This window comes from Telmatherina bonti (assembly GCF_933228915.1).
Source record: "Telmatherina bonti genome assembly, chromosome: 13".
Taxonomy (NCBI): domain Eukaryota; kingdom Metazoa; phylum Chordata; class Actinopteri; order Atheriniformes; family Telmatherinidae; genus Telmatherina; species Telmatherina bonti.
In genome coordinates this window covers 18,789,306-18,933,484 of record NC_136611.1, presented here as the reverse complement: position 1 = coordinate 18,933,484, position 144,179 = coordinate 18,789,306, and the positions used below count along the sequence as shown (strand labels likewise).

The window sequence follows — 144,179 nt, the reverse complement described above, 5'->3', positions numbered from 1 at the left end:
ATAAAACAATCCTTGTCATTTTAGTTTGGGTTTTGACATTGCTTTGAGTAAGACAGTCCTATATTTCTCAGTTTGGTAGACATCTGAGTCGATGGCCTCACTGGAGTCATTTAGTATTACGTACACATCACCGTTGACTTCAGTCACTTTATGAATTCTTTGTTTGACACCCTTGGAGCGCCAACTAGTCCTCAGTGGTTTGCCTGTAGGATCCTCTACAGCTTGGTATAACCCTTCACCTTCTGCAAGTGTGATCTTGTACTTGTGCCACGGACAGACGATGCACGGCCGTCCATTAAACTCCTAATAGTGACATAACATGAAGTTGTGTGTTAAATACATATGAAAGTACTGCAATGACTGGTAAAAGAAAGATTTAATTTATTCACAAATTCTTACACAGAACTGGATAAATTTGTGTAATTTATTTTGAGGAAATGTACTCTAATATTTACACATAATATCAGAAAAATCACCTCAATGTCTCCATATTGCAGTGCGCCCCCTGAATCTGTCAGTGAAAAAAAGCACAATGTATTATAAGCAGTATTTCATGAGTATGATGAGTAGCAGAAATATCAACACCCTTCTACTCAAAGCTTACGGTAGCAGCGCATGTCCATCGCATGAAACTGCCCCTGGTGGTACAAGACCAGAACATCTCTGCACCCATTCACCAGCTTAGTCATCCGCCCAGCCTTGATGATGTCCTCCTTCTTCCCAATGAAGTGCAAGGTTGAAGGGGACGAGGACGGAGAGGGAGATGATGAAGCAGTGGATGTCTGGACATTTTTTCCCCCAGAAGACATGCTGATGATTTACTGGTAATGATCAGTTTGAAAATAGTAGGAGAAAAAAAGCCTTTTTGAATACACAATATATAGAAAAACAGAATAGTAACTAGCAATTTCTGTTAATTTCCTTTAAATCTCTCATTACAGCATGGCTACTTAAAAAAAAAAATACACACACGAGACAAAATCATTTAAAAAGAATATAGAAACATATTAAAGTATTGGCTAATTTAGAGGGACGTCAGTGTTCATGTTCAGTTACACACAGGTGAATATGCTAGACTGTTCCAGATCTTTCTATGTAAAGATGCTACCTTTTTACTTTTCTGAAAAAGTAACTGAATTAGGAATAACTGAGAATCAGCAAAAAGATTGGGACAAAATGTTTGAGAACAAGTTTTGTAACCACATTGGAATCAACTTATTTTAACTCATACATATGTTCCTGTGGTTTGGTTGTTAGCATTTGTTTATTTACTTTTCTTTTTAGTAACCTAGTTGAGTAAAAACAGAAAGCATATCAACACAAATTATTAACATTTAACAGTTTCTTTTAAATTAATGTTACTCTTTTCATCCTCATGTGGAAATTAAATTAACTTACCTACTATGGACCTCCCGGACCCTCTGTTTTGTAGCTGGTTGTCATGACAGCAGAACTGGCCCAAAGTTGCCTCTGGTGGTCTTCAAACTGTTTTTTTTGAGAAAGATAACGAGACCCGGAGCTTAGCATGTGGCTTATCTCGTTTAATTTTTACACAAACGTAGACACATGAACGTGTTATCTTTATCACACAGGCTTGCTAAATTATTTGGACGAGTACCAAAGGATAAAATGCAAAATAAAAGTCTCAGCATTAATAACTTGTGCTACTCGTAGCAAGTTTACGGAAGAAGAGCTAACATTGTGTGTTACATACAATTTTCTCCCCAGCGAAACACGGAACTTTGATCACCCATACTGAATGGCTGGTGTAACTATGGTTACACCACGCCAATTTTATTTTTTATTGTGTTTGTTTATTTTTGAGAAGTTGTGGAAAACGATTAGTTATCATGAATGTGGAAACCAAACAGCTTTTTTTTGCTGTCGTGAAATGGCATGATGGTAAGGGGTTTAGTGTAAAAAAAATAAAAAATAAAAAACAAACAAACAAATAATGATAATAAAAAATTTAAAAAAAAAACAAAAAAACCCAAACAAACAAAAGATAAAGGATTGCTTATTCATTGGTATCGAAAGAATAAAGTGCAACATGAAATGTAAGAAAACAATTAATAAAATTGTGGTCGTAAATAAATGGTGTAAACTAAGTTTTACTACATTCTGTTTCCATATTAAAGCATATTAGAAACCGAAAACTGATGGCACAATTTTTTTTTTCTTATTTTACACACATGTCAAATCAGTTTAGTGACTTCTTGAATGGAGGTACAGCTACTTTACTTTTACCAAAATATGCTATACGATTCAATATTTTTAGTTTAACTGATTATTTCTCCTTTTTTCTTGTGTGCTTGCTTTGTATTTTGTGGCAACGTTTCTATCATACACTTATACATTCATTTGATCAGGGCATATTTGGGTTCTGAACAATTTAACTATGATTTATATTACCCCAACAAACACACTTCAATTCCTCCAGCTTTTTCCTCATTCAGTTTGCAATAAAGCCAGTGGGGTAGACGGTTTACTGTGCAAAGGCTTTTTGTCTTAATGGGTTTACTGGTGGGCTTTAAGCCCTTTCAGGGATTATCTCTCGATGTAATGCTGAAATGGCGTTATTTGGTGGGACCGGTCGTCCCTCAGAAGTTCTGCCTTTACATCTGATAATATTTCATTTCTAACTCATCTGCTTCAATGGGATCCGGTTCGCGTGCGCAGCGGGGAAAGAGAAAGCGCTTTCAACTTTCTTTGTTGTTATGGAGACACAATTTGTATACGGAAATACCATTCAAGCCTGTAACTTACTGAGAAAATAATGCCTTTCGTTGGTTAAACCTTTTCTCGTTTATCTTTTGCGGCTGAAAACTATGGAGTGAGTTTTTTTTTTCTTTCTTTTTTTTTTATTTTTATTATTATTCTAACATTTAAGAAAAACAAAATATCTTCACAGTTTGCTAGCCATATATAAACTGATTTATAAAAACAATTTAGTGGTGATTTGAAAAGCATACAACTTTTGGTTTTGGACGGTGTTGTTGTAACATCAAACTGACTATTTATTAATGCTTTACAACTTAAATACTTTGTGTTTACTTATTTAATTGTCACTAAGACGGTGAATGATATTGGTGTATGGATGAATTGCCAAGACTGTTGCAAAGTCTCCAAGAAAGGAGCTTTAAGGTTGTTATATAAAGTGGGAGAATCTGGGAAGATGATGATCTCAAGCATGCCATACCTCAAAACCATTGCAGCTGCTGACCAGTCTACAGTAGAAGTCAACAACTGCTTGCCTGTGTTTGCTATATTTAAATTTGACACTGCAGAGAAATTTGTGACGACTGCACGGCGGTGCTATGGCTCTATCCTGCTCTAGTGTCAGATTTCAGCATCATACTGGTGCCCCAGGCTTTCCTTACCATCAACAGAACACAGGCATAGTAACGATACAGTGAGCTACCATTGGCTATAGTTCTCTGCAAGAATCACCACATAAGACATGGTTTTTGGGCTGCTGGTGAGACAGCATGCAGATTTAAACTGTTTTTTAATTGTTTTCTGTCTAACATTAGCCAATAGTTGTATAATTATGCTGTGGTCGCCTTTGATTTTTCCATGACCTACTGAGGCAGAGACTAAAGTGACATGTTTGCCTCTCCCAGGGCAGGTGAGGTGAAGTAAAGGACAAAACAGAGATAAAAAGGTCGAGGAAGAAATGACAGTATGCCTGTATGAGTGTCTGAAAGCTGTTGGACTACAGCGTCACTATGCAAGGTAAGCAGAAGTAGGACATCAAAATTCACAGTTGCTCTGTATTCTCCTATAAGATTATTTGGCCTCCTCTTTGTCCCGTCTTTTAGGTTTACTTTGATGGGCATTTGCTGTGCAGAGCACATTTCAGGGTTAAGCATGGAAGACTACCCTCTCCTGGGAATCCGCTCTATGGAGGACAGGACTCAGCTTTTTCATCTGGTCCAACTGATGAAAAATTATGACCTAAAGAGCCTTGCATATGATGAGGGTAATGTCTGTGATGAGGATGAAGGTAATGAAATCTATTCTGCAGTGGATTGTAGTAGTCCTGATGATTATAGAAATCCTAACAAGGATGTGAATGAGGAACAGGATGAAAGTGGAGCTGCTGTTTCAAATCCTGATGTATCCAGTTTTGCTAGACCATCACACATCTGCAGACGTCTTGACTTTAATGACGAACCCATTAATCTTCAGCAGAGGTTGTTTTCTCATCCTGCAGACGCTGTTCATGCCTTTACAAGTTATAACAGAAATAATAAGCCAGTCCAGAAAAAAGTATCAGCCACACCTGTGCAGATTCAACTTCACAGCCGAGATGCTCTGCTACATCATAACCATGTCAGCAGCAACTGCAAGCTAGATGTACATACTGGTTGTTGTCTGTGTGATTGTCACAGTGGAAAAAACTATAAGATAGACTTCAAAGGAGGGAATTCCAACTCAAACACTAGATTACCAACAAACAGTGAGACATTCGACAATCAAAAGTCCAATCCTGGAACAGGGATTCCAAAGACATTTAACAACAAATCATTTAAACTTAAAGACAAAAACAAAATCTCAAAGAATAAAAATAGTTACACAGACATAGCTAAGCTCACACCTGTTTATGAAGCAGCGAAAACAGCTGGCTACAACTATGGACTGCCACTCAGTTCTGCTCATCCTCCACACAAAAAGTGAGTTGCCTTTTTCCTTTCACCTTTGTACAGGCTGTGACGGCAGTTTGCAGAAACATTTCCTAATTTTGCATGTTTCTTTTTATGTATGTGTACCAGGCAAGTGGGAGGACAGATGATTAGTGTGTGTGTGAGGAAAAGACCTTTGATACATGCAGAGTGCAGAAGAGGAGACACAGATGTGGTGACAACTCCAGGTGGAGAATGTGTAATTGTCCATGAAAGCAAAGAAGCTGTGGATCTAACACAATACATACTACAGGTAAACATGCATGAGAAAATGAAAAATCCTACAATACTGGATGGATTTTACAACAGTGGCTTTACCAGCGTAATGTTTATTTGTGTTGTTTTGTCATGCCGTATGTTGTCCCTTATTCTTTTGTCCTTCAGCACAAGTTCTACTTTGATCAGGTTTTTGGGGAGGAGAGCTCGAATGAAGAGGTGTACCAAAGAACAGCTTATCCTCTGGTGCAGCACATGCTCAGTGGGTAGGTTGTGCTGTGCATTGTCACCATACAGCTTTTCTCTAGGAGTGGTGAAGGGGGAATGGGGAGGGGGGTGGTTGGTGGTTGGTGGTATCAGTTTAAAGTTTCAGCTCAAACATTTCTGCTCTGTGTCTTTGTCTCTGGTTTTCAATCCACTTATAGTGCATTTGCATTGTGTGTCTACAGGGGCAAGTCCACCTGCTTTGCATATGGACAGACAGGTGCAGGAAAGACTTACACCATGCTGGGCTTATCTCCAGGGAAACCTGGGTTGTATGCTCTGGCAGTTCGGGACATTTTTGCTCATCTGTCCACCACATACAAGTACTCATCACTACTGGTTTATGTCAGTTTCTTTGAAATCTACTGTGGTCAGCTGTATGACCTACTGGACCACCGGAAAAGGTGTGTGGATGTAAAAACATCTCTTTACTTCATCTTCAACGTTTCCAAATAAGATATTTTAATCTTTACCAATGTCAGTATCTGATACAGCATCTTCACTTTTAGTTATAGTGGTAAAATTTGATTTCCTTGTCTCCATCTCCCATTCCTTATGAAGGTTATTTGCCAGGGAGGATGGACAAAAAGTGGTTCACATTTCAAGGCTGCGTGAGGTCAGAGTGGACTCTGTCAGCTCACTGCTGGAGGTTTGTGATGGATTAACACCACAACCATTAGAGCATATTTACACAATGGCTATGAGTTCTAAAAACAGAAATTGAGTCTTTAAAAGAAGAAAAATAAAATTGAATCGGAAAATTTATGGCAGGACATAAAAATGGGTGCTCTAATTTTAATCAGAAAATACAGGATGGAAGCAGACTTAAAACAGAGGTTAAAAGAATAGTTTAGTAGGCAGTGCACATCATCAGGCCGATCAGGGTTAAAATGTTTGCTTACATCCCCACAGGTGCACCAGTAAAGTCTTAAATGCTTTAAGTTCTTCAGATATTATTAAACAAGAAAAAATTAAATATATTACCGTATTGTAGGTAGTGATCATAGCTAACTTTCTGACCATTTTCTCCCTTCACCTGCATGTCTGCGTGTCCAGGTGATTTCACAGGGTACAGCAGAGCGAACACAAGGAATGAGTGGTGTGAATCCACTCTCCTCTCGTTCCCATGCCTTGCTTCAGATTCAGCTTAGAGATTCAAACCAGCAGATAACTGGAAGGTGAGCGACATTAAATGTTTCATTTCCTTCACTGAGTAGATTATGATTTGTTTGAAATGTTTGCTTGTTCTTTTTACCTTTTTCTTTGTTAGCAGGACTTTGCCACCTTTTTTAAGAATGTCATAAAAAAGTTGGATGAGAAGGGAGCATTAAAAAAACAATGTTACCTCATCTGTGGGTCAAAGTTTGAGAAACCTTTCTGAACATATACTTTGAAGGTTATACATAACAACATAGAAGTTCCAAAATTTCCACTCTGATGGGTTTTCTTCTATGTATGTCATGATGATACACAATATGTCAAAACATACATGCAGGTCAAATTTGAGTAGCACTTTGATCTGTAAAAAAACACAAAAACAGACTAAATCAGAAGTCTGCCACATACTGAAAGTGAAGTTGTGCTCATTTCAAATGCTGTAATGTTTATAGTTTTAAAAAAAATTAATGAGACCACCACCATTAGCTAAAAGACCACTAGCATTTGCATAAAGAAAATGAGCAAAGTGCCAGTTTGTGTTTATTTCTGTGCAGGATGTGGTTTGTTGACCTGGCAGGAAGTGAAAGGGCATCAGATGCCAAAAAATCTGACAGACAGAGTCGTAAGGAGGGAGCAGAGATCAACCAGAGCCTGTTGGCTGTAAGTTATGCAGACAGCATCAGATACTCAGATATGCCACCCAAGATACATAAAAAATGTTTTTCTTATTGTCAATCTTTCTTCCTTTTGTTTTTTTTTTTGTTTTGTTTTTTATCTTCAGCTTAAAGAATGTATTCGTTCTCTTGACAGAGAAGAATCACACACACCTTTTCGACAAAGCAAACTTACTCTGGTAAGAAGAATATAGTGACAAATAATAAAACATACATGAGTATATTTTCCATTTTGATCCATAAATTCAAATGTGATTTAATGTAGAACTACTTCATTTTCATTCAAGGTTTTAAAAGATTCATTTGTTGGTGACTCAATGACATGCATGATTGCAAACATTTCTCCTGGTCAATCAACAACCGAACACACACTCAATACATTGAGATATGGAGATCGGTAAGTATTTACTGAAAATGAATATAAATGGTATTTATTTGACATAATTCCAATCCAATCCAATCCAGTTTATTTATAAAGCACCGTTAAAAACAACAAAGTTGACCAAAGTGCTGTACAGAAGAAACAATAAAAGTAATTATAATTGACAAGTTACTGGAAATTTTGTCCTTTACTTGTGCCTAAATGATGTGACATGATAAAACTTTTTATAGGGTGAAGGAACTGAGGGGACCAGAAAGAAAAAAAGGGATAAGAGGTACCAAGATGGTATCATCCCTTCAACATTGCATACCCAAAAGCAGGAGAAGCAGCAGTGTTGGGACCCCTAAAAAAACAAAATTAAGGAAACAAAATGAGATTTTTGGTTCCAATACGCCTACAAGAAAGTTACACACAGGGAGCAGACTTCTCTCCTCAACACCCAAGAACAGTATATGTGAAGAGGAAACACAAGCAGTTGCCAGAAAAAGGATTGGACTTGAATATGTTACACCAGTTAGAGGCTGGCTGGTGATGGATGATAAGAGTCATAGAGGTAGAGGACCAAATGGAAGAGAGACAATAAGGGTTGAAAATGAAAGTTATGGAAGAACTCACAGCCATTGCGTTCAAGAGAAAAATGCCAGGGCAGTGTTGGAACAAGAAAATAATGAACAGCAAAAACAGGAAAAAACCCATAACGCTTGCTTAGCTTTTACTGAGAGGGAATCTGGATTTTACCACAGAGGAAAAGAGTCCTGGCAGCGCTCTATGAAAGAGACAATAGGACTGGAAACAGAATGGGTAGAACTAAGAAGAGGAGGGGAATACAGTCAAAACACAAACAGTGAAGTAGTGAGGCAAAATGAAACAGATTTACATATTTACACTGACGATATGGAGAAGAAGAGGCACCTCAGACGTTATCACCAGCAGCTGCAGCAGTTTGTACCCTCATACTCTCCATCTGCCCATTTCTCCTCATCCTCAACATTTCCATCTTTTTCTTCTTGTGCTCAGGGCTCTTTTTCTTCTGTGCAGTGCTCCTCCCGCCTCTCACTCTCTCCCCAGATGTATCATGCTTTGGAAGACACTTCCGCTTCATACAGGACCAGGGTGGCTAGAGTTGGATATAATGGAGACCAAATGCCTTTTTGTATTGGTGAGACTAGAAAACAAGCTGAAACACCTTCAGACTTATTTAACAATAAGGATGAGGATGCTCCAGGCAACAGTGGTAGCAGTGAAGATTCAAGGGTGCCTTTGGAAGCTGTAGAGGCAAGCTTTTTTCAAGACTGGTATAAAAATAAGAAGAAAGGATCAATTAAGACAAGAGGTGAAGCAAAAGTCAGAAGAGATTATAAAGCACCAGCTGGTATGAAAGGGATAGAGGGGAAGTGTTCTTGGGTAGCACCCACAGAGATGGAAACTGCAAACAGGACGACTGGTCCAATTTCATCAGAGGCACAATTGTCTTATGGTTGCATTTCAGAGGAAAGGAAAGAAGCAGAGGGACTGGATACCTCAGAAATTCCAAATTATGGAGTGTGGAGAACTAAGCAAAGAGAAGGAGCGGACTGCAGCAGCATGGAGTCTGCTTATAGCTGCAATGACAGCTTCTGTAGCCATGCTCCTTTTGAGTCTCATCATCAGCATCAGCGAGCTCCTGCAGAAAGACCCCTCTCACCACTATTTGAACACACTAACACACTATTGACCCCAAGTGAACTCAGTGAGGGTTCTAATAAATCAAAGTATATCAGATGCAATGCCAATATTTTTACTTTACCACTGCAAAATACCCCTGAGACAACTATCCAGAGAAAGAAGGTAGCCTGCTCTGTTTGTGGTCCATTACCTGTCCCTACTATCATGACAAAGGCTGGATGTATGATACCTGCTGTGCCCCTTAACACACCATCAAAGTGTTTTGCTTATACAAAGGCATACAACTGTCCAGACATCAATTCTAAAATCTGTGTTATGCCTCAAGATGAGACTGATGCAGATTCTTTCCGCAACATCATGGATCCGCTCAGCATCTCCCTGCTTCAAGTGGCCCAACAAGCTGCAACAGCTTCAGTTCTACAGAGAAACAACAGCAATGCATCAGTCTGTCTGGTTGAAAGGAAGAGGGGAGACAGAAACAGATGTGAAATTGGGAAAGAGAGTCTTCTATGTGCTGAAATGGAGGGTAAACTTATTGAGGATGAGGATGCAGAGATTCACCGATCTCCTTTGGAACTGCCACAAGAAAAGACTCCCCGTCCTACAGACTGTAATCACACGAAGCAACAGATTTACCAAAAAAGCAGTGTCTGTAGAATAGGTAAGTGTGAATTTCTCCCTGTCTATCTCTCTTTCTCTCATTGTGTGAGTGTGTGTGATAAAAGCAATTGACAGCTTCTTATTTTATCCAGGTACAAACAAGCCTCACATTTCTGAGTTTACTTTGGCCTTGATCCAGAAGCGAGAGAACAGTCAGAAAACACATACAACACCAGCTCTCAACGACGTCAGTGCATCTTCACCTACACCTGCTGCCTGTGCTGCTGTGCAGACTCCTGTCATGTTACCTTCTGTCCAGCACTTTGACAACAATAGCTTACCCAGGTTCCAATATCCACCAGTATGTGTGTGTGATGAGAACAAAAAACATTCATTTTCCATTACTTCACAACAATTGGGAGGTTCCTCAGCTCACACCAGTGTACTACTTTCAGGTCAATCCAGCAATTCAAACATTTCATCTAAGCCACACAATCCTGCAGAGTTAAGTAGACCAAAAGGATTTAGCAATCAGGAAATTAGACGTACGGTCCATCTGCTTACCTTGGATGACTTGAACAACATCAAGTAAGTCAAGGTTCTCAGTATTTTCTGAAGTCATCCAATTTCATTGTAAATTGAATGTCCACGTGCTAATAATACAGAATACTACTTTATCTCACTCAATCTGATATTAGGTTGTGTATTGTCAAGGCCCATTTGGAGCAGATGAAAGACATGGAAGCATTATGTTATAAAGAAAAGAAGCTTTTCTCCCAGCAAAAGACTAAATCATGTAAACAGTTGTTCAATTAAATTATACTCCTTTCTTTTAATGTTACTTCAGATATAAAAGGAATTTTTGTTTCTCTTTGTCTCCATGTCTAATTGGCATTTGGGGAATATGTCCACAAGCCAGAAAAGATCATGGAAATAAAACCATGATTTGCACACAGCATGAAAATTCACCTGCAGCCATACCTAAAACATAATCATTCTATGAAAATTTATTCCCAAACAGGAGATAATGATTGTGATCAAATTATGTAAACTAAATAATTTTGATAGGCTTTGTGCACTTTTACATGCTGTTACAGATGGTCATTTTATTTTACTTTTAGTTTTCTCTAAAGTATGTTTTTAAAAAAAATATATAAAATTTTTTTACTTAATTTATTTGTATTTGTATAAATTTTCCTTTGTGTGACAAGACAAATGTTACACATAACTTCACAGTAAAAAAAAACAAAACAAAAAAAAAAAAACCCCAACTTGATTAAATATGTTTTTCTGAAATTGAAAGCAATAAATTTGGTAAAACTTTCATATGAAAATTTTACCAAATATATTATTTTATTTATTATTTTCAACTAATTTTTTTTCCTGCCTTGAATTAATTGGAGGAGTTTCTTTCATTGCCTGAATTAATTGTTTCTTTGTCAGCATAAATATATTGTTTGGATTTCTGGGTTTGTTTTGGCAGGTTGTATGGATTTAGTTTTTATGTGTTGTAATCCCCCCAAAAATGGTCAATTCAAGGTGTGATCTTGGTATTAGACTTCATAATTGTGAGCTCACTAAAGCTTTGAGTAACGTAAGCTCAGGTTTAGACAAAAGTATTTACTTAGCAAGTGGCTAATTTTAAAAGCAATTCCTTTGTGACGTAATACTTTTGGTATCAAATTGTCTCATTATTATTGCAGTTTATTATTATTATTATTGTTCATTTCTTTGAAAAATAATGGTTTGTATTGAATAAAACTGGTTTTTATTGTGAATAAATGTGCTCTGCTCTGAATGATTTTTGAGAACTGTTTTTCTTTCTTGTGGTTCTGTTTGTTATTTTTCTACTTTGTAGCCAAAGTAAAATGAAATGTTTTAGATACCACCACTCTTCAACAAAACTGGTGGTGTTGTTGGTGCTGTTGACTTATTTTATGGTTCACCTTTGTTGAGATTCAGCGAATGGACATTTTCCTTTCAGAACTGGCAAGTCTAATTCACAGTCCGATTAGCTGACCTCGATGTTCTGCTACAAGGGCCCTCTGAAAATCAAATGTCTAATGTTTTAATTTAGGTCAAGTTTGTGCAGAATTTAATAAAATAAAATTGAAATAAAATGAAACTCTATTTATAAATTACTTTTACACACAAGTTATGTAAGTGCTTTAGACTAACCAAAACAGAATAACCACAACAATTTTAAAACTTTCAAAGAGTTTCAAGAGCATCTGACAATTAAAAATTGCACGTCGTCTGCCAAACTTGGAACACACGCGGTGCGCGTAGACTGTGGCCGTGCGCAAGCTTCTGAACGAGAACGTGCACGTCAGAGTGCGGCGTTAGACCACCTGACCAATTTGGCAGAATATGATTGGCCGCAAGTGGTTTACAACGTTGAACAACGGCGCGGAGGGTCACGTGACAGCATCTGCTGCTGCTGCCTGCTGGCTGAGCGAAGCGTGTTAGCAGGTAAAGTTAAATATTAAAAAAATTATTTATATACATTTATTGGTTTGATAGAATAAAATATCACCCCGAAGCTTAAACTATTCGTCGTATTACTTTTTTTTCGGCGGAGTTCGGTTGACCTATTCCTGTAACCATTTCGCCTTGTTTGTTTGTTAGCCATCTATCTCGCTAACTAGCCAGCAATGTGTCCATACCATGAATGCTGCTTTGTATATAAACGGGCCGTTCACATGCCGGCCACTTAACATGTTGTTGCTGATTATTATTTTGATGTTATAGCTAATTATACTTCGACAAGTATTCACTCCTACATTGTCCTACCGCTCGTGAAATGTCGGATACAATCCGTTGTGACGGTTGACGAAACACGCGACGCTGTTCTTTCTGTTTAAGTTGTTAGCTTGCGGCTAACATTAGCTTTCCCCTCTGTGTACACAAAGGGGCACATCGTCGCATTTGACATGTTTGTTTTGTTTTTTCGTCTCGATTAAGTTTAATAGCTAACAGCAGTATAGCCTGACATCTTAACCAATCACAAAGTTACCGTGTTGACATATTTGCCAAATAATATGGAGATTTTAAGTTAGGGATCACGAACGAATCTCACACGGAAACAAAGGCAGTCGATTAACAAGGCTACAGCTGTGAAGAGCTAGGTGATCTAATGTGAATGTTAGTCCGTTTCTGTCATAACTCAAACATTTTCTACCCTCTACCGATTAGTTGTTAGTTACTGTTGACTGTACGGGTTTGTAACACTGGGAGTAATACAAGAATTATACTGTCGACCATGCTTTACTGTCTCACGACTGTCTTTATTATTATTATTTATTATTATTATGATGATGATGATTATTATTATTTTACTTATTCTGATTTTACAAAATTTATTATCACAATCGGTCGGTCTCATTTGGGATCCGATGACGTTTTTTTTCCTCTTCTGTTTAGGTAATAGCGTATAACTACGTGTGATAAATCTTAGACTTTTCAGTCGCAATTCTTAAGACTCGCATGTATGTATGCTGTATGTTTATATATTGAACGGCAATGTAAATATCCTCTTGTAGTAGATAGATGGAACTGCAGTCATACATCTGGCAATGTACGCAGGAACATACGGTGTTTTTGTGTGGGAAAGTGAGAGAGAGCTGTAAGATGACACCCGGACAGTCTCCTCTTGGTTGGTTATATTTAACCAGGGATGTTGGGGGCGACAGATGGGGGTTACAGTCTTACATGGTATATGAGTGGGTCTCAGCCTGCTTATAGTCTGTGTACAGCACTAGCATTGCATATTAACTTTACACTGCATTTCAGCACAACGCTGTGTGACCATCTCATGGGTTAACCACCAGTTCTCTTTGCTTCTATTCCCTCTTTGTTTTTTCTCCAGATTTCTTTTTCTACTTTGTACATACATTGTTTTGTATATACTGTATATCATGACTTCAGTAGTCAACAATCAAGCCCGGGGGACTCGGGACAAGATGCTGCCCACCACCACACAGTCGACACAGCCACAGAAACTACAGGTGGGGTGTTACGAGTTTAAGTCCAGGATAAATTTGTTGAAAGTATAGTCTGTGGATACCATAACATTGAAGACAAGAATATAATAATTTTGCTTTTGGAATTTAAAGAAAATTTAAATTAATTTAAAGAAATTTGAGTTGTACATTTGAGTAGCATTTGGTGTCATGTGTGTTTAAATTGAAAGCAATTGAGGAAATGTCATTACTTTTCTTCCTGTCTTGTTTTCCCCCTGAACCCTGTCTGTGTATCAGGCCACAGCAGAACAGATTCGTTTGGCCCAAATGATCTACGACAAAAATGATGCAGACTTTGAAGACAAGGTCAAACAGGTTAGTTGGTTTAGAATAAAACCGTATTTGGTGTTTGGAGAGTTTCCAAGCTTAGGGACCTTTGTATGTCACATCATTCTAACTGAATACTTTTGGTTTTGGGTGCTTAGTTGATTGAGGTAACAGGAAAGACTCAAGATGAGTGTATGGTAGCCTTCCATGACTGCAATGAAGATGTAAACAGAGCCATCAATTTTCTTCTTGAGAGCACCTCAGACACAGTAAGTGTGTATGCAGTGACTGACAATCCAAATATGTTTGTACTTAGTTGGAGTATATAGTAAGTCCTTTTTTCTGTTTTGGCAAAATCTAAAATATAACTGGTCATGCATGATTTTGATAACAGCATTGATAGAAGTGCCAGGATTACACTGTTAACTTTTTCAGAACTCCTGGGAGACTGTGGGGAAAAAGCGTGGCCTTGGAAAGGAAGGAGGAGCCTCAGAGATAAAGGAGAGCAGGGAAAAGAAAGGAGAGAGGGAAGCAAGCCGTGGACGCGGAGGTCCCAACAGGAAGGGCAGAGGGATCAGTCGAGGACGTGAGGGTAGGAAAACGAAAAATGGCATATAGATCAAACTCAGCTGTGTATATATGTGTAAAATGTTGTCAAAAATATTTTTACTTGTCTCATTTTCTTCCTTGCTTTGATTCCTGCTGGGTTTCAGGTCGTTCGGAAGAGAATGGGCTTGAGGTGGCCCTTGGAGAGCGAGGGGCAGACCGTGGCCGCAGAGGGCGGGGCAGAGGTGAGTGACTTATGGCACATTTGTCAAATTTTCATTAGGACTATTTTGTCTTTGGTTTCTGTCAGTGGAATTTTTATCAGATGGCATGATTAACTTTAAGCATGGCATTTAGTCTCTTTTCAGCTGCCTGTGTTTTAGAATAACTTGTAATTTGCCTTGAAACTGAGTTGGGGAAAAACATGTTTGAAATATTTTGTTGACCAGCTACATAATTTTTAAAGAATTTCCTATATCTGTAGAACATTTAAAAAAAAAAAATATATATTTATCCTCCATTGCTTACACAAATGGGAATATTCATTTCAAATTTTGTCATATGTTGCTGCCCTGATACTTCCATGGGTCTATTACTTTTCCATGGTTTGTTAAGTCAATTCTTCCACTAGTAGGCAGTGCTAAGTTCAGATTTTACGTCAGCGTTTTTTCGCCGGATGTTGTCGACAGTCACACAGCATCTCTTCTCTTGCTCCCATCGTGCCTTCGGTGCAGTTGTTGCTGTTCTTGTTTTTCACTGGCCATACAAGTTAACACTGCCCCTGTGGTTTCAGGGGGCATTGTTTAATTTTCTGTGAAGGATAGCTAAGCCCCCCTGAAAATTGACTAAATTATGTGCACAACAGATGTCGGAGATGGATGAAACTGTTCGTCTGTCTGCATATTTGTCTTCTGTGTCAGTGATAAATGAGCCTTTAGAGTACTGTGGATTGTCTCCCTGTCATTAATGATTGACTTTTAATACACTAAAACTGTACCACATTTCAAAAAATATTCAACATGATGGAAAGCGAACTTGGACAAAAGTATGTTCTTCAAAGTAACATATTTGGAATCATTTAACATCCCTGGCCCAGTTCCTCAACAATTTATTTTTGTGTGCTGGAGTTTGATACATTCTAAAAAGTGCTTAATGAAGAGTTAAAGGGTACGCACATCAACATTAGTAAGTTAACTGGATTTTCCTCGTATCTTCAGGACCAGGGGGTCGTGGCAGAGGAAGAGGAGCTGCTGGTAGCAGGTTTTCTTCACAGGGAATGGGGTAAGAGCATCTGTTAATTGTGAATCTTAAACCCAATATAATCTGAAGAGGTGCTGATGTTGATTTACAAGCACATATCTTAAAAATCAAATATGTGGAAAACCAAATTTCTGAATCTCTTTATGGAAAGAGAAAATATGAGCAACTTATCTGCTGTATAATTTCTCACTTTTACATGTGTTCCCCACCTTCCCCCACTCTTTCAGCACCTTCAATCCAGCTGACTACACTGCTAACTCTGGAGCTCGCCAGGAGCATTTGGAAGGGGATGCCAATGAAACTGCTGAGGGAACTGGTCAGTTTTCTTGTTTTTTTTTTTTTTTTTTTTGGTTTGTTCTTTGTTGTTTTATTTTTTGTGTGTTGTTCAATTCCGCATTAAATAGTAGCAGTATATTAGTCAGTAGTACAAATGATGAATTACTGGCTGCTATGTTTGAAACTAAAGTTGAATTAATCGGGGGGGGGGGGAGGGGGACTACTTTACGTATCAAGTAAGGCTGCAACAATTTGTCGACAATGAAAATTCATCTATGCGAAATTTTATTGTTGACGTGTTGCATGAATGCCCCCAATATCTTTGCTAATAAAACAATGCACCAGGCAACTTAACGCCATTTACCAACCACAGACAGTATAAGAACTCTAAACACCAAGCAAATGACGAAAAGCACTACAGGAAGTGCTGGGGGCAGTATTATTTTGTGTAGCATCTTTGTTTAAACAACAAAGAACAAACTGACCCAACCTATTTCCAAAGTTTGGGGATGTTTCATGCTAAACAAAGTGTCAAACAGGTGAAATGTGTAGTCTGCCACGCAGAGTCGGCGTACCACGGCAGCACGACAGTCATGCATGAGCCTCTGAAACGAAAGCACCACTGGTTTCCAGCATTCCGGATGGCAAAGTTAGCATTAGCGAGTAGTGATGTTGTCACCTCTGCAAAAGAGGTTATGTTTAGACAAACGTTGATCTGTTTGTTTGTGTTCAAGATAAATAAAAAAAATTATGGATAGATTTTTATGAAATTTTCAGGAGTTATAAATGTGAAAAGGAAGAAGTGATTTAATTTTGGTGGTGATCCAGATCACTGTTTGGATCCAGGATTTTTTTTTTTTTTTTAAAGGATTCTGGCCTTTGTTTACCTTCCAAAACAAGCTTTTTCAGGATGTAAATAATTATTTCAATGCAGTTCTACAAAAATTAAGATGTTAAAATATTTAATTTATTTTGTTTTCCTTTTGAAGCAAATTCTGTATAACTTGGATATGACACTATAGCTAAATTTTCATGTTTCAAAATAAATTAGTAGTACGTTGTTGAGCTTAAATTTAATATTCAACTGGTTCTGGAGTCTTTTAACTTACTAAAGGACATTTTGTTGTGACTGACTGGGAATTAGTGACATTTATATGATGCAAATGAAGAGAGTGGGGGGGAAAAACATACTGGAGCCTGTAAAAAAAGAGCTGCGTCAACTGGAAACGCAGATGGTGAGCGTGACTGAAATAATTGAGACAAATTGACTAATCAAAAAAATTATTTACACATTAGTCAACTATTAAAGTCATCGTTAGTTGCAGCCCTAATATCAAGTAAATGTGATCATGACAACACTAACTTCTGTCTGTTTTGTTTTGCTAAGGAACTTGGGGAGGCAGTCTTGAAGACTGGAATTCAGAAGACTGGAATGAGGATGTAAGGCAGCACTTTATCATCAATACATGATCTAAAAAAGAATTTAAAATGATATAATGTAAACACAATTGCACAATCTTTTTAAGCGATGTAGTTTTAAATATGTCTGCTCAATTTCTTTGTAGTATTTGGAAATATATAGTACATAGTATATATCAGTGTTAACTAGATGACTGTCTTTAATTTTGTTTCAGTTGTCTGAGACTAAAGTTTTCATTGCCTCTTCTGCTCCAACAAACCACATCACACCTGGACACAAGTAAGCTCTTTCTTCCCAAAGTCCCAGTCAACTTAAAGAGCCACATAGAGCACAGTTTACTTTGTAGAAATACATTTTATTCAACCTAAACCATGCTAATCTATTCTTGCAGACTTCTCCCCAACTTAATTTTTCCGTTCTTTTTTTTCCTCTCCTTTTGTAATTTTTTTCTTGCCTCCCTTCAGCGTGGATCTCGCTAGCCTATTACCCAAGACCGGAGTTGCTGTAGGAGGTTCAATGGACTCTGACTTGGGGGTGATGGTCGAAGGCCCCTCAGCAGAAGATTTGGGCCAAAGCCTAGTATTCACAAATTCTCACCATAATGGACGCACTGCAACACATAGCTACGCACATGCCACAGCCAACAGCTACGCACATGCTGCCTCTGCTAGCACCACCTATGCACATGCTGCTCTGGTATGCACAACCTTATACATGCATCAATGGTGCATGAAACTGATTTACTATTCTCATTCTTCTTCTTTTTTTCTTTTTTTTTTTAATCTAATGTTTTGTCATTGTTGTGCTCCCAGTCCTCGGTCATAGGTTCTGGTTTTGGTTCCCTAAATGCACCTAAGCAGACATCAACCCCTGACATTCGGACATCAGAACATCTCAACGGACCTCGGCTTGGTCAGAGAGCCAGTCAGATGTTGGCATCAACCAGCAGCAACACTGTTTCCAAAGATGCAGGGCCACCTCCAATGCAGAGTCCTGCTCCTGCCTCCTCACCCTCTATAGATGCCAAGCCTCAGAGGGTGGAGAACGGCCCTGTCACAACCCAACACTGTAAGTTCATGTCCAGGTGGATAACAATTTAACACCCAATTTTAAAATGGGACTTTTTATATGCAGCATTTGGTCTTGAAATCAAACATGTTGATGCTTATTCCCCATTTTCTACAGTGGAAATGAAGCTTCAGCCAGAGCCATCAGCAGTGCTCAGCCAGCTGGCTCAGAGGCAGCAGCAGTCCTCCATCCTTCCCACAACAGAGCCTCTAGGTCTGTCTCAGTCACATGCACCACAGGTCCCCACACCACCAGGTAGGACTGCAGCACATAGATGCACTATGCTGCTAAAGGGCTAGAAGTCTTAAAATTACGTGACATTAAAATTGCTGGAAAAAAGCTCTTTTCTGTGAATATTAATAATTTTTTAAATGGGATCAGTAGACTGCTAAACTAACAGCAAATAAGAGGAGAAAAGTTTGACCCTAGCTTCATATGGAAATTGATGATACTTTTTTTTTCCTCCTGAAGAGGAGTACTGCATCCAAAGAGTACTGCAAACAATCATAACTAGTGTCTGTTTTGTCAGATCATGGAAGTATTATTATTTTCATTGTGTCTGCTGAAAACTTTATTGTGGTGCTGTGACTTTTAATGGAATTGTAAACAAACACGTTGCTTTAACTTTCAGGTCACGAGTCCTCTGTTTTTCCTGCACGGGATGGGGCTTCTCCAGGAAGTAAACTGTCAGGTCTGGAGCCTCCAATAACCGAGCCCCCTCAGCGACAATTAAAGACACAGAGACGAAGAGTTCCTCCTCCCTCAAAGGTTAGACATTTTTAATGACTTAATTTGCATAATAAGCTTTATGCACCAATGGTTTAAGATTTATAACTCATTCAAGAGAAGGTAGTACTATAAAGTACAGCTTTCCATGTTTTCATATGTAAGTAACAACATATTTAATGTCTACCTCAGATTCCATCATCAGCTGTGGAGATGCCAGGCTCTACAGATATATCTGGCCTGAATGTTCAGTTTGGAGCTCTCGACTTTGGCCCTGAAGCTGGTAGTGGATCAGCAGATGTGTCACAGACTGAATCAACCAGGGAACACACCCCTGTTCTGGCCCAAGCAACTATCTCTGTTCCTGCTGCTGCTCCCACACAGCAACCACAGAACAGCATCTTCTCTAAGCCAGGAGTTGTGAGGTATGTGTACATGTTGTTTTGAATTAGTGTGTGAGGTGCAAGTTTTTTTTTTGGATGAAATTAGCTTTTTCAACCTGGGAGCATTTTTAGTGTTTGTTTCTGAAAATGGAACAAGATATTGTATGATATCATCCTTTGGGAAATGAAGATATGTGCTCAACTCAGTAAGCAAAGGTTTCATTATACCTTTATTTATTTTACCTCATTTATTTCAAATGATGCCCCCCCCCTCTCTCTCTCTCTCTGTCTCTGTCTCTCTGTCTCTGTCTCTCTCTCTCTCTCTCTCTCTCTCTCTCCAATATTTCTCTCGGTTCTGTGAACAGTGAACACATGAACAGCTTACCTGTATCAGATGCCAACTTCCCTTCACCATCTTTGGGCTTACCCAGTGCTACTCCCTCCCCATCCATTGGTCTTCCTGGTGCAACAGCACCACCTTCCGCTTCCTCTGCCCCTAGTACAGCCAGCCGTGTGGAAAACAGTGGTCCCAGGTCTCTTCCACCCCATCTTGGCTTCTCTCAAAATAAAGATGTCCAGTCGGCAACTACTGCTCCTTTGATGGTAATATAAGCCCTTCTCTGTCTGTATGTTTATAAGTTTAGATGACAAAGAAAAGATTTTAAAAACTAGAACTATCTCTTACATACTTGGCATTTATTGTAAGATGACAAAAGCCAGATGATTATATATTTATAGACTATATATATATTTTCTTAGAATGGCTACACTGGCATGAAGACACAGAGCACACAGGAAAGTGAGTATTTTGATCATTGTCAGTTCTAAACAGCTTCTCTGGATAAAGACTAGTATCATGCTGACTGCTGAATGCACATGTTAGCAAAAGCTATATTCCCTCTCCTACACTCATTTTGTAGGCTAAACATTCAAAGATGTTAATCATAATCATATCATTTTTCTTTTGAAACAGCTACATCGTCATCTAGAACAGGAAAAACAGCCTCTCCTGTTATGACAAGTGAGAGTGGCTCAGGCCATCATGTCCCTTCCCCTGCAGTTACACCTTCCCACTCGACACCTACCCCTTCACACAGCAGGTAAGCGAGCCTGACAGTTACGACATTTAGCCTGGACATGTTTGTTGCAAGCACATTCATAAGTGTGACTTGGATACTGGCTTAATAATTGGGATGTAAATGTCTTAACTTTAAATTTAGCTCTGCTGAATCAAGTGTAAATGAACTCTGTAACTGTAACAGGTAACCTACCCATTACAGCATTAGAGTGGGAATATAATGGATGATAATGACAAAATAGTCTAATGTAAGCATCACGTGACAGCTACACTATTTATCAGTTGTGAAGTTGTCACATTTCAAATGAATTTCAAACTTCATAGTGGACCTATAAAGGAAAAAACAGCTTCTACACCTGCAAGGAAACAGGACACCACCTGCAAACACCATCTCCAATTGAAGAAAACTGACAATTTCTGACAATTGGAAGACACACCTTGCAGATGGAGAAAAAAGTTTTGTTCAGAAAGCTCAAATTACTTTTTGGCATCAAGTAAACAGAAAAAAACATAAAAGAATGCAGTCTTTGTAAGCGTTGAATTTAGACAATTTGACATATTAAACGTGACAAGCCTAGTGGTGAATGATTGTCTTTGAGGAAGAATTGCTATCAGGCATAAAGATTAGAGTTTGGAGCAGTGGATAAAGATGAGTGTGATGGATGCATCAGGATGAGAACAGTGAGTGAGTGACGTAGACTTTAGTCCGATTGAGAATCCTTTAGATGAATCTGCTTTTAACTGCAAATAAATAAAGTGACATTGCATATATATATATAAAAAATTTTTTTAAAGATGCCAGAGTGGCTGTATGATGAGTTAAGACAAATAAAACGTTTAGATGCTTTTTGGCAAGGCAGTGTATTTTTTTCCCTATGAAAACTGAGTTTTCTATCCTTGCATCATACTTTTGATGTATAATTTTATCTTTGTAGTCATGTGAGCAGTACTCACTCATCTGGATCGGCCCTCACTGCAAGCTCTACCCTCACAGTAAGTATTGTATTCACACGAATGCACAAGAATACCATTCTGGCATCATTTGGTAACTGTGTTAATGCGGGCTTTCTTTTTACTGTTTCTAAGGCGACTGTTCCTCATGTGCCTGTTTTCCTTGTTTCTTCAGATGACAAATGAGGAGAGCAGCAACAACCTCCATGTCTTTCCGTCATCGTCGTCCAACCAAGTTGTCAATCCCTGTGCATCAGCTACCCCAGCCATCAATAGCTCATCTACCAATGGCATGCACCTGTCTGGAGCACCTGGACTGACTCAGAATGGCCCAAACACCACACTTTCAGCTGCAGGCAGCCGCACAGCACCTTTGCTCACCACTGCTTCTGGTACAGTCATCGTCACCTGGACACAAACATGAACTTGCAAGGGTTTTTAAATAAAAATTAATATATTTTCAGTAAAAGTTCTTTGTTTAAAAATGAAAATTTACAATATTTTCCATGCCACTTGTTTATCTTCATCAGGTAAAGCTCCTCCCAACTTGGCCCAAGGCGTACCACCTCTCCTGGCCAGCCAGTACATAATGGGCCCTGGTGGCTTGCTCCCTGCTTACCCGGTAACTGTCAGTTTTCCTAACACTTTGTTCAGTGAAAGGAAATTAAACACAAGTGTTTTTGCTCAGAGAACTATTGGGTTCTAAACCTTTTGGTTTTATTTTGTTGTTTTAGGCTGAAATTAGAACTTGAATTATTAGAAAAATACATGGATATGTTTTTTTAAATTGTTTTTATTATGATCTATATGTATTAGATTTCAGTACATCTTTAATAAAAAAATTTTTAACGAGTACTTGTGGGGAGCAGTTATGGCAATGAGATTTGTCTCTATTTTTAAAATCTTTGAGAGGTTTCTCAATAATTCAAGTATGCTACCAAATTTGATAATCATCTGCTGATGTCTTCCTTTTAACAGCAGATCTATGGATATGAAGACTTGCAAATGCTGCAGTCTCGACTTCCTTTGGTGAGTGTGCATTATTTACTCTGAATGGTAAATGGACTGTAATCATAGAGCCACTCAAAGCGCTTTACCTTGCGTGCCACGTTCACCCATTCACGCACATACTTTTACATCATCACACCCTGTTAGACACATTGGGGGCAATGCAAGGTGGAATTGATCCACTAAGCTTCCTCCAAAGATTCACTAGCTGATCAGTTTTATGCTTGACGAACTGCGGCCAGCCATGAGCCCTTGGATGTTTTGTATTAAGCACACACAACTCTATAGTTCACAGCACATCTGTGTAGTATTTCTTTGGGGTTATAGATTAATTTTCAAATGCCATTTTATTCTCTTTTTTTTTCTTCTCTTTTTTTAAGATATAATGTTAAATGTGTAAATCTTTTGTTTGACACACTCTCTACAACTGCATTGCCCGTTCATAAGTATTTTGATTAAAAACGGGCTTACTGTGAGCCAGACTAATAACATAAGTATGTTAATGGCAGGCAGTTCTGAAGCTAATGCACAAGGACCATGCATGCTATGTTTAATAGGTGAATACATTATCTTTAGGAAATGTGTGATGTTAGGCTTGAATATTTTTTTATGCTTATGCTCAGACAATACTTTCATAAGCTCAATATACCATCAAAAGCAAGTTTTTGTTTGTTTTAAGTGGCAAAACTCTAAACCATATAAGGATAATTGTGATTTTAATGATTTTTCTCTTAGCAGGACTACTATGGTGTAACATTCCCTGGAACTGCGGCTCCTATCCCTGGAAGAGATGGACTGGTCAATAACCCATATTCCAGTAAATATATCATTATTTTCCTTTTTTTGTGTTGTTTTAGGAATGAACTTTAGTAAATATCTGCTTAATGACATTACACACCTTGTATTAGGATGTTGTATAGCATTTTCTTTTTTTTTTTTTTTTTTACCTATATTTATGCTTTCATGTTACAACTTATGAAAACATGAGTTGTGTACCCACCCCCCTCCCCAGACACAAGCGCGCGCACACACACACACACACACACACACACACACACACACACACACACAATCTACAGTCGCATCCTCTATCTGTTAATTTTTTTTTTTTTCTTCAAGCAGGCGAGGCAACAAAGTTTGGAAGGAATGACTCTTCATCCCCAGCTCCCCCAACCAGTCTCTCCACAGCTGGAGGACAGTCTCAGACACAACAGACAGGTGCACAAGGGCAAGGGCAGAGTCAGAACCAGGGTCAGCAGACACAGAACCAGGCCTTCCTCAATCCACCTCTACCCCCTGGCTATGGATACACTGGTAAGCAAATAAAATTTAGTTGAATACAAACACAATTTAGCCACAAATACCTTTTAGCTTTTAAACCAAATTCAATCAGTGACTTCAATTCAGTGATTCATTTGTTAGAGTAAGCTGGAGCACTTAAAAACATGGAAGCACTGGAAAAAATATGTTTCTGCAAATAAACCTTGGTTAGAAGAAAAATCTATAAATGTGTATGGGATTTTTTTTTTTTTTTTTTAAATTAAGATTTACTTTATTTATCCCTGTAGGGAAATTGAATTTTATCACAATAATTTAAAAACAATTACATTTGACTAGTTTCTATTTATCAGTTACATTTACAGTATTTCCTCAAACACTTGCTACATTATAGCTATTCGCATTATTTTTTTCTAATTTACTTCACAGGTTTGCCGTACTATGCTGGCATGCCTGGTGTTCCTTCAGCCTTCCAGTATGGCCCCACAGTTTTTGTGCCTCCAGCTTCAGCCAAGCAGCCTGCAATGGGTCTGGCCAACCCCTCCAATCAGTACCACCAGCAGCATCAGCCCAGTTATGGACAGCATACGTATGGTACAGGTAAGATGGGGAGGAAAAAAAACAGCGGGGCTCAGTCTAAATTTGTTTTAAGACCATCAATATGGCATATTTTATTTGGAGTCAGTAATTACACCTCAGTCAGATAATTTAGTTCTAAATTTGAAATACATAATCAAGTAGCAGTAAAATGGATGTTGAACTGATTTTACTGACATGATTTGTTTTTTATTATAATTATTTAAATGGATGGCAAGTGAAAGCACAGGTAGACATTGGCTGAAATTAGGCATTAAGATGGTAGAAAAAGTGGGGCAAACTCCTGCTGCATGTGTGTGGAACTGGTATTGTGGGTTTTTCTTGTTCTTTGTTTTTTGGGCTTATGCTGCATGCACAGCTCAAACCCCCTGCTGAAGTTGGACACAGCTGCCGTTATAGTCAGGTTACCTTACTGCCTTTCTCTTCCCCTGCCCCCCATTTTATCTTCCTTTTTCTCACTTCCCTTCTCCTCCTATCCCCCACCCTCTCTTCTGCTCACTCTGGCTCCTCTGTTCTGTATTCTTCCTGCTCCTTCAGCCTTTGATGACCTGTCTCAAGCCCATGGTGGGGAATACAATAAGGCAGGGTACGGAGGCTCTGCCCAGTCACAGGCCAAGTCAGCTGGCAGCGGTCCAGGGAAAGGTACACACTCCTAACAACACACAAAGTCAGTGGGTGCTTTTCTGTGGGGGAAATGGTTTTAGTCACAATTGGAGATGATTCTACCACCAAGGAGATGGAGATCTCCTCTGGATATGGGTGTGTATATGCATGTGTGAATGCACTTACATGTGCACATAGTAGTACATGCCAAAGGGTGAGGATAAAGTGAGAGCCATGCCTTTGCACTTCCTCACTTAATATGCTTCTTCCTCCTGGCTGGCCCCATCCTACTAACACTGAAAATTGACTTTAAATGTTCAAAATGTACTTGTTAGTTGTAGTGACAGCTCATGTTTGTTTTTTACCTTTGAGTTCTTGCACTATATTGCAGTGTTTTTTTGGTATTAAAATATTTCCTTTCTTTTCCCTGTCCCTTCGACAGCAGGATTGTCAGGATCGGGTACCAGCGGTGGAGTACCTGACATGGGAGGCTCCATTTACAGCAAAACACAGGTGCTTTATTTATTGTGGTTATTATATGGAGTATGTGCAGAAGAGGTAGTAGACATGATGGTAGTTTGAATAACCTTGCTTTCTTGAGATTTAAATCAGGTTGAATAAGGAATGCTGTTCAAAGGGGAGAGTGTCAGTGAAGTGCAGAGAAGTTATAAAAGGGACCTTTCATCTAGCATATGTGTACTGAATTACACTTGCCTTCTCTTGGCTCTCTTCAGGCTTTTGACAAGCAGGGCTTCCACACGGGGACACCACCTCCCTTTAACCTTCCTTCAGCACTCGGAGGAACGGGACCCCTGAACCCTGGGACTGCACCTGGTTATGCACCTGCACCCTTCCTACACATCCTGCCTCCACACCAACAACCTCACTCCCAGCTGTTGCACCATCATCTCACACAAGATACACAGGTGAACACAAACTGAACATGCTTCACAATCATTCTCATAAATTTGAAGAGAATTGTTTTAAACTAGGCCGACTATGGTATATCTAATCTAACTAGTTGATGATGCTGTAGTTGCCCTTTAACCTGTAGGCTTGCAGTCTGTAACAACTTTATTAACAAAGTAGTTCGGAATTTTGTTATCCCGCTCATTATCTTGAGAACTGCTAAATCATAACCTATCAGCCTGTAGATGGTGCTACTGTGGTTAATGTAATAGAGCATTCAGGAACCACCTATAGAATGTGCCAGTGAAGTAATGCTAATCTTTTGGTTCCTTGAAAAGTTCAGTGCTTAGAGAGGGCTTGTAGTAACCACTTGAGCTGTAGGTCTTCATCATAACAACTGAATAGATATGTACTACTTTACAGGGTGGTCCTGGTCAGCGCAGTCAGTCCAGTGGAATGCAGCAGAAAACCCAAGGCAGCAAGTCCAGCTACGGCAGCTCCCCATACTGGGCAAATTAATGAATGCTTCCCATTTCTTCCTCCCCCAAAAGTCTGTGTGCACATGTGCACGTGTGCAAAGCTAAGACAAAAGAGCAAATAGAAAGACACTATCTTCACTAAGAGCAACCTTGCTCCCCCATCTCCCCATGTCCTCATAAATCTTTTGGGTTCTCTCTCCCCCCCCTTTTCAAATTTGGTTGTACATGTAAGATATTTATGTATGTATTTATATATATAAATATATATATATACTGTATATGTAATAGTTGAACATGAAACGTGTTTGCTGCATTTTATTTTTGAAGGACACTTTGTTTACTTTTTTCAAAACTGCAGGAAAAGATGTTACATTAAGACAGAATGATATTACAATGAGTATGAGAGGGTGAGAAGAGAATAAATTATCAAATCTTGGAAGAAAAAAGGAAAAGGAGAGAGCAGCAGCACTGATTGCATATGAGGACACTTCTGATGGGGGTGGGGTTTATAATGACAACTTGCATCCGTCTCCTTTTTTTTCTTTTTCTTTTTATACATACCTTCATGAACGGCTAAGCTCGCCCCCCTTTTAACTTACTTTTGTGGCTTCCTGTCTTTCCCATCCTGCCTCTCTCCCTCCCTTCTTCTGGAAGCTGCCTAGTTTCTCTGTATCAACAGCTTCCCTTTATAAAAACATTGCCCATTTGAAATTTTATATTTTAATTTAATTTTAATCCTCATTTCTCTGGAAATAAAGTTCTGAGCAGTTGGAAGTGTGATGTCTTTTTTATTTGTGTCTGTGGTAACTGGGATTCTCTTTCAGATGGCAAATAATGAGGGAACAGTCCAATAGACTTTACATTAATTTGCCTGTATTTTTAGAGTGTAAATTAAAGGTTTCAGTACTATTAAAATCCTAGAAAGACACTAAGTTAAATAGTGAAGTGGTCCTTAATCGTATTTCACCTGCTGCAGTTAGAAACTAAAACTTTTTTTTTTTTTAAAGCTTTCATTGTGCTTGCTGGTCTTGATGCAGTTTGGAAGAGGTTTTTGTGGCTTTTCCATGATAATTTAAAGGAAAACCTTTTTCCTTTAACACAAGTCATCTCAGGTTTGATTGTTAATTTAAACATTTTTGTAAGGTGAACCCATATTTAATATTTCCTTGAAACTGAATCACACATTTCCTGTAATGTGTTTGGTAAAACTGTTCTAACAATGTTTAAAGCCAGCTGACCATATGGTGACCCAGCTTGATAATTGCACAGGTGACTACTGATGGTGAATTACTCACCAGACTCCTATTGAACGCAAAGCTTGTCATCAAAACCTGGTAATAAATATGACCAAAAATTTGTTCTTTTGTTGTAAAACAGCAGAGAATTTTAATGGAAGCTGGTGGTTATAGTGGTGGAATAAGTTAAGCATCACAGTTGTGCAAAACCAGTTCATAGACTATGGAATGTGGGTTTTTTTTTTGGTTTTTTTTTGTCTCGTTTTAGGTTGTACTAAGAGGCCACCCTCTGTTTTGGACGCCGTGCCCCCATTCGGTGACAATGAAGGATGCAGTTTTGGAGGTGGGAGTGTAAATATAGTGGAGGACAATTATGTGTAAGCTTCACACTGAAAACTTTGCACCACTAACTTACATTTCATATTCTATAATACAGGCAGTATTAATTCACAGAAAGGTTGGTAGTACGTCAATTAGATTTTCCTATACTTAATACAGATTAATCTAAAGTGCGTTTTTAGGACGATAATGTCTCAGTTCCCTCGTCGTGTGTTCAGGTAGGCTCAGTTATGTAGTCTTATCAGCCACCACCAGGTGGCGGTATAAACTCGCTTGTGGAGTTCTTTCCAGCAGTCGTGCCCTTTAACAGGAGTTCAATCCAAGTGGGTCACTGTTCACTGGTCACAGGAACGTGAAAATAAATCCTAATTTCTGAATAACATATAGCATTTAATTGACCCGGTAACTGATTGATTTCATATGTGGGAGCAAGAATCAAATTATTGTAAAACTTTGCTATTTAAAGTGACATAAACAACTAAACAGCCCAAACAAAAATTGTCCAACCTCCGTTTGTAAATGGTTTAAATTAGATAATTAAACCTGATTATAATGCGTGGATGGCAGAAATCATTAGCCCGCATGCCTTATTATATGTCTGTTTGTTCCACAATATTTGACTTTTGTTTCAGTCACGAATTTCCACCTGCAATTTGGACTCAAGGCCCACAAAGGTTATATCAAAGTGTGTGTATCCAAGAGTATAGAAGGGGCACAGATGCTATCAATGGACAGAATTTTTGGGATAGTTTGCCATATTTGGTGTACCAGCAATGTGTGTGTGTTGATTCAGCAGTGGCTCCCGTCATTTTACTTTTCGGCTTATTCAGAATTTCTGACAAATATTAAACTTATACTGGTTTCCCCCACATTATTGTGATGGTTTTTTCTCTGATTACTATGAGTCCCAGTGTTGGTCTGTCAGGCATCCAGTTCCATTCGTCCTTTTCAACCATTTTAGAGTAGATCTGCCATCAGATCCTGTGAAGTTTAATTTTTCTTGTAATAAATAAATATACTTTCTCATATTGACTGCTTTAATAGTTAGACTGTTCCTTTTACTTGAAAAGGATGTATTAATTGAATTAGTCCACTGTATTTAGACATGTGTTTCCTCTCATAACGCCCAGAATATCAGAAATAAGTCCACACGGATGACTAAACAACAGTCTATAACTGATTTTAGGAATCAAATACTCAGAACAATAATTGTTTAATTAACACATAAGTTACCAGTATGATAGTGTAGTTTGTATATTTGCAGATTTTAATGTGTTTTTAAAATGGCTGACCTTTGGTCATTTTTAAATTAATGACGTGTAGAAGCTTGCACCAGACAAAAGCTAAACAATGTGGAAACACATTTAAACCTGAACTCAAGTGATTTGATTCATTAATAAACAGTGTTTCTACATCATATCACCTCTTCACTTCTCTTGTGAGTTTTTTTAGGTGAGGGTGTTTCTGTTCAGCATGTTGACCATGTTGGATGTCTATTACTTAGACATGCTTTCACAGAGAAACTTCATTTGAAGTTTGAGCGTGTCACAAAAAATAAAACTTTTGCTGTCTGAAAGGACACAGATATTGTTTACAGTCGTCACACAATTAAATTAATGTTTTAGAAAGAAAAAAAAAAGGAGAAATCCCTGAAAGTTTTCTCCACTCTTAACGTGTGACATCACGCTCTGAATCTGAAAAGAAATATTCTGACAATTTCTCAAACAAGCATTTCCATTTTGGTACTCAGAGTTCAAGAATTGGTTTGATACAACTTTTCGTTTGCGACCTGGTTGATCCAGGTCTTCTTTGTTACCATAGATGCTCCTTCATTGTGTCATGACTGCCCAATTGATACATGCCTTGGCCAATATATACATTTGAGCAGACAGTTGTCACATTGGCATCTACCAAAAATCATTCAGTCATTTTATATATGGCTTATTCCAATTGTAGGTCACGGGATACCTGGAGCCTAACCCCATAATTAGTAGGCAAGAGGTAGGGTACCAGGCAGGACCAATACATTATCACAACATGTATTTGTTCAGTGTTATTGAGTTGCCCTAAGCCATATTACAACAAAAAAAATAGCAGATGACAGTGCTAATGGATTCAGAAGACCAAAGTTTAATTTGACCTTAGCACTTGCTTTGTTGTTTCTTTTAAAAATGTGTCTCTGCTGAATGGTGAGCATGTGTGAAACCCCAGAAGACTCTATAATGTGCAGGAATGTGGCTGACAAAAGGGAGGGTTGGAAGGAGAGCAGGATGCTTTATGGGGGGATAGGATGCAGAACAGAGGATGGAAATTCTCTGAGTGGCAGATACTATTGTGGATTAAGTGCAGGAACCTACAGCAGCAAGGTCGAAGGTCAAAGTGAAGTTGAAAGACCAGTCCAAACTCCCCTTTAAGCCCACCCACAGAGATACAGATACCAAAGTGATGGGGTTAAGGAACATAAAAGGGAAGAGAAAGTCACATGATAAAAATGGAGTAAAAAGTATCCAGAGGAAAAAAGTATCCAGAGGAAAACAATGGACACACAATAATCACAAAACAAAATGTCAAAATAGAAAACCGGCAATGCTATGATGGAAACGCAAAGAAAATGAGAGAGGTGTCTTGTGTTTGATAAAATAAGAAAATCATGTGGGAGGTTTGTGTCTCAGACTGCAGGGGTTGATGCTGAAAGAACAAATTAGCCGTGTCCTTGGTGAATGGGAGTGGCTGGCTGCAGTTGTCCATTGAGTCCTTCTGTTGCAATGCAACACGGAAGTTGTGTAATTGGGTAGTGAGTTTTTTTTAAAACTTTGTTTGGCCTACATACACAATTCCCTCTCTTATTTCAGTAAAGAAGCACAAGAATGCTCACAGGAATGCCCCTCAGAGTGTTTGTTGACACTTTGTGACCACTCTGTTCTCAGATGTTGACAAAGATGTTTTGTTGGGGTTCACTCAGTTCACTCTCTTGAGAATCACGGGGAGCTGTGAAGCTGTCACACAGGCTATCACAACAGTTTAGACCTGAATAGAAACCGGGGGCCCTGGCGCTAAAGGCAGCCTCGTGATCTGGGTGCTTAATTTCATACTTAAATAAATTTCTGCTGTGTTTGGGCTCCTTTCCTTTCTTTGTCTTTAAATTATAAACCCTTCCATCCCGCTGAATAGGGAGCTATAGCTGGAAGCTTCTTTTCTTTAGTCCCTTTCATCTCCATCCGGGGACCATGACATGCTCTTGTCCCCATGCTTGTTGTGAAAAGTAACAGCAGGGCCCATTCAGCAAGAAACTGTCTGCAATTAGTGCAATTATGCTGATTTTCACTTGTGTCCCGTGCAGAACAGAGTTTTTCGCTGTGCCCAGAGACATCCCCTGAAAATTGCTGCAAAACAAAAAGCCATCAATCAACAAAGGCCTTGAATGAAAGCCTCAACAGCAGATAATACTTTCCATAATGACAGCATTTAGTCAGCTGTGACCTGTGCTGCCAGGGCAGCATGACATCTAGATCTTGAACGATTAAGGGAAAATGTGCAGTAAAGCTAGTTTAAGGGCAGAATGCCTAATTGGCGACAATTGGCTCATATCCCAGATATCCCTATCTGTTACAGTAAGACAGTGGATAACACACCTGAGTTCTTTTCATATTCAAGTTCTGTGAGATTAGCAATCCTGACATATTTAATATGCTTTATCCAGAAGATGTATTTTGAACTGTCCACATATTAAATCATAAAGCAGATTATGTCAAAGAAGTTAAAAACAACTGAATGTAAAGGGGTTTGTAGTTTTAAAGAAGATAAAAATGAGTCCATGTGTTTAATTACATGAATGATGACTGAAAGAGGAGGCCATAGTTTGCTCAACTTAACATTGTCTGTATGTTTGTGCCAATATTGTCTATGGAGACAGGCAAAAAAACCTTACATTTTATAGCAAGAGCTGACGTACTGGAAATGTATTGCATCTATGTGTTAACTGGTGGATTTTGGCAAATAAAAAACACAAGTGGCTGTTCTGCTTTACATCAGCTTGGCAAATAGTAACATAAAATCCAGAAAAATCTTTAAAAAAACAAAAAAAACAACAAAAAACTGTCAATGTTTTAAACAGGGTAGCACGCCCAGTTAGTAATAGTTTTAACTTGTTTGACAAAGGGCACTGCTTCATTTCTATCAACATTACATACTTTGTAGAGCGTATCATCTTTGATTGATGAAAAAAAAAAACAAGTACACTACAAAAATCATCCTTGATTGATTCTGTAACTTCTGACACCTGTTACAGTCTGTGATGGATGGGGTAATACAAATGAGTTTGTTAACTGCAGATATTGGCAGATTAGTGAATGGGCCTATTAGCCACAAGCCCATGGCCCAAAGTTTTAGGTGGACCTTGAGTCTTGCCCTTGAAATACAGAATAAAAGAGATTCCAAGAACACAACAAAGAACAAAATGACCACTATGAAGCATAAAAGAATCACCAAAAAACACTAAACATCCACAAATCAAATCTGCAAGGTTTGTGTACACATCTGTGCCAACTATTTCATAACACATCTGTGGGTTATTGTCGTTTAAGTTGAGTTTACCAGTCATGGCAAGATAAAAAGTCAGTATAAATTTAGTTAAAGTGGGAAGATTTCCAGTCAACTTTGAAGTGAATAATTCTATATTTCCCCAAAGGGACAACTTGAAAGAATCCCTTGAAGCTGGCCCCAAAGTAGCTCCGTGGCCCCCAGTTTGACCCCTCCCTTGAAGCAGTCTGGCGGACCGGCGGTCAGCATTGGATCCAAACAGAGTGTCTTTAAGACCCAGCGGAGTTCGGCAGGGAAACCCCGCGGCTTTAGTTGTTTCTACTCTCCAGAGTGTCAGCTAGTTATTTGTGGGGAGGCGCTGTAGCCATTTCGCCACATGAAAGCCCGATGAGCTGAGCGACCAACATCCGAGTTGTTGGTGGAGAGATCAGCTTTTGGAGGAGCTCTGCGCGCGCGCACACACGTACACGAACTCGCGCGCGAATACGCACGTCTCACGGACACGCTCACTTCCTCCTCGACCTCCGCGGAAAAAAAGAGGGAGAGAGAGAGAGAGAGAGAGAGAGAGAGAGAGGGTACACGAACTTCCAACTCTCCCATGTGGAAAGCAGAGGTTAAGGTGTATTTTTTCCTCTTCGGGTCTCTATTCCTCCCCCCTCTGTCCCTCTCTTCTCCCCTCTCTGTGTTTTTTCTTTTCTTTTCTTCTTTTTATTTTAAAAACATTTATTGCCCGGATATTTGTGTTTCTATGAGAGTCTTGCTTGGCGAGAAGAGAAGTTTGGTTGTTTGTCTGGTCGGCTGAGGAGGAGGAGGAGGAGAAGAGTCTGGCTAAAAGTGGGGGAAGATGGTCCAAAACGCCGCTTGGAGAAGAAGCTTGTTATGCGTCCTGGCGCTCAGTCTCGGCTTTGCGTCCCTGCCGTGCAAAGCTCGGATTTACACCAACCACTGGGCAGTCAGGATAGCCGGGGGACCCGAGGTAGCCGACAGGATAGCGGAAAAATACGGCTATAGGAACATGGGACAGGTAGGTCGCCTCTTGCTCAGACCAAAGTTGCTAGAAAAATCTTTGCTTTTTGTGCTTTCATCTCCCCCTCTTCTCTTAAAAACAAGGGCTTTAGCATTGTGATTTGTTATCCTTCATCGGTCCAAAAAACGTGACTAGGTTTGACCTCACTGCTCTGAAGCACAAACCTTCACGTAACACTTTAGTGACTCTCAGACAGGAAGGAGAAGCTGCAGGGAACAAATACGGAGGTGCAGGATGGCACAACAGGTGCCTCTTCGGCATTTCCACAGATCAGTTTGAGGCACAGTGAAGTCACTATCAGCTCCACGGTCACAGCTGTCCCCTTTACTTGCTGGCCTTGGCTCACCAGCGCTGTTTGGGTTTATGATCTTGGAAGTGACAGCTGAAGGTCCACATCAAAGCATCCTGCGTTTAAAACACATAATAGTGTATGATTTAGTGTCTTCAATTCTGTGTAAGTGTATATGTGCCATTTAACAGGAAGACTTAATCCAAATACCTTGATGAAATCGGTTTGCTCTTTAGCTCAACACTAAAAGCTGGAAGAGTAGGCATCATATGTAGATTTTAAAATCATATGGACACCATACATTCAGCTGCTTTAAATCGGGCCTCTGCTTACACTTGAGATTTATTCTTCATAGATGCTTGCATATGTTTCCCTAGTACTGCCAGCTTGCAGAAATAAGGCTGTTTATCTGCTTGGTATTTTGACTAATGCTAAGTGTGAGCCAACTTTATAGAGGGGAATGGTAAAATAAGTATTTAATATTTTATCAAAGTTGCTTAGACAATATTCTACACATATACTTTTAACATGCATCCATATCCTAAGCCACTGCAATATCTGTTATATTTGACATTTGAGCCATAAAGGGCTGTTGTGTAGCATAGGTAAAATGACTACCAAATACTTGTCCACAAATGTGAACAAAATGTAAAAATAACACTAACTCGGAGAGGGGGAAAGGTGTAAGATTAAATCTTTTGCTGCCTACATAATGCTTATATGAATGAAAATGTCAGGGAGGAGGAGTTTCTGGTTACTCTCTTATTTTGACAACGTTTAAAGTGTAGTTGTGTTCTGTCTGAACAAAATAATTACCCCACACAGAAACGGACACCACACACATGCAAATACAACGCGTATACATAGGTAGTTCATGCCTGCACTTGCCAGCGTTCAACATGCAGACAGCAGGGAACAGAGGGGGGCATTCTGACAGGTTGTTGTGGGGTAGCCTAGTCAACAGCTATTGAACCCCCCCCTCAAGCCCTCCCTCTCCACCTTATCCAGCCTGCCCACCCACCATACTCCCAAGAGAGCAGGCCTTAATGGCCTCGTTTATCCCCTCTCTTTGACAGCAACTAATGTGTGGAGTCCCCTTTTTCCAAAGAACTCCCCCATAGGAATTCCCCAGTGTAGTGGAGTGGAGTGTCGTCCCCCACCCCCCACCCACTGTTCGCCCTAATTTCCATCTCAATATGGAGTGTTCATTGGACTTTGACACCTCATAGACAAGAGTTTTACTTTACTTCCTGGTAGTGGGGTCAGCTGTAAGCTGCTCCCATGGGAGTGATAACAGCACACTTTGGTTTCTTAATGTGAACTCTGACATTGCTGTAATCAACCCCCTCCATCTTATCAGTATAACACATTATAGTATATTAAGAATGCAGTTAAACTTTTTAAGTGAGATCATTTCATATTACTTTGTTTATAGTTTGATGCAGATGTGTTTGAGTTCATTAAGATTGTGTCAACTGTTAATAATTTGATAATGATAAAGGATAAAATGTATAATTGCTAAGTGAGGTTTTTAATTGTGAAAAGAAGCAAGCATTTAAGGAGAGAAAAGGGGGAGGGGGATGGGAAGAAAAACATGGCAGAAGGACATTATAGTCTTCTTAAAAGTCTTGGAGAGAAGAAATCAGACAAAGATAAGCACACTGAGAGATGGTAGAGAGAGGGAGTGGAAGAAAGGAGGATGGATGGACGGATGGATGAAAAGAGTTGGCATTGAGTAAGAGAGCATCTCATTGGGGAATTCTGGGTAATCCTCTTAACCATGGAGCCTTCTTCCCAGACTAAGACACTGGCCCAAATTGAGTCTAAATCAGCTGACAAGACCCCAGACGTGGATATCTGTCCAAATTAGTGTTTTGAAGAGATGGGGATGGACACGGAGCCTCTGAGCGGGAGGGTCATAATCTAAAGCCAGACATAGACAGGAGGTGCTTGGATCAATAACAGTTGAAGAGATTATTAGTACAGTTGGTGCAGATGCAAGATCATTTGTTGAAGGCGTCAGACCTGCAGGGCATTGTTAGTGGAGAGTTTGCAATACAGAAAAATGGCTGACCAGCGCCTGTTTCAACAAATGCCTCATTCCTAGTGATCATTTTCATTCACAATCTGAAATGATGAATGGAGGCACAATTTATCTTCATGCACGTTGGTTTGGTGGTGAAGCTTGAAACGTAGACTTTTCTTTTTAGTTCTTGGCTGGTTGGGTTATGGGGGAAGGGATTCGAGTGGCTCAGAAACACAAGATTTTAATGAGCGTTACTACAGTTTTTGAAGCACAAAAACATTTCTGAATAAAGAACATGACATGAAGTACTACAACACCAGCAACGCCATTTAGAGAAACTCAGAATAATCCAGAAGAAATGTGTATTTTTAGGAAAAAGTTCAATCTTTTTTTATTTTTAAAAATTTTTTTTTCATGTTTTCTGAAATGTGCTTTTTTTTGTCTTTGTAAATCATGCAGTCTTACTGTTTTGTTTAAAATGACCATGTTAGTAATAGTTACAATTTGGCTAATATCAGATTGCTGATGCTGATTTTTAGTTATTTATTTTCCCATTAATATACAGGAAACCAAGTAATATACTGCATAAGACACAACGAAACAATTTTAAAGTATGTCAGCCCTTCATTAGAGTCATTTAAATAAATGTTTTATTCAACCGTATAAAAATGTTTTATTTTATTTTATTTTATTTTCTAATTCAATAAATAGATTGTAGTCAACATGCTTAATATCAGGCTAATAAATCTGCATCTGCAGTCTGAGTATTTTTCTGAATGAACAGTTGCATGAACGGTGGGTGGGGGGCTGGCTAAATGTTACTTTAACCAAAGATCTGTAACAAGCCTGCAGTAGTTGGACAGTGTGACAAGGCGCAGGAAAACACATTTTGCAATCCATTCACATTTTGTTGACACATGGGGTTTTTTTTTTTGGTTGCATAGGCAGAATCCTGCATTGTGTACGTGCGTGTGTGTGATCACTCACATCTTGTGCCATGACTCTTTGTTGGGTTCGACAGAACTCACGTATCAGATTAAAGTGGAAACCTGTAGTTGGGTAGTCTAAGCTGCTACTTACTGATTTATTTGAGTTAAACTTTGTTGATTATGGACAGAATTGTACAAATAATATGGGAATATTTTCCAGTCAAGTCTGTGAAGCAACACACTGAATCACTAGTTCTTTGTAAGTGATATTTGTTTTCGTCACATTTAGTCACCCCATAATTCTCAATAACCAGAGCTTCTGTTGAACTTTCTATTCCTTTTGATAATATAAAAATGCATATTACTGCAGTAACAGCTCTAGTCCTGCTTCTGTTTCATTTAACTTTAAGAATAAAACTGGTTTGAATGTCAGAAAAACTGGAAGATGGGAGTATTTTGAAGCTATATGCTGTGGCTTTTGATGTGCATTTATTGGCATTTAATTGTTTTTCGTCTTAACGGTGTGTAAGTTGGAGAATGTTTTAAAGTACATGAGCTGAAAGGTGATCTAATGGGCTCTGTGGTGGAGGATTTCTACCATGGATTAGTGATGCACCACAGGAGCCTTGGCAGCCATGACAGTTTGATCATCTGAGGGATTGTAAGGTCTTTATCAATTATTAAAATTAATCAGCATCCAGCAGCTTGCCGTCTGTCTATCTTTGTCTGCTTGCGTATCTGTTCTCCTTATTTTCTCGCTGTCACCCACAGCTTCTGTTTTATTATGTGTGTGTATTTGTCTGACTTACCAGTCTCTTGTCTGTTATGTTTATATGTCTCTGTCTATTTTACCTTGGCTTGTCTTCTCACCTTGGCTTTTTTTCCATTGTGCATTACACTTTGTGGCTTTTAAATTGGAAAAACTCCATCAATCAATAATACGTTCAAAAGAAAACATTTTTACAAAAAGCATTTAAGGATTTTTTCACCTACGTACAGTAATTTGTTGAAGTCACTCATTAATAATCTGCGGAGCCTTAATGGTATGTGTTGTGTAAACAATACTGTGCAAATGTTTATAGACTTGCTTGGAATTTTGGATTCTCATCTATTATAGACTATAACAATAGTGGGACCTGATCAGTATTACTTTCAATCTGAGTTATGACAACAATGTGCAGCCATAAGTTCCTCAAAAGTAATAAATATTTATTCTTACCAAGAAAAAGTCGAGGAGTTCTGCTCAAGAGCGTAAGCCTCTATCCATCCGCCTCGGTCATTACATTGGAGGCTTCTTGGATCATAGGGAAAAAAAGACCCTAAGCCATCTTAAATCTTCAAAAGAAGAGCAGCAGGAACTCAATGTTAACAAAAACCAAAAAATACAAAAAAAAAAAAAAGCCCTCCCACTCCCGGCCCAGTGGGAACAAAAAAAAGATTTAAAAGTTGAGGATGCTGTTTCAGAAAGATATGATTGTAATAATGAAGACATTTGTGTTTTTCAGATCGGGGATCTTAAAGACCACTATCACTTCTTCCATAGTCGCACTATCAAGAGATCAACATTGTCCAGTCGTGGTCGCCATAGTTTCATTTCCATGGAGCCCAAGGTGAGCCTGTTTTACTGCCTTCAATTAAGTGAGTAGATACAGCATGACAGTGTTCATGGTATTCATAAAGTTGCTTTGTTGTGCGGAGATGATTCAGTTATCACCACATTGCATGAATGTGATGACATCGTGTGACCAAACTGCCACCTAGAAATACAGCTGAGCAAACTCCATCTCTTACTGAGGACAATGAAGTGCTGTTGAAATTCTCAAAGAAGCGTGTGGACTTGAATTATCAAGATATCTTTCCACAGACATTTCTCTTTTCTTGTTTAGTAGACAGTTAATTTTTTAATTGTGAAGTTCTCTATCTGGTGTGTTTACAATAACTGTAATCTCACATTAACCTTAGTCTTGAAAAGACATGCTAGTTCCTAATTACCCAGTAAATTTGATGAAAGCAATGATTACAGTCTGAATAATAAACCACTTTAAGTTTGTCCACATCTTTACATCTTGATTGCAATATAAAATTTTTTCCGTGAATTTTCACAGGATCTTGTGCCACATCCTAATGCTTTACGGGGTCAAGTTAGCCAGGTCTGCCTCCTGCAAGTGTCTTTGGCTTTGATTGCATAAGTTGGGTAGATTAGGTTGGTTGTTTTGTCACAACACTTAGCAACAGCAGGTTTGATGAAAGTCAGTGCAGAACACTAAGGCTGGAAGAAGAGAAACAGAATTTTGGCACGAAGAAGCAACCTGGCTAATCCGCTCCTTGTTTGGAGTGATATGAGTATGATTATACTTTTCAATTACATAGGGGGGATATAATGTAGGCTGGAGTCCTTTATCGGACAGTGCACTGTAAAATGTAAACCAGAATGGAGTATTCCATCTACAACTCATATTCATATCACCTTTAGATGGTCTCATTTCGAGTAAGGTGAATTGTGTGAATGTTCCTGAATATGTACACAGCAAATGTATGAAATACATCTTACATAACAATTGAGTTGGCCTTGATTCCTGTCGTTGTTTTTGCATGGACGAGGATGTGCTGTTGCAGGCACTGCGTTCATGAGGACAGAAACTGCTAACTTTGCAGTAAAATCCCAGTTTTCCTGTTATCTTTCTTTGCATATTCTTCTAACTTTGCAAAACAAGCCCAGAAATGTTTACTTTGAGAGGGGGTTTAGATTTGTTGGTTCAACATAGAATGTTAATTTCTAATAAATAAAGAATAGATTTCTTGAAAAGCCAATGGATTTGCTATGCAAAACAAGCAACATAATTTTAAGTTTCATACTTTATCATCATTACTGCTCATTTTTGTAAAATTAAAGCAATTCAAACCATTATATATGTGATAAATGTGATAAAAATTCTTGATTGTCTTCTCAAAGCTGCTTATGAGACATGAAATATGTCACATTATTTACTTAATCGATTTTTAGGCAGCAACTCTTAGACAGTAGTCATTTTTATGATGATTTCCTCACATCTATGCCAAAGTCTGCATATAGTCAGTTTTCTTGCAGCATGCCGTACTTCCAAAACAATTCATGTTGCCCCGACAAGCGCACCATGGTCATTAAAAACATATCATCAAAGCATGGGAGCAGCTTTTCTATATGTTTGCACAGGCAGAGTTTTAAATGACTCTTACTGGCTTCTTACAAGGATTTTCTTGTTCTCACAGTAACCAGTGCATCTGTTGTCACCTGTAGAAAAACACCACTTTTCACTTCAGTGGAGCCCATTTCATCCATTGCAGTCACTTGGCTCTCTGCTGTGTGTGTCCAGCCTGGTCTGTCAGGCAGAGCGCAGTGGCTGCTGTTACAGCACGGCAATCAGTATTATTCAGCTAAGTTCATTCCTGTTCACTGGGCTGATGCTCTGGTCGAAATGTTTCTGCACTGTACTCAGAGATGGGCTTTCTGCATGTTCATAGGAATCCAGTTTCTTGTTCCAAATCACAACTCACTTTGCATAATACCTTTAATAAACCTCCGATATGTTTAATTTGATAACTTTTTAGGTTCATTTGAAGTCGGGGTCCAGGGAATGCTAAAGCAGCTGAGTGTTTAAAAAATGGAAAAATGCACGTATAAATAACCAGCTACAATATTGCTGTAAGATATAACATAGCCACAGCTCTCAGTTTTTAACTTGACACGTCTGAACCTGCGATTTTTTTGTAGAAAGCTTTCTCAAAACCAGCCCAACTTGTCAGACCCGTGAGTTATGAATCAACATGACTATCGTTGTTTTTGGGAATATGTAGCTTCTGCACGGCAAGCTAATTTATTCTTTATTACTTCCGCCAAGAAGACGGCAGAGGTTATGATTTTGCCGGTATTTTTCTGTTTGTTTGTCTGTCTGTTTGTTAAATTTTACGCAAAGCTACTGTATGGATTGTCATTATTCCTTTTTGAGAATAGGTCATGGTCTAGGAGTGATCCAGATCTCTAGGTGGATTGAAGAATTTTTTGAAGGATTTTTTTTGCCATTGCAATATCAGGCTAATTTCAGTATATAGGCATATAACTCCAGAGTAAATAGTAAAAAAAAAATACAGGAGAAGTTTCCAACAGGTTGTATAAGTTATCAAAGCTCAATCTGGATCCTGGCAAATTCTAGATACAGGCATCCAGAACAGGAAAAATGACAGGATCTTTTAGGCGTTTTCATCACTGCAAGAAAACAAATTAAGATATGAACATGCAACAAACACCATAATATAGCCAAGACACTTTGTATTTAGTCTCACTGAATGTAGGAATCTACTTATGTATTCATAAAAGAATTAATGTAGCACTAAAACAAAGGGTGGAAATGAGCTGCTATGCAGAGGTCTGTGGTCTCAGTGCTTTTCTAGAAGGTCTTGTGTTTCATACTAGAGCTCCAACCAATGGGCAGAGCTGGTGTTTGAAGTTTCTAGGTAGAATCACATACCATTCAGGGTTCACACTATCTGAAATATTCTCTATAGTAGTTTTAAACAGTATCATTATCCCCAAACGGCTTCTTAGACTGCAATAAATTGTTGGTTTTACACCCTTTTTCATGGTCAAGTTTGATTTGATATAGTAGATCTGTCAAAACTGTAATCAAGAGAGCTGCAATCCGCTTGGAGGAGGTTCTGCATTTGTGCATGTTCTCATACTAACTAGTTTGATGCAGATGCAAAAGTACTTTTATATAATCTCAGGTGACATGATACGACGGAATTTGTTTCTCTATGGTAAGACATGATTGTTGCATCATTATATTTAGTGATATTATCCATGTCCTTATGTTGTCTCGTCTCATGTTTGCTAAATTTTGCCCTAGTGGTCATTTACCATGTACATTTGATGGTATAAAAAATGTTTTTATTTTAACAAAATTATTTTTCTAAAAATATTTATATAAAATGCAGGCCCACAGAACATTTGAACCAACTCATTTTGTAATTTTTTTCCCTTTTTATTTTGTTGCTACTCTGTGCTTCACTTCACCAGGACATAATGACCTCTGCTGAATTGTAAATGAAGCCTGACTCGCCCGACACTCAGCTTCCTCAAAATACAACTGGGCGTCTTTTTTATTACAATTTGGTCAATTGAAGATCTTTTCTTGTTCTAAAAAAGCTTTTTATTGTCATTTTAAGATGTTTGTGTTTAGTTACCACAATCTGCTTGAACGAGTAACTTAAGAAAATAATTTTTCATGGACTACAAAAACTTTCCACTCTTTACCCTTTGCAGAATTTGACGTTTTGAGTGTCTGACTTTTGGTGTTTGTCTTTTTAAAGAAGTTATTTGATAACAAGCCGAGACTTGATCTTGAGACACTTTTTGGAGATTTTTTGCGCTTTCCCGCAGCAGCAGCCTTATGTGCTTGCTTTGAACAGTGAAGTATATAATTTTCCATAATTTTGCAGCTGTGCATGATTGCATGTAAACAAATCACTGCTGCGAAATAGAAAGGATGCATTACTGTGATTGGGGGAAAAACAAAATAGAAGTGAACAAATCTGAGATAAAAAAAAAAAAAGAAGAAAATTCAGCACCTGTGATTGTATTTTACACTCTTGTCCTCCGACTCATTGTTTCTTAAAGTCTTTTGTGTTTCGTTCACCTGTTACTTGTCATTCCCTCACTTTGTTTTCCTTCCCGTGCGCTCTGCTGTTAATTTGTTCTCTGTGTTGCTTTCGGTATGATCCTCTCTATCCTTATTTCTGTGGCAGTTTTGCCCTCTTGGGCCTGACACTATTCCATGGTGGCTGAGGGTTTTTGTCTCAATGCCAGCTGGCGGAGAGGCTGAGAGGTGCCGAAGATGGAATCAGAGACAGGAGGCTAAATGAAAGAAGACAAAAAATGATCTCGTACAAGACGAGTCGGGTGAAGGGAAGAGATGGAGAATGGATTAGAGAAACCAAATGAAAAATGTGGACTGGAAAGAAGCTATCAGTTGCTGTCCTCTCAGAGCAATCTGTGGACTGGTCTGTGGGTTTCAGATCAATGTGATGACCACTTTGGCACGAGTGCAGTTTGGCTCATTGCTAATGATGTTTTGCAGTCAGGTTTCGTAATGACAGCCATGTGTGTTTTCTGTTTGTGTGAGTCAGAGGGGTGTAGCAGTGGCATAAAAAGGCGCACCCTGCCATCCACAGTACTCACTGGCACGCATGTTACCATGGTGATACAGCACAGCATAGATTACTACTTTATGGCACCCACCTAATTGCAGTGTCACTTGAATCTCAGGTCAAAGAACACGTCTTTTTCCAGCCTGGAGAAAAAATTTCACCTGATCAGTCTGTTTTCACTGTAATTGTGTTTTTTTTCCCCAGTGAGAATGGAAGTGTAATTCAACATAGCCTTGTTCATAAAATGTGTTTCAGTGGGTTGTGGTCATTTGGGTGTTTACACCCACGATACAGAAATGAGTTTAAACGGAAACTCTATGTATGTATGTATGTATGTATGTTTTTAAATGTTATAGCACATATCTAGTGTGAAATGCATTGAGTAATTTATGAGGATGTCAGTGTAATGTATTTTATTTGAAATACTAGTTTGATACTGCAGAATATTCTTTTCTGACTACTTACCCTGAATGTTTGTGCTTTGAGTAATTTTGCAGCAAAACTATTTCAAGAAGTAAAAATATTCTATGGCATCTATGTGGGCAGGAGCTGTAGCCACATATGTTTTTTATTTATTTTTTTGCTTGTGACTTAGAAAGAGCACCCACCTGGCATTTATTTCATGTTGGACTCAAAGATGAATAGATTAGAATTTGTTGGACAATGGTCAATGTACTTTAGACCATATAAAACTCACTGTGCCACTCCAGCCCTTCTTCTTTTAGCTTGGTTTAAGTCTGTTTTCAGTTTATTCCTTTGCATGTAAACATGTATTTGCCTGTTGGTGCATTTGCTTGGTCCCTGTTTATAGCAATTTTCAGACATATGTTGTTTGGAATAAAGAAGTTTAGTGGTGACATTTTATATCCAGAACCTCAAAGATGTGACATAAGTGTTCATAGTAATGTTTAATGGCAGTTTTATGTTATTCATCACCATAAATCAGTAACAAAAGAGATGATTGTGACTGGGGATGGAAAAATCAAATCGAAAAGTTAAACATCGGGATATTTTGCTTTACAATTTTGAAATGGATTTTTTATTTAAAGAATAATTTTTTTCCCAAATAAATAAAAATAATCCATTATAATTTTTTTTTTTTGGTAATTTTTATGTTTTTTATTGATCTTTTTTCTTGTCTTCTTGGGCATTCTAGCAGCAGAATGATGGTCTGGCTACTGTGTTGTTTTTTCCTAATTGAAATGAAGAAAAATGACAAGCAAAATAAGTTTTGTACATTTTTTCTGTTTTTTATCTACAAAAATAAGCAATATCAAAGAATTGTTAGAATCGCAATTTAAATCGAATGGCACCCAAAAAAAATCAGAATCGAATCAGGACAAAAGTATATCGTCACAGCCCTAATTGTGACCATATTTCAGATTTGGTGAGTTGCTTAATCGGTGACAAATTCCTTCCATTATGGTTGAGAGAGTGTTGGTGGTAGAAAGACACTTACAATGTCAAACATTTTAGCAGATTTGGGTGACACTAGGCAAACTAATTCTGCTACTCTATATCACAAGAAATAATGCCACACAGATCATTTGATAAAATGATCTGTGTGGCATCTCTGGGAGGCATATCATTGGCCACTAGAAAATCCTTATTATAAATGATTTTCAGATTGGCCATTGACCAGGTTTGGCAGACAGTTGTAAATTGAAGCTTGACTAGTTAAAGCTAAAGCCTGGTCATTCTTGATATGTGTTTAACACTTTCTCCGACTGTTGTTTTTTCTCTGACCGTAGATTGCTGTTAGTTTAGCCGAAGTAGAAAGCAGCTGCTGGTTTGTTCTTCACATATGTGTATCTCTTGTATCTCAACTTGTAAAATATCAATTTTAGTGTCTTTAAAATACTAAACCATTTAGCTATGTTACCAACGGTGCTTTTGTAGTTTCCAAAATAAAAAAGAGTCTGGGATAAGATTAAAGTGAAACCTGGACCCTACCTTTAAACAGTTTCTCTGTTTGAATGGATAACATTTCACACTTACATAATCTAACATTTTAACTCCAATACATGTATATTGTAATGTTTAGTAACAACTGCCAACAGATGGATGTACTTTAAACTTTGCTCAGCACTGTGCAGACTGCAGTGGTGTTGTTTATATGTCAGTGATGAGAAAAAACAAGAAAAGGAGAACAATGAAGACACAGTTGCAACACTTTGGATGTGCAGCCTGTCTTCTTTACAGGGACGCTGCATGTTCTGCAGAACGTGTCTTGTTTAATATCCATCTCCCTTGACAAATATTGTTGCCAAAACTTTGTTCTGTAAGGATTTGGTGGAATGTGTTGCTATTTCCCTGCTATGATAATTTGTGACTAACCTAGGAAGATATACTGTGACCTCTTTTGAAGTCCAAAACCCCAAATTTGGTTGAAAGACATTTGAAAGACATTTGGAGGAACTGTTATTGATGACAAATAAGACAAATAATAATAGTCAAGCATGGAAATAGATTAAACAGAGAAAAAAATCTATTAAAATTGAAAATTACTGGTCATATATCCAAAAAATCAGTAGAAATGGCCAATGTTAATCAGAAATTATGCATCCATGTTTTATCCAAAATTGCACCTACTTAGCACAAAGTAAAGATGGGCTGATACCAATGCTCAAAGAAACTGGCAGAACCTGCCAAAAAGTAAAGGGATCGCGATAGGCGAGTATTTCTAAGCAAACAGTATTAGATACCAAGGAAACTACATTAAATTTACTTTTGTCTGCCCAAGCGCACCAACTACATACACACATGAAGTTGTGCAACCATGCATTGCGATTGTTTTGAGTTGAAACGTGAAGAAGCAGCTACACGAGTCACTATTGTGCTAACATTTAGCCTTGTGCTATCTTAGAAATCCAGCAGATTTTCTAATTAGAAAATCACAGTCAGCAGCGACATACTTCATAAACAGTGCTGAAGTTTCCTGAGCCAACACACATGCTGCCAGATTTATCTTCTGAAACCTTGCATTTAGATTGCCGTTACATGTAAGAATAGGAGTCTGCTGCCTTAAAGAAAAAGTGCAACAAACTACAAAAGACAATTTTGTTTATTTTCCAAATTTTTTCTTCTAACTTTTTCACCTTGTTCAATTATGTCAATTCTATAAGACCAAGATGATGATGGTTCATAAAAAAAAAAAAAAGAAAAAGAAAAAAAAAATCTCAAGGCTTCATAATGATAGGTTATAAACCGGTGGCCAACCAGATGGATTCTGCAGCCATCTTTTTATCTAAAATCAGTGAGTAAAACATAATAATTTGTCACAATTAGACTTTTACAGTATAATTATTGTACAATCATTTTTTTCATTGTTATAATTGTTCTATTAAACAGAGAAACAAACATGCAATATTTACAATAATAATTTGCAACAAACATGCAATAATTTCTATTTAATCATCATGTAGCTTGACCTTGTCCTCTCCTGTAATTAAAGTATTGGAGATATATCACCACCATCTTCTTATCTAAAGTTCACCTATGCAATTTCCTTGCATTGAGATTATCATCTATTGACATAAACTTGACTCATTTCATTTTTAAAAAAGCCCAGCTCCATAGCACCACTGTGTATTGTGATTTTAAGTCTGGAAAAAAAAGGGAAACTTGATGAATCTCAATGTAGTTAGTAATTAGATGTGGTATTTTTTCCCCTTTTGTATAACAGGATTAGAAATTTCACAATATATTAATTTTCATTCATTTATGTTGTTTTTTGAAGTCTGTGCATAGATTAGTAGAGAGACAAAACTGTAAAGTATTTTTGTGGGTGGTGCTCGGAGATGGTCTGCTGCTTTGTTACAGGCGCAATAGTCCTTTCAACTTGTTTTACTTGGTTGAAGTTATTTGTCAGGATGTGGAGAGAAAACTAAAGGGCCAGGTGTAGTTTCCAACTGAATCCTTCCTGGGATGCACCACAATGTAAAATTGCTGTGAAGACTAATTCAAATTTGATTAACTTGTAATATCTGTCTTGCAGGCTTGTAGATATCGAGTCAATTGAATGGTGAAAATAGTTTGTCTGCTTAGTGTTTATCTCTTATTGCTCACAGAAAGTTATCGCCGTGCTGCTTTTTGAGCTGACTGTGTGCAAAGAAGAATAATTGTAGCATCCAGAGCACGACACAGATGTGACATGAGTACCTGAAAGGACACTGGGATGATTTACGTACACCCACTTTAGAGACGTAAAGCAGTTTCGAGGTATACATTTGCATTTAGCCATAAGGGTTATGTACCTTAAATAGTACAAGTATCTACCGCTAGTCAGTAAAGCCTTACTGCTCTTGCAGTCCATGAAAAGATTTGTGATTTTTGCCCAGGGTTTCTGAAATGCACTTAAGAAAGCCCAAAAACTGCCTTCGTCTGTTGGGTCAAAAGTTTAGCAGAGTACATTTTTTTTTGTCTGTAGCTTAAACATCATCACACAAACAGCAGTGAAAGTGGATCAATTTGTTCCCATTTATTCCATTGAAGTGAACTCTTCCCCAGTTTCCCCTGGTTACTGACCCAGCCAGCAAGAGCCACCTGCAAACCCTGACACAGAGAGCGAATAAGGGAGAGGGGGAGGGAGCCACAGGGTCAGAGTGGGAATGGAAGAGAAAGGCAGGCCATCTGAGAGACAAATGGGCATCCGCAGATTTAAAGTCCAGAAAATAAAACAACATGAAATAAGAGGTGGAAAAAGATAAAGGAGGGAAGAAGCAGCGGGAGAGAGGGATACTTCAGATACTTCAGAGGTACAGGTGTTGGCAGATCTCCTTTCGTTACAAAGTTGTTGTTAAATAAAAAGCAAAGACAATCAGTCCTCACAGCTGGCCAGAGAACTGGCATTGAAACAACAGCTCTGATATATGAGCAACTTTCACAAGCAATAATGGGGGCAACATTGGCTTTGTTTGGGTAGGTTCTGGCCTGTGTGATACGATTGATGTGGATAACTAGGCAGTTATCAGTATCAGAGATTTTTAGCAGCCACAACAGAGGACATTGTCCTTGATGGTTTTAGAAAAAAGTATTGAAAACCATTATCTTCTTCTTGCCATCCCACCACAGAAGAAAAGGTGCCTTAAAAAAAAAGTAAAGTAATTTAGGACCTGTTGTTTAACCGCAATAGCAGCAATAAAATAAAAAAAAAAAAAGTTTGACTGTAAATGCAAGAATAGAATTTATTTTTTTCCCAATACTGTTGCTAAAGCAAAAAATCTATTTATGGTAAAAATGGTATGGTATAGGGATGCACAATATGACCAAAATAATAATCATGATTATTAATCACAATCATTCATTATGTCTGGAAAAATATTTTTAATGCACCACTCGTAAACAACCTACCTGGCAACTCTACACACATATACATATATTATATAGGGCTCCCTCTCTATTCCCTCAACATTTTTCATAAAGCGCAGGCAACGCCCCTTTTGGAAAAATAATTACACGAAGGGATCTCATATTTCTTATCCAGTGTTTTGATGCAGCTGTATTTTCCATCCAGGACATGACTTGCTCTCATCAGTCTAAAGCTTGTTACATCCTCCACGAGAAGCTTCGTCTGAAACCAGGAGGGATAACTGCGGGCAGAGATGTCCGTGTTTTGGGCAATGAAGCTGGTTATTTCATATTTACAGAGCAACTTTGTCTGCGGTAGGGCAAGTTGTGCACGCTTCAGGATTTGTGTATTTTAATGCCACATGTTGTAAAAATGTTCATATTTTTTTCACCACCGTGATGAGCTTTTTAATCAAAACAATTTGTTTTACCAGCAACAGGAAAAATGCGGAAGCGGCATCTGACCGTTTCATGCTTTTCTGTGTTAACCACGCCGACCTCCAACAATACGTAACTGGCTTCTGGTAAAAGGTGTGCGTGCTTTGTATTTAGGCAGCTTAATGAAGCCTTAACCAGACCTTCACCCCCTGGTGGTTGGCAGACTACTGGTTGAGAACCTGAGTGATCAGAGACACATGCAGCAGAGCTCGCGTTTTGAATGTAAATATCGTGGACGAGCTTTATTCAATTGTGGCCACCAAAATCCTTATCACAATCAAAATCTGATTAATTTTGCAACCCTAGTATGGTATGGTAAAGTAAAACATGTATACATTATTTTTTTATTTTAGGGGCTGCATGCTTCCTCAGTTTATAAAAAAAAAAAATCACACACAAAAAAAAACAACTCGATTAGATCACCCTATCATAGTAATGACACACCAGTGGTTTTGCAAAGATCCATTCATGCACAATCCCTGGTGACTGTGTTATTTTTAAGCTAACGATGCGTGTAAATGTTTTTTTTTGTAGCCGATGGTACTGATTGAAGTTGAAGTGAAATGAGCTGAGACCTTGGCAGATGAGAACAGCATCAGAGTTTTACTGGGTTTCCACTCATCAGATTTCTCTCTGCCCTGCTTCCCCCCCCCCCCCCTACATCACAGTCTTGTATGGATGAGCCAAAGAATTATTAAATTACATCACTTACTCAAATGTTGTTGTTGTTTTTTTTTTTTGGCTCCTTCACAATCACAAAAGGACCACATGCTTAAGTGTAGGAATAGGTTTTATTTATAAAATCAATTATCCTCCTTTCTCTCACTGGCTTTTGGTCTCTGTTGGTATTTGTTTTCACTTCTCTACCTTTCCAGCTCCATCTTCTTTCATTGGCTCTCCAGAGACTCGTTCTCTTCAGCTCTTTATCGCCTCTCCTCCTCTCGTCTTATCTCGTCTTGTTGCCTTGTGCTCCAACTCTCCTGAGATCCTAGCAGATTGCTTCAGTGTATGAGACCAGATAATCACTCTGCAGTCATCATGTCAGCTATTCTCCTCTCTTTCCCCTGTTCTCTGCTTGCTGCTAATGCTGTATTGATGTGGAAAAAATGCATTGTCTTTACAGAGGGGCAGCGTTCAATATGTCTCACTTTCCTGGAGCTGGCAAACTGAGCAGCAACACAAAAACACTTTTGTGGTATAAAGAATTGTTTTATTGATTTTGCTTCACGAGTGTAGTTTCTTTGTCAGTACATCATGTTTATAGCAAGAGACTTCACAAAAGAGCATCTTGTAGGGTTTAAATTCTTTTTAGGACATTGCATACATAAGCAGTACCCCCAAGACAGTATGTCTGAGCATGCACTGTGCCTATTATACACAAAAAACATAAAATATATAATATAAACACATAAAACACTTGCATAGTTTACATAAGCTATAGCACAATCGTGTATAGATGCCCACTTAAATAATTTGTTACAGTAATGTTTACATGTCTTGCTGCTTTCCTGCTCTCCCTGTCTCGTCTCTGGTAATATTTCAGCTGCTGTGTTGTCATCCTTTGTACATGCAAACTTATGATGGAATCGTTCTAATACAGATGAAGTCTGCTAGACTAAACACAAAGAAAGAGAGTTTTAAAAAAGTTGAACGGGGCCAAGCAAATGGATCCAGCCGTCTTGTTCAGATCCAACTTTGCTGATTTTGAAATCGGAAAATTCCACCTAAAACTGGAGTGAGACTCCTGCCAAGGAATGCCTCGCGCCTTGAAGCAAGCCCATAACATTTGAGAGATTGATGTTACCTGGGAGACATTTAGATCTCTGGTGCATGTGTGTCTGTGTGTGTGTTAGTCCATCCAGCCTGAAGATGTCGAAGAATGTATTGAGTTCTGAGCAAAATTTTAGTTGGTTGAAAATATAGAGAAGTATTTTTTAATGGCAAAATCATACCTTCCAAAAATATTTTTAAGCTGATTTTAAGAGCTCCAGAAAAAAATCTTTGTCCTTTAGTTTCTTTTTTGTCATTTTTGGGAATTCCAATTGATTAACCCTTTGTTGCATTTATGTGAGACTGCATATATAACATTATAACATGTGCATGTCATTAATTCATGAAGATGAGGCCGGGCAGTTTCAGCTTTTCCCTAAATTAAAAACCATGTGTGTGCATGGCTTCTGATCGTTCGGCAGTGAAAAATACTTTTCGTAGCTTGCACATAAGAATGCAGTTCTGTTTCGCCTTTTGCTGTTTTGTTTAAAGGAATTACATGGTAGTCAAGCTACATGATTCTTTTTTGATGCCTTGTCTCTTTGTGTACATTTTACTTCACATCCATTATGTTTGCTCTTGTTCTTTTTTAATTTAAAGATGCAACACTTTACACCATCAACTTCAAAGGAAGTCTAATTGAATTTGACCCATTTGTGTCTCTGATGAGTAAATATACTTGTGTGTGTCATTATTCTCAGTCATTTTAGTTTCTGACATCTCCCGTCTGTGTGCTCATTTCAGGTGGAGTGGATACAGCAGCAGGTGGTAAAGAGGAGAATCAAGAGGGATTTTAAACAAGCCCCACTCCTTTCCCAAACAAGCCCTGCCTACAATCAAAACTACATATTCTATAATGATGCCAAGTGGAGCAGTATGTGGTACATTGTAAGTACACTGCATACTCTTGCTGTTCCTCTAGGAGAATTGTGTGGTGCTTCTCCTCTTTAACCATTGTGCCGGTCAAAGGTCTGCCTAGGTCATGGCATGGTCCTGATTACTGCTGCGTCAGTGGAGCGAAGGGATCGTTTGTGTTTTCTCTGAATAAAAGAATAAAGTTGCCATAGTGATGAAATTTTGGGCTTCCCATTGTTTGAAAAGTGACCACTATAGGCCAGTGTTTGAGTTGCTGTTTATTTGGATGCAAGTGCCAAAGGAACGCAAACATTTCTGTTACTGTGTTCAGAGACCAGACATGCAGTCAAATGCACAACTAGGGCGCTCTGATTTACATTGCTGGCATTTGGGAGCCTCTTGCAACTGTTTGGGCACAGCATCAGATCACTGCGCTCCTGTTTACATTTCCGTGTGTCCTCAGCCCTGTCAATTGTTAACTCAATACAGATAACTCTTGAAACTTTGACCAGAAGGCTTTTTTCTTCTTTTTTCCCCACTGTAAAGATGGAATTCTTTGACCGTGGTTTTTTTTTTTTTAGGTTTATTTAGAAAGTTGCTTTGTGTAAAACTTAAAGTTAAAACAGTGAACACAAGTTCTTCTTTTTTGTCTTGTATGATTTAGACAGCTTTTAACCTTTTCAGGTTTTTTTTCCTTTTCTTTTTTTTTTTAAGCATTTTTTTTAACCTCCACTGTTTGGGATTATGTTTGCAACATGGCCAGGGCGTTCTGATATATTTTAAGTTTTTCTCCTATCATTTTCCATTATGTTGGTTATGGCAACTGTCAGCATGTCATCCTAAATTTCTGACAGACTCAGAGTTTTGCTAGAATTGTTTGCTATAGCTGCAAATGTTCAACTTCTGTTTTTCAGTCAAAAATCTTACAGTTTTAACATGATAACCCAACCAGATGAACTGTGGGACAACAGAAGTTAACCTGCTCTAATTGGTTAAAAGCCAGTTAAGTCAAAGTTTATAATTAAGTGTTGATGGAATTAAAAAGGCCAAAAGGTAAAAAATGGAAAGTATGTCAAACCTTTACCACTTGCCTTTTTAAATTTTTTATTTAATTTGTTTTACCACTACTGCATAATTTGACGTATTTAGCATCATTGTCTTTAATTGACTGTTTATCTGAGCATTGAAATGATGAGTCAGATTTCACAGTGTTTGCAGGAAAGTGGTATGACGGGAGACCTAAAATCAACACGTTCCCCTTAAATATTTTATTTGTAATGGTAACATGCCACTAAGAGGATTCAGGAAGTGATAGAGATATTGAGCTGGCAGCCCATATTGTTATTTTTGTGTGATTCAGGGACACTACAGTTTATTTCGTACTGTATCTTTTTTCGAAACATAACAGCAATAGATCTTAGAAAAAATTGTTATTTTATTATTATTATTATTATTATTATTATTAATATTTATTTTTGATAATAGTACTCGTATCTGTGAGTTAAGAAATTTTTATATGGATATGCTCACAAAGCCACACTTCATATGTTTCACCTCCTCTCCATCTGCCTTCACCTCACCATCTGCTTTGCCCTCTGCAGCACTGCAACGATGATGTCCATAACTGTCAATCGGACATGAACATAATGGGAGCATGGAAGAGGGGTTACACGGGTAAAAATGTGGTGGTGACCATACTAGATGATGGCATTGAAAGGACCCACCAAGACCTCCTTCAGAACTACGTGAGTGTGTATGTATGCGTGTGTAGTACGGCTATGGGCAGGAGTGTGTGTGCATGTTGGTTGTTGTCAGTGAAAGGAAACGTGAATCTTTGTAAGTATCATTATCTGTATGGGGTTCAGGGAAAGGTATGTGAAAACAGATATAAATGTCTCTGTGTGTATGTTTACAATAATGAGTAATATAGATTCTCGGTCAATGGGAATAATTAATTTCATTAAACACTTCAAATTGAATCATATAGCACATTTAAAAACAAATTTTATTTTACCAAAGTGCTTCACAATAACAGCTTTAATCACAGATAAAGACAAATACATATAAGCATAAGTAAAATGAAAAACCAAACCAAGTTATTTATGGATAGTGAGGCTGTTTCACAGACTGGGTGCTGTCATGAAGAATGCTCTATTATCTCTGGTTTTTAGTTTGTGTTGTGTGTTGTTTTGTTTTTGTTTAATGCATAACTAAGGTGGATAAAGTAATGTTTGATTCAGAAATCAAGTAATGGACGAGTGGTTTATAGTTTAGATCTAATAATCGTGCTCTACACATCACATATCCGTGAAGATTCACATCGTTTGACGTAATTTGTGCTACGGTTATTAGCAGCTCTTGGTGCTACAATTTTTTAATTCTAAAGGTTGAAAAGAGTGGCAGATTGGATTAAGTCTGACCATTCAATTTACAAAACCTTTTTGAGTGATGCTAATGTGAACAGTTTGATTGAATGACTTAAATGTTAACCAGTCATCCACAACATTAAAAACACAGGCCTTTCCAGATTGCTTGATGGGGCCTCCGTAGATTGGGCTCACGCTGATGCATCTTTGATTGGGATGGGATGTAGGGAATATGGAGGCAGGATCACTGCCTTAGCCTCACCTTGCTTTTTTCTGAAAGAGGCCACTGACACTGGAGAGAAGAAATGGAGTAGTTCACTTTGTCTATGCTACCCCAGAATGTTCACTAATTTCTAGTCAGATGTTTTGAATCAGAATAACATGTATAAGTGACCTCTGAGGGCGTCACCTGTCAGTATTTTTTTTTATTATGTTGCTGACTGGTACTATACAAAAACACACACAGATAATGGCAGACACATTTTTAAAAAAAATAGATTTACCTGTATACCTTACATTTTCTCTCAAAGCTTAATAAAAGCAATTTTTTTTAGTTATTTCTTGATATTTTAAAAAAAAAAACTGACCTCACCTCCATATCTCTTGCAGGATCCTCAAGCAAGCTATGATGTCAACAGCAACGATCCAGATCCCCTGCCTCGATATGATGCAACCAATGAGAACAAGTACGAAAATCTTTGAAAGTTTGCCTAATTGTATCTGTTGAAATGGATTTGAGAAAAACTAAGCGTATAGCAAATTTTTTAGTTTGTTACATTTGCAAGTGCTGCATCAATTTTTTTTTTAGATTGAAACTCTGTTCTTTAGTGCGTTTATATCAGCTGAATCTTGACTTTGTTGTGGGTGCGATGAGTTACATTAGTGTATTTGATTGTGACATTTGTGGGTAAGTTGTGGTTTTCTCTTTTGAAGATTGTGTGTGTGTTTGGAAGAGGGAGGGAAAAAAAGAAACTCGCTTGTCCATGCACTTGTCTTGTGCCAGCTTGGCTTTGGTTCAGTGAGTGATTTTTGAGTGCGTGCATGTGTGTTTGGCTGCAGCGACCGTGTGTCGTGGCAGCGGCTCAGTCCCTGCTGGTAATGCATTGTCTTAAAGAGACATGAGGCCCACAGATGCAGCTTAATGAGCAAGTTGACTTCTAAAGGCTGAATTAATAGTTTTTGATGATGTTATGTGTGTTGACAGACATCTGGTGTACTTTTTGACTTCTCATATTGCTAAAAAAAAACAAAACAAAAAGGTTATTTTAGTTTAGTGGTAGCTAAATGAATGTGAAAAGTTAATGTGAGGTAGATGGCCAGTTAAAACTGGTAATCTGGCGTAAAAGGCGAGAAGCACATAGACTGTTTTATGTTGTGGAATAAACTGACTAAGTTTGGCAAACTGCCTTTTGTCAAATGAAGGCTTTGTGTTGTGTGGTGAGATAGGTATAATTTGATGCTTGTAGAAATAAATATGTTTCTTTGCATGAAAGAGCTGTGATTTGAAGACAACAAGAAGATATTTTCATGGGCTCAATCAACCATTCAACTCTCTGAAGGAACATATTTTGTTACACCATCTGCCTTTAATAGGGAACTCTCTCTAAGTTTTAAATGTTCCTCAAAATTGAACCAAGTATGTTTTAATTCACTGTCATGCTTTCACACCAAGTTTGGCCTCATATTTTTTCATATGGTTTCTGTTAGACACATGTACACATCATCTGTCTGTTAGTTGTTTTGTACTTAGATTCTTCCACCTGCTGTATGTTATTTTTATATTAGGGTATTGCTAATTGAGCAATGGGAACATTTGTCACTGGGCTGCTGCTGTGTATTGGATGCTGCAGGATGCTTTAACTGTTGTGGGAAAATGTTGGATTCCAGCTGGTAGGACAACAGACAAGATGAAAGCAACCTGCAGACTAAATATTAGCTTAATAGTTGTATGCGTTGTGATGTGCACAGTTTTCTTTACCACCTTGCATTGGAGCTTTGTGTTTAATTGTTACTCCATACGCACAAGTATGGTGTTATAAAGATATTTATTTTTTAATGCAAGATAAATTATTGCCAATAATGCTTAATATAATAAGGCATAGTCAAAATCTGTTGTGAGAATGTTATTATGAATATGATTTCTGAGGCCAAAATTATGACAAGTAAACTCACAAAATTGACTCTTCACAGATCTCAAATGATTCTGTTATTTCAATCAAATAAAATTGGCTATATGTAATAAAACAATTTTCATTTTTAAAAAGAAGTTTTTAATCAGTTCAACAGATGTAAAAGTGTATGTTGTCATTTTAAAGACTCCTGTGGTGCCATGAGGGAGACATCTTTTCCTGAGTCCAGGGTTATTTCAGCATGACAGTGACAGACTCAAACCTTTTCAGTGGCATCATATTCTTACGTTGTTCACACTACATGGTAAATTGCTGTTATGCTAAGCACTTTTGAAATCATGGTGTGCTCACACTACATGCCTTTTCTGTGGCAAGAGAAGATTTTTCCACCAGACTGAACCCGCAACTTGTCTGATGTTTTGAACAGTTACAGTTGTCGTGTATACAAGCCCGTCTTTGTCTCTCTCTCTGTCTCTGTCTCTGCAACAGTGTGGCTTTGTAAACCTCGAGTGTGTGAGTTATTGGCTTGCCTGCTGACAAAACTCTTTTTGGAAATGCATTCTGCATATGAATAGGACAATTGGAAAACAAAGGACACATACTTTTTGGAGAAATTTTAATGGACACTTTTTTCCCCAATGAAAAGAAGTTTCAAAGGTTTAAAAAAAAAAATTAGTCACAGGTTAGGTAGAAATGTGTAAGGTTTGGAATATAATTTCTACAACCAACAAATGAAATCTAAACAAACATGTCGGAGCCATAAATGTAGTTTTTGTTGGGAATTATCACTGGGTGGATGGTTGATGTTATATTGTTGTCATGGTGATATGAATTGGGGTCACGTGGATGTGGATCGGTATAGGGCTGAGGAGTTAAAAGAGCACTGTCAGCCAGTCAGTCACTCAGGGTTTTGCTGGAAAGGAGGGCTGGGAAGCTGTAATTTTTGTTGACCGCTCTAGTAGATACACATTTGACGTTGCACACTGTGATATTATACTGCTGAAAATAAATCATATCCGATCATCAGGCAGTTTACGTAAAAGTTTACAATAAACAAGTCTTCGATGTCTGCGACCTATGTGCGTCATTTGGAAACCACCAACAGTGCATCAAACAAATAGACCGGACCCAGTCGTCACCTCAGTAGCAACTGTGGAAGTCGCTACAAAACAGACATTTTCCCAAGAAAAAAAAAGTTTAACAAATATAAAACACAATCAGATTAAGTGGGATTTTTAGTTTTTGTATCTTTTGAAATTGGTAAAAAGCTAACTGTTCCCGGTATTATCCATGGCACAAATGTCACAAAGGAGAAACTCATGAGTTTCTGTGACACAGAAGTGTAGAATGTGGAAAATAGAGGCGAACACAAAAGACTGGAAAGATAACTAGACAGGCGATGTTATGGATTACTGAAGTGAAGTAAACAGAGTGGAGACTGCTGAAGCAATTTCAAAGAGGGAGCCAGTAGTTTGGCTCATTACCATAGATAAAATGGCTTTCTATCACTAATTTTCTGCATTTCAGTATTTTGTGCTTTGACCCTTAAAGCTGGAGATGTGTTAACTGTTCCAGGAAAGAAAGATTTTTTTCCTCTTTTCATTTTAAAGTAAAAGTACAAACGTTGTGCAGTCTTTCTGAGCAGAATTAAAGTACTAAAAAAAATATGAGAAACTTTCAAAAATAAATGTAAATCAACCATTATTTTTCATAACCACAAAATCTGCATAATGGTAAAATTATACAAAAAATAAAGAAAAAAAACAAACAAAACAAAATCGGGCACAATTACAGGTGCCCTTAACTGACATCCAGGTCCAATTGTTGTAAAATCTTCTTTACAATCATTTACCAATTTCTCCACTTCTTCTTGGTTCCAAGTCCAGGATGTACCTTCACTGTTTTGTGACTAAGTGCTTTTTAGCCATCTGACCATGTCTGATGTGTAGTTTGTGAATATCATGAGTAAATAATGAAGGAAAATGTTACTTCTTCTGGCAAGTTCTTTTGAGTTTCCCATAATAACAGTAAAAGGAAAGCATGTTGTATTTACCTTTTTGTGTAATGAAATTTGTCTTTTTTTTCTAACTGTTGATTAAGTAGTTTAAATAGTTTTAACTCAAGATAATCAGGTTAGTGTGACAGATTCTATTGAGTCCAAGTCCCTAGTCTACCCTAGACTCTGAACTACCCTCTCTGTCATAGGGATGTCTTTGGCTGGATGCTTGGTTTCCATTGTAGTGATCATAGATATTTTGCTGGGGGTGGGGGATTTGTGATGCAGATGTTCTCTGCAGGAGGAACATGTGTGTGAGTGTGTTTGTGCAGATCCACAAATTTATGTTTTGGAGCAGGCGGTGGACACAAACATGCCATGTTTGTTTACGCTGGTCGCTGACCCGGGTCAATTGTCACCACTGCAGTTACTAGTGGAATGTTACCCTGTTGCGCGTGTGTGTGTGTGTGTGTGTGTGTGTGTGTGTGTGTGTGTGTGTGTATTTTTAAATGTTCAGGAAATCTGCGTAATCAGACTTTCGTCATCTTATGCCTTGTTTAAGCAATCATGTATGGGTGTTAATGTGTGGGAATGGGGGCGTCACATTGCTTACCCTTAGAAAATATGTATGCCACGTTTGTCAGTAATTTAGGCATTTGTGTTTTTATCCATTAAATCTGTTTCAAGAGTTGCATGTGTTATGTTACAGATCCATTGTGAGTGTGTTTACATTTGGGCAATAAACTCTTCATCCCTGCTCTTTCCTCAGACATGGTACACGATGTGCGGGTGAAGTTGCTGCATCTGCAAACAACAGCCAATGCATTGTGGGAATTGCCTACAATGCCAGAATAGGAGGTGAGTGATTGGTTATATTTTTTCAATAAAAAAACTATGATAATCCAGTTTAGACTCGTATAAGTAGTTAAACCTTAATAGCGTCTAATTTGTTTGATACAGTCTAATTGGATACTAATTAGGCCTTTAGTCACTGTAGGCTGATACCTACACTGACTTAACATTTGCTTAAATAGACCGGTAGACCAGTTTTATTGTATCTTTAAACTGAATCAACAAGTTCAGAGTGTTTCTAAACTCCACTAGATGGTTATACTCAAATTATTGACCTCATATTGACTTCAATTATTGAAGTACTTTTTTTCACATATATGGATATTCAAAGAACAATGAAAGATTTGTTTGAATGCATATTTGCAAATTTTGTTTTGTGTTTTGGGGCAAGAGTATTGACATAAAAAAGATTAGCATGTTTTAATAACCAGCTGATTTTTCAGCTGCTGCCTGTTAAATATTATAGGTGGGCTTAGTAGACATGCCAAGAAACTATATTAAACCTACCTAAGTTTGTGAGTGCCTTGTTTCTGTGTTCAGGTGTGCGAATGCTAGATGGAGATGTAACAGACATGGTAGAGGCCAAGTCTCTGAACTTCCACCCGCAGCACATTGACATCTACAGCGCCAGTTGGGGACCTGATGATGATGGGAAGACTGTGGATGGACCTGCAATTTTGGCCAGGCAGGCCTTTGAGAATGGCATTCGCACGGTAGGCACATGTTCAAATTCACATTTCGGAAATGTGTAGAAACAAATGGACACCAAGACACTGATATTTGCATTCATATTGAAGGAATACCAGTACTCTGGCATGGCAGATTCTTCTTTTTCAATTTCTACGTGTGAAACTCATCCTGATATGAAAGTGCAGAACAGACATTAGCATACATTAATTTACATTTATGTTGGCTTTTTTTTTTGCATAACGACAAGCTGGTTCTATGCTTTTTGCTGAAAGAAGTAGTATTCGTAAACTAGGGCAAGAAGGGTTGAATTAATTTACTGGTTGCATCTCATAAACATACATCTGTGAACTGAGAGTGTTTGCTACAGGCAGCTCACTGGCAGATCGCTGAAGCAGTGACACAAGGAAGTCATGGTCGTTAATATCAGCTACTTTCTAATTTTCTGATTAAAATCTGGAAGTGTGAGAAGAAGAAGAATGATATGAAATGGAGAAAATAGAGAATATAAGAAACACGGTGTGAGTGGGAGGAGAGGAGAATCCTTGTTGTTGCTGACAGACTGGGTTTTCCAGACAGAAGTGAGGGACACATCTGTCCAGGCGCTCTGGGTTAGTATCAGCATGGACTTTCAGGCCCCCATGCTTTTGTGAGTGTGTTTGTGAAGTTGAGTTGAGATGTAGTACCTGTTAGTGAAACATCGACCTGAGTGACAAGAGGTGAATGGAGAGATGGTGTACAAAGACCTGAAGTGTTAGAGATGAGGCTGGCAGGCGGGGAGAGTTACACTCTGGATTTTGGATGTAAACAGGCCTGTCTTTGCATGTGCAAGGCTTTACACGTCTTCTTGCCATGTGTGTTTATATATTTGTTTTTGTTTTTGTCAAGGTTTTTATATATCAGACAACCCTATTTTATGTACTGATGATTAATAGGAGGCCATACAACAAAGTATACAATTCCTTGGCTTTAAACTCTGGTTCAGTATTTATTTATTTTGTTTAAAACTCTTGATAATTTAATAAATGATTATTCAGCTAGTTTGACTTCATTCTGTTGCTTGAATCCCCAACTTGTTAACAACCTATAAAAGTGCTCTTCATCTCTCATTAGCTCCTGATCGTACTCACTATGGCTTCATGTGCTTTTCACCTCCATACTTGTCAGGGGAGGAAAGGCCTCGGTTCCATCTTTGTGTGGGCTTCAGGTAACGGCGGGCGCAGCAGAGACCACTGCTCCTGTGACGGCTACACCAACTCCATCTACACCATCTCAATCTCTAGCACAGCTGAGAGTGGCCGCAAGCCTTGGTACCTGGAGGAATGCTCGTCCACGCTGACCACCACGTACAGCAGCGGGGAGAACTACGACCGAAAGATTGTAAGATCAATATGGTTTGTGTGTATGTGTGTGGTAGATTCTTTAGAATTGGCTTTTTCTTTTTAGAGACATGTTCAGAACCGTTTTCTTATTTTTACTCAGCAAAGAAGCATTAAAAAACTGGTGCAGTGGCACCACCGACTTGTAATTTGTCCTGGGAAAGAAATGACTCTCATTGAAGGAGAGAGTGATAGACCAACATGACTAAGAGCATCATTTTAAAAATGCAAAAAAAACAATGTAACAAATGATTTACAAGTTGCATTTATAAATGCTGCCAAATGTGTGTCACAGATCATATATTAAAAAGTATTTTAGTATTATTAAATGCTGATTTCACAGAACTTTAATAAAGTTAATAACATTAAGACTTTAGTTTAAAAGAAAAACAAGACAAAGAACATTATCTGTGAAGATATCCTCTCCCTGTTCTGTTGTTCTCTCCTGAAGTTAATTCAAGTTAATTAATTACAGGTAAAAATGTCCAAGAATTCTTTTTAACCAAATTTCAGCGCAAAACACAACACACATACACACACAACTTTAAGTTTTTATTTTCCAGCCACAGATATGTACCCTTGTAAGTGCAATATTGTACAGTGTAGCATTAATCTTTGAGTGTGTTCATCCTTTTTTGTGGGTCCAGCAGTTTGACCTTGTTTGACTGAGACTGACCACCTCGCTACAACCTGTGGGATGAACAAAGATGTTCGGTCACTTTGAGCTGGCTTGTCTGCCAGCGTCTTGCTAAATTCCTCATATTGATGCTACAGACAGTCACACACATCCACACACACTACTTGCAGTTGAGTCATAACTTCAACTACTTTACAGTAGAACATCATATATCAGAGTATCTACCTCAAGACATACCGTCCTCTATACTTTGACAAGACTAGACCCATTTCACTTCTTACAAAATCATCACAGGTTATGTAGGTGTGTGTGTGTGTGTGTGTGTGTGTTGGAAGATAATCCCTCTAACTTTTCAGTCCAGAAAAAGGCCCTTTGATGAGGGCTCAGACTGGAAGTTAGCCAGAACTGCAAGTTCTTGGCTGACCAACTGTCAAGCTGTCTGACTAGTTGTGTGAATAAAGTCCATACAATCAAAGCCAACATGCAGTTCTTTAATAACTTACTTCATAACCTCTTATTGCTTAATACACTGCATTCATTGTTTCTTTTTTGGCATGAACTGACCTCTGAGGAAAGTAGTGTTTATATGTGTTGTTACACAACGCTGTATCATCTCAGGCACTGCAGCATATCAAAGCTGGAATGTGTGTTTTTAGGATCAGGAGTTTTTCAATCCACCTGATCCTCATGACTTTAGTCAGCCTGCCACTTTCTTCTTGTCCTGCTGTGATTTTCATTACCAAGCCCTCTTCACCTCTGCCATTCATTTACTCTTTTTCTAATGTCTGGGCCTCACTCCCCATCATGTTATTCCCATAGTTTCTCTTTATCTCTCCCTGACCGTCTTCTTCTACCCTCTACAGATCACAACAGACCTGAGACACCGGTGTACAGACAGTCACACAGGGACATCGGCCTCGGCTCCCATGGCAGCTGCCATCATTGCGCTGGCCCTGGAGGCAAAGTAAGATCCACTTAACCTCATCCCATCACTTCATCCCTTTGCCCGGTGCTTAAACTCTAATGCTCTCTTGTAAAAGCAAACACGTGAGGCCATTTCTTTTCACCTATTCATCACTGTTAAAGGAGCAGTAGGAATAAATTAGACCTCTTTAAAAAAAAACTGTAGTTTCTTCAGAGATGCACAGAGGAGAATATAGATGGTTTGGAAAGATGTAGTGGTCATAGATGAGAACTGGAATACATGCTCACATATCAGGTGCTTACATATATTTTATGTGTTTTTACGTGTGTGTGCGCAGGTTTTTTTTTCTTTGCTGTTATGTGATATATTATACAGTATGTGTGGCCATAGCTGGTGTGTAAAGGGCTTTATAATTGAACTGATTTGATTTACTGCATTACAGATGCCGTAACGTCATTCCTGGATGCTGTGCTTGATTATATCACGTTTACATGATATAATTAAAGTACATAATCCAAGTAACTTGCACTTGGACATGTACACAGTAACATTCTTATATTCAGTGATTTTCTGTTTAGACTTCAACACATTTGACAAGTTTGCTTTGTGTTGTCTTTGCATTAACACAAAGTTTGAGTTGTACAAATACTGTTTAAATAACTATTAAATGGGTGCATGTGGTGATGGAAAGCTTTCAGAGAAGAAAGCCAAAGAGCTGTTAATATTTACTGGTTATTATCACCCAGACTGATGGAGAGTGTTATGTATATGGCGAACTACCACTTTGAACTTTGGAAGAATAAGCTCCCGATAGTCAAGTGATAAATGTGTTTAACTGTAGCGTGCACAGTGTAGCCAGATTTAACTGGGACCGTGACAGACTCCCTTGTGGTATATACTGTAGCAAGTGTAAACAAAGTTGTTGTTTTTTTTTTTGTCTTTTTTTTAAATTGCAAAGACTTGATTCATGTGGTTATCTGCTTCTTGGCTTTTATGTGGGTGTTTTGGCTCAATTGGTCAAATTAGCTTCAACTGTAAGCAGATAATCAATGTATAATATGAATAAACTTACACAATGCTTGTATATATTGTTCCTTATTCAGGAATGTCTTTGTAAATTAGCAGATGACTGTTTTCATCATAATTACGATTTTTGCATTTACAAACTTTAAACATTTAAAAAGTTTAGACCTCCACTTATGAAGAACAGGACAACTGAAGCCAGATTTTTATACCAAACATCCCCTCAGAAGGTGAAGATGTTCCACTGTGGGAGTAAAATAAAAAATGTAAAGGATTTATTTGCAAAAAGGAAGCTCTTTTTCCACTTGGGTTTTCATGTTTTGTCCTTATGCCCTCGAGATGCCCTTGCTTTGTGTTTGTTGTTTGTGGCATAGCAGATGCTGGCCAGCAATTCCGTGAAATCAATTTTAGGGGCTTAATTTGTAATAAAATTCATGAATTGGAAACAGTGCAGGTGCAGAGACTTTGAATTAGGCCCGTCATCACATGTTGAGCAGCTCAGATAGCAGAGGTCACATCGATTAACCTGGATAATCCAATCCAAATCCTCCCTATAGAAAATATTCTCGGTTTCCAGGCAGTGCTGGGTACGTAAGCCTGTTTCCTCAACAAGATTATCACACACAGTTTCTTGCCTGCTTGCTTTCTAGTCTTCTGCTGACTCTCACTTTTGCACTGTCATTTCTGCTGTGCCTCCAGCACTGTCACAATGCTCTTTTTATTATTCCTCCAAGGCAGTCTTCTTTTGCTTTTGTTCTTTGTCAGTTCACTCAGTTTGTCAGTTTTTGCAAGTGCAGACACACAGTCATAGAGGACAGGATGAAAGGGGACCAGGAAAACGGTCTAGATAAGCTTTGTACAGTACTGATAACATCTGTTATCTGGTAAATGAGGGTGAGCAAACTTTCTGTGATAAACATGGCACAGTGCTTTTACCTTGGACTTCACTAAATCTGTTACTGAGTCTTTGTCTCTTAGAATTTGTTATTGAAGTACTGGAATACTCTGAAATACTTTGTTTGTCCCCCCCTTTAAAGGTTAATATATTGTTTAACTGAGTGTATGATTAACCCTTTATGGGCACTCAAACTTTTCAACCATAGAAAAGACTGTGATTGGATTATGTTAGACTTTAAAACTTGGACATTTGTTAAACATAACTCGCTTTTAGAGCTTTGCAGACTTATTTTCTTTAAGCTTTATTTAAGTCTGTTTAAATGAATGGATGGAAAATTGAATTAACAAAGAGACTGAAAACTAAACAATTTCGAAGAACAGCTTTCCATACAAACTTCTACTCAGAGGATTTTCAGGCTACAAAACAGGCAAAGCTGGGTGAAAATTCCCCATTTGTTTTACAATTCAAGCTAAAAAGGCTGATATCGTTGTCAACACTTACACTCACCAGAAACTTTATAAAGTGCACCTTGCTTGGAGTTTATTGGACCCCTTTTGCCTCAGAACTGCCTTGGTTCTTTGTGGCATTGATGCAACAGGGTGTTGGAAAGATTCCTGGGAAATATTGGTCTATTATGACATGATAGCATCACACAGTTGCTACAGATTTGTCGTCTGCATATCCATGACATTCTATTCTATTCTATTCTATTCTATTCTATTCTACAGTCATTTAGCAGATGCTTTTATCCAAAGCGACTTACATATGAGTGAGAACAACACAAGCACAAAATTAAACAGTAGAGGACATCGTAGGAAGATGCTAGTGGACTATGGACATAAATTTCCCTGTTCAATAAAATGCTAAAGATGTTCTGTTGGAGCCTGAGTTGATTCAAGCTTTGTGACATAGTTCACTATCCAACTGGGTTTAACTGTCAGATGGTCATAAAGGGAGGCATATGGCCAGAAACTATACTCAGGTAAGCTGTTGCATTTAAACCAGGAGTGGGCAACTCCAGTCCTTGTGAACCACAATGCTCCAAGTGTTAAGAGTGTCCCTAGTGCAACACACCTGAATCAAATCACTGGGTAATTAGCAGACCTGTGCAGAGTTTGTCAAGATCTGCACAAATCTGCTCATTAAGGCTGATGTCTATGTTCAAAATAACTTAACCCACCCCCACATTGTGATGTTCAGTTTGAACTTTAGTAAGTCATCTTGACCATGTCTGCATGCCTAAAAGCATCAAATTACTGCCATAGGATCTGATTTGCTATTTGGGAAACAAGCAGTTGTAAAAGTGTACCTAATGAATTGACTAAGTGCATATTCACAAACTGAGATTTAGCTCAGAATCTTCTATAACTGGACTGAACAACAGTAATGTGAAGTGTAGACAATCTTTTTATCTCCTCCTCTCTGCTCTTTGCCTTCTCCCTTCAGATTACCCCTGTGTGTTTTCATCCATAATTACATTTCAGAGAAGCACAAAAAAAAATGTTGTAAGGCTTCTTATTTGCCGTTGGTTTTTCTCATTCTGCAAGCTTCTCCATTAATTAGTATTGGCTTGTTTATGGGAAGACGGTCATGGCCTAGTTAACGATGCCAAAGTCACTTTTAATTAATGACTATAAAACATTAATGGAGCCATAATTACACAGTGGAAGATAAGCCTATTAATATTGAAATGAACATTAATTATTTTTATTCTCACTTCTCATAGGACTTATCTGCGCTACAACCCTTTATTTGCTTTACTTGATTTTTTGTTTTCAGCCTTTTATGTTTTAAAATGCTGTCATTTATTTTTTTTAAAGGCTGGATATAAATAAATTTGGGCTCATCGAGAGCTTAAGAATTTTGCACCAAGAACATGTTGTCAGTGCTGTATCTATTGGTGTATTTAGGCCAGGGGCATCCAAAGTCTGCCCTTAATGGACTGTATTCCTGCAGGTTTGCAACAAACCTGACTCAAATTAAATAGAACGAACAGCCTATGAAGTTCTCCACCATTATGCAGTAATTTGAGTCTATTGTGTTAAAGCAGGGAAACATCAAAAACCTGCAGGATCGTTGCATCTCTTCCTACTTTATAAAGCTCCTCTGTCTAATAGGGGGAAAGGTTGATAAGGGATGACAATGCTCACACAACTTGTAGGTTAAGTTTTGTAGTCAAGTTCCCAGAGTCTTGTAAAAAAAAAAAAAATGCACCAATGAATCAATCAGAATGGGATTTTTCAGATGGGTTATGAATAAAACACAGTGCTGTAAAGATCGTTAACGTCAAATATCCAAGTGATCCAGTTATTATGAACATACACACTTCGATCTCTCCCCATATGGAGCAAACCCTAGATGATTGATATTACATTTTATTTTCTCGCCAGCATACAAGTATTTATTTGCAGCCACACTTAAAACTTTCTGAATGTTAAAGAACATGTGCATAAAATGTTTTTTGACTATAATCTGTGAAGGTCTGTATCTAAATGTGTGATAGACAGGTTTCCCCCAGATGTTCAAGATTTTAAACATACCTGGTTTTCTGCAACTAACTCAGCATGCAGTGGCCTGATGCCTGCTGCCTCCCTCTCACACTGAAGTATTATCCTTGGTACTAACTATCAGTTTGTAGGTTACAAACCTTAAATATTACTTGCATTCAAAAGCTTTGGAGAAATCAGGCAAATTCTGTAAGTCGCAGATGTTAAGGGGATGTCAGAAGGGGAGGGATCAGAGCATCTGGCCAACATATGCCATGGAAGGGAATCCCAAGGAACTTGGTGACCCACTTCTTCCTGGTTTTTCTTTTAATGTAGTGTTTGGACTTCAAAGGACTTGAGACACATGGCTCCCATCTAGTAATAGATCTCATGTGAGATCTGAAAAACTAATGTTAGATGAACAAGCATCATTACTCCCCATCTATGTCCTCTGTAATTTACTCTCTCAGAAATCTTCCATATAAAGCATATAGCTCTTTTTTCCCTCCTCATTTTACATTGAATCATTTGTTCATCCTTGTGCTTTATTTTTCAAGTTGCTCCCCTTTTTTAACTTGAACTTTTCTTTGTTTATTTTTATCAACTTGTCTAAATGTTGTCACCTTTACAGGCATATGTCTGCAAGTATTAGTTGGCATGCAGTCCCTGTAGGATATTAAGTCTACAACTGTTCATTGTTCAGATGTAAACTTTTTTCTTGCACCTCATTCATAAAACATGATTTGTTCCTTCAGGTGTTCGAAGTTAAGCACTCTGAAATAAGATTGATGTGTTTCTTTTCTAGTCCTCTGTTAACGTGGAGGGATGTTCAACACATCATTGTAAAGACTTCTAGAGCTGGACATCTAAGTGCTCCTGACTGGAAGACCAATGCTGCTGGTTACAATGGTATGCACACACATGAGCACATGTGCGCACACACTCATACAAATGTAGTTCTGTAACTATGCATATAAATGTTTTCTACACACGCTGAAGGATACATTAACCTTAAAACTAAAGCAGAAATTATGTTGATGGGAAATCCACAACCTTGATGTGTTCAGAGCAGTTGTTCAATAACTACTACACTGTACAGCGAACCAGTTACAAGTTAAAGGCGATTTAAATCATTTTTAGAAATTACTCCACAGTAATGGACTCGCTGTTTCGTTAGTTAGCATGGCAATGATGTATTTCACATGGTGATTTCTCTTTAACTGCTTTAAAAAATTTTAAGTTGCCTTTTTTCATAATTCTGTAGAAATATAATGGTGTTAAGCAATTAAAATTAATATAACAAAGAGTAGATACAAGTTAGTTAACTGGTAATGACTAAGCAGGTAAATGGTATAAAAAAATGTTAATGCTTTACAACTTTTGCCAGATAGGAACAAATCTTCATAAGAAAAAAAAAGAAAGATGAAGAAATTTGTACGGGAATGAGTTAATAAAGATGGATATTTTATGTAAATGTGTGAAAGAATAAATAAACGTGGACATACAAAGACAAAATAAAATATTTTACATATTTTATTTCAGTTTGTGTGTATATGTTTTTATTTGTAATTATTTTTTGTGTGCAGTTATTTATTTAGTTATTTATTCATGTCTTTCCTTTTTTTATTTTTTAAATTCTATTTTGCTTTATTTAGAATCGACTCTTTACTTTGCTGTTTTCAGATAGACTTTCCTTTTTAATTGAGTATTTCTTCTGAGCCAGTCAGGTTTGAGCCACTTTCAGGATCCACATCCCAGTCCTGTCAAGCAGTTGGTTTTGAGCATCTGCTTTTTGTTTATAAACTTTATTTTTACAAGACTTGTACATTTAAACTCTTTTTTTAATTGCCCAATTTTTATAGTAGTAACTGCTAGATTAAATACTCCCATACAAACACAGAGGATAAACATGGGAAGCAGGCATGTCATGATTAAAGCCTGTTGGCTCAGACAAAGCTGGTAGATGCTGACTGGCTCAAACCAAACTCGCTCAGTGGGAACTTCTGCAAAACTTGATGAAAAACCAAAGACTAGAAACAACACTGCATTAAGGAATTGAGTCAAGCAAAATGGGATAAAATAAAGAAAACATAAGGGATAACTATGAATAAATGTTAAATAAATTCATATAAACCAGATAACCTGCATGCAAAATTTGTATGAATTAAAATGAATGTGAAAGTAACTTAAAGATTAATATAATTTCTCGTTTATTTATTCTCTGATCTATTTCTCTATACAAATCCACATTTAAGAAGTTATTTCTGTGGAAATTTCCTCATTTATTATTTTTCTTAGATTAATTCTCTTTTGTGGCACTCCTAGTAAGAGGGGTGATGAGCTGTTTCCAAAAAAGTTTAGTTTTTATTTGCTAACTACTGCAACACCAGCTGCCATCTGTCAGAATGCATGTGGTGGGTGTTATTTTGTAACTTAAAGTGTGTGATTAACGTGTACCTGAATGTGTGTGTTGTGTGTGCTGGAGAGAAACCAAGAAAGAGAGAGCTAAGGGTCAGCCAGGCTTCGGGCTCCGCTTACCTGGAGATTTTCCAAGTGACAAAATAGGGAAAGGAGGAGGAGAAGTATGAAAGGAACTTGTATTTAATTAGCTGCGCAGAAGTTTAGTGTTTTTCCAACAATATTTTTCTTACTTGCCATATTATGTAACTTTGAATATTGTTGTCACTTTAAAAAAAAAAAAGAAAAAAAGAAAAAGTTTTTCTGAAGTTTCCGTTTTGTAGACACTTTTGGGAAAGTACTGGAATAACATTTTTCTGCAATCTGACTTGCACGACTGATAAAAGTAAATGGAGTCATCAAAAATGCACAATTCTTTTCCAGAGTTTTAACAATAAAACAAATAACTGGTTTGTAAAACAAAAGAGTTGGTACAGGACGGGTCTGATTACTTTTCATTGTTTCTGCAGTCAGCCACTTATATGGCTTTGGCCTTATGGATGCTGAGGCGATGGTGAAGGAGGCAGAGGGATGGAAGCAAGTCCCTGCTCAACACATTTGTGTGGAGAGTATTGACAAACAAGTCAGGTAAGACAGATACACACAAAAACAATCTGACTAACTTTTTAACATGAGCCATATTTTTTTGTTTGAAGTCTGGTTTTAGAATGGACCTGCTTTCATTAGACCTCTGTATGATTGCAAAAAACAAAACATACAGTGCCAATGTTTGAGAGAAACATTGGCACTTTTCTCTAAAATTTTTATGATGGAAGACTTTATACAAGGATGTGGAACTTATCTGAAGGCATTTATGGCTTATGTTCAGATATAAGACTTTGTGACATGTACTCTGTGTGCCAGTTCACCCAGAAGATGATCTTTAGCGTTGCGGTCAGAGCTGTGCTTGCACCAGTGAAGTTCTTCCAAACTATATTTGGAGAATCATCAAGATGGTCTCACTTATATACAGAGAGAAAATACCTACCTTCAGTGACTGTAACAAAGCTGGAAGCACACTATTGTTTAAAATGTCCAAGGACCTGATGTGTCCTCTTTGCATGGGAACTGGTGCTCGTATCTTGACGGTTTAAGCTCGAGGGGCTAAAACAGACTTGCGTCTCTCCATGTAAAACAGTTATGCTTGCAAATTTACTCTTTTCTTTTTATACTCTTTATCTTTTTTAATATTTTCTTTTAGCGTTTTACTTAAGTTAATATTTATGTGTATGCACATTGATTTAGATAAAGTAATCCATGTTAGATCAGTTTGTGTAGGGAAGCATAACTGTGTGAAATATGTTTGCATTGTGAATGGAAAATGGCCATTTTTCTGTTGCTTGCTTCGAGCCCATTCCCCTTTTTTGTCTCTGTCTGTTTAGCTGACTCTCAGTGGTACAGTCTTTTCTTTTCTTACTCTTGAAGTCCCTGGTGTTTTGCACTGGCATGTATTTCTGAATGTGGTTGTGCAAGCTGTACCTTGATAGGGGCCAAGCATTAGTTCTGGCAGGATGGTTCTCACATAAGACCTTTACTATGCGCATGCACACACACACTCTTACACAGAGAGAGCCAGGGCTTCACAGCTTGTTGTTCTTGATGCAGCTGGAAGCCTGAGCACTGTTCTGTGGCTGGCTGGCTGAACTTGGGCCCTGAACTGGTTTGCTTTTATTTGAAGGCTCAATGGCCAGCAACTGCAGCATTATTAGTGTCATTCTGTCTGTTCTGCTCCAGTGCACAAGTCAGTCCATATGAGGCTTATATAAAGTCTAGCTTTTTTTTCTGTACATGCTTTTATATGTTGAGTACACAGTGTGTGGGTGTGTACATGTACCTGTGTGTGTGTGTGTGTTTGAGTGTATATGGTGGGGGTGTGTGGTGTTTTTTTAAATGTGTAAAGCACTTTGTGCTATGTTTTTAATATATGAAAAGTGCTTTAAAAATAAAAATTGATTTGATTTGTGCTGTAGGCAGTCATCCTCAAGCCTCTGAACTCATGTGAGAAAAAAAAGAAGACTAGATTCTTAGCAGAGTTTTAATTTACCTATGATGCAATGCACGCCCGCGTTTTGTTATGTGGGTCTTTGCTTTTACGTTAACATGTTGTGGAGATAGGTATATATATACACATATTTGTTGGCATATCAGCCTGGATAATGGAGTGTGTTCTGTCCTGCTTCTTGCTGCATACAGTTAATGCAGACGTCACCTCCCTGTTGTCCTCACTCCCTCTGGCTAGCCCGTCTAAGTTTAGTAATGCCTGTCTGCAGCTGATCTCTGCACACCACTCGGAGTATGAAACAGGAAAAGTGCTTGATCTTTGTGCAATCAGGCTGGTGGTAATCAGCTGTGCATCTGCTGTGCTTCGTCCCCTGTGTGTGTTTCAGCTATCAGAGCTGTGTAATTGAGAGGCCAAAGCTGTTACATCAGCTCCAGACTCCCCAGACAGTTGTCCAGTGGGACTGTTTTTATTCCATCATGTCTGCTTGAGTTGATGTTTTCCTGTTTTCAGCTTTTTTTAGTTATTTTTTTTCTTTTTATAGTATTTTTTTTAATCCCTCAATTGGTTGGTAAGGTTTCCAATTTGAAAATTATCTTAGCTGAAAGGCAAATGGATAAATTGAGCATGGACTGTTAAAACTGGCACTCTAAAACTTATTTATTATATGCTGCCTTGAATATTAAACAACTTTTGCTCCTTTTATGCTAAATGGTTTATTAAACCGTTGCTGGCTGACATATCTAAATGGAGATGATCAGTTTCACCTCAATGGCCTTTTACAAAACAAATTGATGTTATTACTGGTAATTGATCATCAGTGGACATCTATTGCATGGTCAGGGTGTTAAATAGAGAACATTTTTAGTTAACAAATGAGCCACTGTCTTACACTTTGTCTCTATTAATCTGTCTGCGAGTATAAATGATCTTCACGCATGTCAGAACTAAAGAACTTGATCTTTATCTTAGTATAATTACTGCTTGAAATATAAACATCGGTGATATATCACTTTATGATAACATGTATTACTGTGATAGTTATCCTGGCAACAAGGAATTTAATAGTGATACCCAACATGGAATGAAATAAGACTGCAACTTTTTTTTATTTTTAATTTGCTTGATTGTGTAAAACATCCACCTTTGTTGTAGTTTCAATTTTGAGAAAACCTTGCTTGTTGTCCAGTTGATGCAAAGGCTTTATGTGTGGTTGCCAAGAACCATGCAACTCTTTTTGCTAACAAGATAGTATTCACTGTTTCCTTTTCTGGAACTGTCTCCGTTTTTGGTGGTGTTGCTATTGTATTAGATCATACTGCAGATGTTATCCAAGGGGCCATTAGATGTTTATGTTGGCTGCTCAGAGATCTTTCTGCTGCTGAGCTGTGTAAAGCAGAGCAAATCATGGTCTTTGTCTTACTTATCATGCTCACATTCTTGGGTTATTTGGCAAGAAATGTGAACGTTAATATAGACTTTTGTACCCATTCATTACTTGGAAATTGGTACATGTGATTATTACTTAGTGGATTGAGGATAGATGTCGAGCTGTCAGTAACTAACAGCATGTACTTTCTGCAAGAGTGTTCAGAGCAGAGTGTGCCAGTGGAGTGATGCAACATTTTTAACATCTTAGGTAAATATGTTGTATGTCATGACTAAGGTAAGGGAGGAAAAATTTCATTTATGTGTTGTTAATTGAGCTGTTTTCTGAAGATTGTGGGCTAATTAAATATAGAGTTAAACCTACTTTGTATAAAGTGGATCCTCCAACGTTTTGAAATTGAGTTGAATGAACATGGTTTTATGAGTTCATAAAAGGTTTTTAAATTTTCTCCATCTGAAGCATTGAATTGTCAAATTTCAATATTCTAATGTTAAATATTGGGTTTTATTCTGGAACGCTTTTATTTTTAAATGAGTGTCTTTTAATTATTCTTAATTTGTGGACTTTTTGTCCTGCAGAACCATTCGTCCAGAGCATGTGGTTCGGTCAGTGTACAAGGCGACCGGCTGCACCGACAACCCCTTTAATCATGTGATCTACCTGGAGCACGTAGTTGTACGCATTACAATTACACACCCTCGCCGTGGAGACCTGTCAATCAATCTGACATCACCCTCAGGGACCAAGTCACAGCTGCTTGCCAACAGGTAGAGAAGTGAAGATATTTATTTGTCTTTAGGCTGAAACACATTTACAAATTAATTATTTAAAAACAAAAAAAAGAAATATATTTTGTAATAACTGTAAATTATCGCAATCAAACCTTTGGAGTCTCATCATCTGAACACATAGGCCCTCATTGACAATGAGACAAATGGATTGTGTTGTTAAATATTAAGCTATCTGAGATATTTTACTTTGATGTTCCTTTCCTTATAAAGGTATTAAAAGATCCCATTTTAATTAAATTGATGCTACAATGACAAAATCAACAAACATTGCTAAATATTAGGCATGGTGAGGCTAAAGGGCTGAGACAGCAGTTTTTAAACTGGGAGAAATTTACACCAATGCCCTAATTTACTTATTGATGATGAGAAAATCTATTTATTCTGCTTCTTGATTTTATTGAAACTTGCTGTCAACCAGCAACATTAAAAATGCTTCACAGGTTTCTTTTTTTACTCTTACATCCTCTTACTTGTTCATGAACATAGATATATGTTCACAATTGCAATTCTGTATTTCTTACAGGGAGCCTGTTTATATTTTCATTTGTGGATATTACACAAAAGTTAAAACCCAGCTTTAAAATTTTAAGCTCCAATTTTAACAAATAAACTTAAACATGATAAAAAAAAAAAAAACCAAACAAACTGTGATTTAAGCATTCATTTAAAATGTACTGTTTTGGGCACAATTTATTGAGGCTGTAATTGTACTGTGTAGAGTTGTAGTGATTTATTGCTGTAGTATTTACAATGTCCGAGTTTATTCCTAATCAGATATCATTGTTTTATCTGCATGCTTGTGCATGGGTGTGTACTTGATGCACAGGTTGTTTGATCACTCCATGGAAGGCTTTAAGAACTGGGAGTTTATGACCACCCACTGTTGGGGAGAGAAGGCAGCAGGCGACTGGGTCCTAGAAATCTATGACTCACCTTCTCAACTTCGCAACCAGAAAGTGCCTGGTAATAGTCCAACACATTTTTAGTTGAAATATGTATGTCTTTATAACTGCTGGTATTTTTTATGTTTATGTAAATGAAAAAAAAAGACAGAAACACATTAAGGAGCAGGTTTAGTATCAATATGTATTGTCATTTTCCAATCTAAAATAACACAATATTTATTCTTTCTTTGTCATCAAAGTCAAATCAGAATGTCCAAATATCTGCTACATTACCTGACATTACTTGTTTTGGTTTTGTTTTACATTAGTGCAAAGTAAACTCTACACTGATATCAAATATGCTGTCAATGAAAATCTAAATATTTTCAACTTCTTGACATCAGCTGGAATATCTGTTTGCAAAGGATTTTTTTAATAGTAGTTTCTGTCTTAGGCAAACTAAAGGAGTGGTCGCTTGTTCTGTATGGCACATCTGTCCACCCATACTCACCTCAACGCATTGATGAGCGTCGTTCTACAGAGACATTGACACCCATTGATGAGGAATTCACCGAGGAGTACAACGGTTAGTGATAACGGGCTGCGATTAGAAGAAACTTTACAAACCGTGGAGGATGGCAGTGCTTTGGTTTAATAGAACTGAGAATGCATTATACATGAAACTAATACTTAAGGCATCATCACTGAAATATTTAATTATGTGTTTCTAGGTCCCTGTGACTCTGAATGCAGTGATAATGGCTGTGAGGGTCCTGGACCCCACCACTGCATTAACTGCCTCCACTACTTCCTCAAGTTCAAAAACAATACCAGGTGAGAGTGTTTTGTTAAATAATAATAGTTTTCTTTTATTTCAAAGTCATTTGGCAAATGGGTTTCTGAAACGAATCAGTCGGTATTTTTGATCAAATCTGTACTTCCCACCTATTAAATGTCTGCAGAATGATTTTTGCGGGGACCTGTGCAAGACTAGCAGGGCAGAGCAAAACAAATAAGTATCTAAAGAAAAAAGTAAGGCAATAAACGATGAAAGTGATATAGGAAAAAGAATATAGGATGTTAGGGAATTATTTAGCATGAACTGTTATTTGGCCCAGCCACAGATTTCCTGCAATATTTAGGTCACGACACTGAGCCGTGGCAAATCCAATCCTTTTACTGCTTGAGGTAGACTTTAAAGTGTTTTTAGGATTAATGTATTGTAACTAAAAATGTGTTGTACTTACTCATTGTCAGGATTTTTTTTTTTTTACAGGTTATGTTGCAGTTATTAATGTAGTTGGGGGTACTTCATTAAATTCAGCAGAGTTTTTTCTTGATTTTTGTAAGCATCAGCTCAATTCCAACATTTTCTGTAAATTACAGTTTTTTTTGTTTTTATTTTACAGTAACAGTACCTGAATGTATTTTTCTTTAAAAACCTAAAGTTTTGAAACCCTAAAGTTTCAACATGCTGAGTAGCAAAATGTGATTGATTACACGACGTTTGTTAAAGTCTGCATCGTCTGGCCTTCTCAGACTATAACTGCAAGATACCGCAGCCTTAAAAAGCAGATTATGGTTTGAGACCTTGGCAAAAGCTTTACTGAATAAAAATATTTTACTGAACCTATGTTTGATGTTGAAAGGAATATTTTATTCTTAACTTTTAGATCAACTCACCTTTTGATCAAGACCACCCAGACTTCTTTTTATTCTTCTTCTTTGTGAAAATACTTTCTTTTAACGTTTGAAAAATAATTCTTAGTTTCTAAAAAGGAGAAATGTTTAGGTTTAAGTAAAAAGGCCGAATCTAAGGTGGTGTGGAATTACTTTTACAATACTGTGTGTCTTTATGAATCTTTCTTTATCCATGGTTTAGCCAAAAAACCTGTACAGGTGTGGAACTGATCACTTCCATGACAGTCTGACAGCAGATATGATGTTTCCTGATAGTCATATTATATTAGACCTTTTTTCAGTCTTATTTGTCTGTATAAAAGAGTGTGTGAGTGAGTAAATGCAAATGTGGCTATGTGTACATTCGTGTATGCCCTTAGGATCCCATTAGGATCAAAGTCTGTGGTAATTGCCTTTGTGTCAGCTTGTCTCTGTGCTAATAAAAGGCAGACTGATGCAGGTGCACGAGAATGTTCAAGCTTAGCTGTAGCTTATCATTAGCCCACTTTAGAGATGTGCTGCCCTTTTCTGCCACCACAGGGAGCAATTGATGAATGAAGAATGGGGAGTAGAAGGAGGGGAAGGAGGGAAGGGTGGCAGTGGTGTGTAATGTTCAGATAATTACAACTCTATGCATGTGTTTGGGGGTCTTCACTCCCCAAATAGTGTGCATCTTTGGAACCTAAAAGATTTATTTTTCCACTTTGTATGGCTCAAGCTACAAGTCACGAGCCAGTTAGAGAAAAAGACATGTGCTTAAACAAACTTCCTGTGTTTTAATTAGTGATTTATTCTAGGTGTAGTTTTCATTCATTGTTTCTTTTTAAACCAGTTATATATAACAGTATACATACACCGAATTGAATTTGGTCATTCTTTATTTAAATTAGACTTTGACTACTGAGTGAATTCTGATTTGTGGCTAAATTGAATGTTTTTTTTTAACCAATCTCTTACTACATTTCCCCACCAAAGCAATGCAGTCCTCAGATCTTGAGTTTAGTAAGAACAATATATTGATCGCCCATTAAGATGATGCCCAAAAAATGCTAAAGCTTTAATATGATTCAACTAATTTTCCTTGACAGTGTTGTCAGGAAGAAGTAGAATAGGTTAATAAGTTTCCATTTAATGATATTGTTTGGGTTGCATTACAGTTTTTTGTATTCTCTAAAATGGTAAAATAATCATATCAGAAAGGCAAAGAAAGCAGGTGTTTGAAGTTTCAGAAAAAAAGCATCACAATGTGTTCTTTTACACATGAATTATATTTCTCACAAGTGCCATATGTGTTTCTTGGCAGAAAATTCTGTAGTGTGCGAATAAAGATTAAATGCTGTATGTGTGTGTGTTTTGTGCTCTTAAGGATTTTGAAGGTCTTTTTTTTCCTTAGAAAGAGACCCTCTGGGTGAAATGCAAGCGTGACAAGGTGTTGGGAAGTTATGTAGCAGATGTTGACCTGCACGCACAAAGCTCATTTGTGCGTGCAGGTCAACTCTGCATCTGTCTGCCTCAACTCATTACAAGATATTGTTACAGCAAACGTGATCATTTCTGCTTCACTTGATTGAAACAAGAACTCATGTTCACCAAACTATTATGTGCACATTGCATCACTTTACAACTGTAGCCTATAATCATGGTATTAAACTCTGTGTTGAACTTGGACAGTCATCTTTAGGGGAAGCTAGATCCATGATAAATTTATACATACTGTTTTCATGATTTTCTTTTGTGATCCTCTTTTTCACTTGGGTCTTCCTCTCTCTCTCTCTCTTTTTTTTTTTTTTTTTTTTTTTTTTGCTAATTCTTACTCCAGGATGTGTGTTTCCGACTGCCCCAGTGGCTTTTTCCGTGACGATAGAAAGCGCTGCAAGAAGTGCTCCTCCTCGTGTGAGACCTGTGTTGGTAGTCGTAGCGACCAGTGCACCACGTGCAGGGCTGGTTTCCACCTCAATGAAGGCTCCAACACATGTGTTGCCAGCTGTGCTGATGGCTTCTACCTCGATATTGGTACGTTATCCTGCTGTCTGAGCTGCTCCGCTGCCGACTGAAATGTAATGGAGTCAAGAATTAGTTTGCTGGTTCTTGATTTTCCTCATTGTTTCTTTGTCCCAACTTGTGGATTTAATAAGGTTTTATTTTAGTTTTTGAAGTTGGACTTGTTTTCTTTAAATGTAGTAAGCATCAAATTCAATTAAACATAACAGCTGTAGGAGCACTGCAGCAAATTGCTCCAATCGACTCCAAGGTAGATAATGAGTGCTCTGTCTGGATTGTTCTGCCAGGTCTTTTGTTACTTTGCTGTCCATCGATCAAATTATCAAGGTCTCAGGCACTTAAGATAAGAATATAGTGAAATCAGCTGCAAGGTGAAGAGAATTATCTTCTAATCAAGACGGTTACTGAACTTGTATAATAATCTGTCTACCATCTGCTCTGGAGGGAAAGAAAAAAAAACCGCAAAAGTGTTTTCACTCACTAGGCAAAAATCCTAGCATTTTGTCCTTGATGTAACATCTAGCCTCTTGTTTGTATTCATGCTCATGCAGAATTGGACAGGAATCAAAATACTGTGCTATTAAGCCTTTTCTCTCCAGTTTAAAGTGGAATGAAACCTGAAATAAAACAGATCTGCTTAAAGTCTGTTTTTGGATTATGTAAAGATCATTTGTCTTTGTTCACCACTAACTTTAAATAAACAGTTATGCTGTGGTATTCATACACAGTATGTACTGAATGTATGCAAATTTGGCTTTGACTTCTGTTCAAGATACACTGAATCCCAGTTTGGATGAAAGCAGATCAGGATTTAGAGACTGAAAGCATGTATAGCTTATAATTATGTGTACATATCTGAAGCCAAGTAAGTATATGTCCTGGCAGAGTATCTGGCAATAGATCTGAAATGATCTGATCCAATTTTAATCACAATATTTCAATAGACCAGAATGTAGTGGATACTTTTACTTGCTGAATGATGGCGTGACTTTAAATGAGAAAACTAGTTCAGTTTCTTTTTAATTTCTTTGGCAGGGAAACAAAGTGAATATCTGCTCAGGTTCATTATTTTATTCTTTCTACTCAAAATAATGTTGTAGACAAAGTTATGCAAGCTGGGGAATGCATTTATTCTGAACGAACAACATTATTTGTAGATTCTTTCGGATACTTTCACATACCCAAAATGTAGCTAATCTGGATTTTCATTCAATTCGATATGAATGGTGATGACATTCACTTTAAATCTGTTTTTGTTTTTTATTGTTTAAAATGTGAAAACATGAAAAAACTCTGGCACTAATTTGTAAGTGCATTTATCAACCAAAAGGGCTGAAAGTGCATTTTCCTCCTTCTGGATACAAGTCTGTGGTCTATTGTTGGCATTTTTGCCACAGTTTTTACATCCCTGGATTCCTACCAGGGACCCTGACCCTCTCTCTTCATTCTGGCGATATTGAAAGCTCTGAAAAATGTTTCAGTGGCTGTGTTGTAACAAAGTCATTATTTTTGGAGATTTGAAAAAGAACAAGTTTTTCCTCTTTCATTTGCATTCAGTCACGCCATCAACTTGTCAATAATAATAGAACATATTATTCATTCATATTATGTGTTTTTGGCAATCGTTGCTGCTGAAGACGAGGGGCCACGTATTAAAGTATAAGAACTTCTCCGAGCCGCAGTGACTGACCCTTTCTTTTTTTTTTTTTTCATTTTTTAGACTCCAACATTTGCAGGAGATGCCAAGAGAACTGTAAAAGATGTACATCTGCCAATATCTGCACAGAATGCAAACCTGGGATGAGGTAAGCTTGGAGACATATCTAGCAAAGTTTACCAAGTTATTGATTTTAATTTGAAAAACACTGATGATTTTAGTGTTTTGGCTGGAGCTGAGTTTAGATTTACTAAAAATATATATTTTTTCAAATGTATGGTTTCATTTGCCATTTAGTAATACAAAAGAATGTAGTGGGGGGGGGTGCTTGGAGTAGATTTACAATGAGAAGCTGATGTTACATTTTGTTATACTAATCTTCACTTGAGAGAACCTCTGATCTAACTCTGAAGTGTTTTGACAAGTTCCAGTTTACTTTTTGCCCACTTCCCTTGCACTTGACCGGAGACAGGATAGAAAGTTTTGAAGTGCTGGAATTCCTGATAGGACATAGAGGAAACACTTGAAGTGGTTAAAACTTATTGCAGTCTTGAACCCAACTTTAAGTATAGCCAGAGGTGGAGGTGGGGACACTTGAAGGCCATAATTTTCTTTGAACTCCTTCGAGATCACCGTAAGACACATTTTCACACACTAGTTGATGCATACACTCTGGCTCAGCCCTCCACCTCCCATTTAGTCCAGCATTAATGTTCAGTTAGGAGGCAGGTAGGAAGCGGAGACCAGATTGTTTCTGGGAAACGTTAGCTAATGCAGACCAGCTGTTTTTCAGCTCAAAGCAGTGAGCTCACAAAGCTACCCTCTCAGTGACTTCACTGAACTGACTTTATAACCTCTGAAGTTGCTTCCTGACAGACTTCTATCCCTACATTTGGCTCTTTCAAATAACCTGTGTTGCAGTAGAACAATTTCATTGTTCGCAAAATGTTAGATTTTCTGCTTTTTAGTCAAAATAAGAATCAAATGCCCCCTTTTTCCCCTCTTGTCTAAACCAGCTGCAGTCTTCAAGAGCCTCTATCCTGCAGCTTTTCAGTATTTTCCTGCTCCAACACACCTGACTCAAATTAGTCATTTTGCACTAACTTCTTAGGCTGTTGGACCCATTTAATTTTGGTCAGGTGTGTTGAAGCAGGAAACATTGAAAAGCTGCAGAATAGAGACCCTCGTAGGTCCAACCCCTGGTCTAAACCAATGTTAATTTGTTAGTCACGCTTTCACTTGATGGTTTAGTTTTTTACCTTTTCATTCATACTTTCCAAGAAATTAAAACATGAACGTGTCTTCTGTGTCATTGCTTTTCAGTCTTCAAGTAAACAAGTGTCAGATGAACTGTGACCCGGGGGCTTATTACAACGGCCACCGACGGACTTGTGAGCCCTGTCATCGGGCCTGTGCCACATGTGCAGGTAGGAAGTAGCAAGAAGTTCAGAGGCATACCATAGTAGATATAGCCATTAGTTTGAGGTTTTTTTGTTGAATATCCAAGATAATGCTCTTAACAGAAAATTATTCTCATGTGCTTTTTTTTCCAGGCACGGGTGTAGAGGGGTGCACTAAATGTGCAGATGGCTACTTACTTGAGGACTGGAAATGTGTGTCAACATGTAACAGTGGCTATTACTTATCAGAGCAAACCTTGGACAATGGGCAGGTCCAGAGGTCCTGTAAGAAGTGAGTCAGCAATTCTAACATCTATACAAAATAAACACGGAAATTTACTTTGCCCAAGATAATGACATTTCTCTCCATATTAAATCCAGTTTAACCTTTTCTGTATCACCGTAAAATCCTCCTTACACTGCTCAAAAAACTGATATCAACTAATACCTGGCTTTTGAGTGCATATGGAAAAGTGTTTAGTCACTGTTCAGCCAACATGGAGTGACTGACTCAACATAGCATTAATAGAAACCCAAGGAAAAGGATTGTGGTCCTCGAGGATTGGAGCAGGAGACATGCCTGGTCTAATCCTAACCTTGGTCCTTGAGGGTCGCAATCCTGCAGGTTTTCCATGCATCCCTGCTCTAAAACACCAGAATCAAAAGAATCAGTCATTGTGTTGAACTTTATTGGTTGTTAGATCCATTTAATGGAAGCCAGGTGTATTGAAATAGGGATACATCGAAAACCTGCAGGACTGTGGCCCTTGAGGACTAACATTGGGCACCCCTGGATTAGACCAACACTACAAATAATTCTCGATCCAACCTTTGACAGGTGTGACCATAGCTGCTTTGAGTGTGTGGGACCTGGAAGTAAAAACTGCAGCACCTGCATCAATGGTCACAATCTGGAGGCAGGTGTCTGTGTGGCCAGCACCATCTGCAAAGATGGTGAGTTTTCAGCTTTCTTATATTTTATGTGATATTTATGTGTGTACATTTAATATCTGCATTTATAGGCAATGATTAGTGGTGTTGCAGGCTAATAGTGTCTGCACTGTAGTTTCAGTAGGACACTGGTTTATTTTATACATTTAAAAAGCCTAAGGATGTTTCAAGAAATCACACTTTTGCTAAAAGCTTTACTCAAATAATTCTTTTTCAAATATTCAAAAAATAGATGCAAAAGGAAGTTTTATTAAGCAAAGCAAAGAATTGTATTTGTGGCCTCTTTTTTAAATATGCATTTCCAGCTTTGCAACAATACCTTGAATTAATCTGCTCACTGTTGTAGCTTTAAAGCAGGAAACCAGACTGTCCTGGCTTTTAGCCTTCATTGCTTCTTATTTGCAGTGTAGTTTTTACTTATGTTCTGCGTATTACTAAATTTTTAAATCTTTCTGAGAATACACACTCACACATTCCTAACCTGTACGTCTAACATACCTAGTTTCCCTGCTTTGTTCTCACTCTTCTCTGCCACTTCACATTGGCTAAAATGCCTCTTTGATAACATTTAGTTTTTCTTCAAGCACTTTATTTCCTTGACAGTATCTTGTGATCTGTCCTTCTTCTGTAGTTCTTTGCTTAATTTACTGTTGCCTGTGCTTTTGTGAAGGTCATCCTTTTTTCTGAAGCTTTGCATGTTTCAGTTGAATAGCTGCTTTAGCCACACCCTTCTGCTTAATTTGAACCCCTGGTCATGTGATGAGATAAAACTCTGAGGAGAGGAACATCTTTACTTGGTGACTTTTCTGTGGATAATAATTTTGCTTAAAGTGCACCATCAGTCTGTTTCCTGCCTTACCTAACATGAGTATTATGTTGGTCATGGATATATTGGCGAGTTGTTTCATAAGTCAAAAGCACTTGTAGCTTATGTTCTGGGCAGACTGGTTGTCCACTGTTATTTTTTTTTCCTTTTATGCAAAATGAAACCAAGTTGTGAATTTAAAAAAAAAAAAAAAAAAAACAGCTGAAATTTACTAACTGTGTGACTCTGTTTTTTTTTTTCCTATTCCTGTTTTCTGACACGGATTCAATCACTCCGCTGGACTGCAATTATTTTCCACCTCGATGAACATCACCTGTGATTGGATCAAAAAACCTCTTCCTGTCACCTGAACCTTCTCCTGAACAATCACATGGTTCTGCCTGTCATTCAAATATTGCTAATGGTTCTTCCTCTCTGTGTGTGTGTGTGTGTGTGTGTGTGTGTGTGTGTGTGTGTGTGTGTGTGTGTGTATATTTGACTCCTCCTGTCCTTCCATACTCTCTTCTTCCTGCTCTGTGGAAAGCAAATGAAGAATCCTGGGCAGAAGGCAGTTTCTGCGTGCTTGTTAAAAAGAACAATCTTTGCCAGAGGAGAGTCCTGCAGCAACTGTGCTGCAGAACGTGCTCACAAAAAGGGTGACGGGATGTAGTCACTGGGCGAAAAGGGAGTGCTGGGGAGGGGGGAGTGTGGGGGCACAGTGGGCACCCCTCCTTCTTAAACCCCCCCCCTGCCTGCACATTCACAGTCACATAATTTATAAGAGAATCTGTGCCTCTTAAAAGGACTGCATCGGAGGTACGATGACAGGACTACAACAAACCTACCTTTTCTGTACTGGGACACACATGTGGTCAGGGTGTAAAATGACTGGGACATACTTCAAGAACAAATGAGCAAATGAAAACAAACGTGAAAGCAAACAAAAGAATAAAAGTGTCGGTATTTTGTGACCAAAGCATTGATGCCAAAATAATTGAACCTTCTTTGTGTTGCCAGTGTATAAAGCAAAGCTAAAAACAGGAGCCACTCAGCCTGTGAATCTCTGAATACATCTGTCTGCATTTTTATTTTGGCTCCTCTTCCTCCTGTCTTTCCAGTGTTAACAATAAACAGATGGAAAGTGAATATACAGTAGGAAAAGCCACATTTTCTGCCTGTAAATATACGTCAAAGGACAAAAAAGGAGCTCACTTAGAAATGTGAAAATAATGCTTGTCTGGGCTGAATGGCTGTTTGGAGGAAAGATGACAAATTCACACTTTTATATATATTATACACACAGTGCACAGATACAGATATACCACACACACACACACAGTCACACACACACACACACACACACAGTCACAAACATGAACACGAACATACATTCCCCACTTACAGCTACAGATGCAATATTGTCACCGTTTGCCAAGACTGATGCACATTACTGACCAAAATCACCTCATTTCATCTACTTAAAACAACTTGCCCTCTGAATAGCGAGTGTTTGTCTGTCTTTATTGGTGTGCCTCGGAGAATGCCATTAATTCTTGATGTAAGCCCAGACAGCATTGATTCATTCAAGAGGTACCTGCAGGACGAGTCGATAATCATTCCTTCCAGCGCTTTCTGCAAGGAGTGAAGCTGCAGTGAGTGATAATGAATTTGTGGTACGAGGGATGTACCGATATCAACTTTTCACATATGCTGAAGATTCTCGATATAAAAGTTTGGCCTAAATTTGAGTATTGATGCCATCTATTACAGGGACATAACAATTTAAAGCTTCTCTTTTTATCTTGTTGGATGAAGAATCTTAAATATAACTCAGACTTGTTACAGGGATCTGGAATTCTTTTAGATTTTGGTTTGATTTTCCCTCACACCATGTATAACCCTGCAGAAGGGAACTTTGTCCAGTAACATTTTAATCTGTATCGGTGCATCCCTACATGTTACTGTTCTCGAATAAAATAGTTTTAGAAGTTTCTGCTCTGTGTTCCATGATTACAATCGACATAAACTAAATTACTTCTTTTACATACTGGACACAAGGTCAACAGTATACAGAAAATACTGTTTTTGTGTTTCATCAGCAGTTAAAGGTCTCAGACAGACAGAGGCAGGCATCAAGCTCGTGTAAATCAGGACTAAAACAGGGTTTTGGTTAAAATTAGAATATGAAACATTTGGCAAAAAGACTTTGTTAGCAGACTCAAAAAAATATTAACACACAGCATTGATTTTTTTCCTTCTCCCATTTGCAGTATATTTTAGAAATGCACATCATATTGAGTCATTGTTTTTAAGCAGAGGCCAAAAGATGTAAAACGCCTGTTCTTTTTGTTTTTGTCTGTCTCTGGGCTTTACCTGATGGAGCTCAGATTTGTTTTGGAGGTGCTAGACTGAAACAGCAAAAGAAAAAAGACAAAAGTTTAAGAAGAAGATTTTGTGGTGGGTTCTCATGTCTGCAGTTTAAGCATTTACAGTATTAGGTAAATTGTTGTATTGTCAACTGTTTTTTTCTTGATTATTTTTAATAAAGATTGATGAATCCCCTGTTTTGGTTAACAAAAACTTAGTCATTGTTTAAGATGACTTGCATCTGTGTGTTGTAGTAGACACACACACACACACACACACACACACACACACACACACACACACACACACACACACACACACCTCATATAAAAGGTGTTTTTATTGTGTATTTGTGGCATATCTGTGACAATGCATTATTAATGTTACTCAAAGTCCTAGTTTTGAAAATCTTTTCTTTTTTTTACGTAAATATTCTTATTAAAATGTTTAATCTGTACAAGTTTTCCTTGTCTCTTCAGTTCTCATTAATCATGTTTGCAATGTATTAATCACAATAATTTCATCCATTAGCATTTCTATGAAGTACTTCCACTTTTCTTTTTGTCAATGGTCTTCTGAGAAATATAAACTCATGATCTTTCTAGCAATTGACAGTAATAAATAAACTCCTGGAATAGCATTTTTAAAGGGGATAGAGAATGTGCAATGACAAGTAAGTAGAGGATAAAAAGAGATGAACAATGCTAGCTGATAAAACATCATTGCAGGTGCTGCGTGGTTTGGGGGATTTGGTAAAGGTTTTTCTAGTTTTTGAGCATCTACCTTTCATACAGCAGCAATTAATGCCATACAAGTAGATATCTACATGTCGGATAATAACACGATGACTTCGCAGCATTTATGTTTTTTAATGCAGCAAAAGTTATGTTTGTAGTGATATTGAATGATAGTGATAGGTTGGTTGATTTTGTTTGGAGGTTGTGTTCGATGTGAGTAACTGGCTTTTTTTTTTTTTAAATCATCCAAAGAAACACTTCCAACCCCATGGGACACAGTTTGCTGCAAATGAACACATCTATATAGGTACAATAAGCCTCTTTGCTTGTGTCCATGGAAGAATTCCTGAGTACTGTAGTAATAAGTTGAGACACAGTAATGTTTAAGGGGCTGGGTTAAGTGAAAGGATGATACACAAATGCAAAAAACCCAAACTTCTCAGTAGAAAATTGCTTCCTAACAATATTCACTTTACCTGTCATTGTATAGTCATAATATTTGGCACTTTTCCGGGGCTGATGCGAGTGTTAAGGATATTATTTTGAATAATATCATAATAATATCATGTACTTTTCCTTTAATGACAAAAAACAAATATACATAAAATGCTTTAACGTTATTTGGCCCTTTATTTTACTAATTTAAAAAAAAAAAAAGTTTTAAAAGATAATTTGGCCTGTTTGGTCATTGCCAACTTAACTGTTCAGTGTTATTGTGGCTGAACAAGATTAAATGTAGATAAATCTTAACCTGTTGTTAGGCCAAGATATATGTCCATCCTTAATGTTTAACATGTAGATGTGTTCAGTTGTGTGCAACCTGTTGTGTTTTTTTGGACAGAGTATGTTTTAGTTTCAGGGAAAGGTCAGGGAATTGGATTGGATTTTGGATATGGGTGTGGGGAATATCAGCATAATACATGGCAATATAATACCAGTCACTGAAAGACTGTCGTGTCATTGCAAGGTCAGCCGAGTCCATAACAGAGGAAAAGTTTTACTTCCCTGAGTGACAGCCTCTCTTTCTTCTCTGCACTGGTCTTCTCTCATCTGGCAGTGGGAGTCCAAAGTGTCTGTTTCTATTGAGTGGAGTTGTGTGGCTTTGCATCCCCTGAGAACCTGGCTCTATGTTTGTTTGTTAGCGTGAGTGAGGGGGAGACAAATAGAAAGACAGGGAGACAATTTGTGTGTGTGAGGAAGAGTGACTGCATTTGTTCGGGGGCTGTTTGAATGGTTTCAGCAGAGCTCTGCTGAATTGGGAAGCCACTGCCTGTTGTGTTTGTACACAAAGAAGCTCTTTTGTTTTTCAAAGGAACAATTGAGCTTTTTAACAGAAAGCCAGCAAGCACATACCCCCCTCCACACGCACACACACACACACCTTCATCGTTATTCTTCAACCAGTGTCTGTCACATTTGTCTAATACCAAAGTGGGATAGGTGAGATAAGAGACAATGTTGATGCCATCAGTTCATCCATTTTCTTGCTGCTCATCTGGCATCGAGTCATGGGAGCGGCTGCCTAAGCAGGGAAGCCTAGACTGGCAAGAGCATCCAGAGACTGTAGTACATCCAGAACAGCGCTACTGATGAGGGTTGGACATGATAACATCATCCCCATTCTGAAATATCTTCACTGGCTCCCTGTCTCATTTAATCCAAGGTCGCTCTCATCACCCAACAGTGCATTTACAGACATGCCCCCAAAAAACCCCTCACCCCCCAAGACCTCTTCTTGCACCCACTGGAACCAAAAGCACCCTTCAGGCCCTCAGAACGAAGACGGGTCATCAAGCCTTTTCCATTGCAGCCCTGAGCCTAGGAAGGCCCCAGTGATGTGCAGTGAGGTTCAAGGTTGGTGAGGCAGACTTCTCAAGAGTCAGATTTACAATTGTAAGAACTGGAACAAACAGCACCTTGCCACACACCCAGTCTTTTCACTTGTACCACTCAGTTTAAAAAGAACGACTCATTGACTCAGTTTGAAGCAAACCCTTTAGCTCTGGCGTTAGTCTTCCATCTCATATCACCTACTGCTTGGACTGGAAATCAAGTTTTGAGACATTTTTAAGTGTTGAAATATAATCCTCCAGGCAGAGTATTAAATAGCCGCTGGTTTCATCTTGGCACCGACTTTCAGTTGCCTCTGCTGAAGCCGCTGCAGCTAGAAAGCACCTACCAGATTGCGTACGCCCCCTTGAGGTGAGGCAGAGTACTGCATGCCTCACCGGCTGAGTTTTCTTTGCACTTTATTGTACGATTGGCAAGGATAACTCTCTTACTCATACATAAAAGACATTACACACACTGTAGAAAGTCATGGTGTATAATTACTATTTATGTAAAGTTCATATTGGCAATAGGCCGAGGAACAGAAACTGACACGCGCCATGCTACCTAGTTTGTATTGGATTGCGCTTCACCCAGGGTTTCTGCCATCGGTGATGACTCAAATTTGGTCAATTTTTTTGTGATAAAATGTAAGAAATGTGTATGTAGTAATACTGAAAATGTATTTTAAATACAAATTAATGGAAAATATTAACATTTACTGTATATATTTTTTCCGTTTTTAAATTCATGACAGTGCCTCACCTGCCTCCCCTGACCGCATGTCACTGGAAGGCCCACTCCCTACCATCTGAGGGCCCCACTAATGGCAGATGCTTTCAAACAAGACCAAAAAATGTTTCATATGTTCTCCTTTTTAGTCTTAAAAATAAAATTGTGTTATTCTTCAACTCTGCAACACCATAAAAATGTCAAGTTTTTCCAGAAGCGTTCCTTGGTCAGCTGGGAGATGTAGTACCTTGGACACATCCTGGGTCTTCCCTTGGGTTTCCGCCCAGATGGACATGCCTGAACACCTCTCCGAAGAGGTGTCATTTCAACTGCTTGTAATCCTTCTTAATTGCAGAGTCCAGCGCAGAGCAGAGTTGCGCTAATCTACCTGTTAATTTCTCGATCCAATTGTTCCACACTTGTGAACAAGTCTTGAGATACTTGAACTCCACTTGGGGCAGGATTTCATTACCAATTTACAGAGGAAACGTTAGGTTACTATGGTAAACCTGGTTCTCTGTTTTTAACCTTGTTCGGTATCTCACAATGGAAAGTTCCCTCTGGCGTGACCAATCACGGAAGCTCTATTACTACAAAGTCGGTCCAAGACAGACCAATCATGTGCCTGGCACAGGGTCATCCCACCCTCTTTATAAGTGCCTGTAGACCCATACCTGACATTCTAAAGTGCATTTCTTCCACGTGCCCATGCAAAAAGGGCAATGAAGAGAGATACATCACTCAGTTTTCAGAGAATCGGGGTTAACATAGTAATCTAACGGTCTCTTTTAAACCTTGTTTAGGTACAGGTCGAACAGAGAATCCATGATAACCTGCTTGTCTTGGTCCGACAAGCTGGAGATGTTGAGCCGTAGCGACCGTTCCCCTGCGACAGCCAGGCCCATGACGCGGACACAACCCTGTACCGCACCTCTCAACACCCAGAGTATGAGACCTGTGACAACACAGATCTCCTCCCAAACAGTTGGACTTGGGGTGCCTTTATCCAGAAGGTGGCCCATCTCCTGAAACAGCTTTGCTTGATAAGCTGACAGAAGAGTGACCGCATTCAGACTGTTAATTGTCTGAGCGGCCAACTTGTAAACCTTCTGGTACATGAAGGTTGTAAAACGCTCCATTTTACCGGGGAGAGTCGGCCCTTCAGACACCAGAGTGGAGCAGTGGCACCGACTGCTCTACCACTGGCGGGTCAGCCAGACCCAAACCTTTGCGGTTAGGGATCCCTAGGCCAGAGTAGCCCTTGACAGGGACTCTGTGGTGAAACAGTTTATCCCAGTACCACTTCAGCTCCTTCATCAGGCTGGGACAGCAGGCATAAGCTGTTTGACTGGAGCCTGGCGCAAGGGCAGAATTTTTTCCGTCATACAGATCCCTCTCTTTTCCACCACCCTCCTGCGATATAGGCCAGTCGATGGCCAGTCAGCCTGCCGTCCTCTTACACACCTCATGCAGGTTGACCTCGCGGGGTGCCAAAGATGGCTGGGCAGGAGGGAGGATAGCATCTTCATCATCATCATCATCCATATCATCACTGAGGAGGTCCAAATTAACATCATCCTCATCTTCCATTCCGTAACCAGTGCCCCCCTCTGAATTGAGGAGCTGGTCAAACAGACAAGGAAAACCTCCATCAGGGTCCTCTACCATGTCCCCCCCTATTTCTTGAAAGAGAACGTTAGGTTATAGTAAACCTGACTCTTTGAAAACTGAGTGAGGTATCTTACTACACTGCCCTTCTTGCATGGGCCTGAAGAAATATGCTTTAGAATGTCAGGCACGGGTCTGTAGGCTCTATAAAGGGGGTGGGGTGCCCCCGTGCCAGGCACATGATAGGTCTGTCTTGGACAGACTTGGTGGTAATAGAGCTTCCGTGATTGGTCATGCCAGAGGGCGCTTCCCATTGTGAGATACCAAATGAGGTTTGAAAGAGAACTCCTCCCTTTTCTGGCTAAGGATAATGGTCTTGGATTTGGAGATTCTTATCCCAGCTGCTCAACACTTGGCTGTGAATTAGTCCAGTGAGAGCTGGAGACCATGGTCCACTTAAGCCAGCAGAACCACATCGTCTGCCAAAAGCATAAGCTACCAAACTGGATGGACCTCAACGCCTCATTTGCATTGAGAAATTTTAAATGTCCATAAAAGTTATGAACAGAATAGGTGACAAAGGGCAGCCTTGATGGAGTCCAACCATCACTCAAAACAAATTTGACTCTGCCAAGAATACTGACTAAGCTCTGGCACCACACAATTGGTACAAGGGGGTCACGTATGCAATACTCCTGGTGCACTCTCCACAGGAGTCTGAGAGGGACATTGTGTAATGCCTTCTAAGCTATAGTAAGAACTAAATATTGTATCACACAACTACTGGAGTGAAGTTGTGGAACAAATTAAATGAGAACATGAAACCATGTCCTATAATTAAATTGAAAAGGTTTTTAAAAAATCTCATCTTACAAACATAGAAGACTGAAACACCTTGAATGTGTATGAATGTATGTGTGTATGTATCTATGTAAGTATGTGTTTGTGTACACATACATGTATGTATGTCTATACATCTATGTACATGTAAATGGGAGTATGTATATATCTATATGTATGTGGAACTTAATTTGTGGAAATGATTACAGATAGAGTTAAAGATGTGGGTAATGATCAATGAACTGAATGACTGAGTATTTTAAATAAGTTTTGTTAAGAATTTGACAGACCATCTATTATTGTGCTGTGTTTTATAAAAGGGGCAGGTATTGCAAGGTTTTCTTTTTCCTGCTCCTTTTCAAGCATGGTTGTGCATTAATATGTGTTTTGTTTTGATCTGTCCAGTTTTATTTTGCTTTTCCATACCTTTGTGAGAAATTAACAGTCAAAACTAAACTGTCAAACTCCAGGTCCACAAAGCACATGTATGCTGGTGGGGTGAACTCCCATGCCTCCTCAAGACTCCAAAGACAATGTAGAGCTGGCCCACTGTTCCATGACTGGGACAAAACCCACACTGCTCCACCTCAGTGCCAGGTTTGACTATCTCAAGTACCCTCCTGTCCAGGACCCCTAAATATACTTTACCAGCAAGGCTGAGGAATGTGATCCTTCTGTGACTGAAGCAAACCTTTCAGCCCCCCTTTCAGTCCCCCTTCCCAATAGAGGTGACCACCACCCCACTGCCTCTAATGTCCATGGAATCTTACTTAGGTGTCGACCAAGAAAGTTTCACAGTATTCAGAGCTGTTAGGAACTCTGGCTGGATTGAGTCCACTGCCAGAACAATGTGTATATCTCTTTTGTTAAAGCTCTTTTCAGTGCATCTGAGTATGAAGCTGGAGGTAGAAACATTTTTGGAAAATTTTCTTGTAATTCTCCCCCTACAATGGATAGCATAGGTCATATACTTCTTCTGGTGCAGCATTGTTTACTCATCCACTCCTGCAAGAGAAAAACTCATTTGGTAAACATCACTGTTTTTTGTTTTTTTTTCAAGCAATGTAAAAGTATTCTGATACTCTTGAGTGACATAATGTTTTTGATCAGTTCAGTGACTCAATTATTTTACCAGGTTTTAAGCTTTCTGGTGCCCAAAACTTAATTTCCAGACTGCATTCTGTCTTCCAAAGCCTACGCACGTTTTTTTTTTTTTTTTTTTTTTAAAGCATTTTCAGCAGTAGAGGATCTGGCCATGATGCTATAGGAATGAAGCAGTAAGTGGGAAAAAATGGCTGTTTACCAGTAGAAAAGGGTCTGCGGGGAGATTAAAAGCTATTGAAACCTTTTTAGATTAAAACCTTTTAAAGTTTTAAACTATATAGTTTTTTCAAGTGCTAAAGGTATTTTGAACCTTCCATCTGACAACCATCCAGGCACTTTAGTCCTGCGGAAAAATACATTTATGTTTATTAAAATAAAAATACAGAAATTTTCACTGGAGAAAAATGCATTTTCTGTAGTGAAAGCAACAAAAATTATTTTTGACACTTATATATTTACTGTACAACAGACCTTTTCATCCATATCATGTACACACATGTAAGTCTGAGAGAGATGTGTCTCTTAAATAAAATGGTTAGATTTCTTGAATTTATTAACACATGAGAACCAGATGCAAAATAAGAAACAATGTAGTTGTTACTGGAGATGTCAGAGGTTAGATGAGATTGAGATAAGCCTTCAATAAGTGAAGACCATGGAAACCGCATGCTTTTTTTAAAGAGGTTTGACTAGGGAACATCACAGCATAAAATTAAGTGACTCAGGTGAAAAACATTTAAGTCAACCTGTTAATGAAAAATGTCATGCCGTTCAAAATGCAGCTGGTGATGTGATGTTCACTGTGGCTGTCTGTTTGCAGGAGAGTACATGACTAAACATGGAAAGTGCCACCTGTGTGATGCTACCTGCATGCAGTGCAAAGGTCCAGAGAGCGAGGATTGCACCAGCTGCCCTGAATCGAGGTGACAACTACTGACATGCAAACATGATAGAAATGGAAAATTCTCCTGTAGTTTCCCAACCCTGAATTGGAATAAGTGGAAAGTGAATAAATATAGTTTTCTCTCATTTTCTTACATTTCAGTTGATATCAAAAGAGATATACATCTTCATTTTTTTCTTGTCAACATGCACAACTGTTTCCTATCTAATTTAGTGGAAAAAATAACAGGACAGGACATGTCTGTTCATATAAAAGCTGATAGTCTCTTTCTGAATGAAAACAGAGCCAGTAAACTGAAAAAGCTTTTGCAGGCTTACAAGAACTTCAAATATGGTGGCAAAGCTCTGGAGAAGAATACAAAACATTTTCAGAGTTGTTTTAAATGGCCATGGTCAGACAAACAACAAGCCGATGGTCACAATGAGTTAGATCCAGAGTTCCTTTGCAGAGGCAGAACAAACTTCAAGTCTTTATAACACTGAGAGATAGAAGCAATCTTTCATTTAAGGCTTGTGACAGCCTGCCGATGATTCACCAAAAGGCATCTAGATCATCCTTAGACCTGAGAAGCAAAATCCACTAATCTGATGAAACAAAGATAAACTTATAGCAGTTCCCAACAGTTTATCAGGATGAATATAATGACATCTGGTGATTAAGAACCTATGAGACAAGAATCATTAAGCTTTTATTCTACATTTAAACAGGTAGCCAGTAAAGTGAAGCCAAAATTACATAAATTATTATTTATGAAATATGATTTTTCTGCATTGTTGTCAGAACCCTTTCTGCAGCTTTTAGATTGATTGGATGATTTTTTTTTTTCCAGTTTTGAAGTACCAAATATGTGAGTTAGTTTTTCTGCATATAGGAAAAACCAAAAAAGGTGTTCCTGGTAACCTCATTATTTACAACAAATGTGAATGTTGTGGTTTTACTGGAATTCAAGGTAATGTCATCCAGACTGACTACATAGATAATGTCTTCCTGAGATACCTGAAGCCCAGAGACAAAAATATTAATCTTATCTAAATCTAGAAGCAGAAAGTTCAGCCATCCCAGGCTTTGATATGTCTTTGGGAGATAAGACCAGTGGACGATTTACATTTCAACACTGCAACAGCGTGAACCATCAGACTAACTGCATGTTCCCACCTGCAGACTCTTTGAAGAAGGGCAGTGTGTTATACGCTGTAAGACTGGTCGTTATGCCATGGGGGATCAGTGCCAGCTCTGTCACCACACCTGCCAGGCATGTACTGATGCAGGACCCGACAAATGCACCAACTGCGCCACAGGTACACCAAACACATAAACCCTGAACGTTTAGGGTATCTGAACAGACTCAGACAGCATTTTCAGGTCCACTGGAATTCACTTAAAAAGCTTTGACTGTAATTAAGTGAAATTGTGCTTTTGGATCAAGCTATGGCTCGTTACTGTCAGACGGCACCACTCGATCTTCTGAATCGAATTAAGCAGTAATTCAGCTGTGACCTGTTGATAGATGTGTTGAAAAAGGAAATCAGTCATTTGTGTGTTGCATCATGATGTAGTGATGATTGAACATCTGAGCTCAGTTACAGAGCAATCTGTGTTGTTTGACTTGCCTACCTCTTTTACTTCTTCAAAGGAAGAAAAACAATCTCTTATACACCATTGTATGTTAAAACACTGACATCATTACAAGATAACAGCTGAAGAACCTGCAGACAGTGTTATGGCTGTCAGAATGAGAATATTTAACCCAAAAAAGATTCTGTTACTCCTCTAACCACACACACCTTTGGAGATATACCAGCCAAGAGAATATTAAGACCAGATTTTCCTTTCATACACCTTCACATGTGCATGTACACACACACACACACACACACACACACACACACACACACACACACACACACACACACACTCAATTAGCTGGAAAGTTTGTCAAACTATGTTTGCAAATGTGGTTCCATTTAATTGCAACTCTGTCTGAAGCTCAATGAGACATAACAATAATAACATGAATAGACCCTCTATCTGTCTCTCAACGTGTCATTTCTTTCTCAAAACAACCTCTCTTATCTTTGCCAGTCTTGTCTCTCTCTCTCTCTCTCTCTCTTTCACACACACACACACACACACACACACACACACACACACACACACACACACACACACACACACACACACACACACACACACAAGGTACTGCTACATACTAAGCTGAAAATTGGTAATTTTAGCCTTTGATAACAATGCGTTGCTCTCCTTATGCCACCAAAAGTGAAAAAAAAAATTAATATGGAAGCATTACAGGGAACAAAGACAGACAAAAACACAATTAAATTGGTGGTAAATCAAAAAGATATTGTGTCAAAATGCTGGCACACGGATCCAGGCAGGTATGAAATTAAAGTCTCAGATTAATATAGAACTTTTTGTTTAATGTCTCTGGAAGCAAAAATACACATGAATTTAATCAGAAACTAAACCTCCAACTGTGAAATGAAACCCCAGCAAATAAGTTAATGCAATTATATATTTTATTTGGGAAAAGCACATCTCAGTTTAAGCCAAATCCTTTATAATTAAATTTCCAGTCTGCATTGAATGTTTTTTTTCCCAATTAAGCAACCTTGTCAAGAAAAAATACAACTTGAAATGAATCAATGAAATTCACAAAGTCTTTTATATGTTACTGAGACAAACCATGAACCAGATTAAAGAAATGGAAAAAGTAATGTTTTTTTTCTTTATTTCTAAAAAATACCAGAGGAATAAAAATGTCTAGATTCCAGATATTCTTGCGGTTAACCACCCAGATAGAAGCTTTCTAAAACCCGTTTAGTGTTAAGAGTCTTGTATGAGTTTGTCTGTCTGCATACCAGTGTTGTGCATCAGCATTCACTTTTCTTCACTTCAAAGCTCTTTTCTTGTTTGTTTTTCCACTCAGATAGGTTTGGTGTCACCAGATACCTCTTTCAGAGTCAGTGTCGAGAAGTCTGTCCTGAGGGGTTCTTCCACTCTACAAGGATGCGTTGTGAACCCTGTCCAGAAGAATGCATCATTTGTGCCGCTGCTGATCAATGTCTCCACTGCAGTCCAGGGCATAAACTCAGAAACGGCCATTGCTTCCCATTGGAGTGCAGCAAAAGTAAGGATTGCTGCACAAGTTACATTGCTATTTTATATTGATGATACTTTTTTTTTTTTTTTAAATATAGCAGCAACAATGCCAACTAGATGGATAGTTTCAATAAATGTCACTTAATAGACAAAAATACATGAATAACAATAACTGCATTTTGTTCCCAGGTGTTTTATCCTTCAACCAGTGCAGTGCTCTCAGTCAATCGAAAATGTTACTGAACTTATGTCTTTAACAAATAAAATGTTTTTTAAAAGCCCAATGTGTGAAAATTCTGGTACGCTAATTGAATGCAAACACCGGAGTAGTTGTTTCTATTATTATATATTTAAGCATGTTATCATGTTATCATCGCTACTGAAGAGAGTTGTAAATGTGAAAATATCAACATCTTGCACAAGTTAAGAGAGTCTTGTCTGGTGAAGAGATATTGAATGATACATAACTCTGTTTCGCTATTGATGCCAATAAGTTACAAATGTGCCCTCCATATATTTGGTACTAAGTTACTGCTAATAGCTAATTTCATCATTTGAAATTGTGTGACTAGAGGGAGGACATCAAACCCCACCCCCTTGTCAAATCAGCTGACATAAATTATGAAACATGAGGAAAAAGCTGAAAGAAGCGCACAGTTGCCTACTGGTATGACTTTGATGAAGAGTATTGATGAAGAGCTGGAAACTGTTGCAGTCCTCTCTGCTGTTTTATAACCGTAAATTATCCAACTCAAACGGGAGGATAAAGTAGTTGCTCAGTTACAAACAACTCATTCTAAGCTATGAGAACCCTTTCATTTGGAGGTGATAGTGATTAGACTTTGGTAAAATAAATTTTTTTGAAAGCAATACTTAATCTTTGCCAATAAAAACCAAAATAAGCTACACATTGTATCTTTAATCTTTCATATCATTATTTTTTTCCCCCAAACTTCTGTCCTTAAATCAGAAAACTGAGAATTTTAAATTAAGGAAATTATTCTAAAACTGTGTCACGAAATAGTCCAATATTTCCTTGATAGATGTTATGCATAGTATTAAATTGCTAATAGGGTATGAATGTGTTCTTGCTTCGTCTTTCTGTTTTCTCTGATTCATTTAAGTTTTTTTTAAAAATGTGAAGATAGAACAAGGGTGATTGTGTCTTCTTTATTGAATTTTGTGTTTAATAATGTACTAAATGTTTTTTACTGGTGAAAGGTCTGGGCTGCAGGCAAAGTCATTTACTGTTGTTGCAGATGAAGTAAGTGGTTTAGCAAAGTCTTGCTGATGTATGCAAGAGCTTTCTTGAAAATGATGCCAACTTTAATAGTAGCATGAATTGTTCTAAAACCTTTGGACACTGTTCAATATTTACAGGATCTCTGTAAACGTACAAGTTGTTGGCACCATGGGCTGGAACACTACCTTAAACCTTCAGAGATGCAGGCTGTAGAACTAAATACTGACAACAAGCTGGATAGTTCCTCAAGTGTTTAGTCCAGATCATATTTTGTCCCAAAAGAACTATTAAATTAGTTAAAAAACGCTTTTCCATTTTACTTAAGTCCATTTTAGGTAATGTTTTGTCTAGAGAGGCAGTAGCATGTCTGTGATCATATTCACATGGCTTTCTCGTTGTATGACGGCTCTTTGTTTTTGTGGATTGGATGATGAACTGTGTGGAGCTCAAGCATCTCATCAACATTCAGCTAAATCCATGGCAGAGAGATGTCTCTAGATTCTCGAAATCTTTTGATGATATTATGTATTGCAGATGATGAATTACTCAAAGTTTATGCAATTTACAATAAAGAATGTTCTAAAACTGATCCATAATTTGTTGACAGTTTCACAGATGGTTGAACATCTGTTCTTTCTTATTTCTGAGTGACTCTGCTTCACAAAAGTGCACATTTTTTGCCCATGATATTACTGATCTATTGCCAATTAGTCTAATTATGAATAGCATGCCCCTTCAGCTTTTTTCTTTTACTAGTACTTTTGCAGCCTCATTGGATGTCTTCCTGCTTTCAAGTTAAAGATGAGCAACTGCAGTATTTTAACAAACACCTTTACCAAATGTGACAATCGGCATTCAGCAGTTATAACTTGCTCCAGAGCTCACAAAAGATGGAACATGTTTGTATTATTGCTCTTTTCACTCATCAGTGATTTTTATTTTTCATCAGGTGAGACTTCAGATGTGGAGAATGACGACTGCCTCCTCTGTGATAATGGCTGTGAGAAATGCAAACTCAGTAAGTGGATGGTTTCTTACTCCAATGTTTCCTACATTGTCCAAACAGAAAAAAACCAAAGTTTACCTAAACTTCAGTAACGGAATTGATCAAATGCAACACCACGGTCTGATGCATTTAGGAAACCTTGTGATCAAAGCCGAAGGATTTCCTGAACTAAATGTGTTTGACAGTGCAGTTGTTCATTGATGTTTCCACTGATTGTTGTTACACCTCATGGTTTGTTTAATATTCTGTTACTTCACAGAAATATGAAAATGTAAGTGTGTTCAATAGTTGATGAAAATTGTATTTTATACAGTGAAACAAATTTTGGCATTGTTTTCTCGCACATATTGTGAAATATTTAGCAAACTACACAACACAAACGCCCTTTACAGTAAATCTTATTCCAAAAAAAAAAAACTCCCCATGCCAGTACTCAGTGAGCCACATAAAGACGAAAGGACTTCCTTCTCATAGAGATGATTATCACATACCAATGAAAGTTGTTTTTGTGAAGTGAACTAGTTTGAGGTGGAGACGCACTGTTATTATGTCATTACGCCTTCTGGCTGGAAGATCTTTCTACAGTCTTGCTCAGAGCAAAGCCTTCCTGCCACCCAGTCGCAGTTCTGCAAGCTAAACAAGTCAGTCAGCAGATGAGAGATTTAAGATGATAAGTACTCTGATGTGATGCTTCAGGCTAAAATGAGGATGAAACAGTGAGTGTCTGAGGCTAGCGTCTGATATGCATGTGTACAAGCCAGGTTTTCTCAGGGGATTGAAAGCTTATGTCTGGCAAAATCTGCATCATTCTAGATTGTTTTGGTTCATCCACACCTTTCTCTTTGGCTATATTAGCATATAAATGCAAATCTTAGGGTAACAGAATTAGGGTAATAAATATATTAAAATTTAGACATGCACTACTAAATAACTGAACATGATTTTTATTCGTTCCAAAGGGAATGGACAAAGCAACTACAGACATGCTCTGAAATAATTGCAATCATTCTTTTTTTGGGGAGGGGTTGGAAAAAGTTATTAAATTGGCTGTTTGGTAAGTTTGTCAGAAGCAGTTGTGTGAGATCTTATCAGTAAATTCCCAGCCTGCAATGGCTTCTTGTGGGTTCTATCATCTCAATCAAATTAATTTCAGCCCTTCCTTTAACTCATCAGCAGTTCCTTGGTCTTTAATCCTCCCAATCCATATAAATCTTTATCAGCTCGAGGTTGGAAAATATTCCATAACTGGATTAGTCATGTTTCTGCTTCTGTGTGTAACAAAAGCATGGGACTAGATATAATGTGTAGCCCAATGATTAGAGCTTTCTGAAGCTGGTGAATCCACCATATGATGTCTTTTTATATGGAAATAAAAATCTAATTATCCTTGGCACTTCGTAGTGAGGAGATCCAGCAGTTCTGTTGGTAGCATTTTACTTTCATTTGGGTCCACCATTTCTCTTAAAATGAAAAGTCTTCAAGTATGAAGGTGTTGAGTTATCTTTTTTTTTTGTCCTGTGAGTAAACATTTTTTCCTGTTTAAAAAGGTCTCCAGCATCACAGAGCTGTCCTCTACAGGGCAACAGAGGTCCCCTGTATGGTTGAGTGAAGAAGGTGTGAATCACATTCTATGGTGGCAAAGATCATCAAGTTTAAACCCAGCTCTGTAGCTGTGGGGGATTTTGGACTGACATGTGAAACAGCACTCTACCATGAGTAAAACACTAATTGAAGTAATATCTTTTGGAAGGATGGTGTTCAGGCCTCCAGCAGAGTTCCACCGACTTGTCAGATGAATGCCTTGTAAAAACATAACCTGTGTTGGCTGCATGAGGAGGCCCCGCACCTTACTGATACACTTAGTGTTGTTTTTTTCCCTTTTAACTTGTCACCTGTCTCAAGTAACCCTTCTTTGGAAAAAAGAAGTACATGCTTTTCATATTGGTAAGTGCTGCTGAATGTATACATTGTACATGCATTTAATTTTTTTAGACTTTGAAATACCATCTAATATTAATCTTTCTGAGGTATGGCCCTTGACAAAAGCTGCACTAGCATAGCTTCTTTAATTGGGAGTTTTATTGCTACAGCTCAGAGGCTGTTCAGCTCATGTAATTTATCATTTAATGCAGTGTAGCTAATTTCTGTGCTTGTTTTGAGTCCTTATATTCATATGAGCACAACCCCCAACCACATCACCAACATAATTCCAGATTTCTTGATAAGCACAGTACTGGATGCCTTTTTATCTGAACTGATGATTTGAACTTTTGAGTTCACCCATTACAACTCAATGCTCAACTTTGCTTTTAAAGGGACTGCCTACCTTTTAAGCTTGATTATATGCATGTTGCATATCCTGGACATGGTGATATGATATTTAGCGTGTGATTGCACACATACTGTAAATATGCAGGTGCTTACACATTCCACAAGTGAATACTTCAGGTTGTGTGTGCCAGCTAAAATTCCCCTTCCTCCGGCTTGCACAGTTAATATTTATGCGGGCGCTATTTTCTTTCTAACATAGACACGGCCTGGAGGTATGATTTCCTGCTCCTCTCTCGCACTCTCTTCTCCGATGCCTCCGTCCCTCCCATCTTTCCTTTTTCTTAGTTTCTCTCTGTGTGAGTAATTGCTTTCACAGGTAGTGGCTTGTCCACTGCATTGAAGCACAAACCAGTGCAGTGTTAAGTTGTGGGTGCTGGAAGGAGACAGCAAGAGGAATGGGGTGTGGGGGTCGATGGAGGCTTTTCTGGAGAGGATAAATGTCCCAAGGGAAAGTCTGCAGAGGCGTCTTTTTAAGCCATCCTTTACCTCCTCTCCCTCCTGCCTGATTCTTTATTTCTTTTCCTCTTGCCTCGCTGCTTGCTCTTTCTGTCCTTTGAGATGTTTTGACATTGTTGGACAAAAGGATGACAGCGTGGCTCTTTCTGAGTTACCACTTGGATGGTTTTGACTGACAGCAGGAATGAATTAGTTTGAAGGAAAATGAGTTTTTCTCCTCTAGTGTGTTTATAACAACAGCCACAAACTCAACAGAATTGCTTTTTAGTATCTACTGTGATGTTCAATTGGAATTCAATAAGAAAATAAATGCGATAACAAATTGTTTAATCAAACACTCACTTGATTTTTTTAAGCAAAAGTAAGTCAGTGATTTCAGGCAGAATGAACAGCACACACACAAAGCAGGAAATACGGGTTTCATCACCATTAAACCTCTTTTAAAAGAAAAAAAACTTTTGGATATGAACAGAAATGAACCTGTCTTTTAAATTTCTTTTAGAGGAAATTAAAAACCTCTTGATTTGATTTCTAGATGGTGACACTCAGCTTTGTTCTACAGTGGACTAAACAAATTTCATGTGTGTTGTTAGAGTGCCTCCTGCTGGTATACAAAATTATTTATTTTGCTTTTTTTTTTTTTTTTTTTTTAAGCAGAAGATTCAAATGATCAGGACCAAAAAACTGTTTGCCTCAAATGTGAAACCGGCTTTTATCAGTAAGTATTCCTAGATGGCAGCAATGTTTGTTACACCTTACAATAAGTTCTAATATTGTCTGTCTGTCCTCTAGGTTAGGGACTGACTGTCATCAGTTCTGTCCAGATGGTACCTACAACATGACTGAACCCATGGTCTGTGCTCCATGTGAAGACAAACATTGTGCAATCTGTGACCAGTCCCAGTGCCACTGGTGTATCGACGGATTCTATGTGAACAGTAATATTTTAACAGCTTAAATCTTCTGATTACGATGGGGTAAAAATATCATAGAAAATTCACATGACAGCATTGTGGGACACAATGATGATAGGACGTAGCATTTTTTTCTTCAGATGATGTAACTCTGCAATAAATAGCAGTTTCACTGTCTGTTTTGCTTTCAGATATATTTTAAAGTGTATCACAATGAAACACTCAATTTATTGGCTCTGTGAAAAAACCCTATTGTTTTGTTTATTGAAAAAAAAAAACAGAAGAGAGTGAGGAATTTGTATGCGTATTAGGAATTGGTGCAAGTTGTATTACCTTTTTGTGTTTGCAGATGGAGAGTGTGTTGATCATTGTGAGGAAGGTTTCTTTGTGGACAAAATGAACCAGGAGTGTGAGCCATGTCACCGCAACTGTCGCACCTGTGGAGGGCCACAATATGATGACTGTGACACCTGCGAGGATGGATTCACACTGACCAACGGGGAATGTTCAGAGGGCAAACAGCTCAGTGGTTGTTCAGAGAAACACTTCAGAAACAGTATGGCATAATTATATTGTAGCAATAAATACCTCAAATGCCTTTTCTGTCTAAACGAAGAAATTAAATCAGTCTCTTGTACTTTAAAACTAACTTCTTATAACTTTCCTTTAAAACACAAACTGGAAAGAAAGTAGAAAGCCTGGTGAAAACCTGCATGTGGCACGTAGAGATGCATCTGCTGAAACAATACCACATTCTTAAGTCTCTTCTTTTCTCCTCCCATGTTTTTTATGTAACTTATTGCCATATTTTTATGTCTTTTTTTACTTTTTTTTTTTGTCCTGCTACCTGTTTTCTTTTCGCCACCAGACCAAGGTGAATGTGAGCTGTGCCACTCATCCTGTAAGACGTGCTTTGATGCAGGGATGGACGATTGCAGAAGCTGCCACACAGGTACACTAACAGTGTGTGCTGTGTTGGAAACAACAAGGTCTTATCACAATGTACTGGAACAGATTCTATCAAAGCGCACATATTTTCATCAGGTGGTGGTGCCACTTGATTGCATGTCATGACATGCTTTGTAAACAATAAGAAACACAGACCTCCACACTGCCCCCTAGATGTTGACTGCTGACAACATTTTATACTTCTTTGTATCAGAGCTGTGATTAGATTTATTTTTTCAACAGGAAATTTTTTGACTGCTCATCAGACTTGTATATCTCACTGTCCACTCGGAATGTTTGGTAACATGGCATCTGGCAAGTGTGAGGAGTGCATGACGGGTTGTGTCACATGCAAGGACGGCAAAGTCTGCCAGAGATGTCGGTCAGGACTTTATCTGCAACATGGAGACTGTGTGCTGGAATGTCAGAGGTGCTTTTTACTGTTGTCTCACTGCTTGATTTACACATAAACATGCAGCAACAAATGACACCTCGTTTCTGTTTTGAAAGGGGGTTCCCACAAAATGATGAATGCTACCCATGTGCCCCAGAGTGTGGTTCCTGCAAGGAGAGTCCCTCCCACTGTCTGAGCTGTGAGAAACAATTGTTTTTGCTGATGAACCACTCCTGTGTGCCCCACTGTCCACAAGGCTTCTATGTTAACAACACAGAATGTCGTCGTTGCCCAGACCAGTGTAGAGAGTGCAACCAGGACGGCCTGTGTAAAAGTAAGTGTGCTCAGTGGAGCAGTGAATGGAAGGGTGGGGAATGTGGAGAAGGCTGATATGAAATTAGATTTGATTTAAAATTTAAGTTGCTGCAATGATTGAGGAAGATTAAGGGGAAAACTGAAAGATAAAATCATCATATTGACAGGATTATAGATGTTTAAGTTGTAGTACTATTAAGTAATGTCTCAAAAGCTATGTTTGTTAAATGTATATAGGTGTAGGTAGGCGGGGTCACATTGGCATGATCACTCTTCTGTGAAGACGTTCTGTGTATTCTGCATGTTGAAACCATTGCTGAGTCATCCTACAGGTTTACTCAGAAACAGACATTTTCTGTTTATTCAGTTTTGGGAGTGTTTCTGGTTTTGTTCATCCCTGGTGCTCCTTCTAGCTGACTTTGTCTTCCTGCGAGAGAACCATGAGATGCCATTTATGTTTTTGTCCAGGTGTAGCAGATGGTGTAGAATCTGTGATTAGATCCTAATCTGTGATTAGATCGCAGCATTTCCTATGTTGTGTATTTCTCTCTCCTCTTTGTCTTCTGTAAAAATAAAAATAGATGTATACAAGTACAGGGCCAGGGGGCTAGACAGGGAAAGTGCAGGCCACCTCTCTAAAATCTGTCTGGCTCCTCAGGTGCCACCCCTGTTTTACCTGGGTAAACCAAACTGCAAAATGTAAGTGAATGCAAGACATAATGTACTTGCATATGTTCGACAGCAGCATTACTATGTTCTTGATCATAGTGCAAAATTTACAAGGTATCATTTCAAAATGGTCTATGTGGGTGATATCTGTTTACATTTTATCAAGATGATGTAGAAATCATGAAACCAACAGATGTGACAACCATGAAAAGTTAAACAGCCAATAATGCAAAAAAAACCAAAAAAACAAACAAAAAAAAAAACAACCGAAAACAACAACTAATAAAGCTCATGTAGCTCAAAGCAAGTTTTTGTCTTGTTTCTTGCTATTTTGGTTAGATTTTTGTTTTCTTCCTGAAAAACTTTTTCTGTCTTCCAGAATGTGCAGAGTACTACTTCCTCCATGAGGATAAGTGTGTGGATGAATGTCCTGAAAGCTACTTTAGCAGTGACAAACAGCATGAGTGTATGCATTGTCATGCTGATTGTGCCTCATGCGATGGACCAGAGATTGATGACTGCACTGTCTGTAAAAACCCGAAAGCTGTCCGTTACGATGGAGAGTGTCTGTCTACATGTCCAAATAACACCTACTATGATAAAAAGACAAATGAATGCAGAGGTCGGTAAGCTGGAAACAGCACACACAAAAATCCAAATGAGTAAAAAATAAAAAAATAAAAAAAATTCTACTTCTTGTCACTTTTAAATTGCAATATTTAATCGTTTCATATTTTCACAGAGTGCGACAAGTCATGCCTGACCTGCTCAAGTCATGGACCCTCAAATTGCCTCAGCTGTGATTCCAACAGACAGATAGATGCCACTGGGCACTGTGTGTGGTACAATAAGTGCACCCCAGACTCATACATGGATCAGGAACTTGAATGCCAGTCATGTCACGTGAGCTGCGATAGTTGTTTTGGTCCAGGAGAAGACCACTGTCTCAGCTGCAGCGAGACACACTTCCTGTTGAGTGAGTCATAAGTTCCACAGATGTTGGAGGTATGCATTCCTGTGGGCTTCTTAGTTACTTTAAAGGTCTTGACATTATGTCTGTCTCCATCAGACCACACCTGTGTGGAAAAGTGTCCTCTGGGTTACTATGCTGAGGACAAAGAGCGTGTGTGTGAGCGCTGCCACTTCAGCTGTGACTTTTGTGTTGGCCATCACAGTGTGGAGTGTGTTACCTGTAAACCTGGATTTTTTAAGCATGGCAGCAGCTGCGTTGAAACCTGTCCATTGAGGTTAGAAGACACACAACAGGCCAAAGAAAGCCTCCCCCGCCCACCCTCACCACCAGCCCCTCACTTGTCTTGTGGTGCCCATCAACTAAACGGGCACTCTCCCTGCTTTTCAGTTACTTTGGCAACATGACCGCCATGGTTTGTGAAAGATGTGACCCTTCCTGCACCAAGTGTTCAGGTGGTGGTAACAGAAACTGTCTGAGCTGCCGGGAAGGCTACGTCCACATGAGGCCCTGGGGACAATGCCTGAAACACTGCCCTGCAGGCTACTACAAAGCCAAGAAGTCTCCAACCTGCCACAAGTGTCACCCAACTTGCAAATCCTGCAGCGGTAAGAAAAACCCATCATAGCTTATTACTACTTTGCAGTGCTGTTAGATGTAAGAAGTTGAAAACATGTTTGTCAATCAAAGAAAAAGACAAAGTCAATCTCTGTCATAAAGTCCCTCTTCATCAGGCATGTTTTGAAACTGTAATAATGAATGCTGCTTATGAATGTATGGAACATGCATGATGTGCTTATGCTGTATGAGGTTTCATTTGTGCCTAAATTATTTGTAAACTCCAGTTCAATCATGTATTGTCATGTTGTTGTTTGTTATATCATATCCTTCTAGGTAGTGGTGCTCTGGCTTGTCTGTCCTGTTATGACAACTTCCATTTTATGAGTGGCATCTGTGACAACCCTTGTTTTGTAGGCTTCTATGCTGACTCACAGGTTAAGAAGCTTGTTTGTTAATTGATGTACTGGGAGTGTTTTTATGAGTGTTTACTGGGAGTGTATTTTAAATCATTGTTTGCCAAAAAATTTGGCAAAAGACGTCAGCCAAAGATGTCTTCTGACATAATTTTGAATCTGAATGTTCAAAGATGCAAAAAAACATATTTTGTGCTGTTGTGGTTTCTGTACATGGAAAGCCGATTTGGCCGAGTGTGTGTGTCGAGGTATCTTTAGGGTGAACACTCAGAACATGCTCCCAACGTTTTCTGAACATGCTCCAAGTGCACACCCCAAAGACGCCTGGACGCACACACACACACCCACGGCCAAATCAGCCCTTTAAATCTTGATATCTGACTCATAAGTCAATAAAAATTATGTCAACGAAAAATTATAGCTGAGGTATGGCTGGGCTTCTCTGCAAGATGTCAAGAAATAGTTCAGATTAAGTGTTTGAAGGAATTGCAGGCTCATGTTTATTCTTTCATTGCTTCAGGTTTCAGATGATAAACCAAGCTGCAAACCTTGTGACTCATCTTGTGAAGGCTGTCATGGTCCCAGCAAATGGGACTGCACATTGTGTGCTCCAAGCCAGATCTTGTCTGATGATGGTCGATGCCTGACTTGCTGTGGAAATCAGACATTACATATTAATAAGCCAATACCCTGGGAATGCTGTGACTGCAAATCATCACGTGGTAAATAGAATCACTGTAACACACCATGCCTTTCATGTTGGCTACTTATTTGTCTGTTTAAAAAAACATCCTATTTCCAGTGGTTTTCATTTATCTAATTGCAACATTTCTAAAAGACATAAGCTTTATCTGATGCTATATTTACACAGAATTTTCCAGAACTTCCTTTCAGGCATCATTGACAAAACAGCAATTCACTGGAAAATGGTTGTGAACTTTATTCATAACAGGCAGGGATTCAGATACAAAATCATCAGACACATTCTCCCACATTCATGCAGTGCAAGTGTTATTATATTAGAACACCTTCAGAAAGAAATCCTAATAGAATGAAAGATTAAATTTTAAACATTTACATAAGTAAACATACAAAAAAGTATGACCAACAAAAAACCAAAGACTTAATCAAATTAATACTGGTCATTTACAATCATTTGCAACCTTTGGACCTAAACCTAACTCTCCTGCTTCATTTTTACTTATTACTTGACATAATAAGCAACTAACTCAGGTGTGGGCAAATCTGGTTCTAAAGAGCCACAGTCCTGCAAATGTTAGGAAGGTTCCTGTTGCAACACAGACACACATCAGACTTAATTAGCAGACTGGTGCAGAGCTTGACATCAAACTCAGCAAAAGGGAAACCCAAAACTTTAAGGTCTGTGGCCCTCGAGGACCAGAGCTGTCTCCCAATGCATTACCCCCTCCAAAGATAAAAAGAAAACTGACAAACATTGTGAAATTCTTGTTTTATTATTACAGGTAGGCTGAAAAGTGCCGTAATGTGGGAGTTGTAGCTGTTCATTGTAAAAACGTATTTTCTTTGGAGCTTGTCCTGGCGTGTACAGTCTCGTTTCATTTCTTGTTCTTTCACAATCTCTCTCTCTCTCTCTCTCTCGATATTTATGTATTATTCTAGTGCTAACCATGTTTTCTTTTGCTTAAAGGGTTTAAGAAAAACTGATATAACAGTAATCAGGAAATGTTGACAAATGAATGTGCTGTAACTGCAAAATAAGACAGAAGCATAAAGAACACAAAATACACAGCATGGAGATTTGCACAGACACACTGACCAATCTGCTAATGGGGTTAGAATAAGTTTGTCATACGCAGCATCTCTTCTCCATGTAACCTATAATTTGTTCCTTCTTCTTTCCAGCGGTGTGCGTCCTTGCTTTCAATTTTGTGATGGTGCCAGCTGCCAATTTAGGCAGCACAGCTAAACTTTTTGTCACAGTTTGTGTTCTGGTCATCCTATTTTTGGGGGGAGCGATCTTCATCTTCCTCAATGCTCAATCTAAGAAGCTCGCCATCACACCCAAAACCAGAAGTGGAGGGTACAAGAAACTGGACGGCAGTGGAGTAGAAGTATCACAACCTACCACCTCTTCATTTGGGGAGCACAGTGACAAAATTGTTGCTTGTGAGGATGATGAGGACGAAGATGATGATGAAGATATTGTGTACATGACAAAAGATGGGACGGTGTATCGTAAATTTAAGTATGGACTGCTGGATACAGATGACATGGAGCTGGAGTATGATGATGAGAGCTATTCATATAGATAAAAAGAAAAGCTTAAGTAGACAGAAACTTATATTTATGCAATTTAAACGTGTTGTGAAACAAATTTTTTGTTTTGAAAAAGCACAGCCATGTTATTAACCAGCTTGAGCTTAATCTAATCCTTTTTTTTATTTTAACATTTCAAATGATCACAATTCTTGTGTAGGGAAATATGTATTTATTCAACAATTATGAATATAACCAAAACTTTGCCCTTAAAATTCTTAAACCTCTTTACCACGGTCATGGTACTCTTTACACACTGAATTTTAGCCACGTTAAAAGTGTATCACATTTGTCTTACAGCAGAGGATTGGCTGCCTTTTTCAACCACAGTTGTAAAGATGCTACAGTTACACGCCAAACGTGTTTGCTAGGATTACTGTAAACCTCCTGTATTGTATTTGCAACAAAAGGATGGAAACTTGTTTCTAACATTCTTGATAAACCTGTGAAACTTGTAACAAAACTTCATCAAAACTATGTTTTGAGCTCATTGTGAAGCTTAGCTTTCTAAATCCTGCCACAAATGTGACCTAAATATCACCAGATGTCCATGTGTTTAAGTATTTGTTTAGGGCCCATTAAAACATCCTGTATAAGACAAATTATTACATTTTTAGTTTGTTGAACAAAATAATACATATTAGATATTTAGGTAGCAAAAAGTCTAGATTCAATGGAAAAGTGTGACTAAACTTGTTATTTATTGAGCACTTTTAAAACAACATATTTGACCAAAATGTTGTACACAACTCTGAGCTCAAAACCGATACAAACATCATACCAAACAGTAGAAAAAATCTACTATGACTAGTAACGGTAACACACATTAAAACAGGATAAAATAAATCATCACAGTCAACTCAAGCTGTGTTAAAAGTCAATGAAAAAAAAAGAGTCTTAAGAGGATTTAAAAACAAAGATTCAGCTTGAAGTGACCTGCTGACCTGAACTTGCAGGTGTTGTACTGGAGCAGGTTAGACAAACACTGTGGGGCGAGGCCATGTCGAAACAAAAGAATTTGAACAATTGTCTAAGATGAAAGAAGCTGGATTACACAACAGGGCGAATTGATGCATCAAACTTTAAAACATTTTCTAGTTTCACACCAAGGTTGGTCACTGTAAGCCTGAGATACTGAACTAAGTTTCCCAGGTCTTGGCAACACGAGGAAACATCCTTCAGGCCATTAAACACCTTTTCTTTTATTGTTAAAATGAAGAAATTAGTCTATATGATGCCTACATTTGCTATTAGCCTGTTGTGTTGGTAAACTTCTATAAAAGTTCTGTTGGATGAAAACTTAGATGTTGTTAGAACAGCCAAATCAAAGTTTTGCTGCAGGGTCAAAGTTGGTGTGACCTTCTAGTTTTTTGACTTGCAATAAAAAAATAAAGGCTGTATTGGATTAGACATGCCAGCCCTTTGTTTGGTTTAGTAGATGTATACCTCAGTGATGTGTAAGTGTGAATGAATTTCTTAAGATCTCAGCAGAAAGTTGCATGAGAAATGTCTTCTCTTCTTTTCTCAAAACATGTTCTTTAAGCAAGGCTTTTATGTTTTGACTGCTTCACTGCTTGCTTGTAGTGTCTCCTTAAGATAGTGATACAGTGATACCTGTGGTTTTAAATCTTTGGAAACTGCTCATTAGCAGTTTTTTTCCGTGATTCTTTCAGCTAAAAGGTTTTGTAATTTTTCTTTTTCAATGAAGCTGCACTTTGAACTGTGTTTGACGTGATAATATGGATGAATGACTGACCGCTTAACTTGATTTGATGCACACAAATATCTTCCTTGACAAATTTGTTGAATTTTAAAGAGCTTTTGTAGGACAGAAAATGATATTTCTGAAACACCATTTACAGTCATAGCTAATGTGTCCTCGAGCAACTTCACCCTACAATCACTGCCTTGACACTGCAAATACACCAGCCCACTATTCTAGTCCTTATGACTTCCTTAATCGTCAAAGAATGGCAATGATTTCAGATGGGTTAAATGATAATTCCTCACAACATAAAACAAAATCCTGAGACAGAGATTTTACGACATTGTAAATATAAAATGTATTTCATAAGATCAAGCTGTTTTCGTGGCCTTGCTCACTTAATTAGACACTGAAAATGCTCTCTTTGTTGTAGTAAAAAAAAAATGGTGGGAGCTGAAGTGAGCCGTACTTTATTTTATTTGAGGACATGAGTTGATCAAATCAAAGGAGAAAAGTTCAAAATGTCTCTAGATAGTTTCAAGAAACATTTGAAGCCTGCAGCCAAATAAACTGATGGGTACCTATGATTGTGAGTGGTACAATTTTGTATTTTTCACTCAAATATGTAATTGTCTTTTTGTTGTGGCTGTGTAAGAACTATTGAATTTTTACATTAAAATATAAAAATCACGGCACTGAATCATTTGTATTTATTTCTGGTACATTGCTTATTCACTTAGTACTGGTGGCTTACATTCAGTTGTATATGTGGCTAATTCATTTCACCAACTTGAATTTATGTATGTGTGCAACTCTTCATTCAAACTGGCCTGTAGCTGACAGTGTTAAAATTGTGTAACTCAGGATTAACTCCTGAACTCAGGATTGGGTTTAATATTAGAAGTAATAGCATTTCTACACACACAGTTCATAGGAAACTCAGGATTGGGAATGAACAGCTGTGCAAGTAAAAGAAACCCACTTATCAGTGAGGAAAAAAAGGACTTCAGTTTGCTTGGGAGAATAAAGCTTAGACTCTGGAGCAACATAAGGTCATGTGGTCTGATGAGTCCAGATCAATCCTGTTCCAGAGTGCTGGGCACATCAGGGTAAAAAGAGAGGCAGATGAAGTGATGCAGCCATCATACCTGGCGCCAATTATACAAGCTTGTGGGGGCAGGGCTGTGATCTGGGGTTGCTGCGATTGATCAGGTCTCGGTTCAACAGCATTATGTGCCCAAAGAATGAGGTCAGCTGCGACCTGAATATACTTAATGACTAAGGTTATTCAATCAATGGGTTTTTTTTGCACTGAAGGCTAGGGAATATTCCAAGATGACAATGCCAGGATTCATCAGGGTCAGACTGTGAAAGAGCGGTTCAGAGAGCACCGAGACATTTTCACACATGGACTGGCCACCAAAGACCAGACCTTAGAGCCACTGACAAAGACTGGACAAGGCTTGCACACTGGTCAGACTCTCCCATCAATATAAGCTCTTGATGAACATTTAATGCAAGAAGGGAATAAATCTTGAAATATTGCAGAAGCTTATCTAAACAATGCCACAGTGAAACTGTGCAGTGATCACAGCTAAACACATAAAATCTCTTTGTGGGTTTTCTATGTATTCATAATAATTGCATTAGTTCCATATTCTAAATATTAGACGAACGTAGAATTGTATTTCATAACATTTTATTTGATAAAATTATGTAAAACAATGAAAATGAAGTGAATCTTTCAGTCTATGTGCAGTAACCCAGGTCTATGTGTAAACTGCAGTAAATCAATGCAACATATGACCCTGTACTTTATAAACCTACTTGGAATGACCAGCATAAGAGAAAATGTAAAAGTTATAAACACTTTGTCCTTTATCTCTTTTACAGGGTTGATAAAGCAACACGTTTAATTCAGTTCCACTTTCTTGATAAGTGGTGAAAATATACAAAAACTGCAGCAAAGTTAACTAAAAGAGCTAAGTGCATTCATAAAATGCTGCTACACCTTTTACCGCCCAAATAATCCTTTAATAAACTCAAATTAAATCCATGTAGACTTTACAAATCCAAAAGTTTCATATCTTCTTAAAATAATGGCCAGAGTAATTTTTTAGGCCATTATTTCAAGAAGACGACACGCAGATTTAAATGTTTAATAAATTAAACTCAATTTAAAGGGCTTCATTTAAGTGCAGACCCTTGCAGTGTTGTTTAAAAGTTTCTTCTCGATTCTTAGGTGCTCACACACACAGGTCTAAAATACATCGTAATGAGAAACTTCTGTTTTAAGGCCCCCTTGATATTCACAAATTTGATGTGTAAGAATTTGGGGGGGGGAAAAAACAAACGTGCATATACCGCTAGATGAATTGTGGGATTGGTTTGATCTTTGTGCACAACCTGCCCTGCTGTGTGTGAAGTTTCTTATATAACCGGGTTCACTGAACATCAAAGCCTGCAGCAATCCCTACCCTGCCACAGACCAAGAGGAACTTTTTCCTTGTTCTTGCGGCCTCGAGAGCAAGAACAAAGTTCTCACTTTTCGTGGCGTAACAAGCTTAATATTTACACAATTTTGTAACTTAAATGTTCTTTTTTGATGGTCACACAATTTGTCGTAATTTTATCCAACTTGGTGGCTATCAATTTAGTTAGAAACAATAATGTAACAACCTTTTCATAACCACGTCAGGCTTTAAATACAGTTCGACAAAAAAACAGATGAATCTTCAACATTTGCAAGATAATTTGTTAACTTCAGTTTATGGATCTAATGGATTGTTGATTACATAGATCATTTTACAAGCTGTCAATGTTTTGCATCTTGCAATTTGTCAGATTCCACATATAGAGCAGGACCAGTGAGATGCAAAGCGACATTATGGTGTGAATATATAGAAATAATCCAATAAGCAGATATCTGGAACACAAACACGCAGGAAAATTAACAGGTCTTTAAAACAGGAAACCTGACAAAAAAGAAAATACAACTGAATGGATTGTCTGTTTCTGATTATGTTCATGTGTAGCCATGGTATCAGCTGACAGATTTCAAAGCTGGGCTGTACTTAGGAACAGCCTGTGTGTGTCGGCCATAGAATTCTTTGTTGATCTGGTCGGTCTAAGCAAGTGCAGACGCTGTGTGTGGCCGTCATAGTCAGCTGTCAGTGACCATTCATAATAGTCTGTGATGTGGATGCAGTGGCGGTGGGTGAGACTGAAGATGAGCTGGCTGTACTGGTGAAGAAGTTGTCATCTTTTAGTTTGTGATGTTCTGGGAGCTCCAGTTTCACTTTGGCCTCTTCAATGTCATTATTGATTGCAGCAATGAGAGCCTCTGTAGGGCAGAAACAAAAACATCCACAATGGCAAAATTAGAGGGAGCGTAAGAAAAAGTAATTAGACAATAAGATATGGGAAGGCATAGAGGGGGCCCAGAATGAATGCATACTAATACAACATGAAAGCAAGAAAAATTCCAGTTTAAATGGAGTAAAAAGCATACCAAGTGAGTCGAAGGTTGTCTCTGGACGGATGTAGCCCACCATAACAACGCTGAGAATTTCGCCATAAAAATCTTCTTTGAATTTGTGAATCACGTGTGTTTCCTAAAACCAAAAAATATTTCATTAACTTCCATAAAGACACACACACACACACACAAAATCACTGCACTGATCATGTTTTGTGGTGAAACCAGGAGGTACTAGAGTGGGCTTTGGCACGTTAAGGACTAGACAGATGCTAGAAAATGCCAGTGTACTGACTGCAAGTGCAGTATGCAAAAAACTAATTTATTTTAAAAAGCCTAAAAGTAGAAAACAGCTCAAGCAAATGTTTGAAAGATTAAAACGTTCATGCTTTGTAAGACAGAAACTAAGTTCTTTTGACTTTACAGCTTGCAAACTTCCTTTAAGCATGTTTCACTTAACTTGAGCCAACAATCTCATACATCATATTGAGCACCATACATTTCAAACAACTCTGAAAACAACTCATGTCTGGACTTTCCCATCTTTCCTTGGTCATTTCTAAGTGTTTTATAACACCCCAAAAATAATAAATCTATGTACAAGGGACCTTCCCTCACTTGGCCCCCCTCATTTAATCATCAGCTAATGCTGACTTCTACATTTTCTTATATTATTTATGAATTGTAAAAATCTAGGTTTCTAGTGCTTTGAACACTTTGAGTGGAAGGAGTGAAATTAAGAGGAAAACTAATGGGAGTAGTGTTTGTCAAATATAATCCCTTCAAAATACAAGAAGAGACAATATTACACTGTGACCTTTTGATAAGCTAAAGGCCAACAACTTGCAGACACACACACATAAATACAATGTATTATTTTTTCTAGGATTTTGTAGCTTTAGTTTGATCATCAGAATCTTTAAAATCCATAGTTTAAATTTTTTAATTTTTTTTTTTTTTTTTTTTTTTACAAGGGTTGTCACAATGTTACCCTTTAAACCTTGTTTGTATCATACTTAAAATTATTATTTCTTAGATGCATTACATCACTTTATGTCAAGGGGTGATCAACTCCAGTCGTCCTGCAAGTGTTAAGACTGTCCCTGAGGCAACACATCTGACTTGGGTTCCATGATTAGTTGATTAACCTTAATAATCAAGTAATTGTTTATTTTTTAAAGATTTTTCCACTCTCAAAACTGCTGTTGTATCTTCTGCTGCCTTTCTGTCCTTGACACACATGCGCATCGTGGCAATTGGGTTCAAAAATGACGTCACCAGAAAAATTATGCCAAAACACCAGTATCATGGCCAACTGGCAACAGAGCTCAAGAGTTTGGGAACATTTTATAGGAATTCAAGAGAAGTACGTGCAATGCAAAATAAAACATGTCCTCCATTGTGGTACAACGGTGATGCATGAACCTGTGAAAAGGAGACGCGATGTTGGCCACCCCCAGCTTTGTGAAAACATTTTTCTCATAATCCTGTTAGATACAATCTGAGCCTTGTCTTCTGCTCATGGTGGATACCTTTCTGGGCACCAATAATTCTGACATATCACACTGACATATCATAAATGGAACATCTTTTACATTTTTTTCCCCCAACATCTTTTAAATGGAATTTAAGGTTAAAATAAAAAGAGAAAATTCTACTCATTTCTTTGCTAGGGCTTAACAAGATTAAGAACATTCATGAGAGATGTGACTGTCTAGACTAAAACTACATCTGAGAAACAGATTTACAATATGCACTTTTTTCCCCTGACCAGTCTGTTTAGAGTGCAAAGAGCTGGTCTTGCACTTACCATGGATTTCTTGGTATTTTTGTAGTAAGGGTTCCAGCCGATGCTCATTACCATTTTGTACACGTCACCATTACCGACACATGCCCATCCAAAATAAATCCCTGTTCCGATATCCGGGGGAAGATTATCCACCACTGAGTCTGGGAAGTTGGCTGTACATCAGATGCAAAAACCAGAAGAAAGAAGAATAACTAAGCAAAATTAAAGATGAAAGCAGTAATGAAGAGCGTTTGCATTTTGGGTGGCGTAGGGGCTTAAATAGCGATGAAGGTCCCTGTCGACTGCCCCACCGTGACATTTTAGGTCTTGGCTTCTTCAGGACTTTGAAAAACAAAAAAGCTTTGTAAATGCTGCTGTGATGCAGCACAGTCAGAGTCCACACAAAAAAGGGCTATTCACTGTGTTTGATATACACCACTTCATGCTTAGATAAATGATACTGTATCATAAGACTAACTCCCTATAGCATTATGTGGCCCCGAGATGACAAGTTGACAGTGACAAGCAATGTGTTGATACTCAGTCCGTCTTCAGTCTAAAAAATATATGGCTGTTGTCGGTTAATGCAGTTTAGACACGATGCAAACTCTGTTTTTATAATGTAAAGCACTTTGTGCTACTTGTGTATGAAATGTAAATAAAATTTTATTTGATTAGAACATTGTATAATAGCAACTTCCCACTTCTGGACAAGGGACTGAAACCATAGTAATAAAATTAGGCATAATAAATATATTTTGAAAAAAATTGAAAAAATATGTTACTTAAGATAACCCTTGAAATGCTTCCTCTCCTCCATTAACCTGGCTTCCTGTTGGTAAGATGCGGTAGAATTTTAAATCTGTGTTTTCAAGTGCTTTAAAGTGTTTTTTTTTTTTTTTTTTTTAATCTAAATTCAAAATTTTGATCAATCATTGATACAGTAATATTTTGTAGGACAAGAAAAAAAGTGAAAATACATTTGAATTACATTTCTTTTAATATAAAAGCAAATATATATATATTCATATTATCTTTTATAAAATGTGGATAGCCAAACATGTTCTATGCAACTATAAAGTCACAAAGTAACATCTTCGTTATGAGAAGGTTCCAAAAATATTTTCCGACTCTCTAAAAGTAGTAATGTTTACACTATATTGTGCTTTGTACCAAACTTTGTAATGTGTGTCCGCATTAAGGCTTGAGTCTAAACTTCTGAAAGTCCAAATAAATAAGCTATACAAATACAAGTCAATTTACAATTTCTGATTGAACAAACTTTCAACTGGTAATGCATACAAATGAAAATATATTCTTTCACTGTTTCCTGCACTTGAGGCAAATATTTCAAAGCTCAATACACAGAATGTGGTGCACTCCAATGTAAAAAACAACAACAAAAAAAAAACTTACGTTTGCCTCTCTATGGTAGTAATACATGTTTAAAAAATTAATTAAAAAATAAATAACATTTTACAACATGTCCATGGTCGCATTGTGTCAACATTTATAAGGATTTCTAGTTACCAAATAGTTCCGTTACGCAACTCTCATTCATCTCTGCCAGATAACAGAATAATCGTTTCGTAAAAAGGTGTCGTGATGTGCGTAGCTAGCCAGTGTCACCGATAATCAATCCAGTACTGATAAATCGCATGGAAAATTAATAAAGTCAAACTATGAAGAGGCATGCTAAATTCATCTTCAGTCATAACTCTGCTTCTTACACGTCACGTTATCTGCATAGTAAGTCGACTGTTCCTCAGCAAACTGAGGACCCAAGGGCCAAGGTAATCATTTTCTCACCTGTGGGAATTCCAAGTTCTTTGCTGCCTCTCCCAAAACCACGGATGACCTCTCCTCGGCAGAAAAACGGGAGGCTCTTCATGACCACTGTCCCAAGACCAGCTAGCTTAGAAGGAAGCGACGGAATGACCTCGAACACAAGGAAGGCGATTTGGCTTTCAAATAGAAATATTCTGCTAGCTAACTCGCAGCTTTGAAAGCCAGTAAAACTGAAAACTGTGTTTAAAAGACGCAGATCTGTCCGCGTCTTCGTAATCAGCAGCGCCGTAAGTTTCACCTGTCTGACTGGCTTGCTGGAGTTAAAGTCGGACCTTCGTCACTGATGGTGAAAGTTCATCGGCTATGCTAACACTGCTAACTAGTGTAAGTAGATGCACAGTTTTAGGGCGGCTTTAAACGCAGAGGAACTGTAGAGGACTTAGAAGGCGACAGTCCTGGTAACAGTTAGGTCCCTTGGTCGTATGGTCAAAATCATGAAGCTCTGAAAAAACCAGTGGATGTTACATGTGTGGAAACATTTGCCAGCGAAACGCTCGGGCTGATGTCATTGACCGCGTGACCAACGCGGAAGTTCCATGCTGCCTTCAGGTGCATAGTTCAAATGTTAGAAATATAGCTACTACTTGCTTCAATCGTGGCTTAAAGGAAAACACTATGTAAATTTACCTCGTGGTGCTCCCTGATTTGGAAGTAATGCTGCTCAACCGATCTTTCCGGGAGCTCTCAATTAGCAAACAAGAAACAGGTATACGGAATGAACTAAAACAAGACCAGATGAACTCAATGAACAGGAAATCAATACAGCTAAACAAACAAGAGAACCAAACAGGAAAAACTACAAAATAAAACAGGAAACCTGAAACTAAGGCACAAAAAGTCTTAACCATGACAGTATGTGTGAATTTGCATACTTGAACAGGTAAACTCTTTACTTTGAAAACATGCTGACAGGATGTGCACAGCCAATTCCAGCTTCGCCTTTTTATAGTCAAAAGGCATGTAACACTAACCGGTGTACGTCAGAAAAAATGCACAGTCAACTGAAGAACAACAAGTTTAGAGAAGCTCTGGCTCAAATAGCAGGTAAGAGTTGTTCATAAGTTCTGCTGATTATTTAATAACAATTATGCAAATTTTTACCACATGACTCATACACTGCACTATATGTATAGACAAATGTCTTCTTTAGAATGGTCTTTTAATGTTTATTCACTTTTCTTTCTATTGTTCATTTGCCTTAAAAACATATACTGTAAATAGTGTGCTAACTAATACTTTACATGGGGAAAAATAGTTCTCTTCAATTTTGGATTTGGGTTTAAAATTTAGATTATTCTAATGAGAGAGAGCGAGAGAAAGTGTTACTCCTGCTTTAACATAAGTTAGATTCCGGTGGGTTTTTGTATTCTGATGCGATTTTTCTTGTTACTTGTTTTGCCATCAGTTAATCAGTTACAAAGAAATGACTTTTATACACTTTATATGTTCTTATAGCCATGAGCTAGAGTGCACATGTTAGCCAACATTGCAGTACACAGAATATTTCCACAAAAATAACTATCAACAGATGTGGAAAGAAAATTTACTTTTAACCATGGTTATACACAAAATGACGGCTGGTTATTTGTGTAGCTTCTTTGGGACATTTCAATTCCTCTTTTTTTTTTTTTTTTTTACCGAAAAACTGGTTCATCTGGTTATTTATTGTTGGACCTCCCTGTCTCCACAATGATCCGTGAAATTCCAAGTATGTCTTAACCTTTAGCAACTGCACTTGCCTTTTGAATTCTGGTCCAGCTTGCTAGCCTGAGAGGTTTATCTCTCCTGTTTCACTCTCTTATCTCTTGTTGTTGATCTGTTTTAGGATGGTCTATTTAAATTTTTATTTGGTCATGCTTTTGTACTGCACTAAGATGAAAAGAAATTCACTTTCTTAGTTTGTGTATTCAGTTTATGCAATATTCAGGAAAGTGAGAAATGAAGTGATTCTGATTTTTTTTTTTTTTTTTGGATTTGTGTATCTAACTGATGGATATTTAGAATATAATTGTATATTACGATTTGTAAGATGGGGGGTGTTTAGGCTAATTTCTCAATGAGTCCAAATATCGTTAAACAACTGTCCACTCCATCTGTAGTCAGAGAACAGGAGATGGATAATTTCATGTTCTTCCTATAAATGTTAATCCAGTTGAAGGAAGACAGGCTAACATGTAGCTATAGTGTTTGATGAATATGCATATGTCTCTTATTTCTTAGAATTATTGCTTTTTGGTATTATTTTGTCTCATTTGGTAAATTTGCCCTTTATTTGTGAAGATATTAATAATGCTGCACTAAAAATGAAAGGTGTATGTAATTCTGAGAACACTGGGTTGAAAGAAAGGCAGAGAAGAAAAAAAAAACCCATGTTGTCAAAGTCATTGCTTGTCTTTGGTAAGATAACTGTACTTTTTTCTTTTGTGTGTTTTTTTTTTTTTTTTTTTTTTTCTTCACTGCGTTATTTGTGAACACAATAAAGGATCAAACACATTTGTGCTTAGATATGCCAACAAACATGGGTTGTGCTCATATCACATTTCTCATATTCTTTTCAGGCACAATAACAGGAGGTGGAGTACATAATTAGCCTGGCTCCATAATGAGGGGAAAATTGCACAACCAACTCTTCTCCCAGAACAGGACAAAGCCTTCATCAGACATTTTATCCTAAGTTTTAAATCCAGGCAGTCTAAATTAGTAACTTTATGTCTCCTGTTTATGTGATATGTGTGTTCTATTCAGTAATGTTACAGTTTTTAACAAAGATTAATCAATGACTGCCAAATTACATGTAAAGGATTAAACTATTTGCAGCTGGACTATATGATCACAATTTCAAAATTATGCGGGTGCTAAGACGAGGTTGGGTGCTCCAGCTATTGAAGCTCACTGTTGTGGTGGGATCTCTGGGGATTGTATTTCATGTCAGTCAACTGGACACAGACTGGGCATCTTCCCGCTTCTTCCCACTTGAGTACAGCTGGTTGGACTATGCAGATGATGATACTGGCCCAGAAAAAGAGTGTAACTGTCCAGCTATCCTGCTGGGAGAACGGGAGGCGCTAGAGCAGGCCAAAATACTGAGTATCACAAAAAGTTTCCGCAAGAGTGTTCTGATCCCTGATGAATATTACATTAATGCCACGCAAGACTGCAGGTGAATTGCTTCAGTCTGTAAGTTTATGTGAAATATAAAAACAAACATTTAAAAAAAAAAAAAAAGCATGTAATGATAAGCTTTTTTCTTTTTTTTTTTTTTTTTTTTTACAGTGCTTTCAAGATAAGTAGGAAATATTTAACAGTCTCACTAAGCAAGGAAGAGGAGGACTTTCCTCTGGCATATTCTATTGTTGTGCATCACAAGGTATGGAAATTTTGAAGTGTAAATTTAGTCTTTTTTTGCAGACATTTTTGGAACCCTTTAGTCATCCACAGTATTTCTGTATATTTTCCCCATGTTATATTTAATTACTGGACAGCTTTTGTCATTTAAAGTTCTATCATATCTTTAAAAATGTGTCATGATTTATTAGCATAAATTTCTTTCTATATTATAGTCCAGTTTTGTTTTGAAAATTCTTTTTTATAATAAATTCAATGTCTTCTTGTTTCTAACTCTTGTGCATATAATATCACTCACTTCCTTTTCTTCCTTTGAATGAAAAAAAAATACTATCCATTTAATTCAAAATATTCATTTTTCTCTTGGGTTATCCAAGTCTCTGAAATGGCAAACACACTAAAAAGTCCCTCAAACTCTCTCAGATGTTCTTTAGTAAAAGTTTGCATACAAACTTCCATTATAATGAATCACTGTGCTATTCTTTACCTTTATCTTCATGTTAAATTGATCATCTACATAACAGTTACAATAATTTGTCAGACTGTTATAGAAATCTGTACCTTTTTTTTTTTTTTTTTTTTTAAAAACAAACAATTTAACTCATTTTTTCATATCCTTTAGGTGCAGAACTTTGAGCGACTACTACGAGCAATTTATGCACCTCAAAATATTTATTGTGTTCATGTGGACAAAAAATCAGAAGCCTCAGTCTCCTCTGCCATCAGTACTATTACTTCCTGTTTCCCCAATGTCTTCTTAGCCAGCCAGGCTGAAAATGTGGTCTATGCTAGCTGGTCACGTGTCCAAGCTGACCTTAATTGTATGGCTGATCTCTACAATGCCAGCACAAAGTGGAAATACTTCATCAACCTTTGTGGTCAGGACTTCCCACTGAAAACGAACTTAGAGATAGTAAGGATGCTGCGTGCACTGAGGGGCAGGAACAGCTTGGAATCAGAAAACCTGCCTCCAGAAAAGATGTGGAGAGTCTCATATGTTCATCAGATTGTTGATGGAAATATCCAGGTAAGTCTTTTTGAGAAAATATACCTGTGATGATGGGCTAGGTGTCATTAGGAAAGCTTTCTGTTCAGACTGGCCTTAATGACTAATTACATCATGCAAATGTTACTTTAATGTTCCCAGACAACAGAGAAGAGAAAGGATCCAGCTCCTTTTAATCTACCCATCATGTCAGGAAGTGCCTACATCGTGGTTACCCGAGGATACATCCGCAGTGTGTTGGAAGACCGGCGAATATATGCACTGTTAGAGTGGTTCAAAGACACCTACAGTCCTGATGAGCATCTATGGGCGACAATTCAACGAATCTCTGGTGTTCCTGGCTCCAAGAGGCCCAGTCGTAAATATGATGTGTCAGATATCAATGCAATTGCTCGGCTGGTAAAGTGGCAGTGGCATGAGGGTTCACAGGATTCAATGGGTGCTGTGTACCCAGAGTGCAAAGGCAACCATGTCAGGTCAATATGTGTATATGGTGCTGGAGATCTGCAGTGGCTGCTTGAACAAGACCACCTCTTTGCCAATAAGTTTGATGTGGATACTGATCCTATTGCCATCTACTGCTTGGAGAAATATCTTAGACAAAAAGCTTTGGCTGATTGGGAGTAGATAGAAAAATTTTCTGGCATCCATATTTTAACCTATTTTTTTCTTTCTTTTTTTTTTTTATAAAATGAAAACCTTAATTATATATATATTTTTTTACTAAGTCAAATTGCTTCTGAAAGATGACTTAAAGATGTTGGCACAGTTGAGAATGGATTTTTTTTTCCTTTTATGTAATCAGTTTTTTTTACACAAATGAGGTGCATGCAGAAATGTCCTTCACTTTTTAATAGTTCACTTGGGAATTAGGGCATCCTGCCCGATATGGAATAGTCTCACAGATAGCTCATTTGACACAGGGGTGTAGACACAATATTTTTCAGTATACATATATTTGAAATAAAAATTCATTGGGAATTAGACAATATGAAACAATATGAAAGGGAATTTAAGAAACTTTTGCTTCCTGATCAACCACTAATAAAACACTGACAATTATTCTGGCTCGTGACTCATTCACTCATGTTCCATTTGTTTATTAACTAATAAAATACTCCATGTTTCTTGGCGTTGGGCAGTTAAACTGAATTTACTAACTCCTGAGGATAATGCTCATGGAAAAGCTGGTTTACCATAGTTTCAAAGAAATTTGTCATCTGTGTGGTCTACAGTCATTGCTATTCCAGACCACGAGTTTTGAAAATAGGACACAAAGCTCCATGAGAGAGATTTGGTAATATAAAAAAAAGGAAAAAAACTCCCTTTTTTTGTTTGAAGCCTTCAAACTTGTAGATGGGAAACCACACACACACTTTCCCCTTAAACTCAATAGGTAAGTGTGTTCAAACGTGGGTTTGTAAGGGAAACCTTTTCTACATATAGAAACATCTTTTATGCTTCTATTCGAGAGCAATATTTAGTGGACTTGGAAGATGATTAAATAATTTTGGTTACACTCAGGTTTCTGTAAATGAAAATCGTGTCTAGATGCAGAGCCTTGATGATGGATGTTGAGGCAAAAAAATAAGCAGTAGGCTATCAGTAATGCTTTAGTGATGTGATGTGTTATTGCAGAGATGGGGGATCAGTACAGGGCATAACACCCCCCATATAAAGCCCAGACAAATGAGGCATTCATTTTATCGAAGCAACAAGGAAAAACATGCTCTTCTATTTGTACAGTGTTTTGGAAACTTGTTTTTATGACTTGTTCAACATTTTTGTCCTAAACAGTAGGGTGCTACAATTTTGTTGGTATAGCTTTCTGTATTAAACCAGAAGAGGGCAACATAAGACTGCCCTTTTTCTAAACAGTGGCTCAGTTGGACTAAAATGTTAGAACAAAACTAATGGGCTACTGAGTATATTTAACTTAAACTCGAAACACATAAGTATCAAGAATACAGAACAATAATAAAAAAAATTTACACTGGAATAACCAGATATTAGGTTTTTAAATCTTTTTTTTTTTTTTTTTTTTTTTTTTAAATCTGTATAAATTAGGCATCCAGTTCAACATAGACACAATATAGATATTAACTAAAAGAAACATCATTAGGAATGAAAACGTGATTTAAAAAAAAAAAAAAAAAGTGTAGACAACTAGTTTTCTAAACTAACTTCTGTGATCATTTTCACTTTTAAAGTGGTGCTAATTTTGAAATTTATTAGAAGGATAATAGTTTTTTTTAAAAATTTTTTTATTTTATTTTTTTTTTTTTATGGAGGAGCGCTTTACTGTCAGAATATAAATGTGTGAATGTAATACAAGCCGCGTGTATGTTTATTCTTCCTCTTGGCTCCACAGAAGTGAATCTTTAACTGTTTGCTATCACGCATAAACAACCGTCTATATTATGTTCAATTATGTTAGAGATGCAAACTGGCGTGCATTATTTACGTTTATACCATAGACTGTATGGTTTATACGCACACAAAGTTCGGCAAGGTAAATGCAGGTAGTATCACTCCCTGACGGGCGTCACCATAGCAACGCGTTTATCAAGCATACAGTCTTTAATCAACCGATTCAGATCAGCTGACTTTTGTCAGGGGAGTGGGAGATTAACACCGTAACCAGACAACGGTTGTTTAGCATTAAAAAAAAAAACAAAAAAACAAAACAAAACAAAAAAAAAACTGGCCTACGTCGACACCGACACCTAAATAGGCTATGCTTTATAAGTTATTAACTTTGAAATGAGAAATGGTGTAATCATACATCTCCTTGTTGTTTAATTCTTACTTATTTCCTAATTTTACTGGAGCTTCTCAGTGCATCGTTTAAATTAATATATGTCAACAAGCTCTGACGTTCAGGCATAGATCAGGCTATTATACCTTTTTTTTTTCTTTTTTTTACATGCAAGCATAGGTTTTATTTTGAAAAAATCCTGAAGGGATGAATATATAGGTGAATCATTACTCCAGCAACAAGTGACACTGATCAGACAAGCCTTGACGGGAGAGGAGAATCACATTCAACTAGCGGTAGAAAAAAAAGATTTCTATACATATAGAAATCCTTTCCGCTCTGCGTTTTAAGTTAGCAAGGCCTTTATATATGAAATTAATTTGATCACATGTGTCTTGTGTGTTACTCTATCTTGTTAAATAACTACTTTATCCGCCCTTGTGTTTTGTAGTGTCAATAGGAAGATTTGAATGCACCGTAAGAAGAGTCATTTATCATTCCAAGGAAATTACAGTCATGCAAGTTTTGTAGTTTGAATAGGTGCATTTGTTGTCGCTAGGCGTTTATTTTAATCTTTATTGCTGCTTTTTTGTTTTCCTGAACAGCATTTGAAGTCTTGACGAAAGCTACCTCTGTCTTTATGGGATCAATTTGACAGTAAAGAAAACTTTACTAAAGGTAGGAACACATTGTATTCTGTCTGTAGCTGGAACTGGGAATATTCCACAAAGATAAAAAGAAAATCAAGAACTGTTGTGAGGCATCAAGCTAATTTAAAATTAAATTAAATAAAGAATATTTTAATAATCTCACAGGAAAGATATCACAGGACTTTTTCAAAGCTGATTTTATTCCATATTTGATATACAAAATAAAAGCGAACAAAAAATAAATTATGTTAAATCTGTCTTTTCTGTCTGTTTCTTAAACCAAAATAGAGGAATAATCTAATGCAAGATGAAACACAATGAAAAGAAACCGATATAAATATATATCTTTATATATATTTATATATATTTATTCAAAATCATATTTAAGATTTGATTAAAAAAAAATTATAGCCAGATTTGACTTCTTGTTTAAAATGGAGCGAAGTGTGTTTTCATCCAACTCAAAACGCATTATGTGCAGGGGAACTATTGTGCAATCAATTTATCTTTGTTGACACAGCAGTTGCTCTATATTGCCTTTCTGCCTCACATTGCAATTCATTTCAAAAGTACTCTTGGTATGTTATTGTGAATAAAACAATCACCTATTTCTACATGACTCATTTCCAAACTGTCAAAAAGAGACCATCATTTTCTATTCTTAGTCATCAAATAGCCACAGCACATGATTCAGTTATTACTAATTCTGGATTATTCATTACATAAGCTTGATTTATAAACTAAACATTGTCCTCAAAAAGAAGACCTACATTGCATTTGGAAGCTTTTTGTTCCTTTGGAATATACATTTTACTAATTTATTGATAGCTATTCTTTTGTCATTCATTCATTCATTCATTTTATTTGCTTATCACCAAGTACATGATATGAAGCACAAACATCATGTAAAAGGGAACAGTACACATTCAACAGTAGCAAGCATTTTATGGTCAGTTATATTTGATTGTGTTGTGGTTCAGAAGCAGATGATTTTTATCCAGTTTTTGATCTATTTTAGCACAAAATGCTGGTCACCTAATTCATAGTATTATTTGGTTGGGGACATTTTCTATTAAGGTTTGATGACTATTATCTAGAATTTTGCATGTATTTGTATAACTTCTCTCATCTTTTTTACAGGAACTGTATCTTACGGGATAAGTCTTTTTGGCTAGATGATGAGAGGAATACTGGGCAATAATGTCAAAGCATAACACACCTCAGACATTTTACCATGGATTGTCCACAGTTTAAAAAGTCTAAATGATTTATCATTAACCAGACCATCTGACATTACATTGTACTTTCAAATTTAATAATTTTTGTCACAATTATTCATTTGAAAAAAGTAAATCAACAAATGCAAAGGAAAAAGCACCAAGTGAAGTTGGACTAACCTCAGAAGAACTCACTTGGAAAAGCAACAAATTTTAAATAACCCAATATGCGGTTACTAAAACGATGTTGGCTGGGCCAGTTCCTGATGTTCACTATTGCAGTGGGATCATTGGGGATGGTGTTTCTGGTCAGTCAGCTGAGCACAGACTGGACACCTGGCTTTATCCCTAAATACAGATGGTTAGAATATACATATGATCACAGTTGCCCAGAGAAAGAGTGCAACTGTTCAGCAATCCTGCAGGGAGACCGAGAGGCATTGGAGTGGGCCAAAATACAGGCTATCACTAAAGATGTCCGCAAGAATATACAGATCCCTGATGACCATTATATTAATACAACACAGGACTGCAGGTGGGTTGCTTTTCACTAACATGTTTCATCACTTGTCCCACTCTTTTATGGATTGTAAAACAATTTTGTTACCTGTTCAAAATGGTGTACTTTCAGGAGTTTCAAGTTAAAGAGGAAATACTTAATGTTTCCATTAAGCAAAGAAGAGGAGGAATTTCCTTTGGCTTATTCAATTGTTGTGCATCACAAGGTATGCAAATTCTAAAGTCTCAATTTCATTGCAACAGTCATTAATAATTACACTTATATATAAAGCGCTTTTCTGGCTAAGGCAACACAAAGTTCTTTGCATGATATAAACAATTTCTTGTGTTGTGTCAGGCAGCACTTTAATAAATCTGAAAGATAAACAAACATGTATGTGCACACTACTGCAGAAAATAAGCCTATGGATCCGTCTATCCATCTGTCTATCTATGCATTTATACATCTATTGAGATATTTATATATATATATATATATATATATATATATATATATATATATATATATATATATATATATATATATCTATATATATATATATATATATATATATATATATATATATATATATATATATATATATATATATATATATATATCTATATATATATATATATATATATATATATATATATCTATATATATATATATATATATATATATATATATATATATATATATATATATATATATATATATATATATATATATATAGATATATCTCATCATTTTTTCTCACATGCATAAATGTGAGAGACCGCACACACACACACACACACACACACACACACACACACACACACACACACACACACACACACACACACACACACACACACACAAACTGCCTAAATCCCACATTCTGCTTCTTAGGATAAAAATAATAAGAGTAGTGAACATCTGGCTTGACACTTCTGAGAGGAAACAATATCTTGGGTATCCAGCCCACTCTGCAGTTGTAAGGCTGTAGTGCAGGACCACAGTCATCCCAAAAAGGGCAATCACCCTGCAGGCAGCCCCCAGACTGAGTAGGCACAGCTCCTGGGTTGAAGGATCCCTATGATGAAAACAGTGGAGTTAAATAAAAAACAACAGAAAAAACTGAAAATCAAATAACCCTATAATAACAATATGGACAGATAAAAGCAGGGATAATATATATATATGAAATAACAAAAAAAAATAACGCACAACACAAGATAAAATATAATCTGTTAAAAGCTAAGCTAAAAAGGTGGCTTGAGCCTCATTTGAAAAACATCAACAGCGCTGAGGCCCTCCAACAGGCTGTTCCAAAGACGAGGGCCATAGTTGTGGAATGAGGAATCACTAAGTTTTGGTCCTCACTTTTGGAACAACTAAAAGGCCAGCACCAGAGGAGCTCAGAGTCCACAAGCGCTCATGACTTAACAGCAGGTTTGACAGATAAGATGGTCATGAAGTCATGACGATGCTCAATGGAATGAATGCTGGTTTAGGTTCACAATGTTTACATTGGCTCTACTTTCTTTAAATAGTGTGCTGCTTACAGTAGATAATGTTTAAAGGAACAAGAACCTGCTGTTTGGATTTTTCTCGACTGATATTGACAGTTGAAATTATTCATTGAGTCTCGAAACAATTAGGTGGTACAGCCTCATCTTTTGATATGGAGTAAAAAAACAAACAAACAAACAAACAAACCAAAAAAGAAGTATATTCACTGAAAAGGCCTACAAAATGAACAAAAAAATTATTGAAAATTAGTTTGTAAATAACATCTAAGGATTAATACCAGAAACATAAAAAGCTCCTAAATCGAAATTAAAATGTTTAAAAAAAAAAAAGAAACAATAGCCAACATGAGGTATTTAAAAGCATTGTCTGAGTCCTTTGGAAACCAGAGTTCAGTCTGTTAAAGAGGAAATGGTCATTAAAAAAGAAGAAAAAGGTGTATACGCTGTAGAGAAAGATACGTTGGATGCATGTTCACAGTTGGGAAAAATAACTCATGAGAATAAGATAACCACAGAAGGAAAATTGCATCTGTTTTAGTTTCTTATGTCCCACCATCCTCCACAAAAAATGTGCACCTTTGGGGCAGAATGACAGGAGGACACAGCCACATGTGTATAACATGCTGGTGTTAAGTGATTTTACAAGGCGTGGAGTCCATTAATGTAAACTGGCCATTGTGCCAGCCCAGTAAAAGTGACAGAAAGAAAGCAAAATTATCACAACACACAAGTGCAGTTAAAATTATTTAGCCCAACAGCAAATTAGTTTGTACATTTTGTCAGTAAACCTAGCAGCTGCCATTAAAAAAAAAATAAAACAAGAAGCATTTAAATAGACCAACACCACTACTATCAAACATGCTTTCTCCAAATTCAACTGAAAATGCAACTTTCAATGACCGCTGCAGTCTCCCTGAATAGGTATCCCCATAAGAGCACATGCAAATCAGGTGTGGTCTCAAGCACACCTAAGTCAAGGTTTTAATTAGATGCATCAGGTGTTTTGGATATCTAGATTTTTTACCGCGATGTTAGATTGCACGTTAGAGAGGGCAAAGTCAAGAGAATTGTCTAAAACTTGCAGAGGAAAGATCATGGCTTTGCATAAACAAAGAAAAGGATACAAAAGATAGCCAAGGCATTGAATGTTCCGAGAGATACAGTAAGAAGCATAGTATGCAAGTTTTGTGTTCAAGCAACAGTGGTGGCACAACCTGGATGTAGCAGAAAGAAGAATTGATCAGTGCCTGCTACCAGATTCCTTTGGAGGCAGGTGGTCAAAACCCCTTGACTGACTGCGAAAAACCTGCAGCAAGACTTGATTGCAGCAGGCTGTGAGATTTCAGTTTCCACAGTAATATGCACACTACACAACACAATACCGACTCCAAGATGGACACCACTACTGACCCAAAAGCAAAAGAAAAGTCCTTTCAAATTTACTCAACACTGCATAAATTAGCCAAAGAGGTTTTGGGATGCTGTTCTGTGGAGCGCTAAAGCAAAACATATTGTTAGGCCTATGCATCAGTGGTATGTCTGGAGGAGGAATGAAACATTTGCTGCTTATCTACATTGTGGTGAATCAGTGTTCTGGAGCTGCTTGCCTTTCTTTAGCATTGGTAACCTACACCACGTGGAGGGCAAGATAGATTAAATAAAGTATCGGGTGAAATCCTGAGAGAAAATGTGGTGCTGCCTGTCTGTGAGGAATCTGAAGCTTGCGAATCTTTGGACTTTCCAACAGGGCATACCTCAAAGTCCACCAAACTTGGTTTCAAAAGAAATCTTGCAAGATATCAGAGTGGCCATCACAGTCACTTGACTTGAACCCCATTGAAACTCTTTGGTTAGATTTGAAAAAGGCACTTTAAGCACTCAAACATAAGGACATTAGTAAGTGGAGACCTTTTCCAATGAGGAATGGGCTAAGACTTCACAATAACACTGCCAGAAAGTGGTGTCTGGTTATGCATCACATTTGCAGCAGGTCTTAAAAGGAAAACAGTGCTCTAGTAAGTACGAAGAATGCTTGTCATGAAGGGGGTGAACAATTTCGAGACTGCAATGGTTGTAGGTGTAATTTTCTGTTGAATTTGAAGAAACCACTTATATTACTTGTGTTGAGCTATTTAGATGGTTATTGTTTGATTTGTGTATTGCAAGCAGCTACTAGAGTTTGTACAGTTGCCAAAAAAGATTTAGAGTCCACTTTCAGATTGGTGAAAATCAGTTTTGAAGTGTTTGTGGGTTTAGAAAGCAATAACTTAATAAATACATATAAAGAAAGCTGTCTTTATGCTTCCAGCTCCTTGCTTTGCATGTAATGCAATGAGCTTCCTATGCATCATCACCAAGATCAGAATAGTTTTTCTCTCATGTAATTTGTTTGTGAATTTACATGTAAGTGTTCCTGTATATTCTAGTTTTACTAGATACTGAACACTCATATCCAGTTCATGATTTGACCAGTAGTCCAAATCATGAACCTTTTTGTACTTCATCTTATTAAAGTCTTTGTGTAAAACTATGGTAGTTGAAACTTCCCAACTAGAAAGGTCTGAATGGCTTTGCTTTCCCCATGGTTGCAGCGCTCATCAGAATCAATGAGAAAGTACAGTGACTTATGACCAAGGCTGGATTATCCAATGGGCATTATGGGCACAGGCCCAGGGGCCCACGTCGGGCACATACCAGCAGTTTAAAACAAAAATGAAACAAACAACAAAACAAAATGTACATAAAAGCCAGATAGTTACACCGCATTGTCTAGTGTATTGTAATTGATACCACTGGCTGAAAGATGTTAGAAATGCTGTTTCACAGTGTATCATTCACAATTTTTACAATGTTGTGGTGGGAAAGGGGGGCCCCTGGAATACTCTGGACACAGGGGCCTGTACACTTTTAATCCGGCCCTGCTTGTGACTTCTCTGCAGTTTTACAACAACCACTGTGCCACAGCGCTCACTATAAGGGGCAGTTGATACTAAAATATATATATATTTAATAAAACAGTGTTGAGTATGTTGTGCCCATTTATTCAACAAAGTCAAGAACAGCAACAAGGGCGCACAGAAAGCAGTACGATTCAGCTTAATTAGAAGTCTACAAAATGTTACAGTACTTCTAACTTTTTTAATGTTTTGTTTAACTCTTTATTAGGAGACAATATCTGACTAGAAGCCAGGAAAGAATCAGCTTTAGCTTTGCATGTTTAATTTTCTGTCTGGTCATGAACAGAGGTGATGATCTCCTGCAGGTGGGAGGTGGAACTGCTGCAGCATGAGGCCTCTGTCAAGGGCTTTTAGATGCAGGAGGGGCACGTGCAGCAACGCTAATAATTGATATTAAATAAAAATACCTTCCTTCACTATAGTCTCCAAAAGTGTCCAAACAGCAGAAGACGTTGCTGGATTTGTTGCTAGTCACTTTTTGACAAAACAAAAATGGACTGAAGGGATCTAAAAACTTGTTAAATTTAGTGACAAAGTTGCTAAGTTGGAAACACTGCCAGCTACCAGGGACTATATTCAATCTAAGTCAGTGACCCACCTCTCTCTTCTCTGTAATTAGCTAACAGTAACTTCCCTTAGTTGGTTGGATTGTAGGGTAGACAAATCAAGATAGACTCGTTAACCAAAAGATGGATACTCTGACAAAAAAAAAAAAAAAAAAAAAAAAAAAAAAAATCCAAAACGGAAAACTGCTTTGAGGTCCAGGGCAGGTACAATTGACTCCATAGCGGGTAAAGCCCCCCAATACCCACCTATGCCACCAGGACTGCAAAGAATACCTTTTATTATGTTTATTATTAATATTAGTATTATTAATATCATTAAAACAAGACAATACAATGAAAACAAAAAACAAGACTTGATATAAACACGTTTTTCTTATGCTTTCTATTAGTTACCTCATGTTATTTGCCACTAAAAAAGAAAAACACTAAAGTTAAACTGTTCTGTTGTCTTCTTGTGTAAAAGAGTTGCAGAGTTTTGTGTAAAAATACAATATTCATTTTTTCATATCCTTTAGGTGCAGAACTTTGAGCGACTACTACGAGCAATTTATGCACCTCAAAATATTTATTGTGTTCATGTGGACAAAAAATCAAAAGCCTCAGTCTCCTCTGCCATCAGTGCTATTACGTCCTGTTTCCCCAATGTCTTCTTAGCCAGCCAGGCTGAAAATGTGGTCTATGCTAGCTGGTCACGTGTCCAAGCTGACCTTAATTGTATGGCTGATCTCTACAATGCCAGCACAAAGTGGAAATACTTCATCAACCTTTGTGGTCAGGACTTCCCACTGAAAACGAACTTAGAGATAGTAAGGATGCTGCGTGCACTGAGGGGCAGGAACAGCTTGGAATCAGAAAACCTGCCTCCAGAAAAGAAGTGGAGAGTCTCATATGTTCATCAGATTGTTGATGGAAGAATCCAGGTAAGTCTTTTTGAGACTATGGATACCTGATGAAGGACAAATGGTTATTAAACACAGCTTTCTATTCAGAAAGCCTTTTAATGACCAATTAAGGCCGGTCTGAACATACTAATTTACTATTTTAATGTTCCCAGAGAACAAAGAAAAAAAAAGATCCAGCTCCTTTTAATCTGCCCATCATGTCAGGAAGTGCCTACATCGTGGTTACCCGAGGATACATCCGCAGTGTGTTGGAAGACCAGCGAATACATGCACTGTTAGAGTGGTTCAAAGACACCTACAGTCCTGATGAGCATCTATGGGCAACAATTCAACGAATCTCTGGTGTTCCTGGCTCCAAGAGGCCCAATCGTAAATATGATGTGTCAGATATCAATGCAATTGCTCGGCTGGTAAAATGGGAGGCACATGAGGGGTCACAGGATTCAATGGGTGCTGTGTACCCAGAGTGCAAAGGCAACCATGTCAGGTCAATATGTGTATATGCTGCTGGAGATCTGCAGTGGCTGCTTGAACAAGACCACCTCTTTGCCAATAAGTTTGATGTGGATACTGATCCTATTGCCATCTACTGCTTGGAGAAATATCTTAGACAAAAAGCTTTGGCTGATTGGAAGTAGTTAGGACATTTTTCTGGCATCCATATATAAACTGAAAAAACTGAATTATATTTGATCCCGCAGACCATTTATTTAGTTTAAAGGTAATACCATTACTGAAATTACTCATTTAAAATCTGTAGAATACTCTAACAAAACAACTTGAGAGAAGGCCTTGAAACAACAAAACAACCAAATGGGAATCCAGTGCAAAATTCTTTAATTGGCCAAAGTATACAGTGGACCAGAGGAACTTGCACAATGTTGTTGTGGAGCAACTTAGCCTGAACCAGCATCTATCTGCCTCTCACTTTGACTCCTCTGCTGTTGACGGACCTTAAATCCTTCTTGTTAAAAAGATGCATTTTCCTTATCATAAAAACAAACACAAGATTACATTCTAAAATCCCACTGTTTAAACTCCACAATGTACCTTTCTAAGAGTTAAAAAAAAAAAATAGTTAAGAGTTAAAACCCATAAAAACATTTGGTAAGCTAAGCCTTAAACAATTCCCAACAACTTAAAAACCAAGTGCAACTAATGTCATTGACAGAATTCTATATATTACATTGTTAAAAAGTACCAGTAAATGATCAAACGTGTGTGCAAACATTTGTGTGCAACAATGTATTTTTTAAAGTGCACAACATGAATAAAAGTGCAATTATGCTTGCACAAAGAACTAAAATTTAATGTAATAGACCATTTCTTTGTTAGACTTGTTGTGATAAGAAAATTGTCAAATTCTGAGCCAAAATATAGATTATTTGGTGATAGTTTTCTCAAAAGAAATCTTAAAGATAATGAAAAACTTCAAATGTTATCATTTACATTTGGACCAGTTTCTTAAAATTATGTTAATTTATTTATCTTTTTAAATGAAAAACTTATGTCTGAAGGATTATATTTTTGCTAAACACTAACTGGTCAATGAAAGTCGCTGGTACTGCTGAAAATGGAATTATTTTGCTTTCATATTATGTGTTTTTACTTGAATCAAGTACATTCAGAAATCTTTCTTTTTAACAATATATTTGAGAATAATGGCAACCTGCCAATATGGAATAGTTTCATAAAGACAAGTGTATAGACATAAAATTCCTTAGTATTAATGATTTGTGAAAAGAGTAATTCCTTGGGCATGTTTGTTCAATGATATGGAAAAGAAACCATGTTCTATTTGCTTCCTGATCAATCAGTTTAATAAAACCTAGACAATCAATATGGCTCATGACTTATTCATTACCGTTTCATTTGATAATCAACAAATAATGTAATACATGTTTTTGGTGGTGGGATGTGAAACTGAACAGCTTAACCAGTTGAGAGAGACCACGCTGACAGAAAAACTAGCATCCCTACTTTCATAGAAAATTCCATCAGCGTGTGTTCTAAAATCATCACCAGTTTCAGAGAAAGACCTTCTCTTTTAGTAGGAAGTAACCCCCTGGAAGAAACCAGCTCAGGGAGAGCAGCTGTTGAAGTGGAAGTGGAGGAGACAGGAAAGACAGACCAACAGAAACTGATAATTTCAACCAGGGAGACCTGCTGGCCCCTGATTAGCAATAGAAAAGAAATAAAAGCTTATTCACTAATTACTTCCTAAAAATATCTAAGAAAAATTCTGATAAGGATGTGTCAAAAATATCAAAAGAACAACATAAATGGTGGAAAAAAGAACATGAACAAATGTATTATTCTTTGTTAAACAATTTCAAGCGCTTGAAATGAAATGAGGCTTTGTAAATGATGGGAGAAAACTGTTTGGCAGGAAAACATATTTAATGAAGTCGATCATTTTATGCATTTTGAAAAAAAAATACAGCACAAGCCAAATGTAAATGTATACAACTAAAAGTTGATATGGCTTAAGCTGCATGTAGGTAATTTCTATTTTTAAACGTACACAGACCCACACACACTGAGAAGCATACCAAGCCATTACTCAAATTATACTCTGACAATCGTCTGCTTTTTGAATCGTCTGGTTTGATGAGATTCAATGTGACATGAGATTCAATTACAATTGAATCAAAAAGTCACTGCAAAAGCAAGCAGCACATTAGTACAGCTAATTACTGCATTTTTATCTCCTCAGTTGTTATTGCATTATGTTCGTTGAAATGTGGCATTAACAGGACAATATGGATCATTTTAAAGACTGAATTACTGGAAATGTTGAATAACATATTAAGGCAGTGAAAAGTCTCTCCCATACAGTGAAACACCTTCAACCTCCCCCCCCCCCGAAAAAAACAAAAAACAAAAAAAAAAAAAAACAGCTTGCCCCTTGTGTCATGCTACTAAATATTCTACAGTTGTACACTAAAAGAATCTGTTGTGTGTGGATTACATCTTTGTAAACATTGTAATAATAGAGCCTGTGAACAGTTCTATTACATTTCCATATTCTTGCTATCCAGGGAGAACATCTTCTCTACCTTTTTTTTGCAAGCAGATAGGAACAATTTCATTTTCAACATATTAGATTCTAATTACAACGTTGGCTTTAGAAAATACACATTTTTCTTTTATTACCATTAGCTGCTTATTAATACATGAAGGTAAGCCAGTAAAGGCCATCTGAACTACATTAAATAGTTACAAATCAATATAATTTACATAGATGAAGGAAAAGGGGAAAAAAAGACCAACATAATCAAGTGATCCATCAAGTACTGTAAAACAGTATGAAGTATCTCCCCTTCAGCACAGTGACAGTGTCTGTAATGCCAGCACATTATGACTTTACCTTCCATCAAGCATCCTCAGGTCTGAACTCTCCTTCATGAATCTCTCTAATCCATTGCTAGCTACTTTTGTAACAACAATGCACTGCATGCATCTCACAGCAGTTTTGTTTTTCTATTCATTCAAGATGTGGTAGAGAGTACAGCAAAGTGCAGGAAGAAAATGGGCAGCAGCCAAGTGTCTAATCAAACAGCAGAGTTGCCTTTGTCCACGCTGAAAGAGAGAGACAGGAAAGAGAGGGGGTGGGGATAAGGGGCCAAAAAAAAAAATTAATAAAATAACTGCTGTATTTTTGAACAGTTAAATTAGAAGTACAATGATCGTAGGTAATAACTGTACAGAAACTAGGAAAACAGATGGGATCATAAAGATTGAGAAAGTGAATATTTTTTTGTAATGAAGTCTTTATTTAGTCATTTTTCTGATTAGAATGTATATAGGACACAAACTATGGCAATCTAAAACTAAAATAAAAACAAAGCGTTTCTGCAGACTGAAGTTACATTTGCATCTGTGCATTAACACCTGTGCATGCACCAAAATTTGCAAGGCAAACTCAGTGGAGTTATTTTAAATACATTTTACTCTCCAAATAATAAAACTCATATTGGCAGCTTTGCTGTGCAACAAACTAATCACACACTATGTTTGCTCTTTCAACAATCTGATTTGTCATTACTGAAAATTTCTTCTCTAAAGAAAGCACCACAACATTGTAATACTGCAGTTTATTTAGTTATTATGTCCCAACAGCTGCTATTGTGACTGAAATTCCTAAGCAATCAGAACTGAGGAAGACACTTGGATTAAACCAGAAATGGTACATAGAAAGGACATTCAGCCACTTTTTATTAAAACACTGGATAACTATGACCATGACTGATCTTTGATACCAACATCAGAACAAAGGTAAACATTCACCGCTCAATTCATCCTTGTAAAAGCAACAAACACTCTGAAATGAAGACTCGCAGGTCATTTCCCCTTTTGTATAATGTAATGCGAGGTTCTTGGCCACTCTCGTCTGCACTTTTCTTCCAAGGTATATTCATAGATTTTATGTAAGATTTAGATTGAAGGACTACATGGTATGGGCCACGGAGACACCTTCAGATTGACAAACTTGAGGTAGGACATTGTGGAGTTAAGGATTGTTATACTAATGTAGAAACCATCATCATTTTATCATCAGTTTGTTTACAGATGATACTGTGTTTGTCAGAATTTACAGGCATTCAGTCCATTCTTCCTTCCACAGGCAAAATGCTATATGGTCAATGTACTCCCATGTAAAAAAAAAAAGGCACAAGTCTAATTCACAACCACCAAAGTCTGCTAAGTTTAATGTAAGGTAAACAACCCTTTGAGCTGTTTGCTCTAAAAGTTTGATGAGTAAAAATGACCTGCAAAGCTTTGAAATTTGCATTACAAAGCTTTTCCCTAATGCTGCCCGAATAAGCTATGGCCTTGTAGCCTCATAAAAAAAAAAAAAATCAAAATTTTGTCCTTGATGGTGGCTTACCACTTACTTAGCTGATGTGTCCTGCAATTCTGTATCCAGTCTGGTTCAGCAATGGGTTGGAAGGCAGAGAGCAATAATTAGTGTGGGAGGTCAACAAGAGATGTTGCAAGTGTGTCAGTAAACATGCAAGGGGTAAGGATTATGGTTCTACATTAATGCTGCAGTCACTTCAAGACAATTAGAAAGAAAAAAGAAGAAAAAACAAGTTATTAGTGCTTCATGGTGAGAATATTCAAGGTAAGGGAATGACACTGCGATGCATTGGATGCAATATATATCCTCATCTTGTTTGAAGACTTTTATACATTTTAAAAGTCTTGAACATTGGGAAAAAGTCAATCTGTCCACTACTGTACCTGTAGTCACAGTAACCACAGACACAGGTGGGATGCATAGCCCACTGGAGAAAATTTGATTTACTTTTCAAGCCTATTTTAAAAGTGTAGATAATAAGTAAGTAAAAAGTATAAGCAAAGTCTTGTTGTGTACATAACTAAGTGTCTTGAAGAAAAGAAACTTTAAGGAAAATATTTAGGAGGTTGGTCTTAGCTCACTTGAGGTTACCAAAAGCCTATTCCATTCCTGGCCCATCAACCAAATATAACCATTTTGGTGCCCCTGTGTCTGCGTCTTTACATTTTGAGAACATTTTGTGGCACTTTAAAAAAAATTTCTTCCCTTTCTTTTTTTTTTTTTTGCCAACACATGAAAATCCCACAGTACTTCAGGTCAGCTGAGCTGTGACTATCAGTGCTGATCTTAATGTTACTGCAGACAACAACGGGAAATATATCTCTTCACATCATGAACATGTTACATAAGAGGTAACTGAAATGCATGTAGAAATATGGCAACAAAATATAAACAGTAAGAATCTTAACACTACAATCAAAACAATAATTGTAAACACATATGATCAAATTAAATATTTACATTTAATATTTTTGTAATGTCTTAATTAGATTATATATGTATGTATGTATATGTTCTATTTACATTTAAAATCCTGGTAAGTCAGGCATAATAAAAGTGAATGTCTGCCCTGTTTGCATCCCCCCTTATCTTGTGCTTTTAAATAAGGACTTAAATAGGCTTAAATAGTCGTGTAAGATTAGCCAGTAGCAGTTGCAACACACATGGAATATTTGGCTATGAATTAGAAGAAAGCTCAGTCTGTTGTGTGTTCCTCTTTCCGCTTTGCATACGTTGCACAGAAGTTCCACAGAACATCAGCATATCATTGCTTTAGTTTGTCTACTACGTTGTTAGTGGGTGCTAATGCAGGGATCATTCTGTGTGTTAATACACAAAAAAGTGACTGATAAAAGGTCAAATAAACCAATTTACATGGGAAATCCCATCGCAGACTGAGGTGCATGGACAAATCAGCATGTGTCTCATTTTATCTTTGATAAGAAGGCAGCCACAATTCAGTCAAACATTAGTTCTTGCACAGGAAATTTCTTAGTGGCATTCAAGTATTTAAGATGATTTCCACTGCAGCAAATTATAGATACAAGCAGGTAGTTGGTTTACCTCATGCATGCATACATGTGTAAACCCTTCTCCTTGTCATACCTTAGGGCAGAGTAAGAGATGTGTAAATATGCCTAACCTTGGCACAGGAAATACATTTAGCTCTGCTTCTCATTTTTTGATAGGAAAGATAGTAGGTGTGTCAAAAAGTGTTCGTAAAGCAGTTAGAGTAGAAACTACAACATTAATCATTAACCACAGCCACTGAGGCCCTGAACTCTCACAATAATAGAATCAGTAGTTTGAAAAATACATTCAGGTTAATGTTAAATAGGAATAACTCTTGCAGCAGTAAAACAAAACATATTTCCTTGACCACAGCCACTGAGGCCCTGAACTCTCACAATAATGCGATCAGCAGTTTGATAAAATGCATTCAGGTTAATGTTAAAAAGGAATAACTCAGCAGTAAAACAAAACTTAATTACTTGACAGTGAAAATAAACCTAACATTATTCCATGTGAGCCTCTGTAGACTTAATGGACAGATTTCAGTTTCTAGTTAATATAGTTTAATATATATAACTTTCCAAAGTATGAAATTAAGTGCATGGAAAACAACTGCACATGCATAGTTATTTCACAAAAGCTGAAGTTTCAGATATCTCACAAAATGCTGAGACAGGCAAACTCACTTGACAATGGTTGCTGGAATGTGGACATACTCCATTGGAATGATTTCTCCAAGCTCCTGCAGGCTGTTTACATACTTGATTTTACTGCTGAACTTGGAGCTGTAGATAATATAAGTTAGAAAAAAATTATTGCATCTGATATAGAATAGCTTGAAACTGACTGTATTTAATTATTCTGTATTTATACATACATACACACACACTAATATATATATATATATATATATATATATATATATATATATATATATATATATATATATACATATATATATATATATATATATATATATATATATATATATATATATATATATATATATATATATATATATATATTCACACACAATCAAATACACAATCAAATTAAGATGTTAAAAATGATTTAATGTATTATTTTCAAGTCAAGCACAAAAGTGAGACCTTATGAACGGCCTGGTAATTCCTAACAAAGTCCGAATGAACCAGGAAGGATGAACAATGATAAACATCTTTAGGTTCTTCTTCAGTCTGTGAGATAAGCAGAAGCAGAGTAAATGATTTGTAGAGGTTATGATTCACTGATATTTTTTTTATAATCCCAGGCAGATGGGACACATTTTACAACAGCAGTGAAAATGGCAAAGAAGAAAGTTTAATGTGAGGATGCAGTGACATCTACTGGCAGAAATTAAAATTGCACCTCATTAATTAAGAACTAACATAAGAAAATCATGTATCAAATACTGTACAAAAATCCTTTTCATAAATGTCATTATCTGTATTTACACAATGCACTATTTTGTTTGTGTGCAAAATGTGTGAACTAAAGGAGTTCCCTAAATATTAGATGGAATGTCTGTGACATGTTGTATTTTCTGAGAAGAATCCCAAACTGCCCAAAATCCCAAAGTTTATGGGTGCCATTATTCCAGATGTGCAACACACCTCTTAGTAATGAGGCAGTGATGGCCTGTAGGAAAATTTTTTAATTTTTTTTTAAATGTTGTATCTTACATAATACATAGTGTAAATGTATGACTGATTTTTGACATGGTTTACGACCAGATGCCGCCCTTACTTTGTCTCAATGCTTTATTTGCTTCACAGTGAAAAGCTTTTCAAAAGACTTTTCAACTCTAATGGTTTACATATAGATTATAAAGATAGAAAGTACACAGAATTTCAGAGATGGTCCAGTGGTGCATAGTGACAGATTCCATTTTTTTGTTTACAAAGCATCATAGATATGACACAAGCCTTCATAATGACATAATAGCACAATTTTACACATTCAATGCCTAAGTGGAATATTTGATTAATCTTTCTTCATTCGTTATCACACTTTTTTTTTCTTTTACACACATATAGTAGGCCAGTTAGTAACTGGAAAGTCTCCTGCTACTGTGCTCAGTATTGTTGCATCGGTTGATTAAACTGAATGACAGATCGAGTGACAGAAGTTGCACAATTTTGCGAATTATATTTGCTGTGTGTTTGCTTATGGTAGTATTACCTCCGGTCTATCATCTGGTAGCACCTTTTCATCCAGGTAAAACCTGGCATCCTCCTACGAGGAGTGGCACCATTCAGATACACAATCATGTAATCCTCGGCCACCATTAGCTCCAATGTACTAATTACATACCTACACACACACACAGAGACAATGGAAAACATCTGATATGGAGACAGGCGTGTGTCACAACAAAACATCTAACAAGCTTTCCTATTCATTCAGTTGTTTAATTTACTCAAAGTCCACAGTCAACTCCACAGTACTAATTTTCGCTTGCTTTATATAACTGAGACTTTAGCAAAACAAGAAATTATTAATACTACACCATATTGCATATTTACTGTCAATGTTGCTTTTAATTGTTTGGGGGACTTGGGGATTTGTTTCCAAGACGCCAATCAGATGAATGAATTTTCTTATGGTCTAAAATGCTCAGAGATTTGTTCTCACTCATGTCCTAGTCAGACAATTCTCATGAAAAGAAGAGAAATCTTTAAAGCTGCTAATTAATGGTGATGGCTGCTGGGATATTTTGGTCTACATGTCTTACATACTTACAGAAAAAGGTTTTCCATTACATAATTATAATTTTCACAGATGCTGTCTGGTAGGAAACACGCTGCGAAAACGATGATGGCATTTTTTTCAGCATAATATCCTGAAAACACAAACCCACAAACCCACAAACCCACACACACACACACACACACACACACACACACACACACACACACACACACACACACACACACACACACACACACACACACACACACACACACACACACACACACACACACACACACACACACACGAAGGTGGCACAGTTATCAGGTATGAGTTGTAAAAAATGTGTCATTAAAATGTTTTCTCAAATAATACTTGGAATTTTAAGCTATTTATTATTATCTTATTTTTGAATACCACAAAAAAGCTTACAGGAGGGACAATATGAATGAAAAAGATGCTTGTTTCCTACATGTCTTTCACCCACATGTGATAGACATATAGGGAACATCGCCCATTATGTGCATTACAAAATGGGGCATCTATAGAAAAGAGTTGCGCAGAATTGTGGCCTATCAAAGTGATGTGACTGTTTCAGTCATGGTGCACTTGAACAAAGATTTACACAGATCAAATGAACAGAAGCTATGAGACTGACTTCAGAGTGATTTGTGCTGGTGTACCTCCATGAGAAATAACTCTTTTGTACGGCTCAATGCACTTCATGTCAATGCGATGCTCCTGTTCCCCGATCACAACGCTCCTCCACAGCCCACTTTCCCTGCTCACTTCTGCTGCTTGGTGGGCCGTGCCTGCAGCCAGATCAGCAGATTCTTCTGAGTCTGCTGCTTGTGACAATAATGATATATGTTCAAGTAGATGACATAACAATAATTACAGTAAAAACTGACAGTTTTGTTTCAGTTATAAAAACACGGTGGAGAGAAAGACTGATAAATCTGATTTGAGCAGAGGGTGGTGTAAGATGCAAAGTACTTTGTGTTTCTGAGTTTTTCACAGAAGTCAAGAGAAAGAGGTGAGTGAATGATGTGCCTACAGCAACAACAAACTGCTTATGAAAATGAGATGTGCTTTGTGTTGTGAAACATATGACAAAGCAGCATTTGTTGCCATGTAGGTTCTTTTTGTTTGTGTGTATTTGTGTGTGTACATATTTAAGTCAGTATATCTCCAGTTTACATTTAATCAACAAGTTTGTCTTACCGTGTGCATTGAAATCCAGCGAGTCTGCCTCGTCAGGTGTGTCCATATCATCAATGTTAACATCCAGGTCATCCCCAGTATCCAAGGCGTCATCTTCTGTGTCCAGAGCATCTTCTGAGAGGAGAGACCCCTCACTATGGTCCAGTGACACATTCAATGGTGGAGCTGCCAGCTTTCTCCTCTGATTAGACCCACCTGATGTATCTGCTGAGGAGGGGGGGTCTGTCCGGAGAAGTTTAGTATATTTGTAAATACTTGTGGGCTTTTTACAAAAAGCCACAACTTGAAACACTCGGTATTTATGTAAAGTAAAAAATAAAAGTCCTACAGTGGTTCTGAAATTTGCAGAACAACACTGGACACAACATATCAAAACCAAAAACAATAAACTCTTGTGATGTTTTGTTTTGTTGTCGATTTCTGATCTATTTTGAATATTTGTCAAATTTAGTTATCAGTTTTGGACCTTTCAGGATAACTTTGTTATTCAGAAATGGCTCAAAGGAAAAATTTGGCACGCATACAATAAATATTGATTTGTATTTTAGATTTAAACATTTAAACTTACACCTTAAAGTATGTCATTTTGATTTATTGAACAAATGAAAATACAAGAATTTAAACTTTCAAACATTATGTGACGAAAATTATTCCAACCTTCTCTGTTATTCAGCTCCTCAGCAGTTTCCTCACTGGAACCCATCTTCATCATCCTCCCTGCTTCACCAACTCCCTGCTGGGAGTGTCTGTTCATTGGCACAGAAATACAATAATGAGCCACTACATAAATTATCATTGCTATAACCAGTGCCACCAGAGGCACGACGACAAACAGTACTGGGCTAAACAAAGTGAAGAAACTCATTTATCTATGAAGTAAAATAAGAAACTGGTTCCATTCCATGACAAACTGAATCAACGAGTTTGCAGTCTGTTCACTAAACTGCGGATGTAAAAAATTTCAGAAATAACAAAGCAGATGGACAGAAACTCACTTGCTGCCTTAT

The 144,179-nt window shown here is 37.6% G+C and overlaps 7 protein-coding genes and 1 long non-coding RNA gene across 14 annotated transcripts in view; 6 read left to right on the top strand and 2 right to left on the bottom strand.

The window, feature by feature from the left end:
* LOC306764375 (Rieske domain-containing protein-like) overlaps nucleotides 1-1,524 on the bottom strand; it is a 1,549-nt gene extending 25 nt beyond the window's left edge. The window contains exons 1-4 of the mRNA XM_079251521.1: nucleotides 1,399-1,524; nucleotides 605-821; nucleotides 477-511; nucleotides 1-303 (exon numbers count right to left, since the gene is read on the bottom strand). The exon at nucleotides 1-303 is cut by the window's left edge and continues 25 nt beyond it. Of these exons, the coding sequence (XP_079107647.1) occupies nucleotides 16-303; nucleotides 477-511; nucleotides 605-809 (528 nt within the window). The 5' untranslated portion in view covers nucleotides 810-821; nucleotides 1,399-1,524 and the 3' untranslated portion in view covers nucleotides 1-15. The remainder of the gene's footprint in view (nucleotides 304-476; nucleotides 512-604; nucleotides 822-1,398) is intronic.
* A 1,869-nt stretch (nucleotides 1,525-3,393) lies between these two features.
* On the top strand, nucleotides 3,394-3,959 carry LOC306763896. The gene is made up of 3 exons (XR_013771535.1): nucleotides 3,394-3,478; nucleotides 3,624-3,735; nucleotides 3,822-3,959. It is a non-coding gene; the product is annotated as an uncharacterized lncRNA (long non-coding RNA).
* Nucleotides 3,960-4,513: 554 nt separating this feature from the next.
* On the top strand, nucleotides 4,514-7,398 carry LOC306764479 (kinesin-like protein KIF24; the record flags this gene model as incomplete). The annotated part of the gene is made up of 9 exons (XM_079251653.1): nucleotides 4,514-4,676; nucleotides 4,776-4,938; nucleotides 5,070-5,167; nucleotides 5,351-5,569; nucleotides 5,727-5,814; nucleotides 6,222-6,343; nucleotides 6,878-6,983; nucleotides 7,105-7,176; nucleotides 7,285-7,398. The coding sequence occupies exons 2-9, from the start codon at nucleotides 4,792-4,794 to the stop codon at nucleotides 7,396-7,398; spliced, it is 966 nt and encodes a 321-aa protein (XP_079107779.1). The 5' UTR covers nucleotides 4,514-4,676; nucleotides 4,776-4,791.
* A 4,632-nt stretch (nucleotides 7,399-12,030) lies between these two features.
* Nucleotides 12,031-27,285, top strand: LOC306764112 (ubiquitin-associated protein 2-like). 7 transcript variants are annotated; one of them, XM_079251149.1, is made up of 29 exons: nucleotides 12,031-12,116; nucleotides 13,513-13,651; nucleotides 13,904-13,981; nucleotides 14,092-14,202; nucleotides 14,369-14,525; nucleotides 14,647-14,724; nucleotides 15,697-15,760; nucleotides 15,967-16,055; nucleotides 17,403-17,455; nucleotides 17,650-17,714; nucleotides 17,900-18,131; nucleotides 18,248-18,503; nucleotides 18,621-18,758; nucleotides 19,135-19,271; nucleotides 19,422-19,654; nucleotides 19,978-20,215; nucleotides 20,372-20,411; nucleotides 20,586-20,712; nucleotides 21,626-21,683; nucleotides 21,817-22,033; nucleotides 22,172-22,263; nucleotides 22,620-22,670; nucleotides 23,388-23,466; nucleotides 23,772-23,963; nucleotides 24,357-24,527; nucleotides 25,062-25,166; nucleotides 25,570-25,640; nucleotides 25,862-26,053; nucleotides 26,460-27,285. In XM_079251149.1, exons 2-29 carry the CDS (start codon nucleotides 13,562-13,564, stop codon nucleotides 26,553-26,555), a joined length of 3,510 nt encoding a protein of 1,169 aa, XP_079107275.1. In that variant the 5' UTR covers nucleotides 12,031-12,116; nucleotides 13,513-13,561; the 3' UTR covers nucleotides 26,556-27,285. The 7 variants fall into 7 exon arrangements, with proteins under 7 accessions (XP_079107275.1, XP_079107273.1, XP_079107272.1 ...); XM_079251147.1 differs by having other exon boundaries at nucleotides 23,769-23,963; XM_079251146.1 differs by having other exon boundaries at nucleotides 23,385-23,466.
* Nucleotides 27,286-33,175: 5,890 nt separating this feature from the next.
* pcsk5b (proprotein convertase subtilisin/kexin type 5b) lies at nucleotides 33,176-85,455 on the top strand. Its single transcript, XM_079251473.1, has 21 exons — nucleotides 33,176-33,652; nucleotides 38,405-38,509; nucleotides 51,384-51,527; nucleotides 53,096-53,239; nucleotides 54,470-54,546; nucleotides 58,755-58,843; nucleotides 59,378-59,550; nucleotides 60,692-60,904; nucleotides 62,404-62,504; nucleotides 67,678-67,781; nucleotides 69,800-69,917; nucleotides 73,297-73,485; nucleotides 74,336-74,472; nucleotides 74,848-74,979; nucleotides 75,125-75,227; nucleotides 77,893-78,086; nucleotides 79,795-79,879; nucleotides 81,055-81,158; nucleotides 81,285-81,423; nucleotides 81,970-82,085; nucleotides 83,432-85,455. Exons 1-21 carry the CDS (start codon nucleotides 33,473-33,475, stop codon nucleotides 83,545-83,547), a joined length of 2,763 nt encoding a protein of 920 aa, XP_079107599.1. The 5' UTR covers nucleotides 33,176-33,472; the 3' UTR covers nucleotides 83,548-85,455.
* Nucleotides 85,456-111,878: 26,423 nt separating this feature from the next.
* Nucleotides 111,879-117,963, bottom strand: rfk (riboflavin kinase). Its single transcript, XM_079251589.1, has 4 exons — nucleotides 117,426-117,963; nucleotides 115,638-115,789; nucleotides 113,861-113,963; nucleotides 111,879-113,692 (listed from the first exon to the last, which is right to left on the bottom strand). The coding sequence occupies exons 1-4, from the start codon at nucleotides 117,505-117,507 to the stop codon at nucleotides 113,520-113,522; spliced, it is 510 nt and encodes a 169-aa protein (XP_079107715.1). The 5' UTR covers nucleotides 117,508-117,963; the 3' UTR covers nucleotides 111,879-113,519.
* A 2,347-nt stretch (nucleotides 117,964-120,310) lies between these two features.
* On the top strand, nucleotides 120,311-122,457 carry LOC306764478 (beta-1,3-galactosyl-O-glycosyl-glycoprotein beta-1,6-N-acetylglucosaminyltransferase-like; the record flags this gene model as incomplete). The annotated part of the gene is made up of 4 exons (XM_079251652.1): nucleotides 120,311-120,624; nucleotides 120,738-120,831; nucleotides 121,432-121,836; nucleotides 121,957-122,457. The coding sequence occupies 4 exons, from the start codon at nucleotides 120,311-120,313 to the stop codon at nucleotides 122,440-122,442; spliced, it is 1,299 nt and encodes a 432-aa protein (XP_079107778.1). The 3' UTR covers nucleotides 122,443-122,457.
* Nucleotides 122,458-126,667: 4,210 nt separating this feature from the next.
* Nucleotides 126,668-133,519, top strand: LOC306764477 (beta-1,3-galactosyl-O-glycosyl-glycoprotein beta-1,6-N-acetylglucosaminyltransferase-like; the record flags this gene model as incomplete). The annotated part of the gene is made up of 4 exons (XM_079251651.1): nucleotides 126,668-126,975; nucleotides 127,072-127,165; nucleotides 132,495-132,899; nucleotides 133,034-133,519. The coding sequence occupies 4 exons, from the start codon at nucleotides 126,668-126,670 to the stop codon at nucleotides 133,517-133,519; spliced, it is 1,293 nt and encodes a 430-aa protein (XP_079107777.1).
* Nucleotides 133,520-144,179: the final 10,660 nt, after the last annotated feature.

Excerpts from the sequence above, each read along its gene's own strand:
- LOC306764112 (XM_079251145.1), top strand. The coding sequence starts at position 13,562 with ATGACTTCAGTAGTCAACAATCAAGCCCGGGGGACTCGGGACAAGATG. Across the intron at positions 14,725-15,696 it reads CCGCAGAGGGCGGGGCAGAG|GACCAGGGGGTCGTGGCAGA; the intron begins GTGAGTGACTTA and ends TCGTATCTTCAG. Across the intron at positions 22,034-22,171 it reads TTTGCTCACCACTGCTTCTG|GTAAAGCTCCTCCCAACTTG; the intron begins GTACAGTCATCG and ends TATCTTCATCAG.
- pcsk5b (XM_079251473.1), top strand. The coding sequence starts at position 33,473 with ATGGTCCAAAACGCCGCTTGGAGAAGAAGCTTGTTATGCGTCCTGGCG. Across the intron at positions 33,653-38,404 it reads GCTATAGGAACATGGGACAG|ATCGGGGATCTTAAAGACCA; the intron begins GTAGGTCGCCTC and ends TGTGTTTTTCAG. Across the intron at positions 74,980-75,124 it reads ATTCACCGAGGAGTACAACG|GTCCCTGTGACTCTGAATGC; the intron begins GTTAGTGATAAC and ends ATGTGTTTCTAG.
- rfk (XM_079251589.1), bottom strand. The coding sequence starts at position 117,507 with ATGAAGAGCCTCCCGTTTTTCTGCCGAGGAGAGGTCATCCGTGGTTTT. Across the intron at positions 115,790-117,425 it reads AGAACTTGGAATTCCCACAG|CCAACTTCCCAGACTCAGTG; the intron begins GTGAGAAAATGA and ends TCTGATGTACAG. Across the intron at positions 113,964-115,637 it reads AAAATACCAAGAAATCCATG|GAAACACACGTGATTCACAA; the intron begins GTAAGTGCAAGA and ends TTTTGGTTTTAG.